The sequence below is a fragment of the Rhinoraja longicauda genome, chromosome 1, assembly GCF_053455715.1.
Source record: "Rhinoraja longicauda isolate Sanriku21f chromosome 1, sRhiLon1.1, whole genome shotgun sequence".
Classification (NCBI taxonomy): Eukaryota; Metazoa; Chordata; class Chondrichthyes; order Rajiformes; family Arhynchobatidae; genus Rhinoraja; species Rhinoraja longicauda.
The window spans coordinates 37,315,579-37,452,183 of NC_135953.1; the positions used below are offsets into that span (position 1 = coordinate 37,315,579).

Genomic DNA, 136,605 nt, shown 5'->3' on the forward strand with positions numbered 1-136,605 from the left:
TAACCTTGGATAAATCGCATTAAGCCCTGGGGATTTATCCACCTTAATGCTCTGCAGAATCCCCAACAGCATCTCCCTCCTGATCTGAAACTGCCCTTTCATGTTAGTGTTCTCCACACTGAACTCATTGTCCTCTTTTGCAAGTACAGATGCAAAGTACTTGTTTAGTATCTCTGTGTCAGAAAAGGAAAATATCATCTTTCCTCATCTTACCACCTTTTGTCTCTTTTTCAATTCTAGCCTTTATCACATAGATAATAGGTGCAGGAGTAGGCCATCCGGCCTTTCGAACCTGCACCGCCATTCGATATGTCTGATCATCCAAAATCAGTATCCTGATCCTGCTTTTTCTCCATATCCCTTGAATCTGTTAGCCCTAAGAGCTAAATCTAACTCTCTCTTGAAAACATCCAGTGAATTGGCCTACACTGCCTTCTGTGGCAGAGAATTCCAGATTCACAACTCTCTGGCTGAAAAGGTGTTTCCTCATTTCAATCCTAAACGGCCTACTCTTAAACTGTGACCCCTGGTTCTGGACTCCCCCATCAGGAACATTTTTTCTGCATTGAGCCTGTCCAATTCCTTTAACAATTTTTATATGTTTCTATAAGGTCTCCTCATCCTTTGTAAATTCCAGTGACTACAAGCCCAGCCGACCCATTCTTTCATCATATGTCAGTCCCGCCATCCCGGGGGAATTAGCCTGGTGAACCTACTCTGCACTCCCTCAATAGCAAGAATGTTCTTCCTCAAATTAGGAGACCAAAACTGCACACAATATTCCAGGTGCAGTCTCACCAGGGCCCTGTATAACTGCAGCAAGACCTCCTTGCTCCTGTACTCAAATGCTCTTGCTATGAAGGCCAACATGCCATTCGCTTTCTTCACTGCCTGCTGTACCTGCATGCTTACTTTCAGTGACTGATGTACAAGGACATTCAGGTCTCGTTGCACCTCCCCTTTTCCTAATCTGACACCATTCACATAATAATCTGCCTTGCCGCCAAAGTAGATAACTTCACATTTATCCACATTATACTGCATCTGTCCACTCACAACCTATCCAAGTCACCGTGCAGTCTCATAGCATCCTCATCGCAGCTCACACTGCCACCCAGCTTTGTATCATCCGCAAACTTGGAGATGTTAGTTAATTCCCTCGTCTAAATTGTTAATATATATTGTAAATAACTGGGGTCCCAGCACTGAGCCTTGTGGCACCCCACTGGTCACTGCATGCCATTCTGAAAAGGACCCATTAATTCCTACTCTTTGCTTCCTTTGTGCCAACGAGTTCTCTATCCGTGTCAATACCCTACGCTCTAATTTTGTACACTAATCTCTTGTTTGAGACCTTGTCAAAGGCTTTTTGAAAGTCCAGATACACCACATCTACTGGCTGTCCCTTATGCATTCTACTTGTTACATCTTCAAAAAATTCCAAAAGATTAGTCAAGCATGACATCCCCTTCATAAATCCATGCTGACTTTGACCGATCCCGTCATTGCTTTCCAAATGCACTGCTATTACATCTTTAATAATCGACTCAAGCATCTTCCCCACTACATAATTCCCCGTTTTCTCTCTCCCTCCTGCCTTATAAAGTGGGGTTACATTAGCCACCCTCCAGTCCACAGGAACTGATCCAGTCTATAGAACATTGGAAAATATGCACCCACAGTTTCTATGGCCATCTCCTTGAGTACTCTGAGATGCAGACCATCAGGCCCTGGGGATTTATCTTTTATATTTGGCAGGACTAATATTTCACCCGAGGTGAGAATAGATATGCTAGATTTGTTTTATTTTGTCACAATAACGACCAAGAGTGACTTAATTGAAAATAAAACTGTAAGAGGCCTACACAGAATAAATTGGAAGGACTCATTTCCTTAACATGGTTGTAAAATACGAGATGCAAGTTTTAAAATAATTGGATGATTAGAGAAGAGATGAGGGAAGTTTTTTAAGAATGGCACAGACCCAATAGGTTAAGTAGTCTTCTTGTTTTGTTTCTTGTACTATGATTCAATAATAAGAGACATGATTAGACAAATGCCAAACTAGTACAAAGGATGAAACAGTGACCTGCTTTTGTCTTTGGATTCCTTACCAAAGGGATGGGCACAGTTAAAGGGGATGACTTCAGGAAGATTCTGGCTAGAATCACCTATCTAGAAAATATTATCCAAATATCCAGCCAGAGCAAATGGAAAACAGGAACACTTGCAAATGTTTTCCCAAGTTAAAAAGTTGTGTCCTCAGTATCCACTCTGCATTCACCTCAATGCCTTCAGAGTTAACAGTAACTGGTTTTAAAAATCAGAAATAACTACAATCTTAAAAGCGTAGATGAATTTATCCATTTTTAGAGAAGATAGTGTCTGATGAGGTCACTCCTATGCAAATGAACATTAATTACACTGCTCTCATTATGAACTTGTTATTAGTTTAAAGACAAATGTGTATCAATCAACCAGTCACACTTGATGAATCACCTGAAATATCTATTGATACATGCCCTCCAAAAGCAGCAGAATACACGATCAGAGATGCAGAATTTGAAAAGTGCAACCATTAACAAATTTTAAAACCAGTCACAGGGAGGGTTTCTTTTTAAAGATTCAGAAAATGTTAATGGGACTAGAGCAATCATCACCTACCTGTGGCGCTCGCATCATTCTGTGCATACTTGGCTTGCATAACATGAAAATCAACTGAAAAATGCAATCATTTGCAACCAGACTAGCAAACATGAGGTGGCAAGACCTATTGCTGCTGCCGTACTTAGAATCATGCTCTTCTCTCAGTTTACTAGTTCAGAAAAAAGATTATTTACCGAAATTATTTAGTGTTTCTCAAGCGGTGGATACTCTTTTAGAACCATAAAGTCAAAATTATAAGGAACAAAACAGGCCCTTGGCCAAACAAAAATCCCAACTAAGATGCTCCATCTAAGCTAGTCCCATTTACCCACATTTGGCCTGCATCCCTGTAAACATTTCCTATTCAGACAGCACAGTGATAGAGCTACTGCCTTACTGCGCCAGAGACCCGGGTTCGATCCTGGCCAGGGGTGCTTGTCATAGAGTCATAGAGTCCTACAGCACAGAAAGAGGCCCTTCGGCCCATCGCGTCCGTGCCGCCCGTTACCAAACACAGTCTAATTTTAATCCCATTTTCCCGCATTTGGACCGTAGCCCTGAGTGTTGTAGCATTTCAAGTGCCCATCCAAATGGCTCTTAAACGTTGCGAGTGTTCCCGCCTCCACCACCACCCCAGGCAGTGAGTTCCAGACTCCAACCACCCTCTGGGTGAAAAAGTTCTTTCTCACATCCCCCCGAAACCTCCCTCCCCTTACCCTGTATCTATGTCCCCTCGTTGTTGAACCTTCCACCAGTGGAAGAAGTTCCCCGCCATCTACCTTATCTATGCCCCTCATGATCTTGTACACCTCGATCATGTCCCCTCTCAGCCTTCTCTGCTCCAGGGAAAACAACCCCAGTCTGCTCAGTCTCTCCTCATAGCCGAGGCCCTTCATCCCTGGCAGCATCATGGTGAATCTCCTCTGCACCCTCTCCAAAGCTATCACATCCTTTCTATAATGTGGTGACCAGAACTGTACACAATACTCCAGCTGTGGCCTCACCAGTGTTCTGTACAATTCCATCATTACCCCCCTACTTTTATATTCGATGCCCCGGCTAATGAAGGCCAGTAACCCATATGCCTTTTTAACCACCCAGTCCACCTGTCCTGCTGCCTTCAAGGACTTGTGTACCTGTACTCCAAGGTCCCTCTGTACCCCTGTCTTCCCTAGGGTCCTTCCATTCATGGTGTACTCCCTCTCCAAGTTATTTCTGCCAAAGTGCATCACCTCGCACTTTTCAGGATTAAATTCCATCTGCCACTGCTCCGCCCATCTGACCATCTCATCTATATCTTCCTGCAGCTTGCAGATCCCTTCCTCGCTATTCACCACCCCCCCTACCTTTGTGTCATCTGCAAACTTGCTGATCATGCCCTGTACGTTGTCTGTATGGAATTTGTACGTTCTCCCCATGACCTGCGTGGGTTTTCTCCAGATGCTCTGGTTTCCTCCCACACTCCAAAGACAAAGGTTTGTAGGTTAATTGATTTGGTAAAATTGTAAATTGTCCCTAGTGAGTGGAGGATAGTGTAAGTGTGCAGGGATCGCTGGTCGACCCGGACTCAGCGAGCAGAAGGGCCTGTTTCTGTGCTATATCTCTAAACTAAACAATTCATGTACCTATCCAAATGTTTTTTTGATGTCATTGTATCTGGCTCAATTATTTCCTCTGGCAGCTCATTCTATAATAATAATAATAATGCATTACATTTATATAGCGCTTTTCAAACACTATAGACTGCATTCACCCTATCTATTCCCCTCATGATTTTCTGTACCTCTACAAGATTACCTGTCAGCCTCCTGAGCTACAAGGAATAATGTGCTAGGTTGTCTAACATCATAAATCTTCTCTGCAATCTTTTTAGCTTAATAGCATCTTTCCCATAGCTTTGTGACTAAAATTGAACGATACGCCAAGTGTGGCCACACCAATGTCCAACTGTAGCCTAACGTTTCAATTCCTAAACTCGCTTACTGACAAATAATGAAGACCAACATACCAAAAGACTTCACCACTCTCTCTACCTGCAACACCACATTTCACAAACAGTAACAAACTTTACTTCAAAAGTCAATCAACCTTTGAATTTCTCAAATACTTGCAATTCCTTTCTTACTAATAATTTTTCAAAATAAACTATTTCAATGAAAATGATCTTAATACATCTTTAATTCCCACTGGTACATATTAGTACAAGGAACACCCATTGCAAGCAATATAGTCCTAGATATTTTCTTGCACTGGATGCTAAACATATGTCAACTAATTATAGTTATTGAAATGAATTGAAATAGCTGTATTTACCCAAAGTTATTTGTCGTGACTTTGCTATTTTAATATAATTTCCTTGTTATTGAAAATGCCCTTGCCTATAAGAGGTCAAACAAATCTACAACCATTTGCTACTATTCAAAAAGCAGAAGCAAAGGTCTGGTGCATAATACCTTGAATTTAAAAATTTTAAATGTACAAATTCTATTCATGCAACTTTATTTACCATTTATGAATCTCTTTGGGTATCATTAGGCTTATATTTCAAAACATTCAACATTGTTACAAATAGAATCACACGTCCATCTGAAACATGGACTAAAAAATGTTAACATATTTTGACATATGTGAAGGTAATGCATCACTCCTGCACAGAATCAATTAAGTTTTTTTTGTATTTAATTGACACAAAGTACCTTTACACACATTACACCCCTCCAAACTTTCACAGAAAATCTGGTAGTGGTCACGCATTAATCAATGGACCCTATCTCACTATCAGTAGTGAACCAGTTTAAACCTACATACATTTTCAATAAGAAACTTACATCAGGAAGGAAATGGAAAAACTGAAGCACTGACACAAATTAAAAGAAATAAAAGACAGTTGTAGAGTGGAAACAGAAATATTGTGTATTTCACACAATATTCACAACATTGGAAGGATTACTGTAATGTGAAACCCAAGAAATAAAATGCAACGGATCTGCAAATACAGTACATGGCATGGGGTTGTTAGCTCCACAGGCCTGCATAATTTCCATGAAGACCTGATGGCAGGGGACCCCCTGCAACAAAAAGTTTTGTGCCAGAGGAGTCATAACAATGTGTATAGACTGCATTCGGGAAGTGGTCGATGTCTGAAAAGTAATTCCTCCATGTTTCATCGTGATTCTGTAATAACAAAATAAATCCATCAGAAGAGCCATATTACGAACAAGGATAATTTATTCACCATTTTATAATTTACTGAAAACTAACAGCATGATTCTAGTGAAATTAGAAACAGAGCACATTGAAAAGAAAATATTATTTTGATCCCTACGTGGTTTTGAGAATAATCATCTCTGAACAAGAAGCCAAATTCAGTATCCAATCTTTGATGATTTTTGAGATTGCACCTCATGAAACAGTAAGATAAAAGTGGCCACAATGCTTTTCATAAACAGGACAAAATCATATTCAGTCAGGGTACTCAAAATGTAAAGGATAGTATCCAACTCAGTGATACCCTTCGCATTCAAAGCTAAAACTCACAAATGTATTATGCGAGTTGACATCTGGGGGCCATGAAACTGCACTCCAATAAGAGGTAACCCTCAATAGTGAAAGGACAGAGGAAAGTTTCAACCACAATATATTGACTGAGATTACCTTTAATAAAATGCATATACTATGAAATATCCACGTCTTGTTTACATATATGAAGATCAGACTATACTGAAGGAAGCGCTTTGTATTACCCAAGTCAGAATCACAGTCAAAATTTGAATAGGTTTACATGTTAAATGTTTTAAGTCACCAACAAGGGGGGAACACAGTTAAACAATAATGAGGTGGTCATTTAAAACTGCTGTAAGTAGAAATTTCTTCTCTCCAAAAATAGTGAATCTCTGGCAGTGCCTCCTACAGATCCATTCGATGGTGGCGAGGTCAGTACCCATAATGGACAGGGCAGTCCACTACTTATTATAATCTCCTTTGATACTGGGTGTGAGTTGCTGAATTATGCCGTGACGCAACCAGTCAGTATACTCTTCACTGAACACCTGTAGAAGCTCAAGAGAGTATTCGTCGACAGACCGAATCTCCTCAATCTTTTAAGGAAGAGGAGTTGATGAGCTTTCATTACAATTGCATCCTCTGGCTCTTGATTCCCCTACTCTGGCTAACCCTAATCCACAGCCCTCCATCAGCGAGGATAGCATCTCCCCCGCAATAATTCTCATCACCATTGTGTCCTGCATTCTTATTCCCCTGCTATACACCCTTTACACCCATGACTGTACAGCCAAATTCAGTTCCAATTCCATTTACGCTTGCAGACGACACGCTGTGGCAGGCTGAATCACAAACAATGCCGATATGAAGTACAGGAAGGAGGTGGCGAGCTTAGTGACATGGTATCAGAACAATAACCTCTCCCTCAATGTCAACAATATGAAGGAGCTAAGAAGCAGAGTTGTGTACAACCCCATTCTGCATCAATGGTACTGATGTGAAAATGATTGATAGCTTCAAGTTCCTTGGCGTTAATATTACCAATGATTTGTCATGGTAACTACTTTATGCAACAGGCAAAGCGGCACACTATTGCCCCGAGTTCCTCAGGAGACTGAGGAAATTCTGCATATCTCCAGTGACTCTTTCAAACTTCAGAACAGATTTTTGCCTGACCAAATACATAAGGTTATATTTTCTATCTGCACTAGAGGTTTCCTGTAAAATAAAAAGTTGCGTTCATAAATTCTTCATTGAACTCATGTTTCTGATTCAGAAGAATAATAGTGCAAGTCTCATTCTGGTAGTTAATTATCAAAGTACAGAATAGAGTTCTAATCTGTTGAAGTTATTGTATTCCTAAGCCCATCCATCATGTCTCCAGTGGCTTGTGCAGATGCACCAGAGAAAGCAGATTGTCAGGTTTCATCACAGCTTGGTTTGGGATCAGCTTTGTCCAAGACTGCAAGAAATTGCAGAAAATTGTAGATGTAGCTGTGTCCATCACATAGACTAGATTTCCCACCATTGACTTCATCTACACTTCATGCTGCCTTGGAAAAGAAGACAACATAATCAAAAACGTTTGCCAGCCCAGTCATTCATTCTTCTCGCTGCTCCCATCCAATAGAAAGTACAGAAGCTTGAAAGCACACTCCACCAGACTCGGGAACAGCTTCTTCCCCTCATATCAGGCTCCAGAACAGTCCTTCCATAAGCTAAGGTATTGTTCAATCTATCTCTACTCCACTGAGGACATTGGACTTTGTCATTGGAACTGATGCACTACAATGCTGTGAACTATATTTTGCACCCTCTATCATCCCCTTTGTTCTATTGTATGTGTTTGAACTGATTGTATCTATGGTATATCTGAACTATTTAGATAGCATTGAACTCCATTAACTATTCTTCAGCCCAATTGCCCAGTTGATCCAGACCCTGCTGTGAGTTTTGATAACCATCTTCACTAGCTACAATACCATCCACTTTGTCATCTGCAATCTTAATCATGCGGAACATTATTGAATGCCTTGCTGACGTTCTCTGTGTATGCATCCCCAGTAATTTTCTATTTTACTAAGCCTATTCTTCCTCACATTATATTATCCCTCCTACTAGGTATATATTACTAGTCACAATGGTCCAAACAGAAATGTCACCTATACATGCCCTCCAGAGATACTGGCTGACCCACTGAATTACTCCAGCATTTTATCCTTATGCAATTGAAGATTGAATCAAGTACCGAGAAGCGAAAAACATTTTTGAAATTCAGAAATGGTCAATCTGTTGAACATTGAATCAAAATCCAACTCACCCCTCTCCTTTTCACCCACCATTCCCCAGCCCCCCCCCCCACACATAGACAGCCCAACATTCTAGATATTTCCAATGTTTTCTTTTAGATTTCCAGCAACTGCAGTATTTTCTTATCTCATAATCCCAGTAGTGTTTAATTTTTCATTTCTCCTCCATCCTCATTCACCTCTTTTTATTTACATCTCCAGAGGCAGCTGCAATTAACATGCCTTGACTGCCCTTTCTCAATCAGCAGGGACATAATTTATATAATTGAGCCTCTTCTGGCATCCACTAGTTTTTCCTATATCAATTGTAAGGCCATCAACCTGAAACGTTAATTTTGCTTGTCTACAGGTATTGCCCGACCTGCTGAGTATTTACAGAATTTGTACCTTTTATTTCAGATTTCACTTCCCTGCATTTCACCAGATATTTCTTAATAAATTATTGCCGCCACATGTCTATTTCTCCATCAACATAAAGATTTAATTATGTTTGGAATCACACTAATGTTAAAAGTTTCAGGGACAACAACTGTAGCAATTTGCAATCTTGCACATTTTAGGTGAATACAGAATTTCTTTCCAACTTACCAACCAACCCTTCCCTGATGTTAATTTTAAAATCTCTTCACCAGACTTGGGTTTCAGCTTTTCACTGTTGTAGTTTGTTGTAGAAGAAAGTTTTTCCATAAACTTCTGAGCTCTGATGTCATAGAAAAGTAGAGAGCCTTGTCCAGTTCCTACTGTTATGATGTGTTCATAGAAGCTTACAGATCGAATACCTGTTAAAAAAAAGTGCTTTTTTTACTGCTAAAAATCTTCTTTCAAAGTTACTTAATTCATATTCTATGGCAAATGGCAAGCAAGTTTTCTTTTATTCTTTACAAAAGAACTTCGATTTTCGTTCACCTCAATAAAACATGAATAGTGCTTTCATATGCAAGAACTGGACTGTATATGCCACTTAGTTTTATCAAACAGAACTGAACTTCAGTAACAAATACTGCAGTTTAGAACCTTTAAATAAAACGATCAGATTCCAAAGTTAAAACATTATTAATTGTATTTAGTGCAAAATACATAAAAGCTACCGTATTAAATTTACGGAACACCTAAAACTTTGCTTGAATAATCCTTTTATACCAAGATAACAAAAAGGATGCAATAAATTAATAATTGTTTGAGAACAATCCCTTGGATTTTGAGTTGTTGTGCATATGCAAGAAGAGTCCCAAGAGCAAGGCAGCATAGGACATTTGTAATTTCAATCTTCACAAAAGCAGGGTAATATGACTCTCCATCACACAATGAAATACTCTCGATTATAATGTCAGAGACTGTTATGTATCAAATATTACTTATGCTGCCTAATGCATAATCAATGACCTAATGAACGGTACAAAGCTGATTACCAAGTATTATGAAACTGCAGGACCCTCATGAACAAGTCCAAACCTCCTGAAGGTGACGAAACAGTGAAGCAGATTGGTAAGGTTTTTAGGATGCTCGCCATCACCAGTCAAGGCATAAAATGTAAGAGCAATGAAGTTATGTATCATACAGCACGGAAACAGGCCCAACTTTCCCAGGCCGACCAAGATGTCCCATCTTCCGTGAGACTCACCTGCAAATTATATAGATTTATACTACCTATGACATAGTTTCAGAAAATATATTTGAAAACACATCTGAAATATTGCGTGCAGTTTCATTCACCAAGATTCTGCTTGATTTAGTGTTAATTTGAGAGAAAGAAAAGACTGGGTTTGTCTTTCGTAGACAATTTTCTTCAATTTCTTGTAGTCTTGGGCAGAGCTGATCCCAATCCAAGCAGCAATGAAACCCAACAGTATGCTTTCTATGATGCTTCTGTAGAATTTTGTAAGTCAATGGAGACATGGATGGGCTTTGAAATACAAATCAGAGCGCTGTACTGTACTTCAATACTTAACTGCTAGAATGGAGCTTGCACTAATAACCTAAATTAGAACCATAAGTTCTATGAAGAATTATATGAATGCAACATTTTATTTTACTGGAAACCTTTAGCACATTGAAAATGTAACCTGATGTATATGGTCAAGTGAAAATCCGTTCTCCCTAATTTGATGGAGGGAATTTTTCTTCTTTCATTTTGGAGCATAGTTGCACTGCTGGTAGAAGATACCATTCCAGCAACCTAGATTCAATCTTGACCCTTGGAACTGCCTTTTATGTTTCCTCTAAATACTCTCATTTGAAAGATGTGGATTGGTAAGTTAATTGGCCACTGTAAAATATGTAGTTGAGTAGAAGAATTGAGAAAATATTGATAAGATTGGGGAGAGAAACTAGATTATTGTAACTTGGGGTTTGATGGTCAGCTGTTAATCGATAAGGGCTTTTTTAGTTCTATGAGAATCAATTTGCAATGGCCAGAATTAACACCCAACAACTAATTACTTGCAAATAGATGGCCATGTGCTACGTTTCCAAACTACTGTTGTCTTTGCATTGAATGAATGCTCATGGATGTATGATGTGGTCCAGTCAAAACACAGATCCAGCAACAAAGGACCAATGAAATATTCCTAGCTCAGTCTTGTAGAGATTTAAAGAGGAACATTTAATGCTGGTGCTCTTTGTCCTTCAGTTGGTAAAGGTCACATGTTGGGAGACCCTTGCTCATCTACTGCAACACATTCTGGAGATGGGGTACAGTGGAATCACATTGATCAATGAATATAGTGATAAGGCTGCAGGATAGGAGGTCAATCAAGCAGCTGCTTCGTTTCAAATATTGTTGAAACATGGCAGCAGTAGCTACCTCGTCCAGGCAGAAGCAAACTATATCATAAATTCTTCAATGCATCACCTATTTAATGGAAAGTCACTGGGTAGTCAAGCAGTGAGTCACTGAATTATCTGCCCTGTTCTTGCAGCTTCAGTATTTATTAGCCGATCTCCTCTCATTCATTGATTGTTAACTTTGTTCAGATCTTGCTACATGCAAACAGACAGCAGCACAGCCTGTGAGGTTGTAAGATAGCCACATGTTGTAAATGTCAACTGTAATGCATTAATATATCTCAGCTATTCGTTTGTCAATGGAAGAAACGTTAGTTTAAACCTTCATAAGAAATTAAGAAAGATCAGCACTTTGACCTAACCCTCGGCATCACGGTGGCACAGCGGCAGAGTTGCTGCATTACAGCGCCAGAGACCCAGGTTCGATCCTGACTATGGATGCTGTCTGTACAGAGTTTGTACGTTCTCCCCGTGGGTTTTCTCCGAGATATTCAGTTTCCTACCACACTCCAAAGACGTACATGTTTGTAGGTTAATTGACTTGGTATAAGTGTAAATTGTCCCTAGTGAGTGTAGAATAGTGTTAATGTGCAGGGATCGCTGGTCGGTGCCTGTTTCTGCGCTGTACCTCTAAACTGAACTCACAATTTAGTGGGCATGTGAATGATTTCGCGATTTCTGAAACAGATAAACAGATGACCTACAACTAAACAAATGTAGGTCAACACAGAATAGTCAAGTTTAGGGTGCCACAAAATGCTGGAGTAACTCAGCGGGTCAGGCAGCATTTCAGGAGAGAAGGAATGGGTGACGTTTCGGGTCGAGACCCTTCTTCAGACTGATGTCAGGGGGGCGGGACAAAGAAAGGGTATAAGTGGAGACAGGAAGACAGTGGGAGAATTGGGAAGCGGAAGAGAGGGACAGAGCAGCTATCTAAAGTTAGAGAAGTCAATGTTCATACCGCTGGGCTGTAAGCTGCCCAAGCAAAATATGAGGTGCTGTTCCTCCAATTTGCAGTGGGCCTCACTATGACACTGGAGGAGGCCCATGACAGAAAGGTCATACTGGGAGTGGGAGGGGGAGTTGAAGTGCTCAGCCACTGGGAGATCAGTTTGGTTAAGGCGGACTGAGCGAAGGTGTTGAGAGAAACGATCGCCGAGCCTGCGTTTGGTATCGCCGATGTAGAGAAGTTAGCATCTGGAACAGCAGATACAATAGATGAGGTTGGAGGAAGTGCAGGTCCTCCAACCTCACCTGCACCTCCTCCAACCTCAGCTATTGTATCCGCCAGATGAACTATGTGAAACATTACCGAAGTGTAACATTACCGAAATAGACAAGAATAATTCAAATACCACAAAACAGTGCATGCACATAATACATGAGTTGCAGGGATATTTCAAATGGAAGCCAAGGATGGTAGATTTGAATTGCAAGATATTTGAGCACCATAAGTGGTTTTATTATATTTTATTGATAAAGTAAAAACAATTTACATCAATATCTTAATACCAGCCTTGGGTTTCAATATGTTTCAAATCCATTGCTTCTTGATGCATTTATCAATCTAAGATTTGACACTTTCAGTATCTTGCAATGGAACCATCAACTTACCACTGCCCCGTTCCCTCGAACTGACTGATTTTACATAGCTTTGTGGTTGTCTTGGATCAAGGAAAGAAACATGCGCTTGGGACCCCACAGCATATACAGACCATTCTTGTCCATATGCTAAGCAAACATTTTCACGACAATGAGGTAACTTGGTGGACAGCAACTGGAACAAAAAACAGTTTAATATTATTTGGGCTGAGCTGTATATATTATAAAATTCCACAGGCAACAGGTAATTTCTAAATTAATTTTATATCAATTTTTTTCCTTGTTTTAATTTATTCAAATACAAGCTCAACATTTACTAATACGACAAGCACCCAGAGAAGATGGCTGATGGCATGTTTTGTTACCAATGGACAAAAATCAAAGCTGCTATAACTGTTGCCTTCTCGCAAATTCAAATTTATATCTAGAGGGCTGGAATACAAAAACAGATGTAATGATGAGGCTCTATAATGCACTGGTCATGCAACATTTGGAGTACTGTGAGCAAATTTAGGCCCCATATCTGAGGAGGGATGTGCTGGCTCTGGAGAGGGTTACAAGAATGATTCCAGGAATGAGTGGGTTAGCATAAGATGAATGTTTGACAGCACTGGGCCCCTACTCGCTGAAGTTTAGAAGGTTGAGGGGGGACCTCATTGAAACTTACAGGATAATGAAAGGCTTAGATAGAGTGGATGTGGAAAGGATGTTTCCACTGGTGGGAATCTAGGACCAGAGGTCGTAGCCTCAGAATTAAAGGGCGCAATTTTAGAAAGGAGGCGAGGAAGACTTCTTTAGTCAGAGGGTAGTTAATCTGTGGAACTCATTGCCACAGAGGGTTGTGGAGGCCTAGTCAGTGGATATTTTTAAGGCAAAGGTAGACAAATTCTGGATTAGAACAGGTGTCAAGGGTTATGGGGAGAATGCAGGAAAATAGAATTAGGAGGCAGAGATTTGCCATGATTGAATGGCAGAGGAGATCCGATGGGCTGAATGGCCTAATTCTACTCCTATAACTTGTGAACACCCTGCAGTCTCCTTCCACAGCTCTTGTTTGCATGACACATTTCTTATTATCTGTCTAGTTATTTTAATGTTCTTTACCTCTTCTCTCAACAGACAATTGGCATTCCTACTTTTTTCAGTAAAATGAAATGGTTGCATATGCTTCGCAGGTTTTAGGTACATGGAAGATAATACCAAAATGCCTTAATTATGCCTGTAATCAGCATACTTTCCATCTTGTACATCCAAATGAGAATCACATGTTTTGCAACAATGTAAATACAAACTGAACATAGTTTAAATTAATCCCTATGATAATTAGTTAATTAAATATCCCTGATGAATCTTTGCAATTTATACACACTACATACATTCATAAAGCAAGATCCCATTGACAGGAAAATTGTCAAAGCTTGATTTGATCTTTTGGTTAGGCTGAGATATTAAAGTAAACATGTTAAAATCATTTAAAATAATAAAACAATTCAATGGAACAACTTTAACTGTAAAACTACTACCTTTTTAAAATTTTAGCTGGAAGCTTTACTTTGGACAGATTTTATTGAAAGTTATCCTAAGAACATTGAGCAATTTAACTGGTTTATTGTAAACCGTTACTTATTTTCAACACAAGTGTTTTAAGACAATGGAATCTTACCCTTTACTCAACTTGATAAACAATAGAATTCCACTAACGTATTTAGTTTATAACTGTGACACCAGAGATTGTCTGAAGTTTCCTTTCAATTCTTGAATATTTTAAACTCAATTTTAATGTATTTGGAAGCAACATCTCTGCATTCTTCTATTTTTAAAAATATATTAAATAGACAACATTTTCAAATGTAGCAATTTGAAAAGTATGATCCAATTAATATTTTCATCATATGAAAACATTATGGTCAAATCAGCTGATTAAAAGGTTAAATCTGATATTTTATCCTTCAAATTAACCAAAGTAATCCTCCTTTTCCTTCCATCAGCTTATATTGATGAAAGTCCTCTTGAACATACAAAGCCTGCAAAATCAACCTGTGATCAATTCTTTAAGGTTGAATACATATTACGAAAGCTTTTTCAATTCTTTCCAACTGTTGTTTTTACTCCAATGCCACTTATAATATCTGAAATTCATCACCTTAAAAGCAAACTGCAAAAAAGGTGATGCACATTTCAATACGTAAAGAAAAACCTTTTCTTCTGCAATTAATTTATGTAAATAATGGATAATATAATTTAGCAGTGAATCATGATGCACTTTTGCTAAGGCAACATTTGGTCACAAAAAATCAAGCAAATTTAAAATACGGATGCATTGTTGTTTTGTCACTTTATTTCAGCTTTGACGGGGAAGGATATTTTACCTTTGTCAAGTTTTCTTCTGCTTTCCATAAATGAAAGTAACCATCAAGAGATACTGCACCAAGCTCCTGAAAATCAGTTGATAAGAGTAAAGATTTTAGTTCGCATTAATTTTCTCCAATTATCAAATACTTAAATCCCAACACCCCAACTTTGTTCTTATAATCAATCCAATTTTATCTTACTAGATTCACTACAATGAAATGGCATTGCCAGGACCACTTAACCAGATCTCATTTTGCTCTTGGTTCAAATATGGAGAAAAGTACCAAGCTCTAAAGCTCCGAGAAATAATTTCTCAGAATTGGGGATAAGAAATAAAATGATGGCTGCACTGACGCCCACATATAACACAAATGTAATAAATATAGCTGATTTATAAAATACAGATTTAAATATGACTCCATTTTTTTTAAACGATTTATTTATTCCACATTTTATGTACATAAGGGCTGGAAATCACTTCCCATTGTTCAATATTTTTGAAAGATTGCTTAAAAAACATACCCGTGCTATTGTTAGTGAATTGTTAGGGTATTCTGCATGTAGAAGTGAAAAGATACCCGAATGGACATAAAAAAAACTAGGACACCTTTTGTTGTGTATATTCAAGTCCAGGCTGATGAAGGCACAGGATTTTTATTTAGATCTCTTAAGACCTCACTTACTCAGATTTTTTTGCCTTCATCAGTCAGGGTGTTGCGTACAGGAGATGGGACATCATGTTACAAGCCGTTGGTGAGATGACACTTGGAGTATTGTGTGCAGTTCTGGTCGCCCAGCTAAAGGAAAGATGTCATTATGCTGGAAAGGGTGCAGAAAAGATTCATGAGGAGGTTACTGAGACTGGAGGACATGTTATAAGGGGAGGCTGGACAGACTCGGAATTTTCACTGTAGTGTAGGAGGTTGAAGGGTGACCTCAGTATTTTACAAAATCATGAGGGGCTTGGATAACGTGGATGGGTGCAGTATCTTCTCTTCCCTCCCCCCCCCCCCACCAAGGATAGGAGAGTCTAAAACTAGATAGCATAGATATATATGTTCAGAGGGGAAGATTTAAGGGAGACCTGAGGACCGTTATTTTCACAGAGGGTGGCGAATATATGGAACAAAATGCCAGCAGAAGCGGTAGTTGTGGTAGAAGCAGTTGTACAATTACAACGTTTAAAAGACATTAACAAGTGTATGGATAGGAAAGGTTCAGAGGGATATGAGCCAAATGTGGGCAAATGGAACTAGCTCATGAAAGCACCTTGATTGGTAGGGGTGAATTGGGCTGAAGGCCCTTTTTTCCCCATACAATAAACACTCCAGTATTTGATTTTTCCATCCTAAGAAAAAGGTTTGATTATCTACCCTATCTATGCCTCTCATAATTTTATATACTGCTATCAAGTCTCCCCACAACCTCCAGAGTTCGTGAGAAAACACTCCAAGTCTGTCCAACCTATCCCTCTAGTTATTACTCCCTAATTCAGGCATTATCCTGGTAAACCTCCACTGTACCCTTTCCAAAGCCTACACATCTTTCCTGTAATGGGACAACCAGAATTGCACACAACACTTAACATGCAGCCTTGTCCTATAAAACTGCATCATGATTTCCTGACTCTTATACACAATGCCCCAACCAATGAAAGCAAGCATATGTCTTCTTTACCACCATCTACCCATGTTGCCACTTTCAGGAGTTATGGACTTGGACCCCAAGATCCCTCTGCACATCAGTGCTGTTAAATGTCATGCCATTAATTTTATATTTTCCCCTTGCACTTGACCTCCAAAATTGCAATATCTCACACTTGCTTCGATTAAACGCCATTTGCCATTTCTCCACCCATTTCTCTAGCTGATCTATATCCCGCTGTATATCTTGACAGCTTTCCTTGGTCCATGATCCCAGCAATCTTGGTGTCATCTGCAAACTTACTAACCAACCTGATTGCGTCCAAGTCATTTATATATATATATATATATATATATATATAGATATAATAATAATAATAATAATAATATATATATATATACACACACACACATACACACACACCGATCAACCCAAAACATTATGACCACTGACAGGTGAAGTGAATAACATTGGTTATCTTGTTACAATGGCACCTGTCAAGGGGCAGGATATATTAGGCAGCAAGTGAACAGTCAGTTTTTGAAGTTGATGTGTTGGATGCAGGGGAAATGGGCAGGAGTAAAGACCCGAGCGACTTTGACAAGGGTCAAATTGTTATGGCCGGACGACTGGGTCAGAGCATCTCTGAAACAGCAAGGCTTGTGGGGTGCTCCCAGTCAGCAGTGGTGAGTACATACCGACAATGGTCTGAGGGACAAACCACAAACCGGCGACAGGGTGTTGGGCGCCCAAGGTTCATTGATACGCGAGGGCAACAAAGCTATCCCGTCTGGTCCGAACCGACTGTGGGAAGACAAGCCGGTGGAGGGAGTATGATGCTCTGGCAATGTTCTGCTGGGAAACCCTGGGTCCGGCCATTCATGTGGACGTGAATTTGGCACATGTCACCTACCTAAACATCATTGAAGACCAGGTACACCCCTTCATGGCAATGGTATTCCCTGATGGCAGTCCTCTTTCAGCAGGATAATGCACACTGCACACATTGTTCGGGAATGGTTTGAGGAACATGAAGCGTTCACGGTGTTGCCCTGGCCTCCAGATTCCCCAGATCTCAATCCGATTGAGCATCTGTGGGATGTGCTGGATCGACGTCCGATCCACGGCGGCTCCACCTCACAACTTACAGGACTTGAAGGATCTGCTGCTAATGTTTTGGTGCCAGATACCACAGGACACCTTCAGGGGACTTGCAGAGTCCATGCCTCGGCAGGTCAGCGCTGTTTTGGCGGCACACGGAGGTCCAACAGCATATTGGGCAGGTGGGCATAATGTTTTGGCTGATCAGTGTATATCTCAAACAGCAGAGGTCCCAGCACAGATCCCTGCAGAACACCACTGGTTACAGACGTCCAGCCTGAGTATCATCATTCCATGTCATCCCTCTGTCTTTTATCAGTAAAACAATTCTGAATCCATATTGCCAAGTCACTGCTAATCCCATGTACCTTATTCGTCTGGATTAGCCTATCATGGGGGACTTTATCAAATGTCTTACTAAAATCCATGAAAATATCCTGTGCCCTATCCTCATCGATCACCTTCATCTCCTCCTCAAAAAACCCAAACAAGTTACTAAAACACAACCCGTTACGTATAAAGTCACGCTAACTGTCCATAATTAACTTATTCTCTTCCAAGTATAAGCAAATCCTATCCCAAAGAATTCTGTCCAATAGCTTCCCTACCACTGATGCGAGGCTCATCGGCCTATTCAAGGAACAACATTAGCTACTCTTCAGTCCTCCAGGACCTTGTCTGCGGCTAAAGAAAAGAACCAAATTAGATGGGGAACCTGCTCAACGGTGGTCGTTGGGCCGAAAGTCCTGTTTCTATGCTGTATAACACTTACTTTTCAACTTTGAGATACTTCTGATAGAGAAATGGATTACTGAAAGAGCAGTTCCTGCAGATGCTTGGAAATTGCTCAAAAATTACAATGGAAAATATTGCCACCTGCAGCCCAAAACACGATTATACAGATATTGTTGAAAATTACCTTGCTGTTATTGTTAAAGGCCAAAGCACGCACTTTGCAGTTATAAGGATTTGTGTATTCTTTGGGAATATCCTTCAAAGCTTTGTGTGTTATGTGGGTGTAACTTGGGACTTGTGTGGGATCCATGCTCATGTCGGTTTGGCTTAGTACTTCTTCAGTTATTTCCCAAAGGCCCATAGAGCCATCCCTGGAACCTGCAGCACAGAAAAAATAAAACCTTATACTTATCACATTTTGGGACAAATTCTAATTTGTGAAAAGTGCAATTCAAGTAGAAAACGTGAATTCATTATACTTTAAGACAGTGTATACAGGTACTTGATTTTTTTTAAATTGGAGACGAAATTGCTAATTTTTCCCTGTCAAGGCCCATTGGACGCAGCCTGACATTGGACGCAGAGAACATCAATAGCATTGCCTGGCCAGGCTGACCCTTGCAACTGCAACCCAGTGCTTCCTCCAGGACAACAGACTAAGTATGATTGTGCTTTTGTATAATAATATTGTCACTGAATTGTATGCAAAAAAAGGAATTTCCCTTTACCCAAATACATGCAACAATAAAGTTCCATTGAATTATTGGATAGAAGATGACAAGAAGATTATAGCAAAATATAACTTGCCAGTCCAATTAATACAGTTTAGGATATACAGTGTAAAGTTTAAGCAAAAAAAATGGAAGATATGATAAGGCTAGAATTCTACTAAAACGTCCATTTTGAAGGCTAGGAAAATATAACTGCACCAATAGGCAGACAGATGGGATTTTTTTTAGAATAAACTAAAGGCAATCAACATGAGCACAAAGTCACACAACATAGAAATAAACCCTTCAAGATGCCCATCTAAGCTAGTCCCATATCCCTTTCAAATTACTCCAGCATTTTGTGTCTACCTTCCCTTTCAAACTATCCTATCGATGAACCTGTCCAAATATGTCCTTCAAATATTACTGTACCTGTCTCAACTACTTCCTCTGCAGCTTATTCCATATACATAACAACATCAGTGTGAAAACAGACACAAAATGCTGGAGTAACCCAGAAGAACAGGCGACATCTGTGGAGAGAAGGAATGGGTGACATTTTGAGTCAAGACCCTTTCTCAAACTTCAACATCAGTGTGAAGTTGCCCCCCCAGGTTCCTATTAAATCGCTCTCCTCCCAACTTAATTGCCCTCTAATTTTCAAATTCACTATCTTGGGAAAAAGACAGTGTGCATCTATCTATGCCCCTCTATCTTTACACACCTCTAAGATCACCCCTCAGTCTTCTACACTCCAAGAAATAAAGACGAGCCTGCCTAACCATTTGTAATATTTAAAAAATCACATGTGGTTAGAGTGCATATTGTCAGATTTTATTAAAGGCTAGTTTTATAAATTTTGGCTTCACCATGTAGAAATTACAGCAGTGTTTCCATCACCTTTGGAAACTTTTATTGGTGTTTATCAACACGAGGACCAAAGTTGTGCCAATGAAAGTCAAAGAAGCCATTATGAGACTGAGAAACAAGAATAAAACTGTTAAGAGACATCAGCCAAACCTTAGGCCTACCAAAATCAACTGTTTGGAACATTATTAAGAAGAGAGCACTGGTGAGCTTACTATCGCAAAGGGATTGGCAGGCCAAGGAAGACCTCCACAGCTGATGCCAGAAGAATTCTCTAGAATAAAGAAAAATTCCCAAACACCTGTCCGACAGATCAGAAACACTTCAGGAGTAACTCAGCAGGTCGGGCAGCATCTCGGGAGAGAAGGAATGGGTGACGTTTCGGGTCGAGACCCTTCTTCAGACTGATGTCAGGGGGGCGGGACAAAGGAAGGATGCCCCCCCTGACATCAGTCTGAAGAAGGGTCTCGACCCGAAACGTCACCCATTCCTTCTCTCCCGAGATGCTGCACGACCTGCTGAGTTACTCCAGCACTTTGTGAATAAATACCTTCGATTTGTACCAGCATCTGCAGTTATTTTCTTATAGAAACACTTCAGGAGTCGGGTGTGGATTTGTCAATGACCACTGTCCGCAGAAGACTTCATGAACAGAAATACAGAAGCTACACTGCAAGATGCAAACCACTGATTAGCCACAAAAATACGATGGCCAGGTTACAGTTTGCCAAGAAGTACTTAAAAGAGCAACCACAGTTCTGGAAAAAGGTCTTGTGGACAGATGAGACAAAGATTAACTTATCTCAGAGTGATGGCAAGAGCAAAGTATGGAGGAGAGAAGGAATTGCCCAAGATCCAAAGCAAACCACCTCATCTGTGAAACACGGTGGTGGGGGTGTTATGGCCTGGGCATGTATGGCTGCTGAAGGTACTGGCTCACTTATCTTCATTGATGATACAACTGCTGATGGTAGCAGCATAATGAATTCTGAAGTGTATAGACACATCCATCCTATCTGCTCAAGTTCAAACAAATGCCTCAAAACACATTGGCCGGCAATTCATTCTACAGCAAGACAATGATCCCAAATATACTGCTAAAGCAACAAAGGAGTTTTTCAAAGCTAAAAAATGGTTAATTCTTGAGTGGCCAAATCAATCACCCGATCTGAATCCAACTGAGCATGCCTTTTATATGCTGAAGAGAAAATCAGCATATGTGATCAGCCATGATCACATTGAATGGTGGTGCTGGCTCAAAGGGCCGAATGGCCTACTCCTGCACCTATTGTCTATCGTCTAAAACTGAAGGGGACTAGCCCCCAAAACAAGCATAAGCTAAAGATGGCTGCAATACAGGCCTGGCAGAGCATCACCAGAGAAGACACCCAGCAACTGGTGATGCCCATGAATCGCAAACTTCAAGCAGTCATTGCATGCAAAGGATATGCAACAAAATACTAAACATGACTACTTTCATTTACATAACATTGCTGTGTTCCAAACATTATGGTGCCCTGAAATGGGGGGGATTATGTAAAAACACTGCTGTAATTTCTACATGGTGAAACCAAAATGTATAAAATTGGCCTTTATGAAAATCTGACAGTGCACTTTAACCACATGTGATTTTTTTTTCTATTGCAAATCTCAAATTGTGGAGAACAGAGGCAAATAAATAAATGATGGGTCTTCGTGTCAAACTTTATGGAGGGCACTGTATAACTCAGTCCCTTGGGTCCTGGCAACGTCTTCTTAAATCCTCTCGACACTCCTTCCAGCTTGATGAGATGTTTCCTGTGGCAGGGTAACCAAAAATATGGCCTCACTAACGTCTTGTACAACTGTAACGTAACATTCTAACATCTACACTAAATACACAAATTGGTGAAGGCCAACATGCCAAAAGCTTTTGCTACCAGCCTGTCCACTTGTGATGCCACCTTTAGGGAACTATGCAAGTCCCCTAGACCCTTCAATTCTAAAACACACTAAGGCCCTGCTGCTCACTGTGAACATCCTATCCTGGTTTGTCTTTCTAAAATCCATCGCTTGTCCAACTAATCAAGTTCCCACCGTAATTCTTGACAACCTTTTCACTGTGTACGATACCACCTGGTTTGATATAATCTGCAAATGCACTAACCAAGCTAGGAAGAAAAGCAAAACAACGTGTTGGAGGAACTCAACATGTCAGGAAGCATCTGTAGAGAGAATAGACAGTCGACATTTCGGAGCAGGACCCTTCTTCGGATTCTGAAAGAGTCCTGACCTCAACATCGTCTGTTTATTTCTTCCACAGATACTGTCTGACACACTGAATTCTTCCAACAGTGTATTTTGCTCAAGATTCCAGCATCTGCAGTTTCTGCGTCTCTATTAGGAAAGAAGAAAAGTTTCTCTCTCTCCCCCCCCCCCACTCAGTAAATTAAAACAAAAGCAATCTTGGAGAGAAATGGATGAATGTTAAAGTCTAGCCATTTTGCTGCAGCTGAGAGGGGGAATGATGCTCAATAGAAACATAGAAAATAGGTGCAGGAGTAGGCCATTCGGCCCTTCGAGCCTGCACCGCCATTCAATATGATCATGGCTGATCATCCAGCTCAGTAGCCTGTACCTGCCTTCTCTCCATACCCCCTGATCCCTTTAGCAAAAAGGGCCACATCTAACTCCCTCTTAAATATAGCCAATGAACTGGCCTCAACTACCTTCTGTGGCAGAGAATTCCACACACTCACCACTCTCTGTGTGAAGAAATGTTTTCTCATCTCGGTCCTAAAAGACTTCCCCCTTATCCTTAAGCTGTGACCCCTGGTTCTGGACTCCCCCAACATCGGGAACAATCTTCCCGCATCTAGCCTCTCCAACCCCTTAAGAATTTTATATGTTTCTATAAGATCCCCCCTCAGTCTTCTAAATTCCAGCGATTACAAGCCCAGTCTATCCAGTCTTTCCTCATATGCAAGTCCCGCCATCCCAGGGATTAATCCCAGTGAACCTTCTCTGTACTCCCTCTAAGGCAAGAACGTCTTTCCTCAGGTTAGGAGACCAAAACTGCACACAATACTCCAGGTGCGGTCTCACCAAGGCCCTGTACAACTGCAGCAGAACCTCCCTGCTCCTAAACTCAAATCCTCTTGCTATGAATGCCAACATACCATTCGCTTTCTTCACTGCCTGCTGCACCTGCATGCTTGCTTTCAATGACTAGTGCACCATGACACCCAGGTCACGTTGCATCTCCCCTTCTCCCAATTCAGGTAATACTCTGCTTTCCTGTTCTTGCCGCCAAAGTGGATAACCTCACATTTATCCACATTATATTGCATCTGCCATGCATTTGCCCACTCGCCTAATCTATCCAAGTCACTCTGCAGCCTCCTAGCATCCTCCTCGCAGCTAACACTGCCACCCAGCTTCGTGTCATCCGCAAACTTAGAGATGTTGCATTCAATTCCCTTGTCCAAATCATTAATATACACTGTAAATAACTGGGGTCCCAGCACTGAGCCTTGCGGTACCCCACTAGTCACTGCCTGCCATTCCGAAAAGGACCCGTTTATTCCTACTCTTTGCTTCCTGTCCGCCAACCAATTTTCTATCCCTCAAAACTGAACCCTCAATACCGTGTGCTTTAAATTTGTACACCAATCTCCTATGTGGGACCTTGTCGAAGGCCTTCTGAAAGTCCAGATATAACACATCGACTGGTTCTCCCTTATCCACTCTACTAGTTACATCCTCGAAAAATTCTATAAGATTCGTCAGACATGATTTGCCTTTGGTAAATCCATGCTGACTTTGTCCGATGATTTCACCACTTTCCAAATGTGATGCTATCACATCTTTAATAACTGACTAGCATTTTCCCCACTACCGATGTTAGGCTAACTGGTCTATAATTCCCCGTTTTCTCTCTCCCTCCCTTTTTAAAAAGTGGGGTTACATTAGCTACCCATAATCTTTTCTTTTGGTCTCCCATGAAATAAGTGCCTTCCAGGTTCAGCAAGAATACATTCACCTTGCACTCCATCTTTACAAAAACTGATGGCACTCAAAACAAATAATTATTTAACTTAAAATTCTCATCTTAATACCTTTGCATATTAATTTCACATAAACTGCACTTGATGCAAGGCCAAATCATTCACTCCCAATTAAAACTTCATCAGAAATCCTACAGAGAAAAAAAAATTAAAATGGAATTTTTCTTCCACAGGTACAAAGGAAGTTAATTTGGAAATTGAACTTTACAAATAATTTTCAGATGGCTTCCACTGGTTTGTAAATCAGTGACAAGAATCAAACTTTTACAGTGAGATTTGAACAAAGGATATTGCCATTTGAGTCAATAAAATTAGGATTAAATAAAAATTCTCACACATTGCAGTTAAAATACAAAACTATAACTAACATTTGAAGCTGAATACATAAAATTTCTTGAATTATTATATAGCTATTTCTTGAATTATATAGCTAAAAGTGAAATCATAAAATGGTGGAAAGTGCAGAGGAAAAACAGACTAGATAGCTCGTACAGGGGGAAAATATAAGCAGAACTTGATGCTTCCATGCAGGGTGAAGGACTGAGTAACCAGTAACAGAAATATAGTTTTGAATAAGGTCACCAAACCTTATTTTGACTGCATACCAAAAAAAAGCAGCAAAATCCAAGATCTAAAAGGCAAGTAAAATGTTGCAAAATCATGCACTGACTGCACAAATGAAGTCAAGCATGCTCAAATCATTTCACTACATGGAATTTTGGTTAATCATAAAATCATGTGAAGTACAAAAAGCAAGTGAAACAATTTGCAGAGCGTTCCAACCAATAGCAAACAGATACACAGTGTTGTAATCAATGCATTGTTCAAAATTAACATTTCCTTATAAACAACTATTTCACCTAAATTAAGTAATGCAGTGAACATTTCAAACTCACCAGAAACTGCCATTGTGTCACTAACCCAGGCAATTGAAAAAATCCAGTCTTTGTGTCCATCCTGGAAAAGATAAACACAAATCAGTTCTGCAGTTAAGGTCACAATTTAGTTTAAAGTTTTAAACAACGTTCAACTTAAAATCAAACATTTGTAACCCTGTTGCGTGCTTATACTTTTGAGGACAGAAGTTTTCAAATTAATCCACAATTCACACTTGATTACTTGTTTTGGTTGCACAATTAACTAGCTTGTTATATAAAGATTGATATGCATTTGAATAGATATGGATTGACATGGGATTGTCAGCATGATTTGTACATGGGAGATCATGTCTTACAAATCTGATTTATAAGATTTTTGAAGAAGTAATCAAAAAGGTTGATGAGGCCTTTGGTACGTAGGTCTTCATCACTCAGGGTATTGAACATAGAAATAGGGATGTTATTTTAGTTGTGCAAGACATTTGTGAGCTTGCAGTTTTGATCACCCTACCCTACTGTAGAGCGGATATTTTAATGCTGGAAAGGTGCAGAAAAGGTTTACGAGGTTGGGCAAGCTAGGATTTTATTCCTTGGAGCGTCAGAGGTTGGGGGTGATTGTACAGAGGTGTTCAAGATCATGAGCGGAATAGATAGGATAGATGTACAGAGTCTTTTACCCAGAGTAGGGGAATCAAGAACTAGAGGACAAGGGTTTAAGGTGAGAGGGGAAAGATTCAATAGGAATCTGAGGGGCAACATTTTCACAGAAAGGGTGGTGGGTATATGGAACAAACTGCCAGAGGTAGTTGACACAGGTACTATAACTTTTAAAAGACATTTGGACAGTTACATGGCTGGGAAGGGATATGGGCCAAATTTGGACAGGTGAGACTTGTGTAGATGGGGCATCTTGGTGAGCATAGGCAAGTTGGGCTGAAGGGCCCGTTTCCACGATATGACTATTTATTATCAGCAAGGCCTGACTACAGTTTTTGGAATTTTAGTCAAGTACAGAAGTTTTTTAAAGAAAAAGGTTTCCTTGAAATTAGTTTACTTACATTAAAATATTGTTAAAAATTGTGAGTTGACAGTTTAAAAACAAAGCTATCAATTAAACAAATTTTGACTTCCTACCAGCAACAGAATATGTGAAATGTTGTGGGTGTTGCATATGGATGCATAAGACCAGTGAGGCTGACAGTAACCTCAATGTAAGCAACTGTCTGCAGCTAAGAATCTTTGATTCAAAGCTGATGATTTAGCCTAATTTTTGATCAGTGCAATGTTTCATGGAGGGAGAATGTCAGTTGCACTCCCCCACCTCACCTCCCCTCCCAGGAGGCGCAATCGCACTCCTTGGGTTTTGTACTGTAGACCTGGTCCGTATATAGGCATGGGAGGAGAAAACTGCAGGTCAAGCAGGTATGTCTCAGAAGGCAACACTGGAGATCACCCAGTCCTCCCACTTATCCAACAAAAGGAGTGCATGTCCTGAAAGCTGTATTACCTGGTCAGCATTAGGATTAAAGACACCACCTCCTCACGGCAAAGAACTGCAAGGTGGAGTGGAAAGTACCAACTGTCATGGTCCATATAGAAACCAACAAAGGTAGTTGGGGCCAAGAAAGTTTTTGCTGGGTGGTAGGGATGGGGCTGTATGTGGGAATAATGAACAGTTATAGAGTCCAAATTAAAAAACAGAATCAACTACCTAACCCATGAGCAAATTGGCGCAAGGCTATTATAATTAGGGTTGAATTTATAATTCACATAGTTCCAATGCATAGGTCGTGGCACCACTTCTAGGGATTGAAGCAGCTGTCTTGATGGGATAAGTATTAAGTGTATTGGGCAGCGAACATTCGCCTGTGAAACAAATAGGTTGGGATATAAATTGGGTTAAATCGACTAAATAATTGCCAGTTAGGGGGTAGTAACATTCTCGCAAGGGACAATATACGAAGTTAAAGACAAATGATAAAGCAGTAGGAAAGGGCAGTGAAATGGGCAATGACAACTAGTGTGTAGGGGACAGAGAAAGCAATGTTGACAAAGAGTTAGAGAAGTTTAAAAATAGTAAAAATATAAAATTAAAAACTCCTTGTGTGGCACACAGCTCTCTCAGACTGACAGATAATTTGATGTCACTAACAGACACAAAATGGGTATGAATTAAAAGCCATTACAGCGATAGTTTAATGATTCTTTTTATTATGTGTAGTGATTTTTTTTTTGCATACAGATCAGTAAGATTATTGCCATACATATGGAGACATGGTTACAAAGTGACCATAGCTGGAAACTAAATATTCTAGGGTACTTGATAATCCAAACAGATAGGCTGAAAGGAAAAAACAAAAGTGATGAAACGTTGTTAATAAAACAGAAGATCAGATCTGCGGTGTGGAATGATTTTGATTCAGTAGATCATGATGTAAAAATTAGCTTAGATGGAGCTAAGAAATAGTAATGGAAATAAGTTACAGGTTGTGGTCTACAGAGCCCTCTGATGGTAGCTACACAGCAAGAGAACATAAATCTTTCAACAATGGGGTCTTGCAAGAAAGGTACTACAACAATCAAATATGACTTTAATCTTCATAAAAATTGGACAAATCAAAGGCAGTTTTAAGGACAAGGTCGGATTAAATTTGGGACCGCTTAGGACAGCTGATCTTTTAATTCAGCACCACTTTCCTGCACTTCATTCCCCTTAATCTTCCATGCTTAAACATCTATTGATCTGTGTTGCACAGCAACTGAGCCTTCACAGCCCTCTCGTGTAGAGAATTTCATTACCCTCTGGGTGAAGAGAATTCTCACCTTCAGTCTTGAATAACTCAACATTTAGTTTGAGACTGTGACCCATCTTCTAATCACCCCAACCAGGAGGAGAAACATTCCCCACATCCACCTTGTCCTTGGATGCCTATAAGATGACTTTTCATTCTCCCAAACTCCGCAAAGTATAAGCCCAGTCCGCTTAATTTCTCCTAGTATGACAAACCCTCCATCCTATTGATCACAAATACACATTTCCCTAGGGAGGTCATACGATATTCCATGTGCAGTCTCACCAGACCCTTACATAATTGGAGCAAGACACCACTACTCTTAAACTCAATGCTCAACCACTACTCTTAAACTCAACTCTTAAACTCAACTCTTAAACTAAGCTTTAATTTATACAGGTATATTTTCCAGTCTCACATGCTCTCATTTTATTTTATTTAATTCAATAATCCCATGTACATCTTGCCAAAGGTTTTCATAAAACAGGTATTTACCAGGTAAATATTCACCATCAATTGGATCTTGATTGCTAGTTCTGCTACTCACAATCTAAAAACTGTCAAAAATTATTTTCCTTTTCTGAATCCATGTCGACTCTGTCTAATTCTATTCACTTCTAAGTAAATGCTTTCTCAAAAACAGATTCTAGCTATTTCCCTATTCATTTGGGAGCGACTGGCCCTGTCTCATGTCACTCTATTCTTTCTGCAGACAAAAGGAACTGCAGATGCTAACTTACAACAAAAAAAAATCCAAAATACTGGATTACCTCAACAGGTCAGGCAGCATCTCTGGAGAACATGGATAGATAACATTTTAGGTAGGTGCCTTCTCAGACTCAGAATAGTGAGGGGGAAGAAATGTCCCAACCCAAACTATCACCGATCCATGTTCTCCAGAGATGTTGCCTGACCCACTGAGTTACTCAGCTTTATGTCCATACTTTAGCAAGGCATTTGATAAGGCTCCACAAAGGAAAGCTGAAAGAGGGGCAGGACAAAGCCTGGCAAATGATAGATGGATACAGGCGAGGGAGTTTTATGATAGGCAAATGGTTGGACAAAGGCCAGAGATGAAAAGACAAAAGGTGTGAAATAAGGATAGAAGAGTGATAAATTATGAAGTGAGGAAGGAATGTAGGTGGAAGGAGAGGAGTGGAGAAATGGATACAACTCGAGGTGGGGCACAGAGAAGAGCGAAGGCCTCTGGATCTCTCAGCTGCTATCTATTTTAACTCCTCTTCCCATTTCCATACTGACCTTTCAGTCATGGGCTTCCTCCATTGTCAGAATGAGACCCTATGCAAGCTAGAACAGGAATAGCACCATGTATTCCCCTTGGGTAGCTGACAACCCAACAGTATGAACATTGAATTCTCCCATGTTAGGTAACCTCCAATAAACCTCGCCTCCTTTCACCACCACACTCCCTCTCCGCTGTCATTTCTCCCCTCCCCCTACATACCTTCCTCAGACTTCACAATTGCAACTCTGCTATCCTTACTTCACACTTTGTCTTTTCATCTCTGGCCTTTGCCCAATCATCTACCTATCAAAAGCCCCCTTCACCTATATTGACCTCTCACTCACAGGCTTTGTCCCGCCCCTCTTCTACAGCAGCTTCTCGCTCTCTTCCCATCCCTCCCCCACCTCACAATCTGTCCGAAGAACTGTCCAGAGCCGAAACGTCTTCTGTGCATAATCTCCTGGGATGCTGCCGCCTTACTCGCTGAATTAATCCAGTATTTGGTGTCTTTTTTTTGTAAACCAGAGCTTGCTTGCAAGATAAGGCTGGTTATTTATATTCCTAATTCTGATGTTCAATTATCTCATTTATTTTTTCCAATTAGTCCCTGGTGCTATAGAACTTACATCTCCCACACAAACAGGGTCCAGAGTTGGCAGTCGATACACAGCAATGCTGTTTGGGTTGTCTCCTCCAGTTGCTAACAAGGTGCGAGAAGGGTTCAATTCAATGGCATGAATACCACAACCTTGTTGGTCTACGATGGCACTGGGCTGTTCTTGGTCCTTCAGCATGGGAATTTTTGTTATCTGTCCAGTCATAACATCCACCACCAATAGCTGAAATAACAACACCCAAATATAATGACACTAGGTTTTGACTTAGATTTTTTTTAAATGGAAAAAAACATTTGATCAAAATTCTACATAAAATAGCAGCCAAAATTCTGGACCATTGATCTTGAAACACAAGTTCAAATACACTGGCAGCTGAAGAATTTAAGTCCAAATAATTAAATAAACAGAATTACTTTTTTAAAGAGCATGTCTCAGATACATAAACATGAAATAATCACACTGTCATTAAAGACTCACTTGTCTTTTTCTGGGAAGGTTTCAATCACAATATTTTATTTATGTTACAAAATAGTTGACTCCAAATTTCCCCATCAGTTTCAGGACAAAGAGGAAAGGGATAAGAAATGCATGCATTATCAGTGTTATCTAGAGCCCATCAGCAAATAAGTAAAGCATTAAGGAACTTGAGATAAACAGGCAGTAATGCAATCATAATAGACCACATATTAGACAGATGAATTACATTTCAAGATTTATCATTCACCATTCCACATCTTCAAGCTGCAAAACAAAGCAGTAACTTAACTCTTTACACAATATTTTAATAGGTATCTGGCGTTAAATCTATAGCAAAAGGTTTAAATTTGAATATCATGTTAATTTACTTAACTACACCTGACTTGTTTAAGACTTGTCAGATTTCCTCATAAGCTTCTTCCCAATCTTCACCACCTAATACCTATTATAAAATACCATTCTTTTCTCATTGGGAATTTTTCACCTGAATACAGTAAAACATTGGCCACCACCACTACTGTGGTTGTGAATTCCATGTTCTAATCATTCTGACAAAGGTCTTTCTTGAAAACACCAAAATAACAATTTTATGGTGGAGACAGAAACTGCAGATGTCGGTATATACCGAAGATAGACACAAAGTGCTGGAGTAACTCAGCATTTCAGGCAGCTTCTCTGGGGGGAAAGGATGGGTGACGTTTCAAGTCGCGACTCTTCTTTAGGCTATCTAACAATTTTATGTTCCTGGTCTCTACTAATTGGACTAATCACCAGATTTTTTTTGGTTTCTTCTACGTGGAATAATCACCATGTGTACCATGTCAAACTCTTTCATAATCTAAGAGATATCTAGAGATGCAAGAAAGTGCAGATGATGGTCTCTATCCAGCTAACCATCTTCCATGGGAAATGAGCAATTTTTTTTCTATAATGTTAAGACCACAACAACACAAGTTGAACACAAATACTCTACTTTTCAATTCACTGTTGAAAGCCATCAGGTATTTGTCACCTGAAACATCAAGGTTTTAAGTGAACCCTTGACCATGCTCCAAAGTGCAATCATTGTATTACAATACTGGAGGATTTGTTATTTGAATGTTCTTAAATAGAGTTATGGAGTCAGGGGCTTCAGCCCAACTTGCCCATGCTGACCAACATACCCTATCTATACTTGGCCCATCTGCTGTGTTTGGCCCATATCCCTTTAAACCTATCTTATCCATGTATCGGTCAAAATGTTTATTAAATGGTGTTTGGGGAGGAGTTGGCTGCGCCTAACGGCTGCGGCTCTCTGGCAGTCTGTTGTCTTTTTTTCTTTTTTTTTGTTTGTGTCGGTGTTGGGATGGTTTTTGTTTCTGTTTTTGGCTGTGTATGTGTGGTGGGGGTGTGGGGTGTGGGGGGGTGGGGTGGGGGGGGGCGGGGGGAAACCTTTCTTTTATTAGGACTCTTCGCCGGGGCGCAGCTCGCCCGTGGGGCCTTCCATCGCCCGGCGCGGCACAGCTGCGGGACGTTTCAGTGCCTGGTGCGGCTCGGCCGCTGGACTTAACATCGCCCGGTGCGGCCGCGGGACGTTTCAGTGCCCGGCGAGGCTTGGCCGCTGGACTTAACATCGCCAGCGCGGCTCGGCCGCGGGACGTTTCAGTGCCCGGTGCGGCCCGGCCGCTGGACTTAACATCGCCAGCGCAGCTCGGCCGCGGGACGTTTCGGTGCCCGGTGCGGCTTGGCCGCTGGACTTAACATCGCCAGCGCGGCTCGGCCGCAGGACGTTTCGGTGCCCGGTGCGGCTTGGCCGCTGGACTTAACATCGCCAGCGCGGCTCGGCCGCGGGACGTTTCAGTGCCCGGTGCGGCTCGGCTGCGGGACGTTTCAGTGCCCGGTGCGGCTCGGCCGCGGGAGATTTCAGTGCCCGGCGCGGCTTGGCCGCTGGACTTAACATCGCCAGCGCGGCTCGGCCACGGGACGTTTCAGTGCCCGGTGCGGCTCGGCCGCTGGACTTAACATCGCCCGGTGCGGCCGTGGGACGTTTCGGTGCCCGGGGCGGCTCGGCCGCGGGGCCTTCCATCCTCTTGTGGGGGCTGTGCGTGTCGGTTGCCTCGGTAGGGGTCAAGCTGCCTGTCCGTGGGTGCGGGGGGAAGAGAGGGGAAGTTTTGTTGCCTCCATCACAGTGAGGGGGTGTTTGGAGTCACTGTGATGGATGTTTGTGTTGGGGTCGGGTGTCCTGTGTTCTTTTCTTTTTTGCTGTGTCTTGTGACTGCTGAAATTTCGTTCGGTGTTGTGCCGAATGACAATAAAGTGTTGTTATGTTATGTTAAGTTATGTTATGTTATGTTATGATAGTACCTGCCTAATGACCTCCTCCGGCAGCTTGTTCCATAAACCCAAACATAATACATGAATATTAGTAAAGGATTAACAAAGGTTTATGTGGTAAACTAATTTTTTTTAAATCCTACTTGGTGCAAGGGAAAGTGGCAAATTGGATTATAAATTAGCTCACTGACAGAAAGCAAATAATAATTTGCTGAGAATTTTCCAAGTTGTAGGGCTGTACGCGGCAGATTCAAAGGTGGTCAGCTCTAGCTCCTTATATCTTTCATGGCATTTATAAATGATTTGAATACAATGGCCACAATTGAGCGTACTCTCAATTGGCAATGAGGTTTTTGGTGAAGAGAAAAATCTGACAGGAATATACTAAAGGTGGGCACAAATTGACAAGTTGAATTTAATATAGAGAAGTGTGAAGTAATTCATTTGGAGAGGGCAAAACAAGGCATGGGATCACAAAATAAATTGTAGAACACTAGGTAATATAGACATTGTACTTGGATGAGAACTTAGAGCCTTTTGCTACAGGGCAATGGACCAAAGCCCCGAAGGTAACAGTAGAGGTATATATGGCAGATAAGGCAGCATATGGGATACTTGCATCTATTGTCGGAGACATAAAATACACTAATGGGGAAAGAGTGTTAGAATAGTACAAAAGATTAGTTAGTCCACAGCTGTAGCAGTTTTACTACACGAAGAACATAATACCACTAGCTCAGGTGCAGAGAGGATGTACAAAGATTCTGGCAGGACTACAGAATTATAGTTAGTAGGAGAAAATATCTCACTGGTGTTGCTTTATATTTGTCAAATGGGATTCGAGCGAAAATCATTTCACTCAATGAATGGACATATCTGGAATGCACTACTTGGAAGGGAGGGGAAGACAGAAACCCTTATTATATGTAATTATCTGAATGAGCAATAACTAAGATTGACTGGCTAGACCATAATTCAAAGCTGGAAAGTTTGATGACCCAAAGTCTATTTTAGACCAGCCTGGGTCCAATAACCCCCTTTATAACTCTTTTTATACTTCTGTGATCTGACAAAGTTCATAAAAAGGGAGAATAAAAAAACAGTCATTTAGGAAAGAAATCACAAAGCAAGTTTTTTTTCACATAAAGGATATTAGAGTTAAAGGATGAACTTGGCAATTGCAAGGCGACCAGGTTATTAGAGGTGATTGTGATATAGAACTACTTGTAAAATGAATGCGCTCAAATGTGGTAACTTGTCAAAATGATTTGTTAAGGGACAGAAGATAGCCAGAAATGACAAAAATATTTTTCTTCTAATATGAGATCTCTCAGATGACACAGACAATATAAAATTTGGCAACAGAGCAAAAAATGAGTTGGATAGAAGATTTCAGAAGGATGTAGATTGGTGAAACAAGCAAACGCATTGTAGATGTAGTTTAATTTATAAAGTGATGCATTCTTCGAGAAACATAAGTAATTCAATATTACAATGCTTGGTTAATAATTTACAAATATTTAAATTGAAGTCCAACACATTTTATTTTCGCCTTGCAGATTGTGACATTATTTCATCAAGGTGGCAAGTAGAAACAAAGTAATGTGGAAACAAGGAACTGATTGCCCAGCGTGAAGGGTCGCAACCCAAAACGTCACTATCTACATTTTCCAGGGATGAGTTACTCCAGTGCTTCCTGTCCATAAAATGATGCAGGCTTACCACTTAATCCTCAGAAATGCTACAAATTTACAAAGATTACTTTGGAACATGGACAGAAAAACTAATTTACAGACTACCCAAAGAGACTTAAGGTAGTTCAAGGTGTACTTGATTTGCAAAATCATTTGGATGAATGTAAATTTTAACATTTCCACGTTCTTTCCCATCTGTTCCAAGTGTAAAATGTACAACCTCCATCTCTAATCTTCAATTTTTTTTTCAGTCAGAGAGTTGTAAATCTGTGGAATTCTCTGCCTCAGAAGGCAGTGGAGGCCAATTCTCTGGATGCTTTCAAGCGGGAGCTAGATAGAGCTCTTAAAGATAGCAGAGTCTGGGGGTATGGGGAGGAACGAGGTACTGATTGTGAATGATCAGCCATGATCACATTGAATGGCTGCCTCGAAGGGCCGAATGGCCAACTCCTGCACCTATTGTCTGTTGTCAAATCAGCATATAAATGATAAGTGAAACATTTTCACGTTAAATCAAAGGAACTATACAAGATTGTTTAAAAGTGTTCTACTCACCGTATTGCATTTTGTCCCACACACTACTTGCCGATGGTTCAGCCACTGGGATGCAAACACCTTGTTCAAGGTTCCAAAGTGGAATTCTTCCTCCTTCAAAAGGGCAGGTAGTCTGTGAGCTGCATAGCCACGCAGTGCTTGTTGGTAACTCTGCTCATTCCGAAGCTTAATCTGTTGACCTGCGAGGTAACAGACAAAGGACTTCTTCACAAGCGGTAGTTTCTTCTTCTTACAGAGTGTTTGATCCTGGCTGCACTGTTGAAGGAATATAGCAATAAATTAGTTGATTTGTATAATCAACTGTTTTGGTGAAATTGCCATTTTTTGTTTAAAAGTAACCTTTTCACTCTAAAGCAAAAACCAAAGTTAACACTATTCTTTTGTGATTCAAAATTGCAAGGTGACAACAAAGTAGAGTGATAACTTTCTCAACACATACTTTCCCCCAAATTCTTGGAAATAATTTAAATCAACTGCCATTAAACAAGAAGTGCAAAGACTATTCAACCTCAATTGAAAATGTGCTATAAAATTTATGGATGTGCACACTCTTCCTGCAAATGACAAGATAACATTTCAAAAAGGATAATCACAAAAATACTTTGGTTTACACCTTATTGCAATGCCTTATTACTTATTACAATGCCCATGTCAGGCCTCCATAGCCCGCATTACAATAGTATTGTAATCTCAGTCATCAAGGCCAACATCAGAAGATCCTTCATGAGGATGAAGCCTTGGAAAGTACCTGATGGTGTACCTAATTGGGTTCTCAAAACCTGCACAGGAATCAACTGGCTGGAGCTTTTGCAGACATCTTTATCTGCTCATCACTGAGGTTCCCAACTGCTTTAAAAAGGCATCAGTAATCCCAGTGCCCAAGAAGAGCAATGTGACATGCCTCAATGATTACTGACCAGTGGCACTAATGTCCATGATGAAATGCTTTGAGAGATTCATTATGGTGCTTATCATCTCTTACCTTTGCAAGAACCTGGACTTACTACTATTTGCCTAACACATGATGATGCAATCTCGATGGCTCTCCACTCTGCACTGGACCACTTGGACAATTAAAAAAATATATACATCAGGCTGTTGTTCATTGATTCCAGCTTGGCATTCCACACCATCATTCCTTCCAAGCGTGTTATCAAGCCCAAGGAACTGGGTCTCTGCGCATCCCTTACAACTGGATCTTCGACTTGCTCATCAACAGATCACAATTAGTACAAATTAGCAAAAACACTTCCTCGATAACCATCAGCACAGGGGCACCTCAAGGCTGTGTGCTCAGCCCCCAGCTTTACTCATTCTATACCTGTGACGGTAGCCGGACACAGTTCCAACTCCAGCTTTAAATTTGCAGACATGACTGTTGTTGGATGTATTGCAGGTAATAATGAGTCAGGGTATCGTCTGATTGAACGGTGATAGAACGACAACCTTGCTCTCAACATCAGCAAGACCAAGCAGCTGATTGTTGACTCTAGAAAAGGGAGGCAGAGGATCCATGAATCTGTCCTCCATGATGGATTGGTGGTGGAGAGTCACAACGTCAGGTTCCTGAGCATGCATATATCTGAAGATCTATCCTGGGCCCAGCAAGTTGATGCAATCTTGGAGTCCATCAATGCCTCTACTTCCTTAGAAAATTGAGGAGATTTGGTATGTTGACAAATACCCCCTTGAGCTTCTACAGGTGTACGTAGAGCATGTTGACTGGTGACAAATGCGCAGGAATGAAAGAAATTACAAAAGGTGTCGACATTGCCTGGTCCATCTAAAGTTTAAAAATCATTTGAGCAGAATTAGGCCATTTGGCCCATTGAGTCTACTCCCATTCAATCATGGCTGATCTATCTTTCCCTCTCAACTTCATTCTGTCTTCTCCCCAGAACCTTTGAAACCCTTACAAATCAAGAACCAGTCAATCTATAAAATTTGCTTTAAAAATACTCAATGACTTGGCCTCCTCAGCCGCCTGTGGCAATAAATTTCAGATTCATCACCCCTCTGATTAAAGAAATTCCTCCTTATCTCCTGTCTAAATGTATGTTCTTTTATTCCGAGGCTGGGCCCTCTGGTCCTAGACTTTCCCCACTAATGGAAACATACTCTCCACATCCTCTCTATCCAGCCCTTTCATTATTCAGTCAGTTTCAATGAGGTTCCCCCTCATCCTTCTAAACATCCTTCAAGTACAGGCCTGGAACCGTCAAACGCTCATCATACATTAACCCAATCATCCCCAGGATCATTCTCATAAACCTCCTCTGGACCCTAGTCACAGGTATTGACCTTCTTATCACCAAAGGGATTGAATAGAGATGATGCCTCAAAAAGGCAGTCAGCACATCAAGGATCCACATCACCCTGGCCACACTCTCATTTCACTCCTGCCATGAGAAAGTTGGTATAGGAATCTGAAAACCTCCAACTGCAGGTTCAGGAGCAGTTTTTCCCCCAACATCCATCTGGCTATTGAACACTCCAAATGCTAATTAAGCTATAACCTGTCTTGGTTGCACCAGGGACATTGAGCTTTTTTTGCTCTCAGAGAATTTAGTGAATGTTTTTTGTTTGTTATGTTGTTATCTATGAGGACTATTTATAGACCTGTATTTACAGATGGTTCCAAGATGGCGCCCATCACAGGCGACAATTTGCGTACTAGCCACAGACGATCTACAAACTTATATTACAGTCGCTCCACACTGAAAACTATTCCTACAGCTAAATTAGTTATGATCTTCTTTCAGATCTGTCCTTACTTTGACTCCCGGCACCCGAAGACCCTCGGACTATCCTTGATCAGTCTTTGCTGGTTTTACCTTGCACTAAACGTTATTCCTTTATCATGTACTATGAATCATACACTGTAAATGGATCCACGCAACAAAAGCTTTCTACTGTAACCTCTGTACAAGTGACAATAAACTAAATTGAACTAAAATGCTGCTGCAAGAAAGAATTTCATTGTTTTGTTTTCATAGAGTCAAAACCCGCACGGAAATAAGGACTAAGTCCAACTCATCAAATGCTGACCAAGATGCCCCCATCTTAGTTTGTCTCATTTGCCCACATTGGTCCATATCCCTCTTAACCATTTCCATCCATGTACCCATCAAAGTGTCTTTTAAATGCTGTTGTAGTTTCTGCCTCGACTATATCCTTCTGGTAGCTTGTTGCATATACCCACCATCCTATTTAAACACTTGACAACTAAACGCTATTGACTCAAAATAATTTTGGATATAACACTGCAAATTATACAATTGTAGACTGCAAGACTGGATGAAGAAAGAACAACCAAAGGTGGCATTTGGTTGTAGGGTTAAGATGTAATTGGTAAAATTATCTTTTACAGAAGTACCGATTCAAATTAACCTTTAGGGAATCCTGCACCTGTGAATCCTGAGGTGCTCAGACCATGCTCCCTTGACCTGGTATATATCACTGAAGTGTCTTCCCTACTACCTCCGTTATCCTGACAGCAGTCTCCATCCCTCCCCAAGCGGCCATCAAGCTTGCTCTGAATGAACTGTACTCTGCTACCAGCAGCCTCGAGATAAAATACCCTGAAGCTCTGGTCATCAGAGTCGGAGACTTAAAGCATGCCAACCACAAGCATAATACCAAAATACTATCAGCATGTCTCTTGTCCCTCCAGGGACCAGAATACCCTCGACCACTGCTACACAGCCATAAAAATTACCCACCACTCCATTCCCTGGCCACATTTTGGTAAATCTGATCAACTAGCTGTGCTTTCACTCCTTGTCCACAAACAAAAACTGAAGCGAGAAGATTTGCAATGGAAAGTTGTTCAATGCTGGTCTGCGGATGCAGATGACATCATATCTTTGTCATGACTGACTTCATCAGCAAGTGTGCAGAAGAGTATGTGCCGAAGGCAGTGTTCCACAACCGGAAACTATGGATGAACCATGAGGTACATTCCCAGGTGGCCAAGACTGCTGCATGCAAGTCACATGATCCTAAGCCGTACAAGAAAGCTTGCTACAATCTTCACAAAGCCATCAGAAATGCCAAGAGACAATACGGGACAAACCAGAGTCCCAGGATAATCAGACACCCACAGACTGTGGCAAGGCCCGAATTCTATAACTTGCTGCAAAGTTAAGTCGGGCAGCATCGCTGGTGATAATCTCTGTTAAACTTAAATGCATTCTACGATCACACTGAGCAGAAGGCCAACAGGGCGATGACATTCGTCCTGTCAAACTCATGTGTGCCTTTTCCCAGGGTCACTGTTGCAAAAGTTAGATTTGCCTTCCTGAGGGTGAACCCATGGAAAGCAACTGGCCCAGACAAAGTGCCTGGCCGCATCCTTAGGACCTCCGTGGACCATCTAGCATGAGGGTTCACGGTCATCTTTAATCTCTCCCTACTCCATTCTGAGGCACCCACCTGCTTCAAGGAGATCCCTATAATTCTGGTGTGCCAAAGAAAAGCAAAATCTCATGCCTTAATGACTACCGTTTGGCAGCCTTGACATTCACCATCATGACGTGCTTCAAAAGACTGGTCATGGCACACATTAAATCCAGCCTACCAAACAATCCTGATCCACAGCAGTTTGCCTACTGTCACAAGTTCACGGCTGATGCCATCTCCCTGGCCTTATACTTACCCCTGGAACACCTGGTTGAGGAGGACACCTACGTCAGACTCTTATTCAGATAACAGCTCTGTTTCATTCTGCACGGTGTGGCATTTGATCAAAGCGAGCCTTAGGCTGCTGCAGGGACATTAGTGACCCATTCCACTGATGCCTCCATCCAGACACATCGACCTTTGCTTTGCTATTCTTTGCTTTGCACGGCTACCGCTCAGCCTTCGTGCCCTGGTGCATCTCCCATAGCTGACCTGGAGAGACTCTGAAGGCACTTCCATGATACGAGGAAAATCGCCGAGTTACAGCAAATGTGAATTGCAGACTATTCTACACGTTTATGGTGGCAGTTGGAATGAATTGAAGGTTGTAGTGATTTTTATCTGAAATTTGTATTGTTCAAAACTTGATTTTGTCACCTTTCTCAAAGAACAGATTCCTTATGCCCAGCTTTATTTGGTATTGCAACAGTTGGTTTGGAATGTTTTCTATCCCATTGTACCTCTATTTCCCAATTATTTTGCTACTTTTTCCAAAATATATTAGCCAGGAAGACGTGATGTATATTGCCAGAAGCTCCGTGCACTCAAGGCATTACACACATAGAAATTCAATTTAATTCAAGCAGAATGTTTCTAAAGCTTTGTGATGGTTTTAATGCAGTTTGATAAGGATCCTTATGAATGCCATTTGGACTATCGTGACCCAACTTGTATTGTTTGAATAATTTTAAGACACTTTGGTAGTAATATTGTTAGTCAAGGAAATGGTCACATGCTCTAACTGGACATTTGACTCAGATTTGCATCAATTAATGAGGCCCCAAAATTTGGCATGAGTGAACAGCCGAAGACATTGAAGTAATTTTCCATTTGTTCTTTGTTTAGAGTACAAACCAGAGCATAAATGGCTGTTTGCCAATAATTCCACTCCACCGCACATCCCTCCCCTCCTGACACTGTTAATACATTAGAAACTAATTTGCACCTTTTTTTTCCATTAAAAAATTCTGAATTAATTTAAAAATCCAAAAAGAGTAAGCAATATACTGAAAAAGTGTATGCATAATGGAAGCATACAGTTGAGTTGCATCACAGCTTGGTTTGAGAATAGCTCTGCCCAAGATCACAAGAAATTGCAGCGAGTTGTAGATTTAATCCAGTCCAGACCCTCCACATTGACTCCATCTACACTCCGCTGCCATGGAAAAGCAGCCAACATAATCAAAGACTTGTCCCACCTGGTCCATTCCTCCTCCCGCTTCCATTAGGTAGAAGATACAGAAACTTGAATGTGCGCACCACCAGACTCGAAAAATGCTTCTTTCCTTCTTATTAGGCTTTTGAACGGTCTACCATAAGCTTGGATACTGTACGATTCATTTCTACCCCATGCGAGCATTGGACTTTGTCCATGGAATTAGTGCACTACAATGTTTGTTTTAGAGATACAGCGCAGAAACAGGCCCTTCTTCCCACCGAGTCCACACCGACCAGCGATTCCCTGCTCATTAACACTACGTCACACACACCAGGAACGATTTACAATACCAAGCCAATTAACCTACAAACCTGTGCATCTTTAAAGTGTGGGAGAAAACTGGAAATCCCGGAGAAAACCCACGCATATCACAAACTCAGCAGAGACAAACACCAGAAGTCAGGATCAAACCCGGGTCTCTGGCACTGTAAGGCAGCAACTCTACCACTCCACCACCCAATGCTGAAAATTATACTCTGCACTCTATCTTGCCCTTTGCTCTATGTGTTGTACTGAGTTGGACTTGGTTGTATTTATGTATAATATATAATCTGGATCGTGTGCAAAACAAAGCTTTTCACTGTACCTTGGTGCATGTGATAACAAACCTAAAGTTAAAAAAATTATTATGATGGTGCTGATATTTAAAGGGCTTTGGAGTGAAACAGTTGACCAATTAATAAATAAAGGTTCTTCATGTGGAGAAATTTCTACGCTTTTTGTCAAAGTTGACAAGGATCAACAAAAAATTAAAAATTTCAAGAGTAATGCAGCTCAGTGGGCAAGAGAAGAATGGCGAGTTGGGCAATATTTGAGCAAAGTGCAATGCTTTGAGCTTCTATGTTTTGCTACCTGCTTTAATTATGTGAACAGAAGCAATGTTTAAATTGCATCTGAAGATTTTGTATCCAATTAAAGTAACTTTATATTTTTAAAAATTACCACCTGAAATCTTTCTACATGTTGCCCTTATCTCAGAGTTTCAAATACATGTCTGTTAAACATTACAGTCCAAACATGTTGATGCAGGTATTTATTCACAAAATGCTGGAGTAACTCAGCAGGTCAGGCAGCATCTCGGGAGATGTTGATGCAGGTGTTGGATTATAATTGTTACCATAATACCGTAGCATAATTTATGTATATTTTTGGTCCAAGCTTTTTCCAAAATCAAACAAGACAAATGTATTTTATTCTTGGAGGCTTGGTCAATGGTGGTGCTGAGAGACCACTGTTATTGAACATTGAATCTGGAGGGAGGATGATATCATTGTGTTCTACTGGTGGGACTAAACATAACTGGCGATCGAGATGTAGGAACTGGTCACATAAGAAGTTCTGAGGATGACAATATAGAAATTATAGAAACAAATAACTGCAGATGCTGGTGCCATGGTAACTGACATCATATTTAAATGTATCACGTGTTCCCACGAGTCAGAAAGGTCAGAGGACACGTTGCCAGGATGTAAAGGAACGGCAGAAGAATAAACCAAAGCGTTTATGTTGTGTCCTTGAATCGTATTCATTACATTCGGATCCAGGCGAGGATCTGACATTGGCGACGAGGATGGGATCCGAACCCACGCGTGCAATAATCACGCAAAGATGCCAGTGAGATTTGGAAGTAGACATTATAGTAGACGGGAAGTGATAGCAATGTTATTGTTAAGAGCACCGAGAAGACTTAAAACAGAATAAGATAAAATGTACTTCAAGAAAGAGTGAACAGAAATTGTATCCTGATACATCAACGAAACCACTCCTGATGGTTGGATGTTTCAAGGCAGAGGTCCAAGCAGGTGATAAGCACGCTATGGCTGAATTTGTGATCAGAGGAGAAAGGGGAGCCACTCATGTGTAGAGAGACTGCTGAGGCATTAGGTGTGCTATACATTGGGATAAATGTGAACTCACTGAAGGCATATGCAGATTTAAAGGAGAAGTTCAAGCCAGTATTTGGAGGCATTGGAAAATTGTGCGATTGTCAAGTTAAACTGAACATTTCAACACCATTTAGTTAATACACAAAAGGGCACAAAGTACTGGAGTAAATCAGTGGGTCAGACAACATCCCTGGAGAACATGGATAGGTGATGTTTCGGGTCGAGATTCCCAAATAGAAATTGCACATTGGAAGATATTGAAATTGTAATGTATGTGTGGGGGTGGGGGGGAAGAGAGAGAGAGAAGAAAGAAAATAGGGAATGATCTGGTTAGCTTGAAAACTGGAGGAGAAATGCTGGAATATATAAAGAAAGGAAGAGGAAGCAGGGCACTTGGTAGAGCTAATGTGGATTTATTATTTTCATTATAAAGGGAAATAGTATCTGACAAATCTGTGTGAATTGTACAACAATTCTTACACAAGATAGTGTTCCAATTTGTACATACTGCTGAGGCCACAAGTGTAAAAAATATTGGTAAAGCTGCAATATGCAAGGCTGGATTGTTGTGTTCAGTTTTTGTCACCCTGTTATAGGAAAAGTGTTGTTAAGCTGCAAAGAGTGCAGAGAAGATTAGTGAGGATATTGCCAGGACACGAGGGCCTGAGCTTTGGGGAGAGGTTGGGCAGGCTAGGACTATATTTCTTCGAGCACAGAAGGATGAGGGGTAATCATTTAGAGGTGTAGGAGAGGAAACAGATGGGGTGAGTACACAGTCTTTTACCCAGAGTAGGGAAATCAAGAACCAGAGGACACACATCCAAGGTGAAAGGGGAAAAAATTAATAGGAACCAGAGGGGGGAGCTTTTTCCATACAGAGGGTGATGGGTGTATGGAAGAAGCTACCAGAGAAGGTAGTTGAAGGAAGTACTGTAGTAACATTTTAAAAACCTTTGGACAGGCACATTGGTAGGATAAATTTGAGAGATTTGACAAACGCAGGCAGGTTGGACGTGTAAATGGGGCATGTTGGTTAGCATGGGCAAGTTGGGCCAGATGGCCTGTTTTCTTGCTGTATGACTCTGGTTCTAATGTCTGCTTAATTGTTCCCTCACTTCACTCTCAAATGATTTGGCTCCAGTATTGAAACCAAATCCCCCAATTTGAAGACAAAATAAACTGCAAATCCTAGAAATCTTAAATAATAGTGGAAATGCTGAAACACTCATCAGATATCTGTGGAAAGAGAAATAGAGTTAACTCTCTTGGTTCTAAGACATTGATAAAGATTTGATTAAGGATTCTTGCTTGAACGATGAACTATCTCTCCACAATTGCTGCCTGACCTCCATTATCTTACGAGCATTCTCTATTTTATTTCTCCAGTATCAGGAGGTTTTTAATTTTTTTTTCATTTTCTGAAAAAAAGTGGTGAAGTGATTCTGCTTGGAACGGAGGAAGATGTGAGGAGTTCTTTGTGTCTTACATGATTTCAAGTACAACCAGAGTAAAAAGGAAGAAATTATTAGCAAGAAATTGTGGTCATTAAATGATGGTGATTGGTCAAAGAATTATTATTCACATCTGAATTTTTATTTTACGTTGCGAGTGGTTAGGGTTACGCATGCATTACCTAGGAAGTAATGGAAGTCTATTCAATTGTGACCGTCGAGTAGCTGGATAAGTGAAGAGAATGTATAAAGCAGTGGGGATTGGACATTTACATGGAACTAAATGGAATGCTGATGTGGACTCTCAAAGAATTATAACATTTGATACCAATACAAGCAAGGAATAGACACAGAAAGAGAAGTTGTATGCTTTAAATGGGCCTGAAGTTTGAAATCAAATAACTACAGATGCTGGGAGTCTGACATAACAAACAATGTTGAAAGCAGCAGGCAGCGTTGGTGACATCCACAGAAAGAGAAAACGATAATATTCCAGGCCAAAGATCTGGTGTTAACACAAAACATCATGTTTCTCTTTCCACATTTCCAGTTTCAACAAAACAAAATTGAAAAGAAAAGCATCCTAGAAGGCCTGCTCGGAAAAGTCTTTTACTTGCTGATAAGATTCTGCAAGGATGGGGGGGGAAAACACGAAACGATAACCTTAATAAAAGCCCTAAGATGTTGCCTGACCCGAAGATAGACACAAAATGCTGGAGTAACTCAGCGGGACAGGCAACATCTCTGGAAAGAAGGAAGGGGTGACGTGTCAGGTCGAGACCCTTCTTCAGACTTCAAAACCTCTTAAACCTCTTCTGTACCTCTATATCCTTTCTCTAATTCGACAACCAGAACTGCATGCTATACTCAAAAAATGTAGCCTAATCAAATCAAAGTCCTATAAAAATGCATCCCGACTTCATGACTCTTATACTTAATGCTTCCACCATTGAAGGCAAGCACATCACATGCCTTATTTACCACTCTCTATTTGCATTTCCACTTTCAGGGAGCTCGGGACTTGGGCCCCAAGATCCTTCCACACCAAATTGTTAAGGGTTTTGCCATATCCATGCCTTTGAACCCCAAAGTGCAACACTTTACATTTGCTCAGATTCCATCTGCCATTTCTCTGCCCAAATTAAATATCTTTCAATCACAAGACATAATCCTCTAAAATTTCCACCACCTCCATCGGGATCCCACCACTAGCCACATTTTCCCAACTCCACCCCTTCCGCCATCCACAGAGAGCGTTCCCTCCGCAACTCCCTGGTTAACTTATCCCTTCCCACCCAAACCACCCCCACCCCAGGTACCTTCCCCTGCAACCGCAGAAGACGCAACACCTGTCGCTATACCCCCTCCCTCAACTCTGACCAGGGACCCAGACAGTCCTTTCAGGTTAGGCAGAGGTTCACTTGCACCTCCTCCAACCTCATCTACTGCATCCGTTGTTCAAGATGTGGACTCTTATACATCGACGAGACCAAACGCAGACTTGGCAATTTTTTCGCGGAACACCTTCACTCAGCCCGCGTGAACCATCCTGATCTCCCAGTTGCTGGACACTTTAATTCTCCTTCTCATTCCTACACAGACCTTTCTGGCCTCTGTCTCCTCCATTGTCAGAGTGAGGCTAAATGCAAATTGGAGGAACAGCATCTCATATTTCACTTGGGCAGCTTACAGCCCCAGTGGTATGAATATTGATTTCTCACTTCAGGTAGCCCCAGCATTCCTTCTCTCTCTGTCCCTCCCCCACCCAATTCACACTAACTTCTTATTTTCACCCTACAAATAGCCTGTTTCCTTTATCATTGTTACTTTTTTGCATATCTTTATTCATTGGTCTTTATCTCTCCACATCACCGCCTAAATCTCTTGTTTCCCTTATCCCTAACCTGTCTGAAGGGTCTCGACCCGAAACGTCACCCATTCCTTCTCTCCAGAGATGCTGAGTTACTCCAGCTTTTTGTGTCAACTTTCAATCTTCTGTGTGTCCATTGGTAGTACCTGAAATATATAATGCAATTCCTAAAAAAGGACAAAAGTCAAGATTTAATAATTGTCTAAGTAACCAATAACTGACGAATGGCAGTATAATCTACAACCAACAAAAGCAGCAAATAAAATGCTCAACCAACCATATTTGATGTTAAACATGCACAAAACTCCAATGCTTCATAAACTATTTCTCTCCCACTGATGTCGATGGCCGTCTCACCCATTGTATCTGAATGCATAGAGGCAAGAAATTATTTTGTATTCTACATTTAGTTTGCTTCCCCAGCAAAATGTTTTTAGTGAAAAGATTCTTAAATGAAGTAGTTATTAAATAAAACAAATTATATACAGCTCAGTCTCTCAATCAGAACTGCTTAAAATAAAAGAAAGGAATTGGCAAAAATACAAAATTCTTCACTCCGAGGTCGACATTGGAAGATCAGTCTCAAAGGCAAACGCTCAGAAAGCACCTGGCCCAGGTGGTGCACCTGCCTACATTCTCAAACATACATGGACCAACTGGCTGGAGTTTTTGCAGACATCTTCAACCTCCCACTACTCCGGTCCAAGGACATCCATATTACCAGTGGCCAAGAAGAACAAGATGACATGCTTGAAATACTACTGACTGGCAACACTTGCATCCATTTTGATGAAGTGCTTTGAGACTGTGGCTATGACATAAATTAATCCCCGCTTCAGTAATAATCTAGATCCACTTCAACTAGTTCACCACCACAACAGATCAAGAATGGATGCTTTCTCACTGGCTATCCATTCTACACTTGATCACTTGAACAGTAGGAACACTTACCTCAGGCCATTGCTTATAGACTATAGCTCAGCATTCCACATCATAATCCTCTCTAAATTTATAAAATTCAGGGAACAGTCTCGGTTCATCCCTCCCAATGCAACTGGATCCTCGACATCCTCATCAGTAAACCTTACCAGTCAACGACACCACCTCTTCACTGACCATCACAGGCACAGTGTGCTCAGTTCTGTGAGTAGCAACTCAGTGGTAGCAACTGTGTGCTCAGTTCCCTGCTGTACTCTATAACCATAGTTGTGCAGCCAAACTCAGTTCAAATGTCTTAAAATTAAAAAAAATTGATGACAATACCTGCATCATTGGACAAATAACAGTAATGACAAATCTAAGTAAGAGGATGGGGAGAGCTCAATAATCTGGCTGAATGGTGCCAGAACAAAGTTGATCTCAGCATCAGCAAAACCAAAGAGTTCATTGTTGACTTTAAGAAAGATAAAGCAGAAGGACCATGCACGTCTGCATTGTCAGGAAGGTGATGAGGGGAATCATGTTTCAAGTTCTTGGGCAAACAACTCTAATGATCTGTCCTGGGACTGGGCCCGTCAAAGAAAGCTCTTTTACTTCCTCAGAAGTTTGAAGAGATTCACATGTCGCCAAGTATGGCAGAAAACATCATGGTCTGGTTCAGAAATTCAAATGCTCAAAACAGAGGAGGCTGCAGAAAGTGGTGATCCATCACAGGTACTAACATGCACACTTTCAAAAGGGATCTCCAGGAAGTGCTGCCTGAAGGCAGCAGCTAATATTAAAAACTGACAACCCCTGGCCACACTGTCTTCTTGCTGACACGATCAGGAAGGTGGTACAAGAAAGAGAGATCCTTCAGATTCAACAACCTCTTTCTCAAGTCAACCATCAGGTTTTTGAACCATACTGCACAGCCCACTTCAGTGCTGAACCCCAACAACTTTCCACTATTATGGTCGCTCGGCATACTTTTGTTTTTGCACTACCATGTTTACTTAGAATAACTCATTTTATTGTATATATATTTTTGTTGGTGTTGCTTCTGCATCAATGGGGGGATACAGAGCTGAATATGGCTGAATACAGAGTACAAAGTGTAGTCAACGACTTTGTTGAGTGGTGTGGGCTGAGTCACCTGCAGCTCAACACCGACAAGACTAAGGAGACAGTGGTGAACTTTAGGGGGAGAGGAACACCTCTGTCCCCATCAGGAGTGTGGATGTGCAGTTTACCAAGGAGTACAAGTACCTTGGAATTTACCTGTACGTGGGAGGTCATGTCTCACAAATCTGATTTTTTTGAAGACGTGACCGAAAAGGTTGATGAAGGCAGAGCTGTAGATGTTGTGTACATGGACTTCAGTGAGGCATTCGACAAGGTTCCGCATGGTAGGCTGCTTTGGTAGAGTAGATCGCATGGGATCCATGGAGAGATAGCTGAATGGATAGCAAATTGGCTCCATGGAAGGAAGCAGTTGATGGTGGAAGGTTGCTTCTCGGACTGGAGGCCTGTGACGAGTGGCGTGCCTCAGGGTTCGGTGCTGGGCCCGTTACTGTTTGTCATCTACATCAATGATTTGGATGAGGACATACAGGGCGAGATTAGCAAGTTTGCTGATGATACAAAAATTAGTGGTTTTGTAGATAGTGAAAATGGCTGTGATGATTGCAGCAGGATCTGGATCGATTGGCCAGTAGGGCAGAGGAATGGTTGATGGAATTTAATACAGAAAAGTGTGAGGTGTTGCATTTTGGGATGTCGAACAAGGGCAGGACCTACACAGTAAATGGTAGGCCACTGGGTAGTGTTGTAGAGCAGAGGGATCTAGGAGTACAGGTGCATGGTTCCTTGAAGGTTCAGTCGCTGGTAGATAAGGTGGTCAAAAAGGCTTTTGGTACTTTGGCCTTCATCAGTCAGAGTATTGAGTATAGAAGTTGGATGGTCATGTTGCAGTTCTTTCAGACTTTGTGAGGCCGCATTTAGAATATTGTGTTCAGTTCTGGGCACTATGTTATAGGAAAGATATTGTCAAGCTTGAAAGTGTTCAAAAAAGATTTACGTGGATGTTGCCAGGACTAGAGGGTGTGAGCTATAGGGAGAGGTTGAGTCTCTATTCCATGGAGCGCAGGAGGATGAGAGGAGATCTTAGAGGTATACAAAATCATGAGAGGAATAGATCGGGTGGATGCACAGTCTCTTGCCCAGAGTAGGGGAATCGAGGACATAGGTTCAAAGTGTAGGGGAAAAGATTTAATAGGAATCCGAGGGGTAACTTTTTCACACAAAGGATGGTGGGTGTATGGAACAAGCTGCCTGAGGAGGTAGTCAAGGCTGGGACTATCCCATTGTTTAAGAAACAGTTAGAGGGGTACATGGATAGGACAGATTTGGAGGATATGGACCAAGCGCAGGCAAGTGGGACGAGTGTAGCTGGGACATTGTTGGACGGTGTGGACGAGTTGAGCCAAAGGGCCTGTTTCCACACTGTATCATTCTATGACTAATTGATTGCGGCCAGTGCCATTTTCTTTGCTGTTGTGTGCTGGGGTGGCAGGGCAAAGGTCACAGACAGCAACAAAATTAACAAGCTTATCAGGAAGCCTGGCTCTGTCCTGGGGGTGCAGTTGGATTCATTCAAGATGGTCTTGGAGGGGAGGATGCTCCCCAAATTGCGGAGCATCTTGGACAATACAGGGCACCCTTTCCATGAAACAATGGTTTCAGCAATAGACTGGTTCCACCAAGATGCAGCCAAGAATGCCTCAGGAGATCCTTTTTCCCTGGAGCCATCAAACTGCACAATTCCTCCCCCTTCTGCCAAGGGGTAGACTGACTCCCCCACAATCTTTGCACATCCCCAAATCCTGGACTTTCCACTCGTCACTTTAATTTAATGTTTCATGTGTCCTGTGTTTTCTGACTGTTGACAGACCCATTTCCCTCTGGGGTTAAATAAAGTATTGTATCGGATGGCAGGGTGTCTACAAAGCTGCAACAAGTAAAAATCTCATTGTTCTGGTTCATATCAGGTGCATATGACAAATAAACATTCTTGAACCAACTAATTTGAGATCAACAAGACTACTGTCCTAGGTGCAAATATTTTTCTGCAGTTATATCTTTTCTCTTCCGTCTTTGCTCACTTTAATAGCTTGATCATTAATTTCAACCATTCTTCTCACACCATAAACTATTGCTGCAGCCAGCAGAATGGCAAACCAGAAACAGCATCAGTAAAAAAGAATTAAATAATATTCTAAACATTAGTGAAATTAGACACAAAACACAATCATTCCAAAATAACTTACTAAGTAATATTTCCTCCTGATACTCCTCTGCCTGCCCTGAAACTTTAGTGATAACCCAAGGGAGCACAAGGAACTGCAGATGCTGGAATCTTGCGTGGAACACAAAGCCTTGTAGTAACTCAACAGGTCAGGCACAACAATCGAATGTCCTGATCTCTGTCTTAACGAAGTATTCTATCCACTCCTAACATGAAAATCAGTCCAATCTTCTAAGATTCTGCAGAAGCAAAACCCCATTTTTTCTTAATCCAAGGTCAAGAACATTTAAAAATAAATAATGGAGATACATGGAACTGCACATTGAAACACAAAGTACTGGAGTAACTCAGCAAATCAGGTAACTTCTGTGGAGGGAATGGATTGGCAATATTTCAGGTTGGGACCCTTCGGATGTGAAGAAGGATCTCAACCCAAAACTTCTATCCATTCCAACCACAGATGCTGCCTGACCTGCTGGGCTCCTCCAGTGTGTAGGAAAGAACTGCAGATGCTGGTTTAAATCAAAGGTAGACACAAAATGTTGGAGTAACTCAGTGGGACAGACAGCATCTCTGGAGAGAAGGAATGGGTGACGTTTCTGGTCGAGACCGTTCTTCAGACTCTCCAGTACTGAGTTTTGCTTGAAATAAATAATTGTTTTCCTTTAAATATCTGCACTAAAGCAGCCTTCTATATTGTGAGTTGCACACATAGAGGCATCCCCCCCCATTTGTGACTACCTCTGGTACAAACAAAATGAAAATCATGATTTTGTTGGTTGAGATTTTGCAACTTGTAAATGAAGAGCCTTCTGCATTAAACTGTGGAATTCTCTGCCTCAGAAGGCAGTGGAGGCCAGTTCGTTGGATGCTTTCAAGAGAGAGCTGGATAGAGCTCTTAAGGATAGCGGAGTGAGGGGGTATGGGGAGAAGGCAGGAACGGGGTACTGATTGAGAGTGATCAGCCATGATCTCATTGAATGGCGGTGCTGGCTCGAAGGGCTGAATGGCCTACTCCTGCACCTATTGTCTATTGTCTATTGTAAACTATTTTATAGCCTCAACACATAAAGTACAGCAAATCTACTGTTTCCAATGAATTTAAACTCACGTGGAAAATAAATTCACTACATGACAATGGGAATTGAATTGGCACATCATAAAGAAGAATGACATCACAAAGCTGAAAAGTCTCAAGTTGTAAAACTATTTACTGTTCAAATAAAATCATTCAAGTTAAAAACGGCACAATCATGTCTGCCATATGCTATGTAAACCAAATACTAGATTAATTGATGTGATGTCAACATCAGTGCAGACAAATACCATTTTTGAAATATTGTTTTAATTGCTCTCCGCAAGAAACAAATGAACAGGCATAGATTACAGGTAGACACAAAATACTGGAGTAACTCAGCGGGTCAGGCAGCATCTCGTGAGAGAAGGAATTCCGAGGCATAGATTACACTTCCACATTCCGCATTTTCTCCAATCATTCCTTTACTACTTGCATTGTTCTTCAAATACTCAATAATTCATTTTCCATTGCCACATTGCCTCCATTAACTCACATTTTTTCTAATTCCAGGACTAAATCAAAATGACAAACGTGTTCCTCTGAAAGTTAACAGTACAGAATTATCCAGCTATTTCACAGCATGTAACCGATTAGTTTAAAGCCAAACTATAACAGGTGAATATCACTCACTTCCACTGCATATTTACTGATGCACGATTTTTCAGTTTTAAATCTTTGTCGCAGTAATCCAATACCTTTGTTCCACATTTACATCTGTGCAGGATTGATAAAGTACATTTCTAATGAAGGCCGAAGCACAAAAAATGCTGGAAAACTGTTCTGCTTTCTAGCATCGTAATCAATTCAACAAATGTTCCAACGCTGTTACTTTTATAACGCTTCTCAAACCAAACAATGCTCAAGCAATTGAAATATTCCCATATTTCGCCAGTACTACAACCATCTGAATGGGCTATTCCTAATTGTTTGACTAAAATAAGCTGAGCAAGTTTAACTTACCAGCAACATTTAAGCATATTCAATTATGATGTTTATTGTATTTAATAAGACCATGAAGTAATGAAACAAAATTGGCGATTGCTTGATAATTTTTCATGACGATGTTCTGAGGATCATTTTATGAATTAAATAGCAAGAAGAAATTATTAGTTATGATTCAACATGATTCCTTTAATATTAATGAATAGGATTTTTTTTTAAACTTGCAGTCTTTCCCATCCAGCTTCAATAGATATTAGCATTTAAATTTATTTTTAAATCAGATGATTCCTGATGAACGATCAATTATCAATTAATTTCTCACACCACCCTCTGCCTAAAGAAATTTCTCCTCATCTCCATTTCAAAAGGCATATCCTTTTATTCTGAAGTTGTTACCTCTGGTTCTAGTCTCTCCCATAGGTTTCAAAAGGTTCTAGAGCCAAAATACAAACCCTCATCCAACTTCAACAATGGAACACTGTTGTCTTTCTTTTAGAAATATGTGCAAGTATAATTTGTTATGTGAATTTGTCCAAATCAATGTGCCTGTGATGCTGCTGTAAGCAAGATCTTCAATGTTCCAGTACTAGCCATACTTATGCATATGACAATAAACAACCTGAATTTGAACTTCTTCCCGTCTCACTCGTAATATACACCAGCCAAACAACTAAAGATATCTTGCAACTCCAAAGCCTTACTTCTATGAAGTATTCATAGAATATTCTTATATAAAACAGGAAATCAAGCCAGCATTTCAATTTCCCCCCCAAAAAGTAGCACAAGTGGAAAACAATAAGACCTAGTGCCTTCATTATGCAGCCTACCAGCACCTGGTGCAACTTATACTTAAATAATCTTCCTTGCACTTACCAAAAAAAGTACAATGTGCACTGAATGGAATAACCAGAGGAGTAGAAGAAAATCAACGGCAGAAAAGAATTTTGACAATTAATGGAATAAAAAAAGCCACTAATGATAAACTGGAGGTAATGGGAAAGAGGTTGATTCAGATTTAACAGTGAATGGCTGGACACATAAATTATAGGCTGCAAATCGATGAATCTTCTTACCGTTGAATTGTGTAAACACAGGACTCCAGAGCCACCTGAAGAGGGACGGAATTTTGAACTTTACTGGAGCTTATGGAAGGACTGTTCAGGTCTGAAACTGTCCTCAAACTACCCTTACGTACTAGTATTCCCCACAGTGATTTCACTTTCTTCCACGTCCTCAACCATGGTCAATAATACAGATGCAAAGTATTCATTTAGTACCTTGCCCACTTTCTCCAACTCCAAGCTTAAATTCCTTCCTTCACTTTGAGTCCTATCGACTCGCCAGTGATTCTTCTTTTTAACGTACCTATAAAAATCCTTGGGATTTTCTTTAATTGACTCGCCAATGGCATTTTTGGCACATCTAGTTGCCCACGAGTTCTTTCCTGCTTGCTCAAAGGTCCTGCCTGATTTCATCTTTCTAAAGTTGCTTATGCTTCCTTTCTCTTTTTGACCCAATTTACAACCTCTTCAGTTGCCAAGCTACCCTTACCTTGCCATGTCTCTCTCCACCTTACAGGAACGTCAATCCTCAACTCTGATCAACTGACCTTTAAACAACTCCCACATCTGATGTGGACTTACCTAATAACAATTACTCTTAATTTACTCTCTCTAGCTCCTATCTAATAATGCTGTACTCTCCCTTACCCCAATTTAGAATCTTCCCCCAAGATCCAGTCTTAATCCTTATTCATAACTTCTTAAAACATATGGAGTTGAGATCACTGTTCCCAAAGTACTATTTTATTGAAATGCCAGTCATCTGGCCAGCCTAATTTCCCTATACCAGTTCAATTGCAGTCCCTTCTCAAGTTAACTGTCCACATTTTGTTTCAAGAAACACTTTTGGAAATATTTCACAAATTCTGCCCCACCCAAGCCTTTTGCACCAAGTACCAGCAAATATTTGAGAAGTTAAAGTTGCCCACCATGACAGCCCTGTTGCTTTTGCACCTTTCTATCATCTGCCTACATATCTGTTCCTCTATTTCTCAAAAGTAGTACAATCTCATCAGAGCGATTGCATCTTTCTTATTTTTCAGCTCTATCCACAAGGCCTCAGTGGACGAACCCTCTAGTGTGTTCTCTCCGAGTACCGCCGTGACATTCTCTCTGATTAGTTAAGCAACCGCTCCGTCTCTTTTACCACTCTCTTTAACACGTCTGAAACACTGAAGCCCTGGAACATTGAGCTGCCAGTTGTGTCCCTCTCGCACCATGATTCCACAATGGCCATATTATAGCTCCTAGCATCGATCCAGGCTCTAATTTTATATGCTTTCTTCACAATACTCTTTGCACTGAAATAAACACATTTCAGCCCATCAGTTTCACCATATTAACCTTCCCTTGGCTTTTCTTTGACTCTTACTGGTCATAACCTCTACCTTCCCATTGGTCTTCCATTTGCTGACCTGTGCTGGATCGCCCCCGTCTGCCACTCTAGTTTAAACCCTTTTGAGTAGCACTAGCAAACCTCCCTCCAAGGATAATTGTCACCCTTCAGTTCGGATGCAACCCGTACCTCTTGTACAGGTCAACTCTGCCCCAGAGGGTTTCAATGGGCCAAAATTCAGAACCCCTACCTCCTGCATTAACTCCTCAGCCACACATTCATCCACCTTACCTCCCTGCTCCTATTCTCAGAAGCAGGAGGTTCTGGCAGTAATCAGGAGACTGCTACCCGAGGTACTGCTTTTCAACCTGTTGCAAACTCCCTTCGAACTATCTGTAATCAAACTTTATCTTGCACTAAACATTATTCCCTTTATCCTGTATCTGCACATTGTGGACAGTTTGATTGTAATCATGTAGAGTCTTTTTGCTGACTGGATAGCATTCAACAACAATGTTTCATTGTACATCAGTGCACGTGACAATAATAAACTAACGTATAATCACAATATCATTTGTGCCAATGCGCACAACTTCCAGCAGCTCGTCCTCCCTTTTGAGAATATTCTGCAGCTACCCAGACACAAGTGCCCTGGCACAAGGAAGGCACACACCATTCTGGAATCCCATTTGCAGCCACAGAATCTTCCATCAGTTCCACTAACTAACATCTCCTATCACTATGCCTGGCTTCACTCTTCATCATTTTGCCTCACAGCCAAGCATGATGCCACAGACCTAGCTATAGCTGGTGCTCTCCCATGAATGGTCACCCTCCCTCACCCCCAAATAAAATAAGGATAAACTTGTTTGGGAGGGGAAATGACACAAGGACTTACTGCACTCTCTCCCACTCCATTTTGTGGTGCTCACTCATCTACTTTCTGCCTTTACCTTGGATGTGACCACCTCATTATAACTCCTATTATCTCTCATATTCCTGGATGATCTGGTTGTCGTCCAACCACAAAGTTCAGACCTATACTAATAATTGAGAACATGACTGTGACCGTGACAGAATAGAATTCAATTTAAATTAAAAGCTGATTATATTCAAAAGCAGTATTTAAACACCATGCCAATAAAAGCACATTAAAAACTCTATTTGTGTATTAGCATCCTTAAAGGAAGAAAATCAGCTACTCTTACCCAATATGGCTTGCATGCAACTCCAGTCCCAAACAAGTGGGACTGCCTCTTTCTACCAGCTAGCTCCCCTCTACTCCAGTCTTGAAGGGTCCCGACCCAAAACATTGACTATTTCCCTCGAAACATGCTGCCTGATCCGCTGAGCTTGTCCAGCAAAATTCCCTGTTCAAGATTCCAACATCTGCATTTTCTTAAGCCTTTGAACTGTGTTACCAATCTGCAACTTTCAGAGCAGATTGGCGATAGGAATGAATTCCAGGTTGGCTCACATCCTAAAAATGAATTAAAAACACAGCAGCCAAATTGATAACAGCAAAGTGTCACAAAAAAGCAATGAGATAAATGACCAGACAATCTGTTTTGAGTTTTGAGTGATGTTGTCTGGGAGATGAGTGTTGACTAGGACAATGGGGAGCACTGGACAAATTAAGCTTTTAGGTACACATCAACTACAACGTGGCAAATGAAAGAGGAAAATAAAGTGCTTTTTCAGAAGTGGGGGAATCCAACTTGGCAACAAACACAATACAGAGCAGAAAACAAAGTTCAGCAGAACACCTGGCAAAACCTCAAAATTGTATCCTACATCGATTGATAAGATTCCTTGCTGGAATCATGAAATTGTTGCCAGAAAGGAGAAAAGGTGAATTTTAAACTGGAGCAAAGTACATTTCACAAACTAAATTCCAGAACTGATAAGAAAGATTGAGAGATTGATTTTTTCTTTCCTTTACCTATCGCTGACATTTGTACACTTCTACCATTTATCCAACTTATAGGTGTTACAAATTTATCATTTCCTAATGTCTTCTATTTTCTTGAACGTCTTCCTCTTTGACACAAATTAAAGAGACTTAACATCAGACTCATTTGGAAAGTTAGGAATTATAATTCAATTGGTTTTGTTCTTCTATGTAATATGAAAAAAGTTGTCCAGGAAGCAAGATAACATTACCAAATTTAATTTAAATTTAACATGAATTAAGTTGGGGAACTTGCAGGTCACTGACACACAACATAATCATGGAGAATGGTAGTGATGCAGTGGGTTACTCATTGGACTAGTGGCTCAGAGAACAAAGTTCAAATCCCACCATGGCAGGTATGGAATTTAAATTGTAGTTAATGACCTGGAAGCTATCCACAAGGGGAGGAAATCCTAATATTTACTCAGTTTTGCCTTTATGCCTGCCCAATGTGTTTGACTCCTGAATGTTCGCTAAGATGGCTCAGCAAACCAATCAGTTCAAATTCGATGAGAGATGGATAAAAAAATGCTAAGTATTCAATGGATATAGATCAAGTGCAGAATGGGCGGAGAAATAGCAGATAGAGTTTAACTCGAGCAAGTGCAGGAGGTATTGTACCTTGCGAGGTTGAATGCAAGGGAAAGTCTACAATGAATGGCAAAATCTTTAACCGTATTGATGTACACAGGCATTTTGGGGTCCAAGTTCAAAGCTACCAGAAAGTGGCAACATAAATAGCTTGCCTTGGTCCTCCGCTCACAAATGACAACACAAACATACAGTTAACAATTAAGAATAAAGCATAACCACATCAAAACAATAAGGATATAACATTATGGTCTAAACATGTGGGTGAAAATAAACCAGAACAAAAAAGAGACTACAGACTTTGGTTATTGAGGAGAACTACTACTCGTGGGGAAAAAAAGCTGTTTTTATGTCTGGCTGTGGCTGCGTTGACAGTCCGGAGTCATGAAAAGGTAAAGTACGAGGGTAAGCTGGCCAAAAATATAAAGGATAGTAAAAGCTTCTTTAGGTATGTGAAGAGAAAAAGATTAGTAAAGACAAATGTGGGTCCCTTGAAGGCAGAATCAGGTGAAATTATTATGGGGAACAAGGAAATGGCAGAAGGGTTCAACAGGTACTTTAGTTCGGTCTTCACGAAGGAAGACACGAACAATCTCCCAGAGGTACTACAGGACAGAGGATCTAAGGAGACAGAGGAACTGAAAGAAATTTGCATTAGGCGAGAAAAAGTATTGAGTAGACTGATGGGACTGATGGCTGATAAATCCCCAGGGCCTAATGGTTTGCATCCCAGGGTACTAAGGAGGTGGCTCTAGAAATCGTGGACACGTTGGTGATCATTTTCCAATGTTCTATAGAGTCAGGATCAGTTCCTGTGGATTGGAGGGTAGCTAATATTATCCCACTTTTCAAGAAAGAGCGAGAGAGAGAAAAAGGGGAATTATAGACCAGTTAGCCTGACATAGGTGGTGGGGAAGATGCTGGAGTCAATTATTAAAGAAGTAATAACAGCACATTTGGATAGCAGTAAAAGGATTGGTCCAAGTCAGCATGGGTTTATGAAGGGGAAATCCTGCTTGACTAATCTACTGGAATTTTTTGAGGATGTGACAAGTAAAATGGATGAAGGAGAGCCAGTGGATGTAGTGTATCTAGACTTTCAGAAAGCCTTTGATAAGGTCTCACATAGGAGATTAATGGGCAAAATTAGAGCACATTGTTTTGGGGTAGGGTATTGACATGGATAGAGAATTTGGCAAACAAGAAACAAAGAGTAGGAATAAACGGGTCCCTGTCAGAATGGCAGGCAGTGGTGAGCCGAGCACCGCAAAGCTCAGTGCTGGGGCCGCAACTATTTACAATATGTATTAATGATTTGGATGATGGAATTAAAAGAAACACTAGCAAATTTGCAGTTGACACAAAGCTGGGTGGCAGTGTAATCTGCAAAGAGGATGCTAGGAGGTTGCAGGGTGACTTGGACAGGTTGAGTGAGTGGGCAGATACAGTATAATGTAAATAAATGTGAGGCTATCCACTTTGGCGGCAAGAACAAGGAGGCAGATTATTATCTCAATGGTGTCAGATTAGGAAAAAGGGACTTGTAACGAGACCTGGGTGTCCTCGTCACTGAATGTAAACATGCAGGTACAGCAGGCAGTGAAGAAAGTCAATGGCCTTCATAACAAAAGGATTTGCGTATAGGAGTAAAGAGGTCCTTCTGCAGTTGTACAGGGTCCTGGTGAGACCACATCTGGAGTATTGTGTACAGTTTTGGTCTCCACATTTGAGGAAGGACATCCTTGCTATTGAGGCAGTGCAGCGTAGGTTCACGAGGTTAATCCCCGGGATGACGGGACTGTCATATAAGGAAAGATTGGAAAGACTGGCTTGTAGTCATTGGAATTTAGGATGAGAGGGGGTCTTATAGAAACGCATAAAATTATAAAAGGACTGGACAAGCGAAAAGCAGGAAAAATGTTCCCAATGTTGGAGGAGTCCAGAACAAGGGGCCACAGTCTCAAAATAAAGGGGAGGCCTTTTAAAACTGAGATGAGAAAAAACCTTTTCACCCAGAGATTTGTGAATTTGTGGAATTCTCTGCCACAGAAGGCAGTAGAGGCCAATTCACTGGGTGAGTTAGATGGAGCTCTGGGGGCCAGCGGAATCAAGAGAGATGGGGAGAAGGCAGGCACAGGTTACTGATTGTGGATGATCAGCCATGATCACAATGAATGGCGGTGCTGGCTCGCAGGGCCAAATGGCCTCCTCCTGCACCCATTTTCTATGTTTCTATGTCTCGCCAAATACATGCGCACGGTCAAGTCAAGTCAAGTCAAGTCAAATTTATTTGTCACATACACATACTCGATGTGCAGTGAAATGAAAGTGGCAATGCCTGCGGGTTGTGCACAAAAAGAATTACAGTTACAGCATATAAATAAAGTTAATAAGTTACTAAACATAGCACAAAAAGTGTCGACAAAAATTTAGTCTCTGGGGTTATCAAAGTTGACAGTCCTGATGGCCTGTGGGAAGAAGCTCCGTCTCATCCTCTCCGTTTTCACAGCGTGACAGCGGAGGCGTTTGCCTGACCGTAGCATCTGGAACAGTCCGTTACTGGGGTGGCAGGGGTCCCTCATGATCTTGCTTGCTCTGGATCTGCACCTCCTGATGTATAAGTCCTGCAGGGGGACGAGTGTAGTTCCCATGGTGCGTTCTGCCGAACGCACTACTCTCTGCAGGGCCATCCTGTCCTGGGCAGAGCTGTTCCCAAACCAGACTGTAATGTTGCCGGACAGGATGCTCTCTACAGCCCCAGAGTAGAAGCAATGAAGGATCCTCAGCGACACTCTGAATTTCCTCAGTTGTCTAAGGTGGTAAAGGCGCTGCTTAGCCTTACCCACCAGTGCGGCAATGTGCGTTGCCCACGTCAGATCCTCTGCGATGCGGACTCCCAAGTATTTGAAACTGCTCACCCTATCCACAATAGACCCATTTATCTCCAGTGGCGTGTACGTCCTTGGATGTTTAGCCCTTCTGAAGTCCACAATCAGCTCCTTTGTTTTAGTGACATTCAAGAGGAGGCTATTGTCCTGACACCAGAGTGCCAGATCAGCCACCCCCTCCCGGTAGGCCTTCTCATCGTTGTTGGAGATCCGGCCCACCACCACAGTGTCATCAGCAAACTTGATGATGGAGTTTGAGCTGAACCTGGCCCTACAGTCATGTGTGTAGCCACTAAGGGCTACTGGATCTCCCGGTTGTTAACCATTTTAATTCCTCTTAACATATTTATTTCTTGTCCTGTCCTATCCTGCCATCATTCTCTCCTGGGCCTTCTTCATTGCCACAGTGAGTCCATGCACAAATTGGAGGAATAGCACCACTGATTCTGCTTGGGCAGCTTACAACCCAATGGTATGACATCAAATTCTACTTTCCTTCACCTCCCCCCCCCACCCCACTGATGCAGTGAGTTACTCCAACACTGACTTTTTTTGTAAACCAGCACCTAAAGTCCCTCATCTCTCAATTTTACCAGAATGCTGCCTGGATTTTGTGGTATTAGCTTGGAGAGCTTGGACAGATTAGATTGATTTCTCTGGAGTTCCAGAGGCTGAGTGCAGACTTGAGAGAGGTATATAAAATTATGAGAGGCACAGATAGGGTAGACATTTTTCCCAGGAGAGAAGTGTCAAAGACAAGAGGGTATAACTTTAAGCTGAAAGGAATAAAACTTAAAGCAAATATTCAGGGCAAGTTTTGTGTTTAAACAGATGATGGTGGGTGCCTGGAACAAGCTGTCAGAGGTAGGTGGTGGAGTCAGAAATGATAGTGGCATTTAAGCGGTTTTTAGATAGGCGCAGAGATCTGCAGGGAATAAAGGGAAATGGATCCCGTGCAGGTGGATGAGATTAGTTTATCTTGGCAACATGTTTGGCAGAGAAATTATGGGGCTAAGAACCTTAGTTTAATGTTGTTCGTTATTATTCTGCAATAATACCTTGACCAGATGTTTTTTCTTTACGCCCAATTGGCACCATCATAACGTCATAAAACCATAAGTGATAGGAGTAGAAATAGGCCAATCACCCCATAGAGTCTACTCTCCCATTCAATCATGGCTGATCAATCTCTCCCTCCTAACCCCATTCTCCTGCCTTCTCCCCATAATCTCTGACACCATCTTTCACTTTGCAATGCAATTTCCTATGTTCCTACATTCCACATCTCAGACTTTACCTCGTGATTCCCCGTTTTCTGCATCAGCAAACTAATCTACAATCACTCCAAGTTCCAGTGAAATATCATTGACTCAAAATATTTTGTACATTTTGACGATGCAGCATTAGTTAATTTATTAAGTCACTTTTTGGTGGCAAGGGTACTTGCTTTGGAAACTGAAAATAAATTGCTTAAATCTTCCAAATCCTCACTTAAATGTGACGTATCCAGGCAACATGGAGGCAGCAGAAAAATTTGAGTTACTGCAGTTCTGGAACTTGGCAGCGCATATGGACATATGTTGGATACTAATTCAATTACCTAGATGGAGGAGTTGTGGAGGAACTGGCAGTGATCTTCTGTAAATCAAAGAGTGGTGGGGGAAGAATCAAGTCAAGCTTCAAAAGTTGACTGAAAGTCTAGTCAGAGAAATAGCTCATTTTATGTCCATTGAAACATGAACAATTTCAAGTTTTAGTATACATTTCAAGAGTCAAGAGTGTTTTATTGTCATATGTCCCAGATTGAACAATGAAATTCTTACTTGCAGCAGCACAACAGAATATGTAAATAATTTATATATCAGGAACTTTTTTTTCTCATTTATTAAATTGTTTACATATTCTGTTATGCTGCTGCAAGTAAGAATTTCATTATTCAATCTGGGACATATGGCAATAAAACACTCTTGAAATGTATATTATATAGAAATATACACATATACATATATACACAAACATGAGCCAAAACATTATGACCACTGACAGGTGAAGTGAATAACATTATTTTGTTACAATGGCACCTGTCAAGGGATGGGATATATTAGGCAGCAAGTGAACAGTCAGTTCTTGAAGTTGATGTGTTAGATGCAGGAGAAATGGGCAGGAATAAAGACCTGAGCGACTTTGACAAGGGCCGAATTGTTATGGCCAGACAACTGGGTCAGAGCATCTCTGAAACGGCAAGGTTTGTGGGGTGCTCCCGGTCAGCAGTGGTGAGTACCTACCAACAGTGGTCCAAGGAGTGACAAGCCACAAACCGGCGACAGGGTGTTGGGTACCCAAGGCTCATCGATGCGCGAGGGCAACGAAGGCTATCCCGTCTGGTCTGAACCGACAGAAGGTCTACTGTGGCACAAGTCACAGAAAATTTTAATGGTGGCAACAGGAGGAATGTGTCACAATACACAGTGCATCGCACCATGCTGCGAATGGGGCAGCGTACAGAGTGCCCATGATGACATAATGTTTTGGCTCATCAGTGTATATATATTTACATAGCCACACACACATACAAGCATGCACAAACATATACAAAAAATAAACAATAATAGTGCAATAATTCCAATAACAGTGTAAACACAAAATGCTGGAGTAACTCAGCGGGTCAGGCAACATCTCGGGAGAGAAGGAATGGGTGACGTTTCGGGTCGAGACCCTTCTTGAGACTGATGTCAGGGGAGGGGGCGGGACAAAAATAGAATGTAGTCAGAGACAGTAAGACTAGTGGGAGAACAGGGAAGGGGAGGGAAGGGGAGGGAAGGGGAGGGGATAGAGAGGGAAAGCTCGGACTATCTGAAGTTAGAGAAGTCAATGTTCATTCCGCTGAGGTATAAACTACCCAAGCGAAATATGAGGTGCTGTTCCTCCAATTTGCACTGGGCCTCACTCTGACAATGGAGGAGGCCCAGGACAGAAAGGTCAGATTGGGAATGGGAGGGGGAGTTGAAGTGCTGAGCCACCGGGAGATCAAGCAGGTTAAGACGGACTGAGCGGAGGCGTTCAGCAAAACAATTGCCAAGCCTGTGCTTTGTCTCGCCGATGAAGAGAAGTTGACACCTGGAACAGCGGATACAGTAGATGAGGTTGGAGGAGGTGCAGGTGAACCTCTGCCCCACCTGGAAAGACTGTTTGGCTCCTTGGATGGAGTCGAGGGGGGATGTAAAGAGACAGGTGTTGCATCTCTTGCGGTTGCAGGGGAAAGTGCCTGGGGTGGTTTGGGTGGGAAGGGACGAGTTGACCAGGGAGCTTCAGAGGGAACAGTCTCTGCGGAAAGCAGAAAGGGGTGGAGATGGGAAGATGTGGCCAGTAGTGGGATCCTGCTGGAGGTAGCGTAAATGTTGGAGGATGCGACGGTTGATGGGGTGGAAGGTGAGGACAAGGGGGACTCAGTCCTTGTTACGAATGGGTGGAGGGGGAGCAAGAGCGGAACTGCGGGATATCGAGGAGACCCTAGTGGGAGCCTCATCTATAATGGAAGAGGGGAACCCCCTTTTCCTAAAGAATGAGGACATCTCCGATGCTCTGGTATGGATCACCTCATACTGGACGAAGATGCAGCGTAGACGGAGGAATTGGGAGTAGGGGATAGAGGAAACAGGGTGGAAAGAAGTGTAGTCAAGATAGCTATGGGAATCAGTAGGTTTGTAGTAGATGTTGGACAATAGTCTGTTTCCTGTGATGGAGACGGTGAAATCTAGAAATGGTAGGGTGATGTCAGAGATGGTCCAAGTGAATTTGAGAGCAGGATGGAAATTAGTGGTGAAGTTGATGAAGTCAGTGAGTTCTGCATGGTTGCAGGAGGTAGAACCAATGCAGTCATCAATGTAGCAGAGGTAGAGTTTGGGGATAGGGCCAGTGTACGCTGGAACAGGGATTGTTCGACGTACCCTACAAAGAGGCAGGCATGCGAGTGCCCATACTACGCCTTCGATTTGGAGGGAGTGGGAGGAGTCGAAGGAGAAGTTGTTGAGGGTAGGAACCAGCTCTGCTAGGCAGAGGAGAATATTTGTAGATGGAAATTGGCTGGTTCTGCGGTCGAGGAAGAAAAGGTGGGCTTTAAGACCCTCCTGGTGGGGGATGAAGGTGTAGTGACTGGGCATCCATAGTAAAGATGAGGGAGTGGGGGCCTGGAAAATGGAAGTCATTGAGGAGACAAAGAGCATGTGAGGTGTCTTGGACCTAGGGGGATAGGATGGAGTCGAGGTATGTGGAAATTAATTTGGTGAGACATGAACAGGCAGAAACAATGGGTCTGCCAAGACAGTTCTGTTTGTGGATTTTGGGGAAAAGATACAATCAGGCCGTGCGGGGCTGGGGAACGATAAGGTTGGAGGCCTTAGAGGGCAGAGAGCCGGAAGTGATGAAATGTGTAATGGTGTTTGAGATTAAGGCCTGGTGCTCAAATGTGGGGTCATGGTCCAAGGATAAGTAAGAGGAGGTGTCTGAGAGTTGTCGCCTGGCCTCAGTCCAGTAGAGGTCAGAGCGCCAGACTACCACAGCACCTCCCTTGTCAGTGGGTTTGATTATCCAATCGGGGTTGCTGCAGAGTGAGTGGAGGGCTATACATTCGGGGGGGGGGGGGGGGGGGGGGGGGGGAAGAGAGAGGTTAGAGTACATCAGGTAAGTGGAAAATTTGAGGTGGTTGATGCCCTGCCAGCAGTTGGAAATGAAAAAGTCTAATAAAGGTAGATGATCATTAGGGGGAATCCAAGAGGAGGGGGTCCATTGGAGATGGGAGAGGGGGTCATCACTGGGTGGTGAGGACTCCTTCCCATCGAAAAAGGCCCGGAGGCGGGGGAAGAAGAGCTCTACATCGTGGCAGACCCGGAACTCGTTGAGGTGGGGGCGGAGGGGAACAAAGGTAAGGCCTATGCCGAGGACAGATCGTCCGTATCAGAAAGGGGGTTGGGGTCAAATGAGGGCAAGTGAGTAGATAGAGGCCGAGGTGATGTTTGGTGGGGGAATGGTGGGTGTTCAGAGAGGAGTGCATGAGGACTATTGTATGGGTGGGGAGTAGCTGGGGACACGTGGCTAAAAGGGGAAGACCCAGTGGAACCCCTAATGAGGTTCCCTGTAGGTGGGCAGGGGAGCAGTAGGACCCAGCACAGTCAGGCACCTTAGTGTTGGACTCTGCATTGTGGAGACCGTGGGCCCAGTGCGGAGCCTGGGACTCAGGTAAGGCGATGGCTGCAGCTCGCTGGTGGGCGGTGGAATGACGAGGGTCAACAGAGTAACAATAATAATAAGTGTATGTGGTTCAGAGCTTCTTGGAGGTTGTAGTGTTTAATGGCCTGTAGGGAAGCAGCTGTTCCTGCACCTGGACTTTACGGTTTTCAGGTTCCTGTACCTTCATCCCGATGCCAGGGGTAAAGTGAGTGTGTGGTCAGGGTGGTGTGGGTCTCTGATGATGCTGGCTGCCTTTTTGAGGCAGCAACTCATGTAAACCCCTTCGATGGTGGGGAGGTCAGAACCAATGATGGACTGGGCAGTGTTCACAACTTTTTTCAACCTTCTTCGCACCAGGACATTCAAGTTGCTGAACCAGGCTGCAAAGTACACGTGTAGGTTCAAGAGAATCCTCTCTGACATACCGAATCTCCATAATCTTCTCAGGAAGTAGAAACGTTAATGCGCTTTCTTTATAATTGCATCAGTGTGCTGGGTCCAGGAAAGATCTTCAGAAATATGCACACCCAAGAATTTGAAGCTTTTGGCTCTCAGCCATTGTCCTGTCGATATAGATAGGTTTGTGAGTCCTCATCCTTCCTCTTCCAAAGTCCACAATCAGTTCATTGGTCTTACTGACATTGAGGACCAGGTTGTTGTGCTGCCACCATCCAGTCAGTCATCTAACTCACTTCCTTACTCTGACTCATCATCATCTGCAATGAGTCCAACAATGGTGGTGTTGTCGGCGAATTTGAAGATGGAGTTTACACTGTCAGGCTACACAGTCGTTGAGTATAGAGTGAGTAGAGCAGGGGGCTGAGCACGCAGCCTTGAGGTGCTCCTGTACTGATGGCTATTGAGGAAGAAGTGTTTTTTCAAACAGACTGTGGTCTGTTGATAGGAAGTCCAGGATTCAGTTGCAGGGATGTGCAGAGACCCAGTTCCGTGAACTTGGTAACTAGCGTGGAGGGGATGATGGTATTGAACGCCAAGCTGGAGTCTATAAACAACAGCCTGACTTGGGTGTTTTTATTGTCCAAATGGTTCAGTGCAGAGTGGAGAGCCAGTGAGATCGCATCCTCCATTGACCTCTTGTGGCAATAGGCAAATTGTAATGGGTTGAGATTCTCGATGAGGTAAGTTGATATACGCCATGACCAATCTCTCAAAGCACTTCATCACCACGGATATTAGCGCCACTGGTCGATAGTCATTTAGGCATATCACCTTACTCTTCTTGGGTATTATTGATGCCCACTTAAAGCAATTGGGAACCTCAATAGAGGTTGAAGATGTCCGCAAAAACTCCAGCCAGTTGGTCTGCACGGGTTTTAAGAACTCGACCAGGTATACCATCAGGCCTAGATGTTTTCCGAGGGTTCACCGCATTGAAATATCTTCTGACATTGGCCTCTGTGACTGTATGGGGGCTCGGTAAGGCACTTAAGTGTTCTCCCTAGCAAAGCATGTGCAGAATGCATTGAGCTCATCAGACAGTGATGCTTCACTGTCGCTTGAGCGGCACCCTAATTTTGCCTTGTCGGAAGTGATTGCATTCAAGCCCTGCCACAGTTGCCAAACATCCACTTCATCCTCCAGCTTAGAGCGAAAGTCCCTTTTGATGGCTTTATCATATCTGGATTTCTTGTATACCTGTGTCACCAGACTTGAATGCCCAGGATCTGATCCTCAGAAGAATACGGGTCTCCTGGTTCATCCAAGGCTTTTGGTTAGGAAACACTCAGATGGTTTTTGTAGGAACACACTCATCCATACATTTCCTGAAGAATTGCTTCAAACAATGCTGTGTTCATTCAGTACACTACTTGATTTGCGTAGCCTCTAGAGTGAGAAACCCATAACTTTCAGACTCATGCCTCTAATTATAGAGAGAACATTTCTGTCGGCTGTCAAAAGCCAAGGACAATTCAGAAGAGTAGGCCATGTTAAAAAAGGTTGCAATAAAAACACAAAATGCTGAATCACTCAGCAGGTAAAGCAGCATTTGTGTCAGCTTAGAAAAGTGAAAAGTCAGTCATGAAAGATTAATTGTTGCTCTACCCACTGAATATTTCCAGTATTTGCAGTGTTTAATCTTTAGCTTTCTGATTTTCAATCACAATTGCACTCTCTGGAGGCAGTCCCTGGGTTACGTTGGGTTCTGTCCCTGAGAATATCCACAAGCTGGTTTACCCATTATCAGAAATATTTTTTTTCTATAGCTACCCACAATGTGTAATTCTACATACAGTCATAAAGTCATATAGCATGGAAACAGGCCCTTCGGACCAATTTGCCCACATCAACCAACATGCCCAATCTTCACTAGTCCCACCTGCCTATGTTTGGCCCATATCGTTCCAAACCTACCCTATCCATGTACCTGTCCAAATGTTTTTCTAAACATTGTGACAGTACCTGCCTCAACTACCTCCTCTGACAGATCATTCCATTTACCCTCCACCCTTTAGGTAAAAAAAATATGCTCCTATTAAATCTTTCCCCCTTCACCTTAAACCCATGTCCTCTGGTTCTTGATTCCTCTACTTTGGGTAAAAGACACTACATCTGCCCTATCCATTCCTCTCATGATCTTGTACATCTAACATCATCCCTCATTTTCCAGCGCTCCAAGCAATGTCACAGCCTACTCAACCTCTCCCTTTAGCTTAGGCCCTCGAGCCCTGTCAACATCCTCAAATCTTCTCTGCACCCTTTCTAGCTTAAAAACAACTTTCCTTTAACAGGGTGACCAAAACTAAACACAATACTCTAAATGTGGTCTCACCAATGTCTTGCATTTGCAATAATTCATTTCACTGAATAATCATAACATTACCCATAATTAAACTAATGGAATAAGCCAGTTTGCAGAATAGTATTTCAGCACAATCTATAACATCAACATCCCACAATGATTATCAAGCCAAGCAACCAACTCATGTTCAGAGTTGACAACTTTAAGGTGTTACACAACAGTATATTAAACAGTGGAAGCACTCTAGTACGAGTTGAATTCAGCAATTTCACAATGGTTAAAGCACTATCACATTCAGTCTTGAACCACCCAGCCTCCCATTGACTACATTTACACTTCATCCTGCCTCATGAAAGCGACCAACACAATCAAGAAGCATTACTTACACTCTGATCCCTTCTTCTCCCTTCTCTTGGGGCGCGGAAGATACAAAAGCTTGAAAGCACATATCGCCAGTTTGAAGAACAGCTTCTTCCCCACTGATATCAGACTCTTGAATGGACCATTCATAATCTATCACACTCTCCCAATCTATCATGTTGTTGCCCTTCCATGATTTTTAAAGTGAATTTTCTTGGTATTTGTAAAACTAATTTCTGCATATTGTTTCTTTTTCTCTTGCACTACACTGATACACTTATGAATGGTATAATCTTACTTATGAATGGTATAATCTGATTGAAAAGAATGCGAACAGTTTTCACTGTACCACAGTACACATGACAATAATAAACCAAAAACTCATAGCAACCTCAGTGCAAATAAATGTAATAAGTTAAAGAATCTGCAATCATTAATAGAGTCACGTGGGAGGTTGTCTTTAGCTCCCCCCTGAATAATCTGCTTCCAAGTAGCCAGTCTTCAGCCAAAATGATTTATTCTGCATTGTATCAGGAAATAACCAAGGATACTGAGCATCACAAAAGGCCCACAAACACAGACAACTAAGTCTGAAACTCATAGCTAAAACTTAAGAGGCAATAGCAGAAATATGAAGGCAACTGTCATTAAAGTGTACTGTGAAAATAGATAGGCAATAAATATTTAGAAATATTTTACAATTGACAATGTATATTCAGGGAGAAATGAATGCTGTCTGAGATTATATCAATCTGTGGGTAATTAACTGCAGAATGTTATCAAATTAAAAGATTAACATTAGGCCATAAGAGAGAATATTTTTTAAAAACAGCAAATGATATTTTAAAAAGAGGAAATAGACTATGAAAAGTAGCAGGAAATATAAAAAGTAAACGTGAAGAGTATATTATGAAAAGGAAAAGTTGTTATAAACTGTGTTCCTTAGAAAATTAGTCTGGGAATTCAGGTGTTGGTGGTATTCAAGCACATAAATATGGATAACTTCCCTGCACCTGAGCAGATGAATCTTCTTGGAAGCATTAGCTCACGAGGCACCAAGATTTGCACCCATTTCTTCCCTTCCCCTACATTCCTTCCTCTGGCTGCACAATTCACAACTCTTCAATCCTTTGTTATCTCAGACCCTTTGTCCAACCATCTGCCTATCAAAAACCCCGATTGCGTGTTCACCTCTGCCTGTATTACCTGGGTTCATCTTGCATGTCGTGTCCTGCCCCTCCTTTCCTCTAGCTTTCTCCCCACCATGCCCCCACCCTCCCCCCACCACAATCAGTCTGAAGATAGATCCCGACCCTAATCGTCACTATCCATGTTCTCCAGGGATGCTGCCCAACTCACTCAGTTTCTCCAGCATGTTTTGCCCATTTTGCCTAAACCAGCACATGCAGGTTTCTCGTTTCCACATTTACACAGGTCATGTTTTTTTAAAACATCCATGCAGTTTGGATATTCCTACCCAATGGAAACCAATACTTCTCAGCCTGCCCTTTCCACATTTCTCCATTCTTATTTAAAACTTCAATTGTAACTTTGAATGGGCATATTACCTTATTCTATCCTGGAGATTTTTTTTTAAATGTTTTTTTGCTCCTGTACCAATATGGGCCCATATGGCTAACGTTCACAAAATGATTTTCCCCAAATGGGAAAAAAAGACACAAAGTGTTGGAGTCACTAAGCAGGTAAGGCAGCATCTCCAGAGAACATGGACAGGTGATGTTTCAGGTCAGGACTCTTCTTCAGGCTGATTAAGGATCCAGATCAAAAATGGTAGCTATTCATGTTCTCCAGAGATGCTGCCTGATCCGCTGAGTTACTCCCGCAATTTGCACCTTTTCTTGTAAACCAGCATTTCTAATTCCTTGTTTCTCTCCTAATTAGAGTTTGTTAGGCTGTAAGGTGCCCAATGTTCTGTTATTGAATTTGGAGCTTATCCACGTCTTTAATTTAAAAAATCCATTGAAAGTTGCCCAATTTTAGTTTAGAGACACAGCATTGAAACAGGCCTTGCGGCCCTCCAAGTCCACGCCGACCACTGATCACCTGTTCACACGAGTTCTATGTTATCCCACTTTCTCATCTGCTCACTGCACACAAGGGACAATTTACAGAGGCCAATTAATCTACAAACCTGCAGGCCTTTGGGAAACCGGAACAGCCAGAGGAAACCCACATGGTCACGGGAGAACGTGAAAACTTCACAGACAGCATCTGAAGTCAAGATCAAAACTGGATCTCTGATGCTGTGAGGCAATGGCTCTACCTCTCTGTGCCATTAATTCTTACTCAACATCCCTACTTTAGTCATACTGGTCAACTAAAATGTAATGTCACTTAATGCAATTAAATTAGTTTTTTTTACAAAAAGCTCCTCGCCTTACTTCTTTGGGGAAACCAAGAAACAAGGTTTACCAAGACTAAAACCTTATATCACAAGCTGTACTGAAATTAAAACAATAGTATTAGAAAATAATGATGAGAGTCACTACTCAAAACTCAAAGGCTGCACGCTTTTGCCTTCAGGTCTAATTTAATTCCTCATTGACTTTTATCTTGGATTGTCTCTTTTGAAATTAATGTTTTAATAGCACCTTCCTCCTGACGAAATAACAGTTAACTGATGTCTACTTACTCAATCCCTCACTTCAAGGAATAGTTATCGGCACCTTTCCCCTTCAAAAATCACACCAAATCTTGCCTGACCTTGCTGCTTCACTAGAACTTGAGGTATAGACTTTAGAGATACATCATGAAACAGGCCCCTCAGCCCACCATGTCCACACCAACCAGCGATCACCCCATACACTACCTATCCTACACAATAGGGACACTTTACAACGTACAAAAGCCAATTAATCTACAAACCTGAAGATATACACAAAATGCTAGAGCAACTCAACTGGAGAGAAGGAATGGGTAACATTTCAGGTCGAGACCCTTCTTCAGACTGAGAGCCAGGGGGAGAGGGAGACAGAGATATGGAAGGGTAAGGGGTAAAAACGAGAGATCAAAGGGGACAAAGCTCAAAGAAAACGTAAAATGAATCATTATTAGCTATGGGGAAAGTAACAATGAGGCACACAATCAGTAAAATTAAATCAGGTCAGTGAAACTAGTCATAGAACTAGGATGGGGAGGGATGGTGGGAGAAGGAAAGCAAGGGTTATTTGCAGTTAGATAAGTCACTATTCATACTGCTGGGTTGCAAGCTGCCCAAGCGAAATATGAGGTGCAGTTCCTCCAATTGGCATTGGGCCAATTTGATAGTGGAGGAGGCCCAGGACAGGTCAGTATGGAAATGAGAGGGGAAGTTAAAGTGTTTAGCAACCAGGAGATCACGTAGATCTAGGCGGACTGCGCGGAGGTGTTCAGCGAAACGATCGCCGAGTCGCTGGTTGGACTCGCCGATATATGAGTCCTTACCCGGAACAACGGATACTGTAGATGAGGTTGGAGGAGGCGCAAGTGAATCTCTGCCTCATCTGAAAGGACTGTCAGGGTTCTTCGACGGAGTCGAGGGACGGGGTATAGGAACAGGTGTTGCATCTCCTGCGGTTGCGGCGAAAGAACGTGGGGAGGGGGTGGTTTGGGAGGGGTTGGGTGAATTAACCAGGGCGTTGCAGAGGGAACGATCTCGGTGGAAAGCGGAAAGGGGTGGAGATGGGAAGATGTGGCTAGTGTGAGAACCCCTTGGGTGATGGCAAAAATGTCAGAGAATTATGTGCTGAATGCGACGGCTGATGGGGTAAAAGGCGAGGACGAGGAGGACTCCGTCCCTGTTGTGACTGGGGTGAGGGGGAACAAGAGCAGAACTGTGGGATACCGAGGGGACCCATGTACAATGATCCGCTCCACATTTTCATTAATCTTTGTCCCCTTTGATGTCTCGTGTTCACACCTTACCCTTCCATATCTCCCTCTCCCCTGGACTGTCTAAAGCAGTGTCTCAACACAAAACATCACCCATTCCTTCTCTCCAGAGATGCTGCCTGTCCCACTGAGTTACTCCAGCAATTTGTGTCCATCTTCGGTGTAAACGAGCATCTGCAGTTCCTTCGTATACAACCTACAAACCTGTACGTCTTTGGAAAGTGGGAGGTCACTGGAGAAAACCCACACGGTCACAGGGAGAATGTACAAACTCCGTACAGACGGCACCTGTAGTCAAGATTGAACCCGGGTCTTTGCGCTGTCAAGCAGCAACTCTACTGCTATCGCATTGTGCACGCTCATAAATGTACATTTAAACAAGGATTACAAATAGAAAACAAAACATCCTGCACACTTGAATGCACCAAATTGTAACAGTTGAAAATGATGTTTAAATTACGTAGCCCTAAAGTCCTTCTAAGATTATTTATATATTTACAGTTTTAATGTAGACCATTACAGAAAGGTCATTTAAGGACCACTAACTGTATGCAGCACAAATTAACTACAACGCTACCAGAAACAAAAAAAATGTCAAAGGAGAGATCTGAGCTACAGAACAGTGTTAAGAACAGGATTTATAAATTAATGGTCATTTTAAGATTTTCTCCATTTATTTCCATTGGTTTCGCAGTCATTTTGATAGATCAATTTAAAAGGAGCACTCTGATCATGACCAGAGACTCCAGGAAAAATTATTTAGTCAAGACGTGATAGGGCAAATTGTCAAAATATTTAAAAGAAAATTGGGAAATGTTTGAAAGAATGTAGATTTCATCATAGTTTCAGACACTGAATGCATTGCTCACGAGTTGGTGCAGCAGGGAGTTTTCGATTTTTAAGTCATTAGGATGTTTTCTGGTCAGAGGTGACCTGTACAAGAGGCACTAGTTGTACCTGAACCGGAGGGGTACCAATATCCTTTATATCAGAATTAGATGACAAAATATTCATTTTAAATCAGAGAGGGCAGTGAGGAGGTGGATTGGACAAAATTAAATTCTGATAGGGTGTGGCCAGGGTTGCCATGGGGATAAATTGTAAATGTCAAGCAAACTGGTTAAAGAGAGCAGGAAGGAACTGCAGATGCTGGTTTATACCAAAGAAATTGACACAAAAGGCTGGAGTAACTCGGCGGGTCAGGCAGCATCGCTGTTTAGTAATTGTTTAGTTTATTTATTTTGAAGTGTACCGAGGTACATTGAAAAGCATTTGTTGCATGCTCACCAGTCAGCAGAAAAATAACAATACAAAAGCCATTCACTGTGTAGATACATGATAAAGGAAATTACACGAATAATCTTAGTGCAGGATAAAGCCAGTAAAGTTCAATTAAAGATAGTTCGTTGATTCCAGTGAGGTGGATAGCAGTTCAGGACTGCTCTTTAGTTGTGGTAGGATGGTTAAGTTACTTGATAACAGTGGAGAAGCAACTGTCGCTGAATCTGGAGGTGTGCATTTTCACACTTCTATACCTTTTGCCCAAAGGGAGAGGGGAGAAGAGGGAGTGGCCAGGTGCGACTCATCCTTGATTATGCTACTGGCTTTGCCAGGGCAGCATGAGGTGTCAATGGAAGGGTTGGTTTGTGCGATAGTCTGGGCTGCGTCAACAATTCTCTGCAATTTACTGCAGTCTTGCGTGGAGCTGTTCCCAAACCATGCTGTCATGCATTCCGATAAAATGCTTTCTACGGTGCATCTGTAGAAGTTGGTGAGAGATGTTGGGGACATGCCGAACTTCCTAAGCCTTCTAAGGAAGTAGACGTTGGTGTGCTTTCTTGGCCATTGCTTCAATATGAAGAAGTTGTCCAGAAGTTGTTGGTGACATTTACTCCTAGGAATTATAGGTTTTCAACCATCTCTACTTTGGCACTGTCAATACAAACTGGGTTATGTGTACCGCTTCGCTTGCTGAAGTCAATCACTATCGCCTTTGTCTTGCTGACTTTGAAAGATTGTTGTCTCGACACAAGGTTCTCAATCTCCTTCCTCTACTCTGTCTCAGCATTATTTGATATCTGGGCCACAATGGTGGTTTGCAAATTAGTAAATTGAATTAGATTTGTACATGGCTGCACAGTGCTGGGTGTACAAGAAGTAAAGAAGGGAGATAAAGAATAGGTGACATTTTGGGTTGGAACCCTTCTTCAGATTGAAAGTAGAGGCGAGGGGGAATAAACTGGATGCGAGAAAAGGCTAGAGCTGCCACATATGACCTCAGGAAGGGTGGAGCCCATAATGGCCAATTGTTGGCTGGGGAAGGTGTGATAACAAGAGGGGTACAATGATGCGAACAGAGGAACTGTTAGGATAGCGGAGGGGAGGGGAGGGGAGGGGAGGGGATGCAGGAGTTACTTGAAAATAGAGAAATCAACATTCATACTGCTTGGTTGTAAGCTGCCCATGTGAAATATGAGCTGCTGTTATCCAATTTGCCTGTGGCCTCACACTGACAGTGTGTGAATGGGAAGGCAAGTTAAAACGTTTGGTAACCAGGACATTGCATAGGCCAAGGCAGATTGAGGGTATTTAGAAAGAGACAAAATGAACATTAACAGTGAAATGAGGGCAGTGAGAGTTGAATACAAAGGAACACACAAGGTTGTGAAATTCAGACTTTTCCTTTTTAAACAGCACCAAAATATGGCGACTGTGCATTTGTGAGTTGTGCAAAAGAATTAAACTGTGCTGTGCTTAAGTGACAATAAAGAACCAATGAACCATTGTGGGATTGTAGGACATGCTTGGGCTTTGCTAATGGCGAGAGAAAAACTGAATAATTACAGATAACGTCTAACAGAAATGACCAATTTTGATATGGAGAAAGCGCGTCCACCACTCTAAGTACAACTCAGTATGGAGTCCAAAAAGTTCGCAATATGCCCATATAGAAGTGGTGTTCCTCAAGCTTATAGTGGAGAACACCGACAAAAGCAGTCTCAACGCTGGAAAAACCAAGTGCAGATTGTGATCGTTTGCCTGTCACACTAATCCTCCATCCCACTTAGTCTGTGGCCTGTTATATGGCTATAACAAAGCCCAACATAAGCCAGAGTAGAACCCTATCTTCCATATGTGTACTTTGCAGCCTCTGGACAAAACTGAATTCTACAACTTCAAGTAAACTGCTTTCTCTCTCTCTGTAATAGGACTGGCCAGTTTTGCTAGAGATCACTCACCTGTAAAATATTATCTTACTTTTTCCTCTTTGACATTTCTTTGCTTGCATTCTCACTAATTCCATTCATCTCATTGGCTATGTCCATTTTACTGCCACCACTACCTAAAAGAATGGATGACAATTTATCCTACCTCAGATAAGCCTCATCAGATAAGAGACATTTCCTCTCCATTTTCTCTCCAACTTAACATTAACTTATTTTGTCTTTTGCAAATGTATTGTTCCCACAAATGCTGTCTGACCTACTGACTGTTTCAACATTTTATATTTTTGTTACTTACCTAGGATTATAGGCAAGGGACAATATTCTAGGATGCATCATTCAATCCTAATTTTAAATTCACAAATTCTGTCCAAATATATTATAAACCAATGAGATATTTGATATGAACCGTTGCATAAACTTGTCAAGCTGCAATTAAACGTTCCTTCTAGCAAAGATTCTAACCAATTAGGAAAAGATAAGCCTTCAGCATAAGTTTACATTAAAGGAAATTCCATAATCAATGGCAATCGTGGAATTTATAATGGACAAAATTAATATGAAGCAACATAGTTGAAATATTTTAAAAGTGCAGTTGAATTGCTAAACAAGTTAATCTGTGAATTTACATCATGTTTAGTGCTAACTTCAGTACATCTCCCCAGACTAAAAACAAAAATGCTAACATGCCATCCTAATATCATGTTTACATTTTTACAAGGTACTTCCTTCTGAAAGTCGACATGTTTTAATTACATCAACCCAAAACCAACCAATGTTTTGTAGACAGGAAGGATTTTGAGATTTAAAAAATCGACTGCACCTAATAAAAGAATCAAAATATATACAATATCCCCAGCAATGTGACATCACAATGACAAACTGACTTCCCAGAGCACAACTGATTTTCAAAATACGAACATAATTATTTTGTTCAAAAACAATCATTTGAAATGGTTTAAGTTATAACTAAGTATTGCTTATTGTGAAACTCAGACCCATGTAAGATAAAACCTTACTTAAAACAGGGATTATTAACTGCGGTATACCTGTAATCTAACTCAATTGATGGGATCTTTAAACCAAACAACGATCGCTGGCAGTTTTCGTATACGTAATGGTACAAAATATACGAAGTTACAACTAAATTGTGTACATTCGTGTGTTTAAATATTTTACATTTTTTGCAATAAGTAGCTAATTTTAATTATTTTCCCCGTACACCTCTTTAGAAATGGAATTGAAACGAGGAAATAGGGAACTTCAGTACAAATATTAAAAGCGAATCTCCATTTTTAATTTCCATTAAAATAAATACACGTTGATGTACACGAGGCTTTTGTACATTAAAGCGTTGTAAGAGACAGAATAACTTATTATCTCGAGCTTTCGTTGTATGCAAAGTGTTTTAGTCCACTCCGTTTGTGATCAGAAACACGGGAGGCATGTAAATTAGTGGAGCGGCCTGAGCGGGAGGAGCTACATTGGGAAGTGTAACAGCAGAAGTAGATAGTCCAGCCCTGCCCAGACCGGTTACACCAACAGATCATTTATGTAATTAAAAAGAGAGAATGAGTGGCCTTGCCATGTCCTACCTGCTCCGGCTCTAATTCCGCAGCCTTTCTCTTTCTGCTAACTATTTTTCTCGCCATGGTACGGGAGGGAAAGTCTTTGAATCCACATGGAGGTAGAGTTGATAAGCGGTTAAGTGGACTAGGCCTTTGGGAGTGGACGACGTAAGAAATTATTTTAACTGTTCTCTACATCAAAAGCCCACCTCTTGCAAGTAGTTACTGCCAGGGTTGTTTTAAACCGACAATTGCCAGGCACCGTGTGCAGGCGGCGTTATTTTATGAAAGCCAGCCCGAGGCCGCGTGCGCACTCTCCACCCGCCGGAGGCTGGTGTCAAACAGTCGGCGCCGCCCTCACCCTGCGCTCCCCATCGATGGCCTTCCGGCTCCCCTCGCCGTGCGGGTGCGCACTCAATAATCTTCCGCCCGACCCTCCCCACACGGTGCGCACTCAATAATCTTCCACCCGACCCTCCCCACACGGTGCGCACTCAATAATCTTCCGCCCGACCCTCCCCACACGGTGCGCACTCAATAATCTTCCCGCCACCTGACCGACCCTCCCATCACGGTGCGCACTCAATAATCTTCCGGCCGCCCGACCCTCCCATCACGGCGCGCACTCAATAATCTTCCGGCCGGCGCTCCGCTTGCCGTGCGGATTCAATAATGCTCCGGCTGGCCGCCTGTTTTTCGTTAACCAGTGCCCTTCACGATGCGCACGTCACAATCTTCCGGCCGCAGAGGCTCTCGACACGTGCTCAATAGTATTGCGTGTCTGTCCACTGTGCGTGTTTTGTTTCTTTGAGTCCTCGCATAATTTAATTTGTGCAGTGCATTGAATATAGCATCTCTAAGATTTCGCGCTGTGTTTCACTTTTTCCCACGTGAGAGAGAACAGATTTAAATTAAAGGAAAGCAGAAAACCGACATACTCCTGGACCATACCTTAGTCGCATTAAATTATGTCTTGGAGTCTTTCAACTGGGGACTGATCTGGGGCTCAGTTGTTATTAATTGTATACCCAGATTGTGAATATTATTTAAAAAACGGGCGTCTCTGGAATTATCTGAATGCATTCAAGAGAGAGCTAGATAGAGCTCTTAAGGATAGTGGAGTCAGGGGGTATGGGGAGAAGGCAGGAACGGGGTACTGATTGAGAATGATCAGCCATGATCACATTGAATGGCGGTGCTGGCTCGAAGGGCCGAATGGCCTACTCCTGCACCTATTGTTTCATTCTAATACCATGCGGAGCAGCCAATTTCCTATTTAAATAGGGGCCATTCCATACAATTGAGACTGGACATATCTACTCGTCCAACAGATTTCATATATTGTACATAAATTTAAGATCAACATTAGAAAATTTAAGATTAGATTTGATACAATGCAGTTAGGTGTAAGCAGTTAGGTTGGATGATTATTTTATTTTAAAATAAAGCTCCTGTTAATTGGTACTTAGTTACAATACAATACAATACAATATATATTTATTGTCATTGTACAGGGTACAACGAGATTGGGAATGCGCCTCCCATACGATGCAATAATTTTATTAATTTAAACAACAACAACCCAACGAAACAAATTGTAACAGTTTTAAGACTGGCGGTGCTGGTTCGAAGGGCCGAATGGCCTCCTTTAAGACGTTATAACGTATTGATAACGTTCAACTTAAGATAATGCTAACAGATCAGGAAGGATGAGATCTTAATCCAGAATAACAGAGGAAATTATCATAAGTAGAAAAACGTAATAATTTTATTGTACAGATGAAAATGTTATCATTACATTTGGTTAAATGCTGCAACACAGAAATATACAGCCCAACAATTCTACACTGGTGTGTGTTACAGATGTGCCTCTCCAATTGTATTTCATTTAATCCCATCAGTATTACATTCTAATGTCATGCCATCTTGTAGCCACAAGTGCCCATTACAAGGTTCCCTCAAAATCACCTAATCAAAATGAGTTGCGGTATTTGTAACCATATACGTAAATCAGATAGTATTTTGAAGTTATAACTAACAGTGTGGATGCATTCAATGCCGTGTATTTAGAATTTTTTTAATTGATAAGATACTACACAGGTTTTTACTTAAATCCAGACCTCCTGTGATTGAAAGTAAAATATTACAATGTATACTTTCTAATGTATACTTCCTAATTTAAATGAACAGTAAATCGCAGTGTTGGTTTTTCAAATCTATGTCATCAACCATAAGCAACACGGCTGCAAAGGAATGTTAAGTGAGGGACAAAGAAGAGTCTGGCAGATGAAATACAAAACTTAACTATTGCAACAGACGTGGATGGATAACGCAATCTTGATCCTGGTTAATTTGTGTCATCAAATGCAAACGGATTACCAATCTAAACTCATGACAGGATTTTTGGTCCAAATATGGATATAGAGAGCTGCTAATACCCATTGGAAGCATTTACACATTAAATACCTTTTAAATATTATGAAATATCATACTGTCATTATGGCAGAGCTGCTGTTTCATAGCACCAGGTAACCGGGTTCGATACCAACCTCGGAGACTATCTGTGTGGAGTTTGCAAGTTCACTCTGTGACCGTATGGGTTATCTCCAGATGCTCCGGTTTCCTCTCACATCCCAAAGATGTGCGGGTTTGTAGGTTAATCGACCTTTGTTAATTTGCCCTTAATGTGGAGGCAGTGAATGCAAAAGTGGATAACTTACAACCACTGTTAGCAGAGTGATACAGTGTGGAAACAGGCCCTTTGGCCAAACTTGCCCACATCGACCAACAATGTCCCAGCTACACTAGTTCCACTTGCCTGCGCTTGGTCCATATCCCTCCAAACCTGTCCTATCCATGTACCTGTCTAACAGGTTTTCAAACGATGGGATAGTTCCAGCCTCAACTACCTCCTCTGGCAGCTTGTTCCATACACCCACCGCCCTTCCCAATTTCCCAATACTAGATCCAGCGTTCCCCTCTCACGTGTGGGGGCCTCGACATGCTGCTTAAGAAAACTCTCTTGAACACTTTTGATAACTTGCACCCCATTTACCACCAGGTGGCGTCGACGATGGCTGCCTCGCCAACGGTCTGTCTCGTCTTTTTCCTTCTTTGTTGTTTTTAGTTTGTTGTAAAATGTATGTTTTAGTGTACCTTTAGTTTTGTATTATGTGGGGGGTTGGGGGAAACTTTTTTTATCTCTTTCCTCGATGGAGATGCGACTTTTTCCGTGTCGTATCTCCGTCCGCACTGCGGCCTAACATCGTGGAGCTAGCAGTTTCTTGCTGGGGACCGACTTCGGAATCTCCAACCGCGAGTGCCTGCGGATTTACCATCGTGGAGCTCGCAATCCCTTTGTTAGGGATCGAGTTCGGGAGCTCCAACTGTGGGAGCCTGCGGACTTTAACATTGTGGAGCTTGGTTAGGGAGCTTCGATCACCGGCTGCGGGAGCTTCGATCGCCCCAACTGCAGATGGTTCGACTCCCCCGAATGCGGGAGAAAAAGGAGGAAAGAAGATAAGACTTTATTGCCTTCCATCAGTGATTAATGTGGAGGAACCGCTGTGGTGGATGCTTATGTCAAATTTTATGAAGTTGTGTATTTTGTTGCTTTTTTGGTATCACTATGGCAAATCAAATTCCTCGTATGTTGCAAAACATACTTGGCTAATAAATTACGATTATGATTTAAACCCTTCACAGATTTGCCCAGTCTATATTGGGAAAGTTAAAATCCCCTACAACAACAACCTTATTTGACTGCAGCTGTCTGCAATCTCCTGGCATATTTGTTCTTGTAATTCCCGTTGACTATTCGGGGGTCTGTAGTACACCCGAACAAGGTGACCATCCCTTTCTTGTTCCTCAGCTCCACTCATATACCGTAGACTCACTAGACAAACCATCCGTAATGTTTCCTCTGATCACTGCCGTGACATCCTCCTTAACCAACAATGCAACCCCCTTCCCCCCTTTTTCCCCTCACCCCTGTCTCCCCTCGATGTGGAGGAAGGAACTGCAGATGCTGGTTTACACCGAAGATAGACACAAATTGCTGGAATCACTCAGTGGGTCAGGCAGTATCTCTGGAGAGGATTGGGTGACGATTCGGGTCGAGACCCTCCTTCAATTCGAAGGACGTCACCGTCACCCATTCCTTCTCTCGCGATGCTGCCCGATCCGCTGGGTTACTCCAGCATTTCGTGTCTCTCTTCGCTGCTATCGATGGTTCAACTTAAGGTCATACCGACCTGTTTCCATGCTCTCGCTCTAAACTTAAATACTAAACTAAACACAAACTAAACTGAAGAAGGGTCTCGACCCGAAACGTCACCCACCCCTTCTCTCCAGAGATGCAGCCTGTCCCGCTGAGTCACTGCAATATTTTGGTTCTGGTAATTGTGTCTATCCACAATTTCCACTTATTTTGGTTGATCAAAGTAGCCTTATCTTATCGTGAACTTAAATGTCCTCAGAGTTGATAACTTGCATTACGTGGAATTAACAGTATTAACTGTTGCATCTTGCCGTATTAAAAACGGGTGAGCTGAAACCTGCAGGCTGCTGCTCCACCGACCGCGCTGATCAACGTGACGGAGCGAGGCGGCGATCGCGGCCCGGCTCACTCACGTGGTGTGCGCGATGACGTCAGTGGCGTGCGATGACATCAGTGGCCAGCGGGTAAGATGGCGTCCTGTAATGAAGCAGGAAATAATGTCAAATGTATCTAGTGTTTGGAAAAAGTTCATTCTGTTCGGGGCATTGCAGTAAACGTTTCAGAAGATAGAAAACCCGCAGGTGAGTGCCGGCATCCTACAGAGCGAGTGTTGTTTATTAGGTTTTGGGGAAGTGCAGCCTTTAACCCTGTCGATTAAAGGTACACAGTTACCAGCGAAAGGGATGAAATAAACTTCAACCTGCAGACTGTAAATATCCAGATCAACTCTTCAACCGTGCGGCTGTCCATTTCTTCGCGTTTAGGCTCCTTTGCTCGCCATTGTTCCACAACCGAGGCTTCTGGTGCTGTTGATTGGGATACAGGGCCCTTCGAAGCGCCCCGTTGATGTGACACTTCGCACATCATGTTATCAACTAGATTAAGAGGTTTAATGAGTTTCAATTTAAAAATCTCTCACTATGTTATTTATACTCATGTCCTAAATATCAAGTTTTATTTGCCCATCCTGACTGGATGTTGTGAAAAAACGTATCTTTTCCTTTTTTTGTCCTTTCATCTGATTCTTAAATCGCATTTTATTCGGATTGACACAATAATGAATCATTGTAGGTTGAACTTTTCCAACAAGATAACAATTTTAATTGTTTTGATTGTTTTTGATTGTTTTCAATTCAAGGCTTTATTTGCTGGAATAGAAAAAGTTGTTTTAATGTTCATTATATCATGGTTACTTCATATACAATTTGATGACAGCAATTTAGATTTTCTTTTATGAGCTTTCCAGTTTCTTAGTAATAGTTGAAGATGGCTTTGAGAGGGAATTAATTTTTTACCTCATTATAGGTCATAAATCTTGATGAGGTTTCTTCCTGGATATACTACATTTTAAACGTGAATTGAATATATTAGATTTCTAATAGCTTGTATCCTCTTGGTCCCTGAATTTAAATCTCACATGTGAGAGACATACAGGAAGCCATGGTTATCTATGCACTTGGATTCCACCACGTTAGTATCTTCAGAGCAGTGATAATTGATTTTTTTTCTTCGTCTATATGCTTTTGCCTTTTTCTAGTAAGGTCTATGCTTCTTTGCTTTTTTTCATCACATTTTAATCACTTTTTTAATCTTTGTGGTCTCGTGCTGGGTTGTTTTATACTTGCAGCACCATTGTTTATTCCTTATCTTTCTGCTGTTCCTTGGCTCTATAATGTTATAACTGGCAGATATATATTTTTTCTGTATCATGCATATTTGTATTTTTGTTGTGGTCCGATCACCATACAGAAAACCTAGGAATACTAGGTTTATATTGAATGTCTGCATTGCTTCCTTAGCTTTTTTTGTTGGTAATCCATTGTAAAGTATATGATTATTTCAAAAATAATTACATGAATTACATGAGGATTTCACGCAAGAAGCAATGAAGTAATCAGATTCAGGAACTGAATAACTTTTAATAGCTTTATCATATTATGTTCATGCCGTTATGATCTGAATAAAGGAAATTAATTGTAGTGAAACACTGTCAACGAAACAGTTGTGTTCATACACAAGTTTAAGTTTGTAGTTAGTTTGCATTATGAAATTATCACCTTAATAGAAAACGTATTGGAATGGAGACTATTCATGCTCTAATATAAATTCCATCTTTAAGAGTGTGAGTTAGGAAATAACATGACAGCATTTGGTGTCTCGGAACTCCATGCAAAAATTATGAGATTTGTGAAGACCAGACTAGTTAGGGACAAGGGAAATTAGAGATTTTGACGATGATGTAGAGAGATAAAGAACAATGAATGAAAGATAATGCAAAAAAGTAACAACAATAAAGGAAACTGGCCATTGTTAGCTGTCTGTTGGGTGAAAATGAGAAGCTGGTGCGACTTGGGTGGGGGAGGGATAGAGAGAGAGGGAATGCCGGAGTTACTTGAAGTGAGAGAAATCCAATTCATACTGCCCAAGCGAAATATGAGATGCTCTTCTTCCAATTTACATTTATCCTCTCTCTGACAATGGAGGAGACCTAGGACAGAAAGGTCTGTGTGGGAATCAGAAAGAGAATTAAAGTGTTTAGCAACCGGGAGATCAGGTAGGTTCAGGCTGACTCAGCGAAGGTGTTCACCGAAACGATCGCCGGTCTACGTTTGGTCTCTACCCATCAATGGGAACGAGTCAAACAAGGGGATGCAGCTTCAAATTAAAGGGGCAGTCATTTGAAATGGAAGAATTTAGGAATTTCTTCTCATGGATGATGGGGAGCCTCTGGAATTCTTTATTCCATGTTGTGGAGGCTAGATTTTTGAAAGATCGCAGAATTGTGGGATTTCTGGAACCTGTTCTGTAGAGTATTTGACATCTTAAACATATCAGTTGTGATCTTGGTGAATGTAGGGGCAGGCTTAACGTCCTTGGTGGCGCCATCCCACTTCTGCTCCTTTTTTGGCTTGTGTGTGAGTTTATGTTGGAGCACCATTTTGCATTTGAAATATTTTTTGTAAAACTTTTTCATGCAGTCTCTCTGGAATATTAACATATCAGCATAAATCTGCATAGCTAGACTGCCCTTTATCACAAAAGGTTTGATTGTAAAAAAAAATTGTGTAGCTCCAGATACACGAGTCAATTCAGTCAGTATATCTGTTTTGGTAAGTACAGGGACTTCCCGGGTCATGAATGATCTAACTTTGGGAAAATGTAACTTTATGCAATTTCTCCCATACAATGTTAAAGCATTTTTCAAGCTAAAAATAATATTCATGGTATTTAATTATAACTAGATACAGGATAAATTCCATTAGTGGAATTATGGGTTGTGTTAAGTTTGATTATTCAACGAAATGGAAGAATTATAGAGGGTGATTAAGATATGGGTTACTATTTTTTAAATGTTTCTGACATGCAGAAAAATTGGCTACTAACAGTTCTCAGGAAAGGAGTCCTTGTGTAACCCAGGGGATGCCTGTATATGTTCACATTTTCTAAATATGTAAGGATAGTTTTAGATAGGCTTTGAATCTTGGATGGTTCTAGACAAAAATTTAATATCTCGGTATGATGTATGACCACCTCTCTCTGCGAAGAATAACAAAATAGGACTCTGGTAAGGATAAGAAATGTTGGAAGCTAGTCATTCTGTGATCGATCGAGAACTGTAGTATGAATTCCATTACAGCCGCCTTATTACTTTCATTTTTGCAAAGAAGACTGTCAACAAATGTTTTTTCTCACTTTTAATTGCTGATAGAATTCCTTTGGTGAATAATACAATTTTTTTGTAAAATTCTGTTGAATCTATTCTTATCAATTATTTTGACCTTTTAAGAGACTCCTTTTTGTATGAAAAAGCAATTAGAACAGAAGAGCACAGCGCAGGCCCTTCAGCCCATGAATTCTGACCATCAAACTAATTTCGTCTGCCTGCACATGGTCTATATCTCTCCATTCCCTGCCTATTCCTGTACCTATCTAAATGTCTCTTAAACATTGCTATCTCATCTTCGACACCTCCCGTGGCAGTGTGTTCCAAACACCTACCACTCTGCGCAAATAAGGAAAAACTTGCCACATAAATCTTCTTTTGAACAGCCCCTCTCACCTTAAACCTGTGCCGTGTAGTATTTGTACCCTGGGGGAAAAGACCCACTACCTTCCCTATCTGTGCACCTCAATTATAGTCATCCGTTGGATTTTATCATTGCCCATTTCTTTGATTACACTTCTAAATTGAATTTACATACAACTGTTCACAACATCAGGGCATCCCAAAGCACCACATGACTAATGACCTGCTTTTGAATTGTAGATACTGTTGTAACATATAAGGAGCATGGTTACTGCTTGCTGTCTGTCTATAGAACTCTCTTTGTTTTGGATTTCCAGCTGTAATTTGATAACTATTCCTTGGAGCGCAAGAGGCTGAGAGGTGATCTTGTGGATCATATAAAATCAAGAACTAAAGGATAGAGGTTTAAATTGAGGGGGGGAAGATTTAATAGGAACCTGAGGGGCAACTTTCTCCACACAAGGAATGGAGGTATGTGGATCAAGCTGCCGAAGGAAGCATTTGCGACAAGGACAATACCAAATTTCTCAAACACATTTGGACAGTTGCATGGATAGGAAAGGTTTGGAGGAATATAGGTCGATTAAAAGAAAATGGGACTAGCTTAGATGGGGCAACTTGGTTGGTGTAGATGAGTTGGACCCTGCAGCTCTTCTAGTATGATTTGGCTAACCTTGGTTTTAGAATGTAGTTTCTGTAGGTTGAACAGCTTCCTAGTAGCTCTGAAAATTACCTCCATGTGATATAAAAATAAACTTGCTAAAGCAGGATGCGGTGGGTGGAATTTCATTCGGCGACCCGAATCATCACCCATTCCTTCTCTCCAGCGATGCTGCCTGTCCCGCTGAGTTACTCCAGCATTTTTTGTCCATCTTTGGAATTTAGAATTGTTTGGCTTAATGCTAATTGCCCGAGTCAATGAACAAGGTGATGGCTATGGCTATAAGAAGGGTTATTTATTTTGTTTTGAGGCAAAATTGCTGGATTGTGGCTTCAGCTATTACATTTGAACTGGCACAATATACACTGGTATCAAACTAACTATTTGAATCTGCCTTGGAGGTAAAGTCAAGAATGGAAGCACAAATCTGCTTTAACTGTCTTGCCAAATGTGTGTCATTGACGATAAAAATTTAACTTTCTCATAACAATCACATTGTGGTACAGACATAAGCATGAAATCCTGCATCTGACATTGTTGGCTGTGCTACATTGTTTCTAATCAACATTACTTTGCTTTTTTTCAGATTCTAAATGGCCTCAAGGAAATCGGGATCAGATTTTCAAAACTCCGGTATGTCTATAATTTTATTATCTTTGCACAGGCAACTTTTTTTCCCCCAGCATTTAATTAAAATAAATGGCTCACAAAACAAATATTAATCATCTCACAAATATTTTGGCAAACAATTCCACAATTTAATGATGCACTGTTAAATACATTTATTTTACGTATTCTTTTGAATTCCTTTTCAGTTCTTGCGGTGTAATTTTTTTCATTTATAATGTGCCATGTATTTGTCAATTACAGAACTGAAGTCATCAAATCTGTAAATGATAAATTTGAATACATGTAGTTAAATCTCAACCACCTTTGCAGTAGAAGAGTAGTCCAGCTATTCTCATTTCGTTGCTATCTCCTCTTCACTTTCAAGAGTTAAGAGTGTTTTATTGTCATATGTCCCAGGTAGAACAATGAAATTCTTACTTGCTGCAGCATAACAGAGTATGTAAACATAGTATACTGTAAACAATCTAATAAACGAGAGAGAAAAAAATTCAGTGTATATATACACACATACTCACAAGTGCACGTATATATATATGTGTGTGTGTATATATACACACACACACACACACACACACACACACACACACACACACACACACACACACACACATAGGTGCACACAAAAACAAACAATAGTAGTGCAATAATAATAGTCTATTGTAGTTCAGAGCTTATTTGAGGTAGTAGTGTTTAATAGCCAGATGGCTGTAGGGAAGAAGCTGTTCCTGAACCTGGACGTTACAGTTTTCAGGCTCTTATACCTTCTTCCCGATGGCAGGATGAGTGTGTGGCCAGGATGGTGCAGGTCTCTGATGATGCTGGCTGCCTTTTCTGAGACAGCGACTCCGATAAATTCCTTCAATGGTGGGGAGGTCAGAGCCGGTGATGAACTGGGCAGTGTTCACAACTTTGTCAGTCTTTTCCGTTCCTAGGCGTTCAAGTTGCCGAACCAGGCCATGATGCAACCAATCAATATGCTCTCTACCTTCACCTGTAGAAGTTCAAGAGAATCCTCTCTGACATACCAAATCTCCATAATCTTCTCAGGAAGTAGAGATGTTGATGCGCTTTATTTATAATTGCATCAGTGTGCTGGGTCCAGGAAAGATCTTCAGAAATATGCACACCCAAGAATTTGAAGCTTTTGACTCTCTCCACCATTGTCCTGTCGATATAGATAGGTTTGTGAGTCCTCATCCTTCCTCTTCCAAAGTCCACAATCAGTTCATTGGTCTTACTGACATTGAGGACCAGGTTGTTGTGCTGCCACCATTCAGTCAGTCGATCTATCTCACTTCCATACTCTGACTCATCATCATCTGCAATGAGTCCAACAATGGTGGTGTTGTCAGCGAACTTGAAGATGGAGTTTACACTGTGTCAGGCTACACAGTCGTTGAGTATAGAGTGAGTAGAGCAGGGGGCTGAGCACGCAGCCTTGAGGTGCACCTGTACTGATGGCTGTTGAGGAAGAAGTGTTTTTTCAAACAGACAGTGGTCTGTTGATAGGAAGTCGAGGATTCAGTTGCAGGGATGTGCAGAGACCCAGTTCCGTGAACTTGGTAACTAGCTTGGAGGGGATGATGGTATTGAACGCCAAGCTGGAGTCTATAAACAACAGCCTGACTTGGGTGTTTTTATTGTCCAAATGGTTCAGTGGAGAGCCAGTGAGATCGCATCCTCCATTGACCTGTTGTGGCAATAGGCAAATTGTAATGGGTTGAGATTCTCGATGAGGTAGGAGTTGATATGCGCCATGACCAATCTCTCAAAGCACTTCATCACCACGGATATTAGCGCCACTGGTCGATAGTCATTTAGGCATATCACCTTACTCTTCTTGGGTATTATTGATGCCCACTTAAAGCAGGTGGGAACCTCAATAGAGGTTGAAGATGTCCGCAAAAACTCCAGCCAGTTGGTCTGCACAGGTTTTACGAACTCGACCAGGTATACCATCAGGCCTAGATGCTTTCCGAGGGTTCACCGCACTGAAAGATCTTCTGACGTTGGCCTCTGTGACTGCATGGGGGCTCGGGAAGGCACTTAAGTCTTCTCCCTATCAAAACATACGCAGAACGCATTGAGCTCATCAGTCGGAAGTGATTGCAATCAAGCCCTGCCACAGTTGCCGAACATCCACTTCATCCTCAGAGAGCGAAAGTCCCTTTTGATGGCTTTATCATATCTGGATTTCTTATATACCTGTGTCACCAGACTTGAATGCCCAGGATCTGGTCCTCAGAAGAATACGGATCTCCTGGTTCATCCAAGGCTTTTGGTTAGGAAACACTCAAATAGTTTTTGTAGGAAATTGAAGTTTTTGACTCTCTCCACCAACGTCCCATTGATATAAACAGGATTTTGGGTCCTCATCAGCCTTCCTCTTCTAAAGTCCACAATCAGTTAATTGGTTTTACTGATATTGAGAGCCAGGTTGTTGTGCTGGCACCATTTGGTCAATCGGTCGATCTCACTCTGATTCATCACCATCTGTAATTCGTCCAACAACAGTGGTGTCGTCGGCGAACTTGAAGATGGAGTTCGCACTGTGCCTGGCTACACAGTCATGAGTATAGAGTGAGTAGAGCAGGGGGCTGAGCACGCGACCTTGAGGTGCTCCCATGCAGATTGTTAACGAGGAAGAAGTATTTCTGCCAATTCGAACAGACTGTGGTCTGTGGATATTGTATCTTCCAAATATTGATTCAGTTCTCTTTAAGAGGCTGCATTTGTGCTATTATCTATCATCTTAGAAAGCTGAGTATTCCAAATCATACTCGGTATCCTGGGTATATCCTGGCAAGCCAGAGTATCCAACGCTGAGATTCTGTCTCGTGCTGGCCTTCCCAGTATGTACACTCTACTCAGGCAGCAGAGACTGCGGTGGCTGGGCCATGTCCACCACATGGAGGATGGCCATATTCCAAAAGACATCCTCTATGGAGAGCTGACATCTGGGAGGAGAACCATCAGCCGCCCCCAACTAGGTTACAAGGATGTCTGCAAGAGAGATTTGAAGGCGGTCGACATGGATGTGGAGTCCTGGGAGAGCCTTGCAGTTGACCCTACGAGGTGGAGAGGTAACCTGAACCAACATCTCAAAACGGGCGAAGAGAAACTGATGAACGCAGCGGCAGACAAGCGGGTACGCAGAAAGGAGCGCAGCAACTTCAACAGACAAGAGACCTTTGCGACAGAGACTGTTACTCCGTATTGGTCTCTTCAGCTACAAGCGACGCTGCTCTAGCCGAGGTGTGGAGCAAGCAGCCAAGTAGGATGTATCGCCCATGGTCAGCCATGACCGAGGGTGGCAGAAGAAGAACTCAGTATTCCAAATCATACCCAATGCTTGAAGGTTTTTTCCTCACGTTGTTGATGGTTTTTTTAAATGAATTTGTGGCCTTTAAGTCACTGGAGATATTTTCTGCTCAATGATTTTTAACACCCTCTTTCTCTTAGCTTTCTCTGCCCGAGGGCAAATGATCCTAATTTCTTGAGTTTATTCATGTACCATTAAGCTCTCATTCGAAAAATTATTCCAGTAAATCTCTTCTGCACCATCTCCAAAATCTTCACATTCTTTCTGAAGTGCTTTACCCAGAAATTGGTGAAGTCTGCTAACTGGGCATAAACTGTTACTCCATGATAAATAGCAAAATTGTTTTTGGTATCTTCATTTGTAGAGCCAATGATATATCCGTTTCTAATTACATTTTTAAACCTGTCCTTCCACCATTTAAAGATTTGCGTTCAAACTTTCCATGACTGAAATTTCGAAACTCTGCAAATTCTATATGAATCTGTCATTGTGGCTGGCACCTTCAATCCCATATGCTTTAATTTTTCTGACATTAAAATGTTGTATTTCATTAAACGCCTTTTGAAAACTCAAACTACTTATACATATCTGTTACATCATGGGCTGGCTGCTTTGTGTTTGTTCATATATGCAATAGCTGCTAATTTTCTTCTCAATTGCAGGTAGTTCTACTGCAACATGTGTTTCCATAATGCAAATTGGATATAATATCATCAATGAATTAGGGAGCACTATTTCTATTACGCAAGCTGAATTGGTTATATCATGATTTTCATCATAAACTAGCCCTATTCTAAGCAGACACACAATGCTAATTTCACTGTTGGTGCTAAAAAATAGTTACTTTGGAAATTGACAAGCAGAGAAGCTTTCTTCGGGGGAAAAGTCTTGTTTACTTTTAACATTTTTTATCTCTTAAGAACATGGGCAGTCAGTTTCATGGCAGGACATCTTTTAAGACTTGCTTTGGAAATTGACAAGCAATCACTTGCATTGATTTTTTTGCAATTAGTCATAGAGTGATACAGTGTGGAAACGGGCCCTTCGGCCCAATTCGCCCACACCGGCCAACAATGTCCCAGCTACACTAGTCCCACTTGCCTCGCTTGGTCCATATCCCTCCAAACCTGTCCTATCCATGTACCTGTCTAACTGTTTCTTAAACAATGGGATAGTCCCAGCCTCAACTACCTCATCTGTTCCATACACCCACCACCCTTTGTGTGAAAAAGTAACCCCTCGGATTCCTATTAAATCTTTTCCCCTTCACCTTGAACCTATATCCTCTGGTCCTCAATTCCCCTATTCTGGGCAAAAGAATCTGTGCATCTACCCGATTTATTCCCCTCATGATTTTGTATACCTCTATAAGATCTCCCCTTATCCTCCTGCGCTCCATGGAATAGCGACCCAGCCTACTCAACCTCTCCCTGTAGCTCACACCCTCTAGTCCTGGCAACATCCTCGTAAATCTTTTCTGCACCCTTTCAAGCTTGACAATATATTTTAAATAGAGTTAAAAGATTGCTCATGCCTCAACTACCTCATGCCTAAGCTAGGTTTTCTGGGGGGAAAAAACTAGTTTTATTGCAAGCTTGAAACTGTCTCCCTTTTTCCCATGGTCACATTGTTTTTATAATGTAACTTTCTTGAAGCGGGTTTCTTAGGAATGCAACTATCACATTTTAATAGAACTAATATTGCCCAAGATTTTGCTATTCACCCTGTGTACATATTTTGGTATATATATTAGATGTCTACATATTTTGGTGACATGATCAGCAAAAAATATTAGTAAGCAGCCCTTGTAGGGGATCTTCAGCATCCATTAACAAGTTTCTCAACCAATCATCTTGAACTCTCACAGAAACCCAGAATACAAAACAACATTTTTTTGTGGGGAAAATACTTTGTTGAAGAATCTTTTACTTCAGCTGATTTTAGCTCCAGTTCATAGCTTCAATAAGATATGTGAAGATTCCCATGGCAAATTTAATTCAAGAATGTGGTCTGTTTAAGTGTCTGGGTGTTATTGATGGCAACTTCTATGGTTCCACACTTAACTGTGATTAAATGACTTCCATAAAATGCTGTGAGTGGCATTAAGTGAGAACTGTCCACATGCCATGATGAACGCATCCAAAATTTGGATTATTGTTCATAGAAGACTTCTATCTAAAATCATGAGGTGAATTGATAGGGTGAATTAATAGAATCTTTTACCCAGGTTAGGGGAATCAAGAACCAGAGGACATAGGTTTATGGTGTGAAGGGAAAGAATTAATAGGAACCCGAGGGGCAACCTTTTCACTCTGGGTGCATGGAACAAACTGCCAGAGGAGATAGTTGAGGCATGAGCAATCTTTTAACTACATTTAAAAGACACTTGGACAGGTACATGGATAGGAAAGATTTAGAGGGATATATGGGCTCAATATGGGCAAATGGGACTAGCTTAAATGGGGCATCTTGATCTGCATGGAAGAGTTGGGCTGACGAGCCTGTTTCCATGCTATATGATTCTAAGTGAATATAATTTGTCCATATAGACCGCATGTTTTTATTTTGAATATCAGCAGTGATTCTCTTTCTGATTCAGAAGAATCATCCAAAATTTACCTAAACAAAGACTAATTGGTTAATCATAGCATCATTTCTTAAATTCAAATGAATTTTGGAAGTACTGATCAAATTTATTTTCAAAATCATCATTCAGTACAAACCTACTTATGCATACATTTTGCTGCTTTCTACTTAAAATTTAAGTCAGAATATTCAGCTGATGTAAATTAGTCTGCTTGCATTACATCAGTGGCTATATTTCATAATTACATTAAAGATACCGTAATAAATGAAGGTTATTTTATCTTCCTGGCTCCTTCTATGTCCTGCTAAATTAATGGAACTATCTGTGTCTGTATTATGTTTGAGCCAGTGAAGTAAAATAGTATATTTTGACTCATGGACAAGCTTAGTCTCCCAGGTCCAGAAATATTTAAAATTATGCTCTTGAAGGCAGTTCGGTGAATTAGAACAATGGATCAGTTTGTGTAGTGCTTGCCAGCAAGGATTTCTGTTCTTGCACAATGTGTCAAGGAAGTACAAATTACCCTGGAGGTCATTGCACCTGACTTCTCACTTTGAATCCAGGAGGGCAACAATGACCTAAGCTGAGGAGCTAAATGCACTTCACATCTGAAGGCAAAAATTTGCAGATGCCAAATTTGAGATTAAGAACAGAGATTGCTGGAAATACTCAGCAGACCAGGCAGCATTTGTGGAGAGAGAAAGTGCAACCTTTTACCAAAACAGTAATTTCATTTCGGGGCCTTGCAGGGCAGCTCCTTTCATTTGAATGAGGTTACTAACCTTGAACAAGAAGGAAAGTTGTTCACTTTTCAACTTTAAAAATATATTGTATTGTATTTTTTAATTTTATTTTTCAATTGTTTCCGAATGTCTCTGATTATCTTAAACGTGAACAATGTTAATAAGTCTTACTGTGGTCTGAACTGTCAAAGCTTTCAGAGATGTCTGAGCGATTCTCTATTTCCTCAGGCTGAGATCTAGTTATTGCTCATAATCCACGTTGCTTGTGGAACAGCAGTGAGGACGAGGTCTTTTGGAGCTGAACATTTGCAAAAGATTTGTTCATTTGCGGGGCTAGAACGGGAGTGACACGAGTCCAGACTATATTTTCCTTCTAAGTGGTCTGCGTGAACACAGAGGCAAATGGCAATGTAATACTGTGAATGGAAACTATCCTCTTAACTTAACTTGACTACCAATGTGCACAGTGAGGGGATCGAAAAAGGAACTGTGTGGAATTGTTCAGTATTTTAATGGACATATCTCCTATAATGTGAATATGCTGATGTGAGTAAAGAATACAATTAAATTAGTGATTTGACAAAATATTCATGGAGCTAAGGTGGATTTAAACAAATTCTTCCATTTTTAAAAACTTAAATTTATGACCATGTCAGTGAAGAGATAAACAAATAGAAGGTCAAAATATTCTGGACAGTTTTGATTTAAACTGATGTTAGTTTGGAGGCTTTATGAAAATGTTTGTTTTTAAGGAGCAGGCTTTAGTTATCTGGATGATGTCACATTTAAGATTGGCGATAAGTTCAAGATTCCATGTAAAGTGGGGTTTCCAGTTGGACTTTGTGCATACTACTCTACACGATTTAAAGAGTTTCATGTGAGTATGCATAACAAATCTTAAATTATTTTAAGTTTAAGTGAATTTTTAACTTAAATGCAGTGATAGAAATTTATATTCTAAAGAAGGAGTAAAGACCTAGAGCTATACAGTACAATACTACCTGCCTTTCAGCCCAACTCGTCCACGTCGACCTAGTTGCCGAACTAAGCTACCCACTTGCCTGTGCCGAGTTCATGCCCCTCTAAACCTTACCATCTCTGAATCTGTTCAAGTGTCCTTTAAGTCATTCTTTAGGATTGGCATGTTTATAATTTTCCAAACTGGCATCCTGTAAATTTATTTGGTTTGAAGCAGGGTGTGCCAATATTACACTTGTTGAACATGCTTGGAAGAATAATTTCCTCACAATGGTCCAAAAGAGTTTAAATGTATTTTTCATTATAAAGGCTTTGATTTAATTTATTGGATTTTAATGTTCTTTGCAGTTTTGCATTTTAAAAGCACAATAGTAATGCTGCTTATTAAGGGTGGAAACTATTATTCTTTCATAGTCACAGAGTTGAAATGGGTGCCAATTTGTCAATGCTGACCAATATGTTCCAGTGAAGATTGCCCCATCTGCCTGCATTTCACCATATCCTTCTTAATCTTCCCAATCCATGTGCCTGTCCAAATACATTTTAAATATTGTACCTGCCTCAAGTTCCGCCTCTAATGTCTCATTCCATATACCCACCACCTTCTGTGTGAAAAGGTTGCCAGTGGTGTCCCTATAAAAAAAATCCCCTCTCACTTTAAACCTATACCCTCTAATTCTTGGTTCCCCTACCATGGGAAAAAGACTCTGCATTCACCCTTTCTATTCCCCTCAAGATTTAATACACGTCCATAACAATGCCCCTGTCCAAAAGCCGCCTTCTCCACCCTCTCTACCTGGGACGCCACTTTCGGGGAATAACATGTCTGTACACCCATATCTCTCTGCTTACAACATCCCCAGGACCCTACTGTTTACTGTTAAGGTCCTGCCCTGGTTTGACTTTCCAAAATGTAAACCCTCACACTTATTTGAATTATACTCCAAATATCTCACTGTTCCTTAATCAATTGTTCAAAATCCTGGAATTTCCTCTCCAACAGCATTGTGAGTATACCAACATCTGAAAAATGCAGCTCGCCACCACCTTCTCATGAGCAATTGGGGTGGATAATTAAATGCTGGCTCAGTCCACATCCCTTAAATGATTTTAAAAAAAAGTTATATCAGTTTTTCTCTCTTCAAAGGCTTGAATGTTGGTCTTTGGTTTTCAATTATTGCAACAACTCCAGCCTGCATTTTGCAGCATTAACATGCCTCCTTGTTTTATCTCTCCCAAACTGCCCTCATTAATATATTAATCAGATAGTTCCAAGGATAAGAATCAATTGGGCATTCTGGGTCTCATCATCTCGGTATATTTCCTTTGCCCTAACCACCTTGTTGAAACTTATCTATAATAATAATAAATTTTATTTGTCATATGTAGGTTGGCACAGGGTCAACCGTACAATGAAATGTATTTGACAAGACAACGGGTCACCTCAGCAGTAATATTCCAAGGATAAATAAGATTAAAAAATGACATTAGTAAGGTAAAAAGACAATGTTAAAAATAGTTTAAAAGACAATATTAAAAATAATCAACATATATGATTTGAAATGTGTTTATGAGTTCAGAAGCTGATGGCCTGATGGTAGAAACTGTTCTTAAGTTTGGTGGTATGTGCAGCCATACTCCTGTATCGTCTGCCTGACGGTAACAAGGAGAACAGCCTGCGTGCTGGGTGGCCGTGGTCCTTGATGATGCTGCGTGCCTTCCGCAGGCACCGCCAGTAGAAAATGTCCTGAATGGCCGGGAGACAGTTGCCAGTGATGTGCTGTGCCCATTTCTTTGGCTAGTTTTTGTGAAAACGTTTGTCATCTATGTTTCTTTCAAATTATTTGCAGGCATTTAATAGTGCTGTTTCTTTTTTTTGTAGTACGATTTCTCTTTAGAGAAGCAAACAATAAAATGGGCCAAAGAGATAAAACAAATTAAAGCTGCACAAAAGATGGCAAGTTTAAATAGGGAAGCTACTTCATTGACAGCTGAATCTGAAGTCATCTTGGAGAGAAAAGGTGGAATCCAATCCACTGATGGACTACATTCTTCAGCGTTTCAACTGCCTTTTAACCCTTTATTTGCTGACCTAAGGCATAGCAAGATTCTAACCCCATTGCCAGCTAACAGCAATACATTGAAGCAAAAAGATCCAAGTCCCCCCAATGCAACTAAATTCAATCTTGCAGATTTTGAAAATGAAGAAGATCCTTTTGATAAACTGGAATTGAAAACACTCAATGATAAAGAAGAACTCAAAAATATTCTTGAAGTTCAAGCAAGTTCACGACCGATGATCATTCCACAATTGAATAATGGCCTAAATGAGCAGATTGTAAGATCCACAGAAGCATTAACAAGCCCAGAAGTGCAGGTCTCAATAGAGGAGGCCACCTCAGATTTCAAATCGCTTCATAAGCCAAATGGCCTCATAAATTTGCCACAGTTGGAGAGCTGTGAAAAAGTGCCCTTTTCTGCCAAAGTATCTCTCCCGCCTGCTTCCTCGGTCAGCAATATCAAATCTCTATCATTTCCTAAACTGGATTCTGATGAGAGTGAACAGAAGACTGCTAAGTTTACTGGCACTTTCCACAGCACAAGCCTACCCAATGGCACTTTGTTTAGTTCAGTAAAGAACTGTGAGCTGTACAAGGGCAGTGGTTTGAATGGACATAACCTCCCTGTTGTATCCATGCGTTCTTCGTCAAGTTTTGACCTTGGGATTGATAACCACACCGGAGCGCTGTCTTCCAAGTACAAAATTCCATCAGTTCTGTCAACAATTGGAACAGAGCAATCCTCTCAAAGCATAGCAAAAGTGGTAAGATATTGTTTTGTCGTTAACTTTCTAAATCTGCATATTGGTTACTCAAAGTATTTCTATAGTTATTCAAATCTTCAGGAATGTTAAAACTATTTTAATTGTTTCCTGTTGTACAATTCACAGAGATTATACAATTGCTGCAGTGAAGTTTAAGTTGATTGAATCAGTTAATATTTCAATCTAATTTGGTTAGATCTTTCAGAACTGTTGACTTTAAAGTCTGTTTATTGTTACTGCCTGTTGCTTGAAGGAAGAGGCTGCTATTCCTACAATTAGCATGGCGGCGGAAAATTGATATTTTGTTTTTTTCCCCTCCTTGCATCATACTCCAGAAATTTTCTTTAATTTGGTAGTCTATGTTGAAAGAACTATTGCTGTTGTCACTGATTACTTTGCTTCAGAATTACAATCCCACTGCTGTCCATATTTGTGCATGTTACATCGATTCACTTCAATGTCATAATTGATGTTTGTAGCCCAGTTCATCTGTGTTTGTATTATGGATATACTTATAATTTATTTGTGTGGTGTAGCATCACTGGCAAGGCTAGCCTTTATTACACGTCCCCAAAGCCGGCACGGTGGCGCAGCGGTAGAGTTGCTGCCTTGCAGCGAATACAGCGCCGGAGACTCAGGTTCAATCCTGACTACGGGCGCCGTCTGTACGGAGTTTGTACGTTCTCCCCATGACCTGCGTGGGTTTTCTCTGAGATCTTCGGTTTCCTCCCACACTCCAAAGACGTACAGGTATGTAGGTTAATTGACTGGGTAAATGTAAAAAAATGTCCCTAGTGTGTGTAGGATAGTGTTAATGTGCGGGGATCGCTGGGCGCCGCGGACTCGGTGGGCCGAAGGGCCTGTTTCTGCGCTGTATCTCTAAATCAAATCAAATTGCTCTTGAGAAGATGGTTGAATTACAATAAACATTGCAGTGTGGGTCCCCCGCAGTACCTTTTGGGTAAGGAATTCCAATAATTTGATCAAGCCTGAATGAAGGATTGGCAATATGTTTCCAAATCGATCATACTAAAACACTGGTTTATTGAAGAGTGCAGAATGGAATATTAGGAGCAGTACTTAACATACCCTCAAATGAGATGCCAACCTTCTTCCAACAAACATAAAGCATCTCCAGTAAATAGCCGGTACATTGCAACTGCTCTAAAAGACTTAACTAAATTGGAAGACAATAGGTGTTCACAGGGTCCAGTGGACATTCAATGATTTAAGCTATAGTGTTCCAGAGGCTCAGACCAACAATCCAGGAATATGGTCAAGTCCCAATTCCAGAATTTATTTTCCAATTCCAACCAGAACAAACTGGTTTTAGGAACAATGACCACAATATTGCCCATAGAATTACCAAATAATTGTAAAAACAGTCTGCTTCACTAATGCTCTTGGGCAAGGAAATCTGCCACTTGGGGTTGAGAGGGAAAGATTAATCAGCTATGATTGAATGGTGAAGTAGACTCGATGGGCCGAATGGCTTAATTCTGCTCCTATAACTTATGAATACCTTTATTCAGTCTGGGCTGTTTGTAACAAGTTTTTAACTCTCAAATGTTTTTTGAAATGAGCCATTCAGTTATCGTATCACCCCTATGTTTCGCTTGAAAAATAATTTTAGAAACACAAACAGAAATGATGTGGGCATCAAATTCAGATACAGTAAGTTGTTCCAAACCAGTTGATTCTACAAAGCCCTCCGCATATATATCTGGGGCTCAAGTCAAAATGGGGAGAGCTCTAAGCTCGCCCCACAGATTAGCTAAGCAGCAGCCTGACATGGTATTTATGTAACCATACCTTTATGGACAAAATGCCAGACATCTGTCACAATCTCTACATGTACTCTGTGCTGCTGGCAGGGCAGTCTCACTGAAGGAGAGGGCAGTACCATGATGTACAATTGGGAGGGAATTACCAAGGGACTTCACAGCATTGACTTCTTAGCATAGCATTACCATCACTAGGCTGGGGACCAACAATATCCAGGGAGTGGGCAATCACTGATAGAAACCTAGTTGGAAGAGCCACCTAAAAATTGTGTTGGGTATACTGCAGCAAAGTTACTTCCTGAAACCCCTTTCCTACATCCACAAGGCATAAATCAGGACCATGATAAAATACTCCATTTACCTGGTTGAGTGCAAATTGTCCAATTGACATCATCAAGGACTAAGCCTGACTGGTAGTTCATGATCGGCAGTTAATTTTCCACTCTAAATGTTCATTTTCACTACACACATAATTCATTCCTTCCATCACTGGCTCGCAGTGGCTGCAGTGTTTACCAAGTACAATTGCACTTGCCTTGACTGCTCCACCATTAGTTCCCAAACCTGTAATCTCAGCCATCAAAAAGAAGAAAGAAATGAGAACGCAGCCAATTGCTTGTTCTCTTTTAAGTTGCACAGCATTCCGACTTGGAAATACAGCACTGTTCCTTCATCTTGGAACTCCCTACCCAACATTGCTCTGGGAGTTCTTCACCATAAGGATCGCAGCAGTTCAAAGATTATTCACTACCACCTTCTCAAGGGCAATTTAGCTTTTATACAGCGTGGAAACAGGTCCTTCGGCCCACTGAGCCCATGCCAACCAATGATCACCTGTACATTAGTTTTATCCTACATACCACAGACCATTTACAGAAGCCAATTTACTGAAGCTAATTAACCTACAAATCTGCATGTCTTAGGAATGTGGGAGGAAACCAGACAACTCGGAGAAAACTTATGCGGTCACAGGGAGAACGTACAAACTCTGTAGATACAGTACCACCCATAGTCAGGAAAGAACCCGGGTTTCTGGCGCTGTTAGGCACCAACTCTACCACTGCATCACTGTTTTCCCCTTAATTGGGGAAGAGAAAGACCTGGACAGTTTTAAGACATGAGCTGGTAGGTAGTAAGTAACATTCACCCCAAAAGAGTGCCAGTGACATTCAGATCCCAAAAAAGATAAAATATCAGTAAACTTGTCCTTCTCAGTGGCAGAGATCACAGGTGATGGATGCTGGAAACAAAGTCTTGATGAATTGTTGCATACCTCTTGTAGATGGTACAAATTGAAGCAATGTCTGTCGGGAGTAAAGGGAATGAACATTTAAATTGCTGGATAAACTCAAGCTAGCTGCTTTTTCTGGTTAGCATTGGGCTTTTGTTCTTGTTGGGGCTTCAGTCATCCAGGCAAATGGAGAAAATTCTGTGTCGCACTCCTTACACGAGTATGGCAGATGGATGGAATGGCATTGAGAAGTCGGGAGGTAAGTCACTTGCCATAGGATATCTATGACATGTTTTTGATCTGTTCTTGGAGCCGCTGTGTTTATGCAACGGGTCTGATTAAGGATTTTGGTGAGGTACCTGACACTGGGTTGATTCTGTTATGGATGTTTTTGCTCATGATTATGCTGCATAAATATCACTTGCCCGTCAGCAGCCAAGCCTAATTGTTGTTCTTGCTGTATGCAATGTGCATTGTCTCATTTTCTGAGGAGTTGTGAATGGAACGGAACACTGCAACTGTCATTGAACTTAGTTGCCTCTGACGTTTAAGAGATTGAACAGAAAATCATAGATCAGAAAACCGTAGAACATTTTATGATGTTGGAGGAAGTTGTTCTGTCAATCATGTCCGTGTAGTCAAAACAGACCTATCGTAATCTTACTGGCCAGCATTTGATCTATTGTTCAGATGGTCACGAGTCATCAAGTACACATGCTGCTTCAATAAGACAAGAGTTTCTCTCTCCACCGCCCTCTTAATCAGTACATTTCAGACCTTCTCCACTCCCTGCCTTTACATCTCAGACCTTCTCCACTCCCTGTCTTTACATTTCAGACCTTCTCCACCAGTCTTTACCATTTACTTTAAATGTAAGCCCTCTGGCTTTTGCTGCCTTTGCTATTGGAAACACTTCATTCCTTTTTACTCTATCTGAGACCATCATAATTATATATGGCTCCATTATCTTCTCCTAACTCCTTTGTGCCACAAACAGCAACCCCCAGCTAGGGCTCCACATGAGCCCCAACACCAGCTTGTTTTTTCTCAGATGGATTTAGATTTAGGTTTGTTGTTGTGTGTATCAAGATATGGTGAAAAGCTTTGTTTTGCATGCGGTCCAATCAGATAGATAATAAAACTAAAATACAATCTGTGACACACCTAAACATAAATGCGGTCAAGTCAAACTCACAATACATTAGGTGGAGCAAAGGGAAAGATAAAGTGCAGAATAGTTCTCTGCATTGTTGCACAAGGTCCAAACACAAAGTCCAATGTCGGCAATGGGGTAGTGTAAATTGGCCAGTGCCCCATGTTATAGAAGCACTGGTCAGAAACCTGATAACAGGAGAGGAAGAAGGTGCACGTTTTTGAGCTTCTGCCCGATGGGAACAGAGGAAGAATTAATGATAGGGGTAGGACAAGTCTTTGATTATTTTGGTTGCTTTCCTGAGGCAGTGTGGGGTGTAGATGGAGTCAATGGTGGGAAGTTTGGTGTATGTGATGGATTAGGCTATAAAGATCCTTATTAAATTAGTTTGGGTACCTTGATTCACAGCATGCCTATGGCACAAAATAACATAATTTGAAAAGCTAACTGACAATGTCATTTATAACGATGAAACAAAAATATACAATTAATGTAATGGACTCCCCTTTTCAGGCTGCAATGAAGTAGTAGTATTTAAGGAAATTTATCCCTTGACATTTGAACAAAATGATTATTTTATTACATTCAGTCCCTTGCAAGGGGTGACATAGTATCAGGAGATGTAGAGTCAGTATGGATAAAACTGAGAAATTGTACGGGTAAAAAGATCCTATGGGAGTTATCTACAGGCCCCCAAACAATAGCCTGGATATAGGGTGCAAGTTGAATCAAGAGTTAAAATTGGCATGTAGCAAAGGTAATGCTACGGTGGTTATAGGAGATTTCAACATGCAGGTAGACTGGGAAAATCAGGTTGGGGTACTGGACCCCAAGAAAGGGAGTTTGTGGAGTGCCTCTGAGATGGATTCTTAGAGCAGCTTGTACTGGAGCCTACCAGGGAGGATGCAATTCTGGATTTAGTGTTGTGTAATGAACTGGATTTGATAAGGGAACTCCAGGTAAAGGAGCCTTTAAGAGGTTGTGACCATAATGTGATACGTTTTAATCTACAATTTGAGAGGGAGAAGGGAAAATTGGAAGTGTCAGTATTACAGTTGAGCAAAGGGGACTGTGGAGGCATGAGGGAGGAGCTGGCCAAAGTTGACTGGAAAGAGACCCTAGCAGGGATGACAGTGGAACAACAATGGCAGGTATTTCTGGGAATAATACAGAAGGTGCAAGATCAGTTCATTCCAGAGGAAGAAAGATTCTAAGGAGACCGTGGCTGACAAGGGAAGTCAAGGACAGTTTAAAAATAAAAGAGAAGTATAACATAGCGAAGATGAGCGGGAAGCCAGAGGATTTGGAAACTTTTAAAGAGCAACAGAAGATAACTAAAAAGAAAAGATGAGGTACGAAGGTAAGCTAGCCAAGAATATAAAGGATGATAGTAAAAGCTTCTTTAGGTATGTGAAGAGGAAAAAAATAGTTAAGACAAATGTGGGTGGCTTGAAGACAGAAACAGGTGAATTTATTATGGGGAACAAGGAAATGGCAGACGAGTTGAACAGGTACTTTGGATCTGTCTTCACTAAGGAAGACACAATCTCCCAGATGTACTCGTGGCCAGAGGACCGAGGGTGATGGAGGAACTGAAGGAAATTCACATTAGACAGGAAATGGTGTTTGGTAAACTGATGGGACTGAAGGCTGATAAATCCCCAGGGCCTGATGGTCTGCATCCCAGGATACTTAAGGAGGTGGCTCTAGAAATCGTGGATGCATTGGTGATCATTTTCCATTGTTCTATTGATTCAGGATCAGTTCCTGTGGCTTGGAGGGTAGCTAATGTTATCCCACTTTTTAAGAATGGAGAGAGAAAACAAGGAATTATTGACCAGTTAGCTTGCCATTGGTGGTGGGGAAGATGCCGGAGTCAATTATAAAAGAAGAAATGGCGGCACATTTGGATAGAAGTAAAAGAATCAGTCCGAGTCAGCATGGATTTACGAAGGGGAAATCATGCTTGACTAATCTTCTAGAATTTTTTGAGGATGTAAGTAGAAAATAGACAAGGGACAGCCAGTGGATGTAGTGTACCTTGACTTTCAGAAAGCCTTTGATAAATGTCCCACAAGTGTAGCGTAGGTTCACATGGTTAATTCCCAGGATGGCGGGACTGTCATATGTTGAAAGAATGGAGCGACTGGGCTTGTATACACTGGAATTTAGAAAGATGAGAGGGGATCTCATTGAAACATATAAGATTATTGAGGGATTGGACACGCTAGAGGCAGGAAACATGTTCCCGATATTGGGGGACTCCAGAACCAGGGGCCACAGTTTAAGAATAAGGGGTAGGCCATTTAGAACAGAGATGAGGAAAATTTGTTCACCCAGAGGTTTGTGAATCTGTGGAATTCTCTGCCTCGGAAGGCAGTGGAGGCCGATTCTCTGGATGCTTTCAAGAGAGAGTTAGATAAGCTCTTAAAGAGAGCGGAGTCAAGGGATATGGGGAAAAGGCAGGAACGGGGTACTGATTGTGGATGATCAGCCATGATCACAGTGAATGACGGTGCAGGCTCGAAGGGCCAAATGGCCTACTCCTGCACCTATTGTCTATTACTGTGTTATTTGGCAGGAGCTCGGGAAGGTACATTGGGAGCAATTGTTATTGGGTAAGTGCATATCTGACATGTGGGAGTTGTTAAAGATCAGTTGATCTATGTTCAGGACCGGCATGTTCCAGGGAGGAGAGGAGGGATAGGTATGGCACATGAATATACAGAGAATGGAGGGATCTGGATTATGGGCAGGCAGATATGAGTTGATCTTAGCATTGTGTCCGGCACAGACATCAGCTGCGGAGATGGTTCCTGTGCTCTACTGTTCTATGTTTATTAGATTTACAGGTTTGAATTTAATTTGGTAAGTAACTTCTCTTCTAATTATTACATAAAGCAAACGTGCTTTATTCTGTACTATCAATAATATTTTCCCATAAGTTTTAATTTTGGACATATCTTTAGAAATGTATTTACTTATTCTGTAAACCAACTGTAAAGCTATACCTAGTTTATCTTTGCTGTTTTTTGTCTTCTAAATAGGTTAATTCTCAAAACCACCCTGCTACCGAATTGTTCATCACTAATGCTGGAGATGTATCAAAGAGATTGGAGTGTCTTGATCCACTTCAAGCATTAACACCAAGTGAGAGACAATGTGCAGAAACTATAGTTGGCATGGGATATTCCTGTGAGAATGTAATCAAAGCCATGCAGAAACGAGGAGAAAACCTAGAACAAGTAAGGCTTTTTTTTAACATTCAGCAAAGGACAAGTTTTATCTTTCTACTCTTTTCAAATAATAGCAGGATAATTTTGTTAAATTAATTAATATGTTTATTTGTACAGAATGAGAGCAATTGCCTTTCTTTATCTTCGTTCTCTTTGTCGGAGATGGAAATTTCCAGTTTTAAAGGAAGGTTAAATAGTTCAATAGTTTGTTATACATGTTCTAAAGGAGGTGGGTAAAGACTACTATCGGTAGCTATTTGATATGACTTGTACCTCCTGGCGGAGCACTTAGACTTTGAGAATAGTTCCACAACTTTAGCGATTCTTGTATATTGTCTTAGTGGACTATTTCTATAAACTTTGTACTTAATCCGAGATTGTGTTTATGTAAAGTAATACTTTACTGAACTGTATGCAAAAAAAAAAAATCTCTCTACCTCGGTATATGTGATTATAAAGAACCAGTGAACCATACCGATGGGTTTTGAATGAATTAATACTTTATTGTCACTTGTGACGAGTCACGGTGAAATTCTTTGTTTTGCATACTCAACAAATGGTGCTGACAAAGTTACAAAATATTCCATGCCTTGTCTTCCTTTGTTCTGCCCCCTCCCTCCCTCATGCTAGGACCTCCTTTTTGCCTATCTCCCACAAGGCGGCACCCCCACACCGGGTCCTCCTTTTTGCCCACCCCCCTCATGGTGGTATCCCCACACCGGGTCCTCCTTTGTTCCTGGTGGCTCGACCTGCAACATGGATTACTAGTTGGAAATGCATTTAAGAATTTGTTAACTAGCTGTACAAAGAAGTAGATAACTCGTTGATATATATGTTGTATCCCATTTGAGATGGGGGGGAACACAAGTTCTAATTGGCTTACAATGAGACGTGGGTGGATTCATGAAGTGAACTTCCAAAGGAAAATTGTGCAAATAACTAGAACTTATTACCATGTTACTGTTTAATTGAGTGAAACCGATCTACTCCTTCTCACTGAAGCATTCCTTTACCCCTCAAATTGATAAAATATCCCAAATAAGTTAGCCTGCGTTTGTCCTGTAATACATAATTGGTGATAAAATGGGAATGTTCGAAGGTTCTGAAGGAAGGTCATTGTTAACAATTTTCTCTCTTCACATGTGCTCCTTATCCTTTGAGTATTTCATATTTCCAGCAATTGCAGCAATATTTTTCTTTACAATATAGGTGCTTCAACTGAAACAGTCGTTAATTGCTGTTTAGCACAAAGAGTACTGTTAAAATGGTACCGTATTGAGATTAGTTTCTTTAGAAAGGAGGCAGAATTGGCACTGACTCCAAATTATATCAGAAGAATGGAGACACAAGAAACTACAGATGATACACCTTGAGTAAAATATAAAATTCTGAAGTAACTGAGTGGGTCAGACAGTGAGAATGGGTCAGCATCCCTGCTCCAGGGAAAGGTTTCCTACTGTTTACCTTATCTATGCCCCTCAAAATGATGTATACCGATCAGATCCCCCCCCCCCCCCCCCCAACCTCATCTCCTCCAAGGAAAATACACCCTATCCTTCCTTATAAAGGAAGTGCATTGTCCCAAGCAACATCCTAATGAATCCTGACCAGTCAAGTTATGTCCAAAGTATGGTGACCAGAACTGTACATGGTAATCCAGCACCCATTTTATAAATGGAAAAGTAACCTATTGGTCCAAAACGCAGCCGCGAGACTCCTGACGGGAACCTGTAAAAGGGACCACATCAGTGGCCTCTCTCCACTGGCTCCCAGTACAGTACAGAATCAACTTCAAGCTCCTCCTATTTAAATACAAAGCCCTAACGGGCTTTCCCCCCCCCCCCCCATATTAAAAATCTTCTAACCCACCACTCTATCTCCAGGTCCCTCAGGTCAGCCGACTAGGGGCTACTGACTATCCCACGGTCTAGGCTTAAGCTCAGGGGTGACCGCGCTTTTGCGGTTGCAGCTCCTAGACTGTGGAACAGCATCCCTCTCCCCATCAGAACTGCCCCCTCCATCGACTCCTTTAAGTCCAGGCTCAAAACCTATTTCTACTCCCTAATGTTTGAGGCCCTCTGAGGAGGCGCTGTGAACTGTTTATGTATGTGCTATTATGTTTGTGAGCCATTGTATGTTCGTTTCTTAATACCTGAACTGATGTACAGCACTTTGGTCAACGAGGGTTGTTTTTAAATGTGCTATACAAATAAAATTGACTTGACTTGACTTGACTTGTATTCCGTGTCCAGCAAATGAAGCTAAAAGTATTCCATATGCCTTTTCCACTTTGTCTATCTATGCAGCAACGTTCAGGGATGCTTGGACTTTATACCAAGGTCACTCTGTTGCTTAATAATCCCTGGGCCCCTACTATTCATTGTGTATGCCCTCCCCTTATTTGTCAAACTTAATCACCTTGTATTTGTCAGGTTAAATTCCATCTGCCATTGTTGTGCCAATTTTATCAACTGATCATTCTGCAGTCTAAGACTATCCTGCTGAGAAAAGAACACGAATTTTCAGGCCCTGCAAACTTACTAATTATGCCAACAACATTTGCATACAATGTTATTGTATTATAATTGTGGACAGTCCCGGTGGTGCACTGTGGTCACAGACTTGCAATTGCAAAAACATTCCTTCATCACCATCATCCTCATCAGTGGTAGGAAAGCTATTGGAGAGGATATTTTTTCGGTTACAATTTATTCCCCATTTGGAAGAGAATTGATTTGTCAGCATAGCTTTATTTGCGGCAAGTCACGTCTTACTAAATTGATCAACTTTTTTGAGGAGGTGACGAAGGTGAACAATGGGGGTAGGGTGGAGGAAGTTGGCTCCATGAATTTTAGTAAGATGCATGGGATGATCCACAGTGACTTTGTCATTTCGATTCAGGAGTGCCTTACTCATAGAAGGTAGAGGATTGTGGTTGAAGGAAAATATTCAGGCTGGAGTCTTTGACCAGTGGAGTTCCATAGGGATTTGTCCTGGGTTCTCTGTGATATACACCGATCAGCCAAAACATTATGACCTGATGAGCCGAAACATTATGACCACCTGCCTAATATGCTGTTGGTCTGTGTGCAGCCCCATTCCTCCCGTGACCACCATTAAAATTTTCTGCGACTTGTGCCACAGTAGACCTTCTGTCGGTTCGGACCAGACGGGATAGCCTTCGTTGCCCTCGTGCATCGATGAGCCTTGGGCGCCCAACACCCTGTTGCCGGTTTGTGGTTTGTCCCTCCTCGGACCATTGCTGACCGGGAGCACCCCACAAGCCTTGCTGTTTCAGAGATGCTCTGACCCAGTCATCTGGCCATAACAATTTGGCCCTTGTCAAAGTCGCTCAGGTCTTTACTCCTGCCCATTTCTCCTGCATCCAATACATCAACTTCAAGAACTGACTGTTCACTTGCTGCCTAATCTATCCCACCCCTTGTCAGGTGCCATTGCAACAAGATAATCAATGTTATTCACTTCGCCTGACAGTGGTCATAATGTTTTGGCTGATCGGTGTATATAAATGACTTGGATGGGAACATAAATGAATTGGTTAGAAGGTTTGCAGATGACACAGATGGTAGATATTGGGGTCGCAGACTGAGGTTTGCTGTCAAAGCATCAAGCGGAATGTAGATCAGCTACGGAAATGGGCGGAGAAATGGCAGATGGTGTTTAATCCGAGCAAGTGTGTTGTGTTGCACTGTGGGAGGTCATGTGATAGGAGCAGAATTAGGCCATTCAGCCCATCAAGTCAACTCCACCATTCAATCGTGGCTGATCTACCTCTCCCTCGTTAACCCCATTCTCCTGCCTTCTCCCCATAACCCCTGACACTAATCATTTGTAAAGGGAAAATATACAATTAATGTCAAGACCCTCAACAGCATTGATGTATCAAGGGATAGAGGCGATTAAGGCAGAATTTCCATGTGGCGTTTGACAATAGTTTTACTTTTTTAGTTTGAGATACAGCGCAGAAACAGGCCCTTCGGCCCAGTGATCCCCACACATTAACACTACCCTGCACACACTAGGGCCAATTTTATACCAAGTTAATTATCCTACAAACTTGTACGTCTTCAGAGTGTGAAGAACTCGGAGAAAACCCACGCAGGTCACGGGGGGGATTGTACAAACTCCGTACAGACAAGCACCCGTAGTCAGGATGGAACCCGGATCTCTGGTGCTGTAAGGCTTTAGCTCTACCGCTACGCCACCCTGCCACCGATAAACCTAAAATCTAACCAAGAACATTCTAATACTTTTTGTGAGGATGTGATAGCCAGTGAAGGTAATTTAGGATATTAGCAGAGCCAGTAAAATGACTTTCCTTTCATTGATTTGAATATCAAACACCCTGTGCTTATTACGTACCTTGTTGTACCTCTGCAATAGAGAAACAATGTTCCGCGATTGTGAAGCAGTTCTTGAAAGAAAATTATTTTGAGTAGTGCAGCTGTAAACTTTATTTAATCATTTTCAGGTGCTTGATTACTTGTTCATTCATGGACGACTCTGTGAGCAAAGCTTTGAACCCACACTCGTAGAGGAAGGTCTAGAAATCAATCAGTGTTCAGAGCCAAAGGTAAGTTGAGCCTCAATATGTGCTTAAATGATTGTTGAATGTATCTTTACATGATTAAAAATCCTAAGTTGGGTGTAAATTAGTGCCACTGACAAGCTATGAAACTGAATTCAGTAAATTTACTAGATTTATTGAATGCACTTTTAATTCCCAAACTTTAATCAAAACAAATTGTACTTTTGTTTAATTAAGACATATTTTCAAACTTAAATACAACTTGAAGTTATATGTTGCTTTAAATTAGTATTACATGCGAAGGTGGCTAAAATGAGCAAGTTCGGTGTCTGAGTAAATAACCAAAACTAATTCAAAATGTCGATTAAGGTTTTTAATATTGATGGTTACTATGCCAAAACTTGGGGTTATTTCAAAGAGTGGAAAAACTACACAATTAATTTAAAGACGTACAGGTATGTGGGTTAATTGGCTTGGTGTAAATGTAAATTGTCCCGAGTGTGTGTAAGATAGTGTTAGTGTGCGGGGATTGCTGGTCAGTGCAGACTCGTGGGCCGAAGGGCCTGTTTCAGCGCTGTATCTCTAAACTAAACTGGTGAGCAAGGATCTGGTCTCCTGTGAATCTATGATAATTGGCTTATTATTAGAGGCCATGCAGCTGCCAAGATCTTGTTTTGCTTTCCTAACCCCTTTACTACTTTTTCATCTGTTGGGAGGCTTCTTTAACACTTACCTCTCTACCAGTGCTTGTGGTCATCTGCCCTCATGTGACCAATGGCTAAGGCAGTAGTGGGTTAAAATAGCATGGCAGGGTGTTGTATAAAAATCTAGGATAATTATTAAGTGCAGTACTGAAGGAGTGTTGCACTATTGGATTGTTAACTGAATCTGTGGAACAAGACCCTGTCCACCAGAAGTAAAGGATGTTGTTAAAGGAAAGTGCGCAAAAAAAGATGTCACCAAATGTGGAGGGTTTGAGTTATAATGAGAGGCTGGGTAAGCTTGGTCTCTTTTTCATGGAGTGTAGGAGGCTGCAGAATGACTTTGTAGAGGTTTCGGTGACGGTGGACATGCAATGGAAGGTCGCATGGATGAACTACAACAAGTGTTCATCCCAGTTTGGCAAAAGAACAAACCAGGAAAGGTAGTGCACCTGTGGCTAACAAGGGAAATCAAGGATAGTATTAAAACAAAAGATGAAACATAGATTCGCCAGAAAAAGTAGCATACCAGAGGACTGGGAGAAATTCAGAGTCCAGCAGAGGAGGACAAAGGGCTTAATTAGGAAAGGGAAAATAGATTATGAGTGAAAACTGGCAAGGAACATAAAAACTGACTGCAAAAGCTTTTATAGATATGTCAAGAGAAAAAGATTAGTTAAGACAAATGCAGGTCCCTTGCAGTCGGAAACAGGTGAATTGATCATAGGGAACAAGGAGATGGCAGACCAATTGAACAAATACTTTGATTTATTCACAAAATGCTGGAGTAACTCAGCAGGTCAGGCAGCATCTCGGGAGAGAAGGAATGGGTGACGTTTCGGGTCGAGACCCTTCTTCAGACTGATGTCGGGGGTGGGACAAGGGAAGGATATAGGTGGAGACAGGAAGATAGAGGGAGATCTGGGAAGGAGGAGGGGAAGGGAGGGACAGAGGAGCTATCTGAAGTTGGAGAAGTCGACGTTCATACCACCGGGCCGCAAACTGCCCAGGCGAAATATGAGGTGCTGCTCCTCCAATTTCCGGCGGGCCTCACTATGGCACTGGAGGAGGCCCATGACAGAGAGGTCAGACTGGGAATGGGAGGGGGAGTTAAAGTGCTGGGCCACCGGGAGATCAGTTGCGTTAATGCGGACCGAGCGCAGGTGTTCAGCGAAGCGATCGCCGAGCCTGCGCTTGGTTTCGCCGATTATAAATAAGTTGACATCTAGAGCAGCGGATGCAATAGATGAGGTTGGAGGAGGTGCAGGTGAACCTCTGTCTCACCTGGAAAGACTGTTTGGGTCCTTTGATGGAGTTGAGGGGGGAGGTGAAGGGACAGGTGTTGCATCTCGTGTGGTTGCAAGGGAAAGTGCCCGGGGTTAGGGTGGTTTGGGTAGGAAGGGACGAGTGGACCAGGGAGTTGCGGAGGGAACGGTCTCTGCGGAACGCAGAGAGGGGAGGGGATGGGAAGATATGGCCAGTGGTGGGGTCCTGTTGTAGGTGACGGAAATGTTGGTGGATGATATGTTGGATCCGCTGGCTGGTGGGGTGGAAGGTGAGAACGAGGGGGATCCTGTCCTTGTTGCGAGTGGGGGGGAGGGGGAGCAAGAGCGGAGCTGCGGGGTGTAGAAGAGACCCTAGTGAGAGCCTCATCTATAATGGAGGAGGGGAAGCCCCGTTTTCTGAAAAACGAGGACATCTCGGAAGCCCTAGTCTGAAACACCTCATCCCGGGCGCAGATGCGGCGTAGACGGAGGAATTGGGAGTAGGGGATAGACTTTTTGCAGGGGACCGGGTGGGAAGAAGTGTAGTCCAGATAGCTGTGCGAGTCGGTGGGCTTGTAGAAAATGTCCGTCACTAGTTTTTCTCCTTTGATGGAGATGGTGAGGTCCAGAAACGGGAGGGAGATGTCAGAGGTAGTCCAGGTATATTTAAGGGCAGGATGGAAATTGGAGGTGAAGTGTATGAAGTCAGTGAGTTCTGCATGGGTGCAAGAGGTAGCACCAATGCAGTTGTCGATGTAGCGGAGGTAGAGTTCGGGGATGGGGCCAGTGTACGTCTGGAACAGGGATTGTTCGACGTACCCGACAAGGAGGCAGGCGTAGCTAGGGCCCATGCGAGTGCCCATAGCTATGCCTCTGGTTTGGAGGAAGTGGGAGGAGTCAAAGGAGAAGTTGTTGAGGGTAAGAACCAGCTCTGCTAGGCGGAGGAGAGTGTTGGTCGATGGGGATTGGCTGGTTCTACGGTCGAGGAAGAAACGGAGGGCTTCGAGACCATCCTTGTGGGGGATGGAAGTGTAGAGTGACTGGACATCCATGGTGAAAATGAGGGAGTGGGGGCCTGGGAACCGGAAGTTATCCAGGAGATGGAGAGCGTGTGAGGTGTCTTGGACATAGGTGGGGAGGGATTTAACCAGGGGGGATAGGATACTTTGGTTCTGTCTTCACTAAGGAAGACATAAACCGTCTGCCGGAAATAGCGGGGGACCGGGGGTCTAATGAGATGGAGGAACTGAGGGAAATCCAGGTTAGTCGGGAAGTGGTGTTAGGTAAATTAAATGGATTAAAGGCAGATAAATCCCCAGGGCCAGATAGGCTGCATCCCAGAGTGCTTAAGGAAGTAGCCTCAGAAATAGTGGATGCATTAGTGTTAATTTTTCAAAACTCTTTAGATTCTGGAGTAGTTCCTGAGGACTGGAGGGTAGCTAATGTAACCCCACTTTTTAAAAAGGGAGGGAGAGAGAAAACAGGGAATTATAGACCAGTTAGCCTAACATCGGTAGTGGGGAAAATGCTAGTCAGTTATTAAAGATGTGATAGCATCACATTTGGAAAGTGGTGAAATCATCAGACAAAGTCAGCATGGATTTACCAAAGGCAAATCATGTCTGACGAATCTTATAGAATTTTTCGAGGATGTAACTAGTAGAGTGGATAAGGGAGAGCCAGTCGATGTGTTGTATCTGGACTTTCAGAAGGCCTTCGACAAGGTCCCACATAGGAGATTGGTGTACAAACTTAAAGCACACGGTATTGAGGGTTCAGTGTTGAGGTGGATAGAAAATTGATTGGCGGACAGGAAGCAAAGAGTAGGAATAAACGGGTCCTTTTCGGAATGGCAGGCAGTGACTAATGGGGTTCCGCAAGGCTCAGTGCTGGGACCCCAGTTATTTACAGTGTATATTAGTGATTTGGACGAGGGAATTGAATGCAACATCTCTAAGTTTGCGGATGACACGAAGCTGGGTGGCAGTGTTAGCTGCGAGGAGGATGCTAGGAGGCTGCAGAGTGACTTGGATAGATTAGGCGAGTGGGCAAATGCATGGCAGATGCAATATAATGTGGATAAATGTGAGGTTATCCACTTTGGCGGCAAGAACAGGAAAGCAGAGTATTACCTGAATGGTGACCGATTGGGAGAAGGGGAGATGCAACGTGACCTGGGTGTCATGGTGCACCAGTCATTGAAAGCAAGCATGCAGGTGCAGCAGGCAGTGAAGAAAGCGAATGGTATGTTGGCATTCATAGCAAGAGGATTTGAGTTTAGGAGCAGGGAGGTTCTGCTGCAGTTGTACAGGGCCTTGGTGAGACCGCACCTGGAGTATTGTGTGCAGTTTTGGTCTCCAAACCTGAGGAAAGACGTTCTTGCCTTAGAGGGCTAACAGAGAAGGTTCACCAGATTGATCCCTGGGATGGCGGGACTTTCATATGAGGAAAGACTGGATAGACTGGGCTTGTACTCGCTGGAATTTAGAAGACTGAGGGGGGATCTTATAGAAACATATAAAATTCTTAAGGAGTTGGAGAGGCTAGATACGGGAAGATTGTTCCCGATGTTGAGGGAGTCCAGAACCAGGGGTCACAGCTTAAGGATAAGGGGGAAGTCTTTTAGGACCGAGATGAGAAAACATTTCTTCACACAGAGTGGTGAGTCTGTGGAATTCTCTGCCACAGAAGGTAGTTGAGGCCAGTTCATTGGCTATATTTAAGAGGGAGTTAGATGTGGCCCTTTTTGCTAAAGGGATCAGGGGGTATGGAGAGAAGGCAGGTACAGGCTACTGAGCTGGATGATCAGCCATGATCATATTGAATGGCGGTGCAGGCTCGAAGGGCCGAATGGCCTACTCCTGCACCTATTTTCTATGTTTCTATGTTTCTAAAATGATGAGGAACTTGGATAAGGTAAATAGCAATGGTCTTTTCCCTAGGGTGGGGGGGTGGTCTAAAATTAGACCGTAGATGTTTGTGGGAGGGGAAAGATTCAAAAGGGACCTGAAACTTTTCCACTCAGTAGGTAGTGTGTACATGGAATAAGCTCCCAAAGGAAGTGGAAGAGGCAAGTACAATTATGAAATTTAAAAGACACTTATTTAGGTACATGGGTAAGAAAAGTTTGGAGCGATATGGCCCAGGCACAAACAAGTGGTACTATCTTGGTTAGGTAACTTGGTTGGCATAGACAAATTGAGCCCAAGGGTCTGTTTCTGTGCTGTGTAGCTCTATGGCTAAAAGTTACCAGAGGCACTGTTTTGAAGAAGAGCTAGAGAAGGGATTTTAGCCATGTTTCCTCTAAATCATCATCACTGAAACAAATTACTTGGCTATGTATTTGGCTTTTGTTGATTGATAAAACAAGCAGACTGCAGATTGGATGGTGAATTTCCTGCATTACAACAATGCACTTTAAGAAGTTCTTAATTGCCTGCAAAAGGGGAGTAGATGAAGATAGATATTGAAGCCCAGTATGAGACAATAGACAATAGGTGCAGGAGTAGGCCATTCGGCCCTTCGAGCCAGCACCACCATTCAATGTGATCATGGCTGATCATTCTCAATCAGTACCCCGTTCCTGCCTTCTCCCCATACCCCCCTGACTCCGCTATCCTTAAGAGCTCTATCTAGCTCTCTCTTGAATGCATTCAGAGAATTGGCCTCCACTGCCTTCTGAGGCAGAGAATTCCACAGATTTACAACTCTGAGTGAAAAAGTTTTTCCTCATCTCCATTCTAAATGGCCTACCCCTTATTCTTAAACTGTGGCCCCTGGTTCTGGACTCCCCCAACATTGGGAACATGTTTCCTGCCTCTAATGTATCCAACCCGAAACAATATGTTTCGATAAGATCCCCTCTCGTCCTTCTAAATTCCAGTGTATACAAGCTTAGTTGCTCCAGTCTTTCAACATACGACAGTCCCGCCATTCCTGGAATTAACCTAGTAAACCTACGCTGCACGCCCTCAATAGCAAGAATAACCTCCCTCAAATTTGGAGACCAAAACTGCACACAGTACTCCAGGTGCAGTCTCACTAGGGCCCTGTACAACTGCAGAAGGACCTCTTTGCTCCTATACTCAACTCCTCTTGTTATGAAGGCCAACATTCCATTGGCTTTCTTCACTGCCTGCTGTACCTGCATGCTGCCTTTCAGTGACTGATGCACCAGGACACCCAGATCTCATTGTACATCCCCTTTTCCTAACTTGTAATCCAGGTGTTGGGGAAGAGAAATATTAGGTAAGCACTATTTTAGAACATAGCACAGGAACAGGCTCTTTAGCTGATGTTTGATGCCAAATTAAACAAATCTCTGCCTATGTGATCCATATCCCTGCAGATTCATGTGCCTACCTAAAAGCTGCTTAAACGCCACCATCAGATGTTTCCAATACCACTGGCAGTACATACCAGCCACTCATCATGTAACATTAAGCATAGATGCCCTGTAACATTAACTCATCTCTTTAAGCACCGATGTTGTTTGACCTGCAAAGTATTTCCAGCATTTTATTTCAGATTTCTGAAGTATTTTTATTCAATCTAACTAAAGTTATTTAACAATTTGTAAGTTACCTGAGTAATGAAGATGTACTTAATCTTTTAGGCTGTGGTCTTAGCTTTGCACTTTTTGTGAATTTAATGAGTTTAGGCTGCTAGTCAATTTCAGAGTAACTTTGAGTAAGCAGAATATACAAGAATAGCCTACCAGAATTGAATTATTAATGGCATGCATGGTTGATTGTCATTTTTTGTGAATGTAAAAAAAATTGGGAAAATAAAACTGATTCAAGATGAGTTTGAGCATCTGATTTAAAAAAACCAAAACTGTTGAAACTCACCAGTGTTAAAAACACATTTTACATCTTGACTTTGTATTATAAATATGTGTTGCAGAGAAGCAAAGGATTGTAGATTCTAGAATCTAAAATAAAATCGGAACATAGCACACACCTTGTCATCACTGTTAATTTGTGTGCTCAATTATGTCGAGAATGAAATCCATTCCGCCACTTTTCACTTGCCTTCCATCTTCTCTTTCAGACCCTGGAGTTTCTTCACCTCATGTCTAAATTCAGAGAAATGGGCTTTGAACAGGCCGTTATCAAAGAAGTTCTTGTTCTTCACAATAATGACCAGGAGAAAGCTCTGGAAGACTTAATGACCCGCGCAGGAGCCAGCTGAAAGCATCTCTTCTATCTCTGCTTGATTGAGGGTAGAGAGAAGACACAATTCATCCCACGTACTATTCATTTTCCAGCTCTGTTGATACATGTGGCTGTGTATTTCTTTTTTTTATTTGGAAGGGTGGGTAGGGGATGAGTAAACAATGCTTCATAAAAAGTCTAAATTGAAGAAGACAAAGTCCAAGATGTCTGTGGTAGCACTCTTAATGTTTTTACAGTTTACCCGGATCACAGGGACATGAAATAATATGGCTGAAGTATTTTTCACTCGTCATTCTTAACTAGAGAAATATCTATTTGAATGTTAATTTTTCGGAGCTCTGCACTCTATCCCATTCCTCTTCCAGCAACAATAGTACAACATGTGCATCTGCACTCTTGCAGTGCAGTTTGGTTTGGTATGTGGAAAAGCTGGATAATAGCCATTTTCCAGGGTTAAATCTGCTTTTTGTCCTCTGTCAAAGAAAACACTTACTGGACTGTAGGCTATTATAAAGATGTATATGATTAAGTAACCTATAGTGCAATAGGAATTATTAGACTGGGACTAGTCTGTCATCTGTCACTGGCTGGGTGCTGTGTTACCACCTATGCATTATGTTTGCAAAACACAATGAATGGGCAGAAAGAGCAAATCTCTCATTTTTAGCAAACAGGAAATAAAATGAGCAAACCCAGCCTTGATTTGCGCTCCATCCCTCAGTGGGTCGGTTTCATATAGATTCCCTTATAGGAAATCTATTCGTAGACTCTGAAAAGAATTGCAGCGTGAGGTAAAATTTACATCTCCTTAAGCACTTTCTTTGATTTGTCTGGTTGCCGCTGCACTTGTTTTATTTACACTCGTCAAATGTGACATTATGTCTTCCTCACTGCTGTAGTTCTGGAGTGTTTATTTACTATTAATCTTCATTATTAACTGCAACAGATTATTTTTCTTTGCGTATTAGAACAGAAATTGCATTGTTCTGTATTGTAACATTTCACAAAACTTTGAATATCAGAAGCATTTCTGAACCTTAAATGCTAAAAATTTTGTTTCTGCAAAAACAGGTACTAATAAAACTTTTAAAATGTGTTTTTGGCTTTAACACTAAAATTTTAATTCAGATCATTCTACTTCAAAAGATTGAACAATCTCAAAATTAAATTAATGAGAAAACAAATTTACGTTTTGGACATTCTTCAAATTGAAGGGGAGAACTTTCTCTCACAGTTGAGTATTTTTCTGGTGCAATCCACATGTGGAATATAAATCCTTATCTGCCCGTAAATATCCTGACTCTATCCACAAATGAAAACATTAATATCTTTGAAGTAAATTGGAATCGGGTATTGAGAGATAGTTGGAGTAGAATGTATAAATAAATTTCAGTCCTCCTAATGTTTATCCTCATTTTTAGAATTCTAATCAAAAGTCTTGAATGACTTGATCAAAATGCTCATGCTATAATTACATTTAGGTGGGGCAGTCGGCTGCTGCTCTGTTTCAGCTGGTAGGGATGTCAAATTGACGAAAGTAATTGCAATTATTTGATGGAAATACTTGCTGGAGTAAATGCAAATGAATAGATTATTTTTTAAAATGTTATTGAGGCCCTTGCTAAATTGGAGATTTATGGAAATTGCTATTTTGCACGCTTATATCTCTGCTGCAGTTGTTCTAGGCTGGATCCTGGATGCTCAGTTCTGCCTCGCTCATCCCCTCCTCACTGAATATCACCCTCGCTTAACTCCAGCCCCATGATGCTGGATCCCTCTTTTTCCTGTTTCTCGCGTCTCTCCTTGTCTTTCTCTTCCCCCCACCTCTCAGTGGTTGCATGAGTGGAGACCATGGAGAGGGATTAGCCTGGGTCAGTGGCCATTAGAGGGCAGGATAAGGGATGGCATGGTGAATGTATCGAAGGCGTATGAGCTAGTCACCTCACTACATAAGTGAGCAACAGTCAACTTGTTGTTTGAACCTGCACAACGGACTTGATCTGCCAGGGCTTGGGGCCCTGGTATAAAATGGAATAAAGTACTCCATTCCTCTGGGTATCAATGCCAAATGCCACTCCTCTCTCTCTCATCCCTACTGAAGAATGATGGTTGTCAACAGAGGAAGGACGGCAGCAAATTTTTCAACAGGATATCAACAAGTCAGGCAGCATCTGTGGAGGGATTGGATAGGCAATGTTTTGGGTTGGGATCCATCTTCAGTCCAACCCAAAATGATGCCTATCCATTCCCTCCACAGATGCTGTCTGACCATCTGAGCTGCTTCAGCACTTTGGTGTTTTTCCTCAAGATTCCAGCATCTGAGTTCCTTGTGTCTCTACAAGATATCAATATTAGAAGGGGTTGCAATTTTATACTTGTCTACAATTGGCTACAGTTTTAAAATCTGCTAAAGCAGATTAATTCTTGACAAGAATAATCACTGTTAATGGAGATTTTAAGAGATCAAATTAACTGGGTTAAAATATTGATGTAGCTAATTGTGTACGATTGCAGCTGCAAAAGATGCAAGTTTGCAATTTGAAATAATTTAAAGGACAATCAATTTTCTCATTGGATGTACTCAGTAATTCACTTTTTGAATGGTCTTCAATCCCAATTCCTTCTGACACTAACCAATGCTTCTCCAAAAGTCTGTTTCTTTCCTTCCCTAAAATAGATTTTTCTAATTTATAACCCCTGCTACTTGAAATGCACAAATACCTTGTCCAAATTTATAAATTATTCCATTCACTACTCCTGAATTCCCTTCCAGTAACAATGTCTGTACTTGGCAGATAAAACAGAGTAATAAGTTTTAAGATGTTTCACAGGCATATCTAGCAAGATTTGACACCGAGACACATACACAGTATTTTAAGCATTTCCTGTTTTAATTCCAGAATACAGCTTCATGCTATCTGAAGCTATAGTCACCATTGGTGGGAAAACTAAATATAAAGATGGTCAAGGAACTACAGTGCCTTCCATAATGTTTGGGATATTTATTTATTTGCCTCTGTACTCCACAATTTGGGATTTGTAATAGAAAAAATCACATGTGGTTAAAGTGCACATTATCAGATTTTATTAAAGGGTATTTTTATACATTTTGGTTTCACCATGTAGAAATTACAGCTGTGTTTATACGTCGTCATCATCCCCCCCCCCCCCCCCCCCCAAATTTCAGGGCACCATAATGTTTGGGACACAATGCTTCACAGGCATTTGTAATTGCTCAGGTGTGTTTAATTGCCTCTTTAATGCAGATATAAGAGAGCTCTCAGCACCTAGTCTTTCCTCCAGTCTTTCCATCACCTTTGGAAACCTTTATTGCTGTTTATCAACATGAGGACCAAAGTTGTGCCAATGAAAATCAAATAAGCCACTATGTGAGAAACAAGAATAAAACTGTTAAAGACATCAGCCAAACCTTAGGCTTACCAAAATCAATTGTTTGGAACATCATTAAGAAGAGAGCACTGGTGAGCTTACTAATCACAAAGGGACTGGCAGACCAAGGAAGACTTCCACAACTGATGACAGGAGAATTCTCTCTATAATAAAGAAAAATGCCCAAACACCTGTCCGACAAATCAGAAACACTCTTCAGGAGTCGGGTGTGGATTTGTCAATGACCACAGTCCACAAAAGACTTCATGAACAGAAATACAGAGGCTACACTGCAACATGCAAACCACTGGTTAGCTGCAAAAATAGGATGACCGGGTTTGCCAAGAAATACTTAAAAGAGCATCCACAGTTCTGGAAAAAGGTCTTGTGGGCAGATGAGATGAAGATTACTTATATCAGAGGGATGGCAAGAGCAAAGTATGGAGGAAAGAAGGATCTGTTCATGATCCAAAGCATACCACCTCATCTGTGAAACATGGTGGTGTTATGGCCTGGGCATGTATGGCTGCTGAAGGTGCTGGCTCACTTATCTTCATTGGGAAACAATTCGTGAAGATGGGAGAATATCAGTCTGGATATTTGGACATTGTGTGTGGAGTCCCCCAGGGGTCAGTGTTGGGTCCTAAACTCTTCATCATCCACATCAATGATGTATGTAAATTATCAAAAATATTGAAATTCATCCTATTTGCTGATGACACTAACATTCTTGGTTCTGGTGAAAATTTACAGCAACTTTTGGACAGTATCACCTCAGAATTTTGCAAAATTAAAAAATGGTTTGACATTAACAAATTATCACTAAACTTGAGCAAAACAAAAATTATGATATTTGGGAACAGTAAAATAAACAATCAAGCACAGGTACAGATAGAGGGTGTTAACATAGAAAGTAAATGAAACTAAATTCCTTGGGGTGATAATAGATGAAAAAATTTGCTGGAAATCTCACATTAAACATATCCACAGTAAAGTATCTAGAAGCATTTCAGTTCTGGCCAAAGCAAAACATTTCCTAGATAACAAATCACTTCGCATTCTGTTCTGTTCACTAGTTTCATCTTATTTAAGTTACTGTATAGAGGTGTGGGGAAGTGCATATATAAGTTCACTACAACCACTATTCATACTGCAAAAAAGAGCCATTAGAATAATTCATAATGTCGGTTTTTGTGAACACACCAACTCATTATTTATAAAGTCTAAAATAATCAAATTTTATGACATTGTGGAATATCAAACAGCTCAATTCATGTACAAAGTGAGAAACAATTTGCTACCAAGTAACTTACAGGAAATGTTTTATGAAAGAGAGGGGGGGTATAATTTAAGGGGAACATTAAATTTCAAGATTCGCAATACTCGAACAACAATGAAATTATTTTCTATATCAATCAGTGGAGTAAAGCTATGGAACAGAATGAATGCGGAATTAAAACAATGTTCAAACATCATCCAGTTTAAAAACAAATATAAACATGATTTTTTCTAGGTACAGTGAGGAGGGGGATTAACAGTCACCAGGGGTCTACATATAATAACACATCATTATTTAAATAAGTATATCTATATGAACATATAAGGGTGTATGAGTATTTTTGTATTAATATCTGATGCTTGATAAATATTGATTAGGGAATGGGGGTAGGATTAAATAAGTTCACACTTCTTCCTACTCCTTTTCGCACATGTTAAGTAATGGATGAAATTCCTTGTATTTCTTCTGTTCTTTTGTTTATTTTGTTTTTTAATTGATGTCTTTTAACATGTTCGAAATAAAATGAAATGAAATGAAATAATACAACTGCTGATGGTAGTAGCAGAATGAATTCTGTATAGACACATCCTATCTACTCAAGTTCAAACAAATGCCTCAAAACTCATTGGTAGGCAGTTCATTCTACAGCAAGACAATGATCCCAAACATACTGCTAAAGCAATAAAGGAGTTTTTCAAAACTAAAAAATGGTAAATTCTTGAGTGGCAAAGTCAATCACCTGATCTGAACCCAATTGACCATGCCTTTTAGATGCTGAAGAGAAAACTGAAGGGGACTAGCCCCCAAAACAAGCATCAGCTAAAGATGGCTGCAATACAGGCCTGACAATACAGAGCATCACCAGAGAAAACACCCAGCAACTGGTGATGTCCATGAATCGCAGACTTCACGCAGTCATTGCATGTAAAGGATATGCAACAAAATACTAAACATGACTACTTTCATTTACATGACATTGTGTACCAAACATTATGGTGCCCTGAAATGGAGGGACTATGTATAAACACTGCTGTAATTTCTACTTGGTGAAACCAAAATGTATAAAAATGGCCTTTATTAAAATCTGACAATGTGCACTTTAACCAAGTGATTTTTTTCTATCTGGAGTACAGAGCCAAATAAATAAATGATGGGTCTTTGCCCCAAACATTATGGAGGGCACTTTATATAGCCAGATCATGTAACCATTTAACATTTACTTCATGATTTCATTCGCTTTTCACTTTTAGGTGAATTATTACAATAATAATAATCCATTTATTTTATATAGCGCCTTATCACATGCTCAAAGCGCTTTACAAAAACAATTAACATAGAAACAAACAGACAAACTATCCTGACGGAAAAGCGGCGAATACTCAACGCCAGCGTCCTCTCACGTCAGGGTCCGGCAGTAGACATTAAAGAGCACAAGACACACAGATAATTTTTTTTTTTTTACATAAAACAGCCATCACAGTGATTGCTCTAGGCATACCCTCACTGTGATGGAAGGCAAAGTCTTATCTCCTCCTCATTCTTCTCCCGTGGTGATCGAGGCTCCCAACTTTTTGAAGCCCCCACCGGGCGATGGAAAGTCCCAGGGCCGAGCCGAGCAGGCCGATGAAAGTCCTGAGCCCCCACCGGGCGATGGAAAGTGCTGCGGCCGAGCCACGCAGGGTGATGAAGGGCCTGCGGGCGGGTTGATCGTACCTCACGCTCCGGGGCGGTCGAAGCTGCTACGGCTGGAGCTTCCAAAAGCCAGTCACCAGCCAGGGACCTGCGAACTCCCGATGTTGCGGTCTGCAGGGCCCACGGCCGAAGCCTCCGAGATGGTAAGTCCAGGCCCTGCGACCGGAGTCTTTGAGGTCGATCCCAGCTGGAGGCCGCCGACTCCACGATGTTAGGCCGTAGCGCGAACGGAGATACGACACGGTAAAGGTCGCATCTCCGTTGAGGAGGAGATTTGAAAAAAGGTTTCCCCCAACCCCCCCACCACCCCCCTACATACACAGAATTAAAAATAAAACAAAACGTACATTTAACAACGACAATGACAAAAAAAACAGAGAGACTGCCGGTGAGCCGCAGCTGCAGAACACAGCCACGCCCCCAAATGACTACTCTAAGCTTCCATCACTGGGTGGGTTCTACAAGTACACTTGCATGTTCTTTTATATATTTTGAGATGTTAAGTCTCGATCACATTTCAATAAATTTCAAATCATTAAAGACTTGAGGATGCTGCATTTAATGTCAGATGCTGTTAAACCTTTTTGAATAAGAATATCATTTGTCACTTTGAAAGAAATTATTTTGATGTGCGGGTTTGAATGGTTTCTGACTGACCGTTGAACTTGGAATTCCTCTTTGGTAGGTTAGCGTTTTGACATTATGGAATAAACTGAAACTCCTGGCTATTTCTGTTCAGCAACTCTTTAAACTGTATCTTTTTTTCCAGTTCTACTGCCTTGTACCTAGCTTAAATCTTTTATTATATTGTTCATAACACTCTAGAAAAAAATCTAATATTGCCAGTAAACAAATACAAACTATGAGGAAAATTGAATTTCACTTGTATGAAACGTGACTATTAGAAGCAAATTCTGGAAGGAGTAATGCTTCTTTTCCCATTTCAAAGTTAAAATTAATTACTTAAAGTTCACTGCAAGCTGATATGCAAAATTCAGTTTCAATTTGTTGTCAAAAGGCTGATGTCAAAGTAATTTAATTGAATTAAATGATACTTTAGGAAAATCTGCCTGACAACTTGGACGGATGGATGTTGCTCCATATATATTACATATTGCCACCAGTGGTGGATATCAATCAGAGGTTCTGGGTATGAATCTCACCTTTCACTGTTTAAGCTTATTAACATATTTTGGTGACTTTCTGTATGAATAAACAAGTTAACTCAACCAAAACCAGGAGGATTCTCCTAAATTATGTCATTAACATTTTTACAATGTTTTTAGAGTCATAGGGTGATACAGTGTGGAAACGGGCCCTTTGGCCCAACTTGCCCACACCAGCCAACATATCCCAGCTACACTAGTCCCACCTGCCTGCCACCATATCCCTCCAAACCTGTCCTATCCATGTACCTGTCTAACTGTTTCTTAAACATTGGGATAGTCCCAGCCTCAACTACCTCCACTGGCAGCTAGTTCCATACACCCACTACCCTTTGTGTGAAAAAGTTACCCCTCGGATTCCTATTAAATCTTTTCCCCTTCACCTTGAACATATGTCCTCTGGTTCTCGATTCCCCTACTCTGGGCAAGAAAATCTGTGCATCTACCCAATCTATTCCTCTCATGATTTTGTGTACCTCTACAAGATCACCCCTCATCCTCCTGTGCTCCAAGGAATAGAGACCCAGTCTACTCAACCTCTCCCTATAGCTCACACCCTTTAATCCTGACAACATCCTTGAAAAAAATTTGAATATTTAGAATTCTCAACAGTCATTGCCTACAAGGAAATTGATTTGCCAACAGTCATACAAAAAAGCAAGAAGATACATAACCACATAAAAAGTAAAATAGACTTGAACAGCCACCATAGCTGCGTGTGAGAACCCCCAGGGCACACAGCATAAGCGGAGTCCCACAGCCATCATTCCAATGTCAGGGCCACACCCATGCTCCTTCACCGTGATGTGACCAGAGTTGTACCGGCCGGTCACCCTCTCTGCAGTCCCTGTCCGCCCGAACAGTCAGAAAGCCGTCTGCAGTTGCACTAGACTTCGGGATGTCGTCATGGAGCCATATCCCCGCAAAACACCGAGATCACTGCACTCACGGCACACCCTCCGAGTCCTCACCAGTGCAGGCAGCATGTCCATCTTGTTTTTTCGGCGACCCCACATTCCCCACTGTGATAGAAGGCAAATAACATATACCTCCTTTCCTTCTTTTCTCCCGCGGTCGGGGCAATTGAAACTTCCAGTCGGGGCGATCGAAGCTCCCTCAGTCGGCAATCCAAGTTCCTGCGGTTGGAGCTCCCACAGTCGATCCCAGCAAAGGGACCGCCAGCTTCACGATGTTAAAGCTGCAGTGCCCACGGAGATATGATGAAAAAGTCACAATTCCATCAAGGATAGAGATAAAAAAAAGGCTTTCCCCCCAATAATACAAAAACTAAAGGTACACTAAAAAACATACAAGTAAACACAGACCAAAGCAGCAAAAGAAGAAAAAGACGAGACTGTAGCGACCATAGAGAATGGTCCAGGTCGTCGAACCCTCGGATTGGCCAGCGAGGTCACGTGGGAACGCGACCATGAGGATTGGTCCAGCAAACGACATCGCTGATTGGCCAGCGATGTCAGGTGCGCGTTTGGCGCCCGATTTAGCCAGTTCGGCGAAGTCTTCAAGGAAGACAGTAAGTTTATATTGGTTGTCCTGTAACTTGTTGTTTTGATTCTGTATTCGTGTATTGCGGCTGCAATAAACTTCGTCTACAACTAGCAAGTTTCGGACTCGCCATATTGGTGACCCCGAACGTGATCTGGACGATCACCAACTGAGCAGGAACCCGACGCCTCGTTGACGATGACCGAGCAGGGCACACCGGAGTCAGGCGCGGCAGGCGTTCATCTTCCGTTATTTTGGACGTACGCACCGCAAGCTTGGTTTATCCACGCCGAGGCTCAATTCCACATAAAGAAGGTGTCGGACGATTCCACGAAGTACTTCTACCTCGTCAGCGCCCTATCGCCGGACACAACCAAGCGCATGATGCGGTTTATCATAACTTCACCTGCGGAAGACAAATACGAAACCATGAAGAAGGCATTACTGCGAACCTTCGGGTTAAATAAGCATGGTGGTGCGGCAAAACTTCTGCACCTACCGGAGCTTGGAGACCAACTGCCTTCCGTCCGCATGGCTGAAATGATGGTGCTAGCCGGTGAGCATACGGATTGCCCGATGTTTGAACAGGCATTCCGCGAGAAACTTCCCGAGGATGTCCGACTGCTGCTTACGGATTGTTCTTTTAAGGACCCCGAAGCATATGCAGCGAAAGCGGACGCGCTCATAGCGGGAAAAAACAAGGCCAGTGAGTCCATCAACAAAGTCTCGACATCGGTGACCACGCCACAGCGACGGAAAGATGGCGCCACATCTCCCGCCAATTCCCCGAAAGCCCGCCAAAAAGATCCGCACAAGCGCGGCTGGTGCTATTATCACCTACGATGGGGTAACGAATCCCGCAACTGTCGTTTGCCTTGTACCTTCGCGGGAAATGCCTCGGCCGATCGTACATAGGGGCAGTTACGATTGGCCAGAACCGGCGCCTCTATGTCCATGATCGATTCACGGACACAGAATTTTTGGTAGACACCGGAGCCATCGTCAGCATAGTGCCGCCGACCGACCTCGAAACCAGATCGGGTAAGACAGGTCCCACCCTCATCGCGGTTAACGGCAGCCCAATTCGCACTTTCGGCACACGGAAGATGTCCCTTGCTTTAGGCCTCCGCACGTACGAATGGCCATTCATCATAGCCGACGTCAAACAAGCGATCCTGGGCGCAGATTTTCTCTGGGCTTTTTCACTGGTTCCTGATGTCCGCGGTAACGACCTCCGACCCGCTGCTGAAGACGAGCACGTCGCTCCGGCAATCGCCTCCTCGCCCAGCCCTACTGTCCAGGCCGTCGTCGCGGCCCCCGACTCGTATGCTGCGATTCTGGCAGAGTTCCCACAGCTGCTCGTCCAACGTTTTGACGCACCTTCAGCTAAGCACGGTGTAGTCCATCACATCCGCACTGAAGGCCCTCCCGTTTTCGCTCGGGCCAGGAGACTACCGCCAGACAAACTGGTGGTGGCACGGGCGGAGTTCAGGAAGATGGAGGAAATGGGAATTGTTCGTCAGTCTGACAGCCCGTGGGCCTCGCCGTTACACACGGTCTCCAAGGCATCTGGGGGGTGGAGGCCATGTGGCGATTATCGGCGTCTCAATGCTGTCACCACGGCTGATCGCTACCCCATACCGCACCTACAGGACTTTTCATCTGGACTGGAAGGAGCGGTGGTGTTTTCCAAAATCGATTTGGTGCGAGGATACCATCAGATTCCGGTGCGACCGGAGGACATACAAAAAACTGCAACTATTACTCCGTTCGGGTTGTTTGAATGGTTGCGTATGCCTTTCGGTTTAAAGAACGCGGCACAGGCTTTCCAGCGACTGATGGACCGCGTGGGCAGGGGTTTACCTTTTGTGTTTATTTATTTAGACGACATCCTGGTAGCCAGCCCCTCAGTGCAAGAACACCAGGCCCATTTGCGGACCGTGTTCCAGCGGCTCCAAGACCACGGGCTCATTATTCAACCCTCCAAATGTCAATTCGGACTGCCTGCCCTCGATTTTCTAGGTCACAGAATTACCTCGGCCGGCGCTGCCCCTTTGCCAGAGAAGGTGGAGGCTATCCGGGCTTTCCCCAGGCCTACCACAGTAAAAGGGCTGCAGGAGTTCGTAGGCATGGTTAATTTCTACCATAGATTCGTTCCGGCAGCGGCGCGAGTCCTGCGCCCACTTTTCCAATGCCTTGCAGGTAATCCGGTAGAGTTGTTGTGGTCCCCGGCGGCAGAGTCGGCTTTTACGGCAGCTAAGGCAGCCTTGGCAGACGCCACCATGCTGGTCCATCCGAGCCCCTCCGCCCCCACGGCCCTGACGGTTGACGCCTCTGACGTGGCGGTGGGCGGGGTTCTGGAGCAGCAGGTTGGTGGCCGTTGGCAGCCTTTAGCGTTTTTCAGCCGGCAACTAAATTCGGCCGAGCTGAAATATAGCGCATTTGACCGAGAGCTTCTAGCTCTCCATTTAGCTGTCCGTCATTTCAGGTATTTCCTCGAGGGCCGCCCATTTGTGGCATTTACGGACCACAAGCCATTAACATTTGCTTTTTTGAAATTGTCTGACCCATGGTCGGCCCGCCAGCAGCGGCACCTGACTGCTATCTCAGAATTTACCACAGATGTCCGTCATATCGCGGGTAAGCTGAATGCCGTTGCTGACGCCCTGTCTAGACCTGCTTTTCCCCCTATTTCGGCGGTGGACTGCGAAGTGGATCCCCAGGAGCTCGCGGAGGCACAGCTCCTGGCGGATACCGTTTCGACGTACCAGTCCACCACTTCGGGATTGAAGTTGGCCCAGGTAGCTTGTGGGTCGGAGGGCACGAAAGTCTGGTGCGATGTTTCTCTTCCTCGCCCCAGGCCGGTAGTACCGCCCTCCCTTCAGCGCCGGGTTTTCGATGCCATTCATGGGCTGGCACACCCGTCCATCCGCTCCACCTCTGCCTTGGTGGCAGCGAGGTTTGTCTGGCATGGCCTGCGGAAACAGGTAGCGGGATGGGCACGTTCCTGCGTGCCCTGTCAGACCGCTAAGGTCCAGCGCCACGTCCAGCCCCCCGTACAGGATTTCGAAGTCCCAGCTTTTCGTTTTTTCCACATCCACGTGGATTTGGTCGGGCCTTTGCCTTCCTCCCGGGGCTACACCCACCTCCTCACGGTGGTGGATCGGTTCACCCGGTGGCCAGAGGCTTTCCCATTGTGTGATATCTCGTCAGCGTCTTGTGCTAGGACTTTGGCCCTTCACTGGGTAGCTCGTTTCGGGGTCCCGGCAGTTATTACAACTGACAGAGGACCACAGTTCACTTCGTCCCTCTGGGCCGCGCTGGCGGAACTGTACGGGTCCAAATTGCAACCCACAACTGCATATCACCCCCAGGCAAATGGACTCGTAGAAAGGTTCCACCGCCAACTTAAGGCGTCCCTCAGTGCAAGGCTTGAAGGCCCAGACTGGGTAGACCAACTCCCTTGGGTTCTGTTGGGCATCCGGACGGCTCCTAAGCCAGATCTCGGTGCGTCGTCCGCAGAGCTGGTATATGGCTCGACCCTTCGAGTACCTGGAGATCTGTTTCCGGACACTTCAGCCCTGCTCCCTACAGTCCCATCAGCGTTAGCAGCTCTCCGGGAACGGGTGGGCTCCCTGGCTCCAGTGCCGACTTCACGTCATGGGTGTCCCATGGTACATGAACCGTCTTCCCTGAAGGACTGTGAGTTTGTTTTTTTGCGTAAAGATGCCCATCGCGCCCCGTTGCAGAGGGTCTATCAAGGGCCGTTTCGGGTTTTACGTAAGGGAACGGCTACTTTCACCTTAGACATGGGCGGCAAGAGTGAACTCGTCTCGGTGTCCCGGCTCAAACCTGCCCATTTGGACCCAGATCAACCAGTCCTGGTCGGTCAAACCCCTAGAAGAGGCCGACCTCCGTTAGTTCCGCCCAGTCCACAAACCCCCATTCCGACAGTTCCTCCGGGACCTCCAGTTTCGGCAGTTCCCCTAGGACCCCCCGTTTCGGCAGTTCCTCCAGGCCCCCCCGTTCCGGTAGTTCCTCCAGAACCTCCCGTTCCGGCTGTTCCACCAAGTCCGGAACCTCCGGCTCCTGTGGTTCAGGCTGTCCCTCTCCGTACTCGTTATGGTCGCGAAATCCGGCTCCCTGCTAGGTTCCGCACCTCGGGTTCTGGGGGGGGTCATGTAGCGACCATAGAGAATGGTCCAGGTCGTCGAACCCTCGGATTGGCCAGCGAGGTCACGTGGGAACGCGACCATGAGGATTGGTCCAGCAAACGACATCGCTGATTGGCCAGCGATGTCAGGTGCGCGTTTGGCGCCCGATTTAGCCAGTTCGGCGAAGTCTTCAAGGAAGACAGTAAGTTTATATTGGTTGTCCTGTAACTTGTTGTTTTGATTCTGTATTCGTGTATTGCGGCTGCAATAAACTTCGTCTACAACTAGCAAGTTTCGGACTCGCCATAAGACAGGCTTTAATAGATCTCATGTACGGCGCCACCTTTAATAGATCTCATCTATGAAAATACTCACATGCTAGTGTACCCTAGTGTAAGGTGAATAATCTCACATTTGTTCACATTAAACATCATCTGCAATACATTTGCTTACTTATTTAATCCAACTACCTGATCCTACCTTTAGTTATTTACTGATACTCCTTTTAAAAAATGATCTGATGAATTTATTTTCTCAGTCCATCAGATTTAGTAATATCCTGGTGAACCTCTTCTGCATCCTTTCAAAAGCTTTCACATTTCTATCCACAATGTGACCAGAACTGCACACAATGCCCAAATCTGGCCAAACACAAAGTTTATACAGGTGCAAAATGATTTCCTCATTTTTACAAGTCAACTCCCTAAAGCCAAATAAGCTGTAAATCTTCTTTACCACTTTTTCTACTTGTGTTGCTATTTTCAGGGAGCTATGGACTTGTACAAGATTCCTTTGTACAGCAATGGTCCTGTTTTCCTCTTACATGCCTTCCCCAAGTGTAACAGTTCACACTTGCCCTGATTAAACTCCATCTGCCATTTCTCTGTCTTTACTTGCCTTTTCGACCTCTGTGGAATCTTTTGACAACCATTCGCACTATCCACAACTGCAATAATGGCTTGTTTGGCCAGGCCCACCTACATTTCTGCCTAAAGACACAAAGTGTTGGAGTAAATCAGCAGGTTGGGCAGCATCTCTGGAGAACAAAGATAGGTGATGTTCCGGCACCCTTCTTCAGACTGATTGTTGTAGGGCGGTGAGAAAGCTGGAAGAGCGGTGGGTGGCAGGACAAAGCCTCATAAGTGATACGTGGATACAGGTGGGGGGGGGGGGGGGGGGGGCTGGGGTGGTGGTTGTTTGTTTGACAGATGGTTGGACAAAGGCCAGAGATGAAAAGTCAATAAGTGTGTGCTAAGGAGATAAGCATAGTTGTGGCATGAAATGTGAAGCCAGAGGAAGAAATGTAGGTGGAAAGGGAGAAATTAGTGCACATCCAGGTGGGGCACAAGAGGGGGAGGGGATGGTTGTTTGTAGGTTAGTTCGCTAAAATTTGAGAATTCAATGTTCATATTGTTGGTTGTATGTTACCCAAGTGCAAAATGAGGTGCTGGTCCTTCAGTTTACATGTGACCTCGCCCTGGTAATGGAGGAGGCCCAGGATAGAAAGGTCAGTATGGGAAGAGAAGTTAAAATGGTTGGCTACCTGGGAATACATGCCTTGCTAGGCTTTGTCTAGCCCTTTACTACAATCTGCCTGAAGAAGGGTCACAACACAAAACATCACCTATCCATGCTCTTCAGAGATGTTGCCTAACCGACTGAGTTATTCTTTCACTTTGTGTCTTATTTGCAAACCGGCATTTGCAGTTCCTTATGTCTACATTTTTGTCTAAGTCATTTATATAAATCACATCAGAGATCCCAGCACTGATCCTTGCAGAACACAACTGATCATGATGTTACATGATCTTGCTATCCTTCTTGATGATGATAATGCATTTTGGAAAGCACAACTTAACAGGAAGATGACTCCTCCCTTCCACTCCTTGTCATTTTAAAATGTCAGAGATAGTCACCATAATTTTTCTGATGGAATTCAAACAAATAATTTTGAGATGGGTGTAAGTGAAGGAATTATGTTAACTCATGAGAACCTTTGTAACACAATGAACTGCAGTTATGTATGATAGCTCAGATTCTTAACGTTGATAATTGCTTTAAAGCACTGTTATAATGCTCTGTCCTGAAGTTTTTTTAGTACTCAAAGATATTTTTTAAAAGCTAAAACTTATGATTTCTTAAAGTTTTTACAGAGTATGCTTGCAGCCAATTTCGATCAAGGCAAACTTACCAAAAGTCTTCACTTTAGTCTTTATTTAAAATACAAATGGTTTGGAGGGAGAGAAAGAAAAATCAATCTTTCCAATGAAATGCCCATTACAAATTTCAAATGGCAAAATATATGCTACAGACACAGAGAAATTACATATGAAGATAAAAGGAAAAAAACAATGGAATTGTATGGTTTCAAATATGCAATAAAATGTAAAATACGTGGTACTTCTTTCACTGCAAGCATTCTGTGTCATACTTAAGCTAATAACATATTGCATTCTTGAAACAGCAAGAGCAGGTTTAATGTATTATTGCCCGCTGCTGGTTACTGTTAATAGGAGAGTGATTCTTAAAAATAGACAGTTGAAAATTCTGTGATTCTCAAATCAAACAAATCTGAAATGTTGTTAAGCTAGAAACTGCAGATAAAATTTGCGAAGATGCTGCCAGTACTTGAGGGCCTGAGTACTGAGGGAGAGGTTGGATTGGCTAGATCTGTATTCATTACAGTTTAGGAGGACGAGAGGTGAACTTATAGAGGTGTATAAGATCATGAGGGGAATTTATAGGGTGGATGCACAGAGTCTTTTACCCAGAGTATTTACGGGAATCAAGAACCAGAGGACATAGGTTTAAGGTAAAAGGGAAAGATTTAACAGGAACTTTTTCATAGACAGTGGTGGGTATATGGAATAAGCTGCCAGAGGAGGTAGTTGAGGCAGAAACTATAAAACATTTAAAAGACTTTGGACAGATACATGGATGGGAATCCATGGATATGGGTCAAATGCAGGCAGGTGGGACTAGTGTAGATGGGACACCTTGGTCAGCATGGGCAAGCTTGGCCGATGAGCCTGTTTTCGTGCTGCATGACTCCATGCCTACATACACCGCGGAAAAAATCAGATTGAGGTTGAAGTGATTTCTGCCAATGTTTTGACAAAGTTCTCTCCGTACGTGAGTTGTACTTTTACAAACCTGTGTTTTTCTATAGAGCTGGACATTAAGCTTTAATTTGGTTTGACAATATTTCAATAGTATATTAACTAATATAAGCAAGAAATACAGAGGACAGGTTTTATTTGTTTGACGTTGTTTTTTTCAGACTAGGGTTTATGAGGACTCGTGAACTGGTGACAATGGCTCAAACTACTGCAAAATACATATGCAAGCACATATATACGTGCACACTCTATTGCAGTGATGTGCTTTAACACGTTTGTGCACAATCTAGCTGCTGATGTACAGGAATATTTATTGATCCTAATGATGTTATTGCATTTGCAGCTAAATAAAACATTTCTATGTCCAGGAGAAAGTACTAGTTTGGCTGGTATTGTATCCAACCAGAACCACTCTCCCTGTAAAACACCACCTTGCCACATTAACTAGTGAGAATGAAGGATCTTGCCCAAATTACCAGTGCAGGGTCCTTGAAAAATGCTACAGAGTGTGATTACCTATTTAAACCTAAGACCAACAACTGACTTGCTTCCACTTTTCTTCAGCCAAATAATGATGAGCAAGGCTATTCAACCACTCTCTAGTTTAGTTTAGAGATATAGCGCGGAAACAGACCCTTCGGCTCAACGCGTCTGTGCCGACCAGCGATCCCCACACACTAACACTATCCTACACACACTAGGGACAATTTACCTACAAACTAAGCTAATTAACCTACAAACCTGAACGCTTTTGGAGTGTGGGAGGAAACCGAAGATCTCAGAGAAAACCCATGCAGGTCATGAGGAGAAGGTACACACTCCATACAGACAGCACCCGCACTCGAACTCGGGTCTCCAGCGCTGCAAGTGCTGTAAGGCAGCAACTCTCCTGTTGCGCCACCATGGCGTCCTACAGTTCTATATTTACAGAACTTAATCTTTGTTTTCATCGCCAGCTGGGTGTATTTCACATGTTTTATTTGAAATGAAATTTCAGGGAATCAATTCCAAATTTGTCCTATTCTCAATTTATGCTTTAAAAGACTTGCTTATTTAATTTTGCACTTTGTTAATTAACTAGTCGACCATTATAATTGATTAAAGTGGGTTGCTTGCAAACAAAGGGACATCCAGAAAGTGAGATGCTTCCAAAAGTGTGATGGTGAGAGTTTATGTTCCTGTTAGAGAGAAGGGCAAGATAGGTGGGAATAAGGAACCCTGAATTACGAGAAATTGAGGCTCTGGTCAGCAAAAAAAGAGGCATGGGTCAGGTATAGCAGCTGGATTGTGTATCCCTGGAGGAATATAGGGGCTCAAAGAGCATACGAAGAAGGAAAACAGGTGAGAAAAAAAGGCGACATGAAATAGCTCTGGCAAATGAAAGTAAGGAGAATCCAAAGAGATTTTATGTATATTAAGGAAAAAGAGTAACTAGAGAGAAGACCGACTGGGTTCTTTAGATTCCAAAATGATCATGTGTATAAAACTGTAGGAGATGGGCAAGGTCCTCACTGAGTATCCTCTGTTTCTACTGCAGGAAAAGAGCAAAGACTAGGAATCTTGGGAAAGTTAATGGAGGTGTCGAGAGCAGTCCATATTACATTAAGAAGGTGCTGGACTTTCTGAGATATATGAGGGCAGATAAATATCCCGGGCATGATCAGATATAACCAAGGACACTTTGGGAAGCTAGGGAAGGCATTGCAGGAGTCCTGACTGAGAAAATGAAGCACTTGTTAGACACGAGTGAGGTGATGGAAAATTGGAGGATGGCTAATGAGAGTCATAAATTCATATAGCACAGTAACAGGCCTTTCAGCCCAACTTATCAATGCAGACCAAGATGTCCCATTTAAGCTAGTTCCATTTGCCCACTTTTCCGTGTTGTATCACTCTATGCTCTAATTGCATATTTTTTCTTACTGGATTAACATTTTAACTTGTTTACCTAATTATAATAATTATAATAATGGCAATCAAGTCCTTTTCATTACATGAATTATACAAGTAATTATACAAGAATTGGATATCATGTACAAGTATGGTCTGACTGCGTGAATTTCTGTGATAGTATACTCTTCTGATACGTTCTACTCAGTATCATTCTCAAAAGCACGCATTAAGTTGGAGACCAAAACAGGACACGTCTGGACAAAAGATCGTCATTTTAACTCTGTGTATTTTTAGCAAATGCGCAGGGCAGCTTTACCATATTGTTGCATGTATACATCACATAACAGCTTTACCATATTGTTGCATGTATACCCCCCCTTAGAATTGTGATACTTTTCTTCCATCTAAAGCATACTAATACGTATAAAACAATCCCATATCATAATGATCTTTCTATCCATTATGTTTCCAAAGTATTTTTCTATAACAAAACCCAATTTAAGTAAGTCCAAAAATATGCATAATTTTGTATCCAATTAAATCCAAATCAAAGTTTACATATCCAATTCTTTTTTTGAATGCTAGTATCATCTTCAATGTAATTCTATCAACCATCCTGGAAGGAGGCCCTAGCAGGGAAGACGGTAGAACAGCAATGGCAGGTATTCCTGGGAATAATGCAGAGGTTGCAGGATCAATTTATCCCAAAGAGGCGGAAAGACACTAAGGGGAGTAAGAGACACCTGTGGCTGACAAGGGAAGTCAAGGACAGCATAAAAATTAAGGAGAGGAAGTATAACATAGCAAAGAAGAGTGGGAAGACAGAGGATTGGGACTCTTTTAAAGAGCAACAAAAGTTAACTAAAAAGGCAATACGGGGAGAAAAGATGAGGTACGAGGGTAAACTAGCCAATAATATAAAGGAGGATAGCAAAAGTTTTTATAGGTACGTGAAGAGGAAAAAAATAGTCAAGGCAAATGTGGGTCCCTTGAAGACAGAAGCAGGGGAATTTATTATGGGGAACAAAGAAATGGCAGACGAGTTAAACCGTTACTTTGGATCAGTCTTCACTGAGGAAGATACACACAATCTCCCAAATGTTCTAGGGGCCGGAGAACCTAGGGTGATGGAGGAACTGAAGGAAATCCACATTAGGCAGGAAATGGTTTTGGGTAGACTGATGGGACTGAAGGCTGATAAATCCCCAGGGCCTGATGGTCTGCATCCCAGGGTACTTAAGGAGGTGGCTCTAGAAATAGTGGAAGCATTGGAGATCATTTTTCAATGTTCTATAGATTCAGGATCAGTTCCTGTGGATTGGAGGATAGCAAATGTTATCCCACTTTTTAAGAAAGGAGGGAGAGAGAAAACGGGTAATTATAGACCAGTTAGTCTGACATCAGTGGTGGGGAAGATGCTGGAGTCAATTATAAAAGACGAAATTGCTGAGCATTTGGATAGCAGTAACAGGATCATTCCGAGTCAGCATGGATTTACGAAGGGGAAATCATGCTTGACAAATCTACTGGAATTTTTTGAGGATGTAACTAGGAAAATTGACAGGGGAAAGTCAGTGGATGTGGTGTACCTCGACTTTCAGAAAGCCTTCGACAAGGTCCCACATAGGAGATTAGTGGGCAAAATTAGAGCACATGGTATTGGGGGTAGGGTACTGACATGGATAGAAAATTGGTTGACAGACAGAAAGCAAAGAGTGGGGATAAATGGGTCCCTTTCGGAATGGCAGGCAGTGACCAGTGGGGTACCGCAAGGTTCGGTGCTGGGACCCCAGCTATTTACGATATACATTAATGACTTAGATGAAGGGATTAAAAGTACCATTAGCAAATTTGCAGATGATACTAAGCTGGGGGGTAGTGTGAATTGTGAGGAAGATACAATAAGGCTGCAGGGTGACTTGGACAGGTTGTGTGAGTGGGCGGATACATGGCAGATGCAGTTTAATGTGGATAAGTGTGAGGTTATTCACTTTGGAAGTAAGAATAGAAAGGCAGATTATTATCTGAATGGTGTCAAGTTAGGAAGAGGGGATGTTCAACGAGATCTGGGTGTCCTAGTGCATCAGTCAATGAAAGGAAGCATGCAGGTACAGCAGGCAGTGAAGAAAGCCAATGGAATGTTGGCCTTCATAACAAGTGGAGTTGAGTATAGGAGCAAAGAGGTCCTTCTATAGTTGTACCGGGCCCTGGTGAGACCGCACCTGGAGTACTGTGTGCAGTT

General features: G+C 41.9%; 2 protein-coding genes across 3 annotated transcripts; one reads left to right on the plus strand and one right to left on the minus strand.

Moving 5' to 3' along the window:
- Positions 1–4,825: 4,825 nt before the first annotated feature.
- On the minus strand, positions 4,826–77,517 carry dcaf12 (DDB1 and CUL4 associated factor 12). The gene is made up of 9 exons (XM_078431682.1): positions 77,108–77,517; positions 34,870–35,124; positions 29,840–30,052; positions 25,194–25,254; positions 18,859–19,052; positions 15,212–15,277; positions 12,855–13,017; positions 9,045–9,235; positions 4,826–5,820 (listed from the first exon to the last, which is right to left on the minus strand). The coding sequence occupies exons 1-9, from the start codon at positions 77,162–77,164 to the stop codon at positions 5,662–5,664; spliced, it is 1,359 nt and encodes a 452-aa protein (XP_078287808.1). The 5' UTR covers positions 77,165–77,517; the 3' UTR covers positions 4,826–5,661.
- A 4,228-nt stretch (positions 77,518–81,745) lies between these two features.
- Positions 81,746–118,313, plus strand: ubap1 (ubiquitin associated protein 1). Of its 2 annotated transcripts, none has more exons than XM_078431774.1 (7): positions 81,746–81,880; positions 86,574–86,620; positions 94,022–94,146; positions 96,130–97,071; positions 104,287–104,484; positions 108,968–109,069; positions 116,043–118,313. In XM_078431774.1, the coding sequence occupies exons 2-7, from the start codon at positions 86,581–86,583 to the stop codon at positions 116,181–116,183; spliced, it is 1,548 nt and encodes a 515-aa protein (XP_078287900.1). In that variant the 5' UTR covers positions 81,746–81,880; positions 86,574–86,580; the 3' UTR covers positions 116,184–118,313. The 2 variants fall into 2 exon arrangements, with proteins under 2 accessions (XP_078287900.1, XP_078287968.1); XM_078431842.1 differs by having other exon boundaries at positions 94,028–94,146.
- Positions 118,314–136,605: the final 18,292 nt, after the last annotated feature.

Coding starts and splice junctions, on each gene's coding strand:
- ubap1 (XM_078431774.1), top strand. CDS start 86,581: ATGGCCTCAAGGAAATCGGGATCAGATTTTCAAAACTCCG. Junction 94,147..96,129: donor CACGATTTAAAGAGTTTCAT/GTGAGTATGCAT, acceptor TTTTTTTTGTAG/TACGATTTCTCTTTAGAGAA. Junction 104,485..108,967: donor GAGGAGAAAACCTAGAACAA/GTAAGGCTTTTT, acceptor AATCATTTTCAG/GTGCTTGATTACTTGTTCAT.
- dcaf12 (XM_078431682.1), bottom strand. CDS start 77,164: ATGGCGAGAAAAATAGTTAGCAGAAAGAGAAAGGCTGCGGAATTAGAG. Junction 30,053..34,869: donor GTGGGACAAAATGCAATACG/GTGAGTAGAACA, acceptor TTGTTATTTCAG/CTATTGGTGGTGGATGTTAT. Junction 19,053..25,193: donor TGACACAATGGCAGTTTCTG/GTGAGTTTGAAA, acceptor TCTGTGCTGCAG/GTTCCAGGGATGGCTCTATG.